The 144,179-nt window shown below is 39.7% G+C and overlaps 1 protein-coding gene across 1 annotated transcript; it reads right to left on the reverse strand.

Annotated features, from left to right (window-relative positions):
- Window positions 1-19,774: 19,774 nt before the first annotated feature.
- On the reverse strand, window positions 19,775-119,523 carry LOC124795140 (aldehyde dehydrogenase 1A1-like). Its single transcript, XM_047259018.1, has 12 exons — window positions 119,418-119,523; window positions 115,158-115,262; window positions 114,789-114,890; window positions 67,675-67,840; window positions 66,011-66,201; window positions 53,592-53,705; window positions 40,447-40,549; window positions 39,484-39,668; window positions 22,328-22,492; window positions 21,806-21,963; window positions 19,994-20,068; window positions 19,775-19,913 (listed from the first exon to the last, which is right to left on the reverse strand). The coding sequence occupies exons 1-12, from the start codon at window positions 119,448-119,450 to the stop codon at window positions 19,844-19,846; spliced, it is 1,467 nt and encodes a 488-aa protein (XP_047114974.1). The 5' UTR covers window positions 119,451-119,523; the 3' UTR covers window positions 19,775-19,843.
- Between the last annotated feature and the right edge of the window lie 24,656 nt (window positions 119,524-144,179).

A 144,179-nucleotide genomic window follows, 5' to 3' on the forward strand; every position in this document is an offset into this window, starting at 1 on the left:
AGTGTTATTCTGTAGACGTTTAATAAACCAGCGTGGTTTTTTCTTCTACGAAAAACTTGTTTCATTCCCGAATAACCGAACAATGATATGGTTGGAAGACAGAAGTTCCGCGTACAAGAACCAACACGCAAGTAAGAAGTAGATCAAGTTAAATACGAAGAAGCAAGAAAAGAAGAAAGTCGGATTGAGGGAACGGTAATTTCTTTGTACAACAGGCGATACTAATAATATTTGGCGAGTTTCCGAGATTTCCAGCTCCATCAATGATTCGAGTCTGTGCTGTTGCCGCACAACGCTTAAGTTCGGCCTGCACTTCACAAAGTGAAAGCTGTCACATTTCGCTGACGCGTTCCTGCTACCAACAACCTCACTCGCAGTTCGTGTGAAATCATTAGATTATAAGTGAAATGGTGAGTCAGATTGGAGGAACTTTGGCTAAACATTTTGCGACAGTAAAGTAAATATTATTACTTATTGAAGTAGCTATTTTTGACTTTCATAATCTGGGAAGCTAAAGGAGATTTCCTATTAGGATTAATGTTTAGCAAATTGATAGGAATTTAAATTGATGTGGGACCGTCAATATTTTTAGAAAATTATAATTATGTTAAATTATCATCTGATATTTACTGTGTTATCAAAGAATTGTCAGAAGAAGGTGATAGCAAAGAAAAAGCAATGAAAGAAGTTATGATAGTTTAATAGGTACCAGCACCGAAATAAGAAAAGATATTTTAGGTAAAATGGAAAATAGGCAGGACAGAAGAGATGGAAGAAATAGCAAGAAGGCACAATGATAATATGAAGCTAGAATTAGCCAGTAACAATGAAATAAAAACAGAGATGAGATACACTTTATTAGCTAATAGTAGACTCAAAGATAACGACTGAAATGAAGGAGGAAATAACTAAGGTACGGTAATTGAATAATTAGACATTCATATTAAGCAATCCTGGTTAGAAAAAGAACCATCAGAAGACAAATAGAAAAATGTACTTGATAGCTCTCGGAAAAAATAGACAATAACACAACAGGTTTGAATGCACACATTTAGGAGTCTAAATCAGAAAAACAGCTTATGAATCAAAAGACAGATAAATTAGCTGAAGAGCTTAGTAATTTTAAAGTTATGTCTAGTGAAATTCTTGAACAGAGCGTTGAAAGAGTAAGCGGAGATTTAACTGATTCTTTAGAAAAATTAAGGTCTGATAGTGTCAAAATATATGAAGAGGAATTTAAAAACGAAACAGTAGAGCAACCAAAGTTCAAGTAGAAAACGTTAAAGTACAGAGAGATAGTGAGCAGATGCATCTTGATAATACAAGAAGTGCAGTGTAAAACTCTGTATGTGTCCCAAAGCAAATAGGTGGCTATGGTAATCCTATGACTTCTAGAGAAGTAAATCAAACTAATCTTTGTATGATATGATATTGCAGTGTCTCTCATAGTCCGAATTACAATGCAAAGTTCCTTTTGACGAGCAATCCTTTGAATCCAGTAATGTTATGACAAAAAAATTTCCAAACTTTCAAATGTGGGACTGGGCTACACTCAACTGTACTTTATGAAAATTTGAATCTGCTTTTCCATCCTGTTGGGATAAGACCAGAAATATTCAATTTGTTATATGATTTTTAGGGGGAGAAGTCTTGGAACAGCTAGTGTTGCACCAGGACAAGTTTATTAGCTGGCAGGAATTTTGTAGAGTACCGGTATTTAAAGTAAAACATTGCCCACAGTGGAGCAGCAGAAACTGTTCATGGAGTTAACATATCTGAGTCCATATGGAAAAAGATGAGGAGGATATATGAAGTACTTCAAATGGCATATGAATAAAGTTAAACTACTAGACAGACCCACTGATGAGATGTTCAAGTGAGGGAAAATATGTTAGAGAAAGAATTCAGAAAAGTAGTGGAGATATTAACCTGTCTCAAACAGTTGAGTAGATTAGATAAAGAAAAATAAAGTGAGTGAGCCACCAGATATAGATAAGATGCCAAAATGGAAATGGGAATCTAGAAGGGAAGCAGAGATGAAACAACTATGACAATATTCGACAGTCATGGGAATTGCAATCAAAATAACTATAGTCATCAAATACACTGTCACTGAAACTCTCTTTTCAATCCACATCCCACAGGAACAGTGATTATCAAAAACGTGGGAAATGACAATGGTCCCACAGGAGGGGACAGACATGGAGACCAATAAGGAGTAGCAGTAGACCCAAAAAAAAAGTAATAAAAACATTAATCAAAGAAAGAAGGTTTAAGGAAGAACCATTATACTAAAAATAATTTCGACAAGAAGCTGAATATACAAATCTGGTAGTGGTAGGAAAGATGGGGAATCAAATTGTGAACTTCGTTGTGGATTTGGGTAGTGAATCAGTGCGTTGTGCATGGAGTTTTGTTGGGCAAGTAGGAAAATACCCTACATTTTCTGTGATGATGTACATATTGTTGGTAAAACTGGTTGTAGGGGAAAGCCTATAAAAGAGGGGGTTTTGATAACATTTTAGATTGGAAATGTATAATTTAAATGTTTCTATACTGCTGGGATTAGACTGGTTGGAAATACATCAAGTGTTAGTAGATTTTGACAATAAAATGTTAGTTCTGCCTTACCTAAACCCAGTAATAGTTCTGCCTTACCGAAACCAAGTAATTGAGGCCTCGTTTACCAAAAATAGTCAGAACAAAGAATCACAACAAACCAGTTAATTATTTGTGCCAGTGCTAGTAAAATAGGTTTTTGAGGTAAGAACAGCATTAATGAGGACAAAATAGTAGAAGGCAGGGAGGTCAAAAATCAAATTTTGGAAGAAGTCCAAGCTAGTAAGAGAGTAAGAGGCAATGAGGAGGAGGAATTACTGAGTATTCTAGTACATCACAAGAAGGTATTTTGAAATTAACCGGGAACTATACAAAGTTCTGAATGTAAGTTAAAATTAAGAAGGATAAACATTTCTTCATTAAACTTTATCTTCTGACTGTTATTTAAAGGAGTTGGCCAAGCCAGAGATTAGGGAAATGCTTAACCTATATGTTAGTGAGAGATCATCAAGTCTATATAACAACCCTTTCCTCATAGTCAAGCAACCTTGTGGAGATGTGCATCTGGCACTTGACATCCATATATCAGTAATATATCAATAATCATGTTCATGAGGACACTGAACCAATCATTAGGTTCCAGATGGTTGCAGAAGATATTACTATATGGGGACAATGTCCTAATTATCTCACAAATGTCGTCTGAGCATAGGGAGTTACTAAAGGCAGTATTACACATTTTTAGAGAAAGGTATCACAGTAAAGTTGAGTAGATCTTCTTTCAATGTTCAGGTGGTTAAGTAATTGGGGCCTATTGCAAATGCTGAAGGTGTAAGACCTGACCCAAGTAAAATAGTGGCCACTGCAAAATGTCCATCTCCACAGGATAAGAATCAATTAAAGTCACTTTTTAGTATGGTGGGAATTGATAGGTGATACCTTCTTGGATTCGGCACAGTTAACACTGATACATTACACTTATTAAAGCAAAAGGCTAAGTGGCAGTGGGATAAAGGGGAGAGTGAATTTTTGACGACATAAAAAGTGAACTGATGAATGCCGACTTATTATTCATCCTAAAATGGATGAATTCTATAAAATTTCTTGAGATGCTTCACTCTGTGGTAGTGCTTGCAAAATCTTTCAAGTGATTTTGAGAATGATGAAGGTACCACCAAAGTACTGAAATTGCCAGCCCAGTTTTGGGGAAATACAGACTAAATTATGCTGTTACTCAGAAGTTTTGGGGTTGAAAAGATTCCAATGTCTGTTGGCAGTATGTAAAACAGATGTATATTCAGACCAAAACTTCCTCTCCTTTCTTCCTTTCTAATGAACAGCAAAATGTGGCATGAATGAGTGAATAGATGAGTATTATTCCTTCAGGAATCTGAGCAAGATCCGTTTGATTACTTGTGTCACAGTCCATAGCTGAATGGTCAGCATGGTAGAACACCATGCTAGGGTCCTGGATTCACTTCAATGCCAGGTCGAAGATTTTCTGCACTCAGAGACTAAGGGTTGTGTTGTCTTCATCGTCATTTCACCCTCATTGACACACAAGTTATCAAAAAGACTGTTTGTGATGACTCCAGACACGTCTTTGCTTGTCATTGGAACTCAGTTCAAGGTGGGACTCATCATTGAAGATAATTCTACTCTAGTCAATGAGGTTCCAGGATGAAGCTGTGTCTAGAGATGCCCAGATAGCAGTGGGATGCCAAACTGATTGTTGTCCACCATATGGCCCAACAACCATGAGTAATGGACTGGGGCATCATTTCATTTCATAGCAGGACCCCTTTGGGTGTCATCCACAGCACCCTTACAGCACAGTAGTACATCAATGATACCCCTTGCACTGTTTTGTTGCACATCATAGCCAGCCATCCTGGCCTTACATTTAACCACGATAATGGGTTTCCACATACAGTGAGAGTTTCTACCACTTGTCTTCATGCTTGACAAAGTCTGCCTTGGCCAGCAATGTTGCCATATCTCTCCTCAGTTGAGAATGTTTGGAGCATTGTGGGCAGGCCCTCCAACAGCTTATGATTTTGATGATCTAACACACCAGTTGGACAAAACTTGGCATGATACCCCTCAGGAGCACATGCAACAACTCTATCAATCAATGCCAATCCTAATAACTGCTTGCATAATGGCCAGACATGGAACAGTGCATTATTGACTTGCTCAGTTTGTGAAGATCTTTCATCTACATCTACATTTACATAGATACTCTACAAACCACCATACGGTGTGTAGTGAAGGGTACCCTGTACCACTACTTATCATTTCCTTTCCTGTTCCATTCACAAATAGAGCAAGCGAAGAACAACTGTCTATATGTCACTGTAAGAGCCTTAATTTCTCGTATCTTATTTTCATGGTTCTTACATGTGATGTATGTTGGCGGCAGCAGAATCATCTGGCAGTCACCTTCAAATGCTGGTCCTCTAAATTTTCTCAACAGTGTTTCTCAAAAAGAACATCACCTTACCTCCTGGGATTCCCATTCGAGTTCCTGAGGCATCTCTATAACACTTCAAACCTACCAGTAACAAATCTAAAGGCCTGCCTCTGAATTGTTTCAATGTCTTCCTTCAATCCAACCTGGTACTGATCCCAAACACTCAAGCAGTACTCAAGAATAGCTTGCACCAGTGGCCTATATGCTGTCTCTTTTACAGGTTAATCAAAATGGTTCAAATGGTTCTGAGCACTATGGGACTCAACTGCTGAGGTCATTAGTCCCCTAGAACTTAGAACTAGTTAAACCTAACTAACCTAAGGACATCACAAACATCCATGCCCGAGGCAGGATTCGAACCTGCGACCGTAGCGGTCTTGCGGTTCCAGACTGCAGCGCCTTTAACCGCACGGCCACTTCGGCCGGATACAGGTGAATCACTCTTTCCTAAAATTCTAGCAATAAATCAAAGTCAACCATTCACCTGCCCTACCACAGTCCTCACATGCTCATTCCATTTCATATCATTTTGCAATCTTATGCCCAGATATTTAAACAACTTGACTGCATCAAGCAGGACATTAGTAATTCTGTAACCAAACATCACAGGTTTGTTATTCCTAATCATCTGAATTAACTTACATTTTTCCACCTTTACGGCTAACTGCCATTCATCACACCAACTAGAAATTTTGTGTAAATTGTCTTGTATCTTCCTACAGTCACTCAACTTTGACACCTTACCATAAACCACAGCATCACCACGAAGCAGCCACAGATTGCTGATTACCCTGTCTGATAAATCATTTATGTATATAGAGAACAACAACAGTCCTGTCACACTGGCCTGGAGCACTCATGAAAGTACCCTTGTCTCTGATGAACATTCACTGTAAAGGACAACATACTGGGTTCTATTACTGAAGAAATCTTTGAGCCACACACTTTTCTGTGAACTTATTCCATATGCTTGTACCTTTGTTAACAGCCTGCAATAGTGCACCATGTTCAACGCTTTCCAGACATCTAGAAATATGGAATCAGCCTGTTGCCCTTCATCCATAGTTCACAATATATCCTGTGAGAAACGGGCAAGCTGAGTTTTCATGAGCGATGCTTTCTAAAACCATGCTCATTCTTGGATATAAGCTTCTCAGTCTCAAGAAAGTTTAATGTATTTGAATTGAGAATATGTTCAAGGATTAGGCAACAAACCAAAAGTAGGGATATTAGTCTGTAATTTTGTAATTTCAACTTTCTTATATAGTGGAGACACCTGCTCTTTTTCCAGTCACTTGGAACTTTGTTCCGAGTGAGAGATTCATGATAAATGCAGGATAGGTAAAGGGCCAATGCTACTGAGTACTCTTTGCAAAACCAAATTGGGACTCCATCTGGACCTGGTGATTTCCTTGCCTTAAAATCTTTCAGTTGTTCTCTATGCCAGGGTTGCTTATTACTAAGTGATCCATGTGGGAGTCTGTCCAGTGGTCAAATGATGAGATGTTTGAATGATTCTCCTGTGTGAATGATTTCTTGAATGCAAAATTTAAAACTTCAGCTTTCATTTTGCTGTCTTCATCTGCCTCCCAAACAGTTCAACAAGTGACTGAATGGAAGCCTTAGACCAGCTTAGCAATTTTACTTAGGACCAGATGATTTGCTAAGGTCTGATTGGTAGTTGTTGTATACTTTGCACACGGATCTTTTCTCAGAAGCACAAATCTCTATTAACCTTTGCTTGTCGTCATTTGTGCAACCCCGTTGAACTGAGAGTGCAAACGGCCTCTGCTTCCTCAGCATTCTCCAAATTTTGTTATTAAACTGTGATGGATCTTTTCCATCCTTTATCCACTTACTAGGCACATAACTCTCCAGACACCAATTTTCAGTTTGCATAAACTTTGCCCATAATTCCTCTACATCCATCTTACTGGAACTAAGTGATTTCAGTTCACTTTCTAAGTGAGATGCTGACAACTGCTTATCTGCTCTATCTAGCAGAAACACTCTCCTAACCTTCTTGACTGATTTATTAACTTTTGTAATCATAGTTGCTATAATGACATTATGATCGCTAATCCCTATTTTATACTGAAACTGTCGATAAGTCCAGCCTACTTGTAACTATAAGGTCTAAGATACTTCCATTGTGACTGGGCTGCTGGGCTAGCTGCTTAAGACAGTTTTCAGAAAACATGTTCAAAAGTATTTCACCGTCTGTCTGTCTGTACCTCCTGCAGTATAGCCAGGCAGTGTAGCTGTGCGGTCAGAGGCATCTTGTCACAGTCTGCGCGGCAGCCCCCCCCCCCCCCCCCCCCCCCTGTTGCAGATTCGAGTACTCCCTTGGGCATAGGTGTGTGTGTCATCCTTAGCGTACGTTAGTTTAAGTTAGATTAAATAGTGTGCAAGCTTAGGGACCGATGACCTCAACAGTTTGATCACATAAGACCTTACCCCAAATTTCCAATGAACCCACAAACATCCCAGTCTATACTCAATAGATTAAAGTCACCTTCAGCTAGTTTTGTATTATATGGATATTTGCATGCTACCGACAATCGACTTTCTACATCTACATCTACATCTATACTCCGCGAGCCACCTTACGGTGTGTGGCGGAGGGTACTTATTGTACCACTATCTGATCCCCCCTTCCCTGTTCCATTCACGAATTGTGCGTGGGAAGAACGACTGCTTGTAAGTCTCCGTATTTGCTCTAATTTCTCGGATCTTTTCGTTGTGATCATTACGCGAGATATATGTGGGCGGTAGTAATATGTTGCCCATCTCTTCCCGGAATGTGCTCTCTCGTAATTTCGATAATAAACCTCTCCGTATTGCGTAACGCCTTTCTTGAAGTGTCCGCCACTGGAGCTTGTTCAGTATCTCCGTAACGCTCTCGCGCTGACTAAATGTCCCCATGACGAATCGCGCTGCTTTTCGCTGGATCATGTCTATCTCTTCTATTAATCCAACCTGGTAAGGGTCCCATACTGATGAGCAATACTCAAGAATCGGACGAACAAGCGTTTTGTAAGCTACTTCTTTCGTCGATGAGTCACATTTTCTTAGAATTCTTCCTATGAATCTCAACCTGGCGCCTGCTTTTCCCACTATTTGTTTTATGTGATCATTCCACTTCAGATCGCTCCGGATAGTAACTCCTAAGTATTTTACGGTCGTTACCGCTTCCAATGATTTACCACCTATGGCATAATCGTACTGGAATGGATTTCTGCCCCTATGTATGCGCATTATATTACATTTATCTACGTTTAGGGAAAGCTGCCAGCTGTCGCACCATGCATTAATCCTCTGCAGGTCCTCCTGGAGTACGTACGAGTCTTCTGATGTTGCTACTTTCTTGTAGACAACCGTGTCATCTGCAAATAGCCTCACGGAGCTACCGATGTTGTCAACTAAGTCATTTATGTATATTGTAAACAATAAAGGTCCTATCACGCTTCCCTGCGGTACTCCCGAAATTACCTCTACATCTGCAGATTTTGAACCGTTAAGAATGACATGTTGTGTTCTTTCTTCTAGGAAATCCTGAATCCAATCACAAACCTGGTCCGATATTCCGTAAGCTCGTATTTTTTCACTAAACGTAAGTGCGGAACCGTATCAAATGCCTTCCTGAAGTCCAGGAATACGGCATCAATCTGCTCGCCAGTGTCTACGGCACTGTGAATTTCTTGGGCAAATAGGGCGAGCTGAGTTTCACATGATCTCTGTTTGCGGAATCCATGTTGGTTATGATGAAGGAGATTTGTATTATCTAAGAACGTCATAATACGAGAACACAAAACATGTTCCATTATTCTACAACAGATTGACGTAAGCGAAATAGGCCTATAATTATTCGCATCTGATTTATGACCCTTCTTGAAAATGGGAACGACCTGCACTTTCTTCCAGTCGCTAGGTACTTTACGTTCTTCCAGCGATCTACGATAAATTGCTGACAGAAAGGGGGCAAGTTCTTTAGCATAATCACTGTAGAATCTTAAGGGTATCTCGTCTGGTCCGGATGCTTTTCCGCTACTAAGTGATAGCAGTTGTTTTTCAATTCCGATATCGTTTATTTCAATATTTTCCATTTTGGCGTCCGTGCGACGGCTGAAGTCAGGGACCGTGTTACGATTTTCCGCAGTGAAACAGTTTCGGAACACTGAATTCAGTATTTCTGCCTTTCTTCGGTCGTCCTCTGTTTCGGTGCCATCGTGGTCAACGAGTGACTGAATAGGGGATTTAGATCCGCTTACCGATTTTACATATGACCAAAACTTTTTAGGGTTCTTGTTTAGATTGTTTGCCAATGTTTTATGTTCGAATTCGTTGAATGCTTCTCTCATTGCTCTCTTTACGCTCTTTTTCGCTTCGTTCAGCTTTTCCTTATCAGCTATGATTCGACTACTCTTAAACCTATGATGAAGCTTTCTTTGTTTCCGTAGTACCTTTCGTACATGATTGTTATACCACGGTGGATCTTTCCCCTCGCTTTGGACCTTAGTCGGTACGAACTTATCTAAGGCGTACTGGACGATGTTCCTGAATTTTTTCCATTTTTGTTCCACATCCTCTTCCTCAGAAATGAACGTTTGATGGTGGTCACTCAGATATTCTGCGATTTGTGCCCTATCACTCTTGTTAAGCAAATATATTTTCCTTCGTTTCTTGGCATTTCTTATTACACTTGTAGTCATTGATGCAACCACTGACTTATGATCACTGATACCCTCTTCTACATTCACGGAGTCGAAAAGTTCCGGTCTATTTGTTGCTATGAGGTCTAAAACGTTAGCTTCACGAGTTGGTTCTCTAACTATCTGCTCGAAGTAATTCTCGGACAAGGCAGTCAGGATAATGTCACAAGAGTCTCTGTCCCTGGCTCCAGTTCTGATTGTGTGACTATCCCATTCTATACCTGGTAGATTGAAGTCTCCCCCTATTACAATAGTATGATCACGAAACTTCTTCACGACGTTCTGCAGGTTCTCTCTGAGGCGCTCAACTACTACGGTTGCTGATGCAGGTGGTCTATAGAAGCACCCGACTATCATATCTGACCCACCTTTGATACTTAACTTAACCCAGATTATTTCACATTCGCATTCGCTAATAACTTCACTGGATATTATTGAATTCTTTACTGCTATAAATACTCCTCCACCATTGGCGTTTATCCTATCCTTGCGGTATATATTCCATTCTGTGTCTAGGATTTCGTCACTGTTCACTTCCGGTTTTAACCAACTTTCCGTTCCTAATACTATATGCGCACTATTTCCTTCAATAAGAGATACTAATTCAGGAACCTTGCCCTGGATACTCCTGCAGTTTACCAATATTACGTTGACTTTTCCTGTTTTTGGTCTCTGAGGACGGACGTTCTTTATCAACGATGATAATGTCCTCTCTGGTAAGCCGTCAGGTATTTTATCGTTTCGCCCAAGGGGGGGTCCCTCTAACCTAAAAAACCCCCGTGTGCACGCCACACGTACTCTGCTACCCTAGTAGCTGCTTCCAGTGTGTAGTGCACGCCTGACCTGTCTAGGGGGGCCCTACAGTTCTCCACCCAATAACGGAGGTCGATGAATTTGCAACCATTATAGTCGCAGAGTCGTCTGAGCCTCTGGTTTAGACCCTCCACACGGCTCCAAACCAGAGGACCGTGATCGACTCTGGGCACTATGCTGCAGATATTAAGCTCAGCTTGCACTCCGCGTGCGATGCTGGTTGTCTTCACCAAATCAGCCAGCCGCCGGAAGGAACCAAGGATGGCCTCAGAACCCAAGCAGCAGGCGTCATTCGTTCCGACATGTGCTACTATCTGCAGCCGGTCACACCCAGTGCGTTCAATAGCTGCCGGAAGGGCCTCCTCCACATTATGGACGAGACCCCCCGGCAAGCACACCGAGTGCACACTGGCATTCTTCCCCGACCTACCCGCTATTTTCCTAAGGGGCTCCATAACCCGCCTAACGTTGGAGCTCCCTATAACTAATAGGCCCGCCCTCTGTGACTGTCGGGACCTTGCCGGAGAATCGGCCACTGGCCCAACAGGCGAGGCATCCTGTGGTGGCTCGGAAACGATGTCATCACCACTAGGAAGCACCCCGTACCTGTTGGAAAGGGGTAAGGCAGCTGCCACGCGGCCAGATCCCACCTTCGCCTTTCGGCCAGGCACGCGTGAGCCCACCACTGTCCGCCATTCACCCTGGAGTGATGGCTGACCGGTAAGATGCTCACTGCCGGAAGACGCAGCGACATCAGGGGTTCCATGTGATTCCAAGGCCACCGAAGTAGGCATAGGTCTCACCACAGTTGCCCCAACGCCACTACGAGCCGACGCCTGCGCCTCAAGCTCGATGAGCCTAACAGACAAAGCCTCCACCTGCCCCCGAAGAGTGGCCAATTCTCCTTGCGTCCGCTCACAACAACCACAGTCCCTACACATGACTATGTTTACCCTACTCTATACGGTGACAAATTCCCAAGATAATCTTCTGATGAGCTACTCTGATAATCAAGAAACACTCACTGAAATACGAGACGCGAAAACTACGCTAGGTTTTCCCAGAAAAACTATTTAAAAGCTAAGCGCAGCAAATAAGTACAAAAACGCTTTGTACAAACAGTACTCGCTGCTGCTGGTGCTCTCGCTCTGGCTGTCACAAGACAACTGCTGATTCAAGTGACTAGTGGCTAACGGCCGCGAAACAAACAAAAGACGGTTTTAGGGCGCTTTCTGTTCTAAACGATCAAGAAAACACTAAGAAATCTAACACGAAAACTACGTAAAGTTTTATCAAGAACTGTTAGTTACTATGCAGAGCAGATAAACACAAATAGAATCCCTTCCTTAGTGGAAGGTCGTAAACAAAATGCAAAATAAACGCTTTATACAAACAGTACTCGCTGCTGCTGGTGCTCTCGCTCTGGCTGTCACAAGACAACTGCTGATTCAAGTGACTAGTGGCTAACGGCCGCGAAACAAACAAAAGACGGTTTTAGGGCGCTTTCTGTTCTAAACGATCAAGAAAACACTAAGAAATCTAACACGAAAACTACGTAAAGTTTTATCAAGAACTGTTAGTTACTATGCAGAGCAGATAAACACAAATAGAATCCCTTCCTTAGTGGAAGGTCGTAAACAAAATGCAAAATAAACACTTTATACAAACAGTACTCGCTGCTGCTGACTTTCTTTGAATGACTTTAGAGCTGTCACAGAGGAATCTGGTGGTGAGTAAAAGCACACAACAATTAATTTGGTTTCACGTACACCTGCCATATGCAACCAGATAACTTCAGTGTTACACTCAACTTTGACCTCAATAGACACAATATTTTTGTCAGCTACAATGAACACTCCTCCTCCTATGGCCTCTAATCCATCTTTCCTCTACATGTTCCATGACTCACTAAATATCTCAGAGCTTTCCACCTCAGATTTCAGCCAGATCTCAGACCCACGAATAATTTGAGTGAAAGGCAGCCAGGTCTCAGACCCAAGAATAATTTAAGTGCAAGAACTTTCCTGGAGGGCAGTATATTCAGGAATTTTATTATGAATACTTTGACAGTTTCCTGATAAAATTTTGACCGTCAAAGTCTCTTTATTCTGAATGCCCTCCAACTTCCCTTGCTGCATGTCGACCGGCAAATGTTCATCAGAGCATCTCAAACTATTGTCTAGCCTAATGAGCAATAAGCTACAAGGGCTTCTTCTCTGTTTGGAAAATGTATGGAGTGCTGAAAAATAGACAACTAGTGTCTATCAGAGCACCACATCACCAGATACATACAAAACATTAAACTCTTATCATCTTATTCATCCTCCAGAACTATTGTTGGGAAAAGCAGGAGTTGTTACGTAAAACATTGAGACAAGTCGATTTTGTAACAATCAGCACATAAAAGTGAGTGCTTGTGAATTAATATTGAAAAATAGTTCACTTTTAACTGTAACCATATATAGATCCCCACTGACAAATTGTGAACCATTTATGAGGAATCTGGGTTTCTATCTACGCTATCTGGCAGACAGCAGCAAGCAGTCTGTGATGACGTCAGTGTAGATTTTCTTAAGAATTTTGATAGGAAAAATGATCTGGAAATCTTATTTGGATCCTACAATTTGATCTCAGTAATTAACTTTCCAACATGGGTGGATAAAGACAGTAGTACTCTAATTTATAATGTTTTCTTTGGTGAAGTTCAAAGCAAGAAAATAACCGTTTACCCAGGAATAACAAATTACAAGCAGCAGGTATTTTCTGTGATTTGTCAAAGGCATTTGATTGTGTGAACCACAACATCCTTTTAAGTAAATTAGAATTCTATGGTGTCACGGGCAGTGCTGCAAAATGGTTCAAGTCATACCTCACTAATAGGAAACAAAGGGTGTCAGTGCAAGGGACTAGTGAATTAAGTCATCATTCATCATCAGAATGGGAAGAAATTACATGTGGTGACCCACAGGGATCCATCTTAGGGCCATTGCTTTTTCTTGTGTACATTAATGATCTCTCATCAGTTACACTGCCAGAAGCAGAGTTCGTTTTGTTTGCAGATGACACAAGTATTGCAATAAATAGTATTTCAAGTGTAGTTCTGGAAAGATCTGCCAATGATATTTTCATGGATATTAATAAATGGTTTAAAGCAAACTCACTGACATTAAACTTCGAAAAGACTCACTATATGCAATTCAGAACCTGTAAGAGGTTTCCACCCAGCATATGCATAAAATACGAAGAAGAGCAGATAGAAGAGGTTGACAGTCTTAAATTCCTGGGATTACAACTTGATTAGCGCACCACAGAACTGCAGAAATGCCTTAACAAATCTGTATTTGCAATTCGAGTGTTAGCAGACATAGCCGACATAAAAATGAAAAAGCTTGCATACTTTGCCTAATTTCATTCCATAATGTCATATGGTATAATATTTTGGGGTAACTCTTCAAGTCAAACAAAAGTTTTCAGAGTCCAAAAGCATGTAATACGTATTACTTGTGGAGTAAATTCACGGACGTCCTGTAGAAACCTCTTCAAAGAACTGGGTATACTAACTAATGTCTCTCAGTATATTTACTCATTAATGAAATTTGTCCTAAATAATATATCTCTTTTTCCAACAAACAGCTCAGTTCATACATACAATACCAGGAACAAAAATGATCTGCACAAGGACTTAAAAGCACTTACTTTAGTTCAAAAAGGGGTCCACTACTCAGGAACACTCATCTTCAATAATTTGCCAGTAAACATAAAAAATTTAGTTACAAATAAAGATCAGTTTAAAAGGAGCCTGAAAGACTTACTAGTGGCCAACTCCTTCTACTCCATTGACGAATTTTTTAATAGAAACAGATGATGTATTGTATATATTCATACTATCAGTATTGTTATTACAGCTTAAAAAAAAAAAAAAAAAAAAAAAAGACGTGTTCCACATCCACGAGGATCTCCTCAGCACGGATCTAAGGACCGAAAGCTAATCTAATCAAAATACTCTCTCTCATCATACTGCACCATTAGTCAGGAAAAATAAGGCAGTGGCTTGCAGTACTGATAATCTTCTATGGAAATCACTTAGATTAATTAGCTGCAAGACAAATGTTTTTAAGAGTAATTTACACAAGATGAATGGAATGAAATTTATTATGAACCAAATGCTAACATAAAATTTAATCTGTTCCATGATAAATTCCTATCATTATTTGAAAATAATTTTCTGTGTAAGTTAACCAGAATGGACATTAAACAGTCATGCAAAAAACCATGAATCACTCAAGGGGAATGAAAGAATCTTGTGTCAGAAAAAGGGAAATGTAAATGATTAATGGAAAATCTCATATGAGATGTGAAACAAATACTAACAAAGAGATAGAGGGGCTGGCCAGTACTTACCTCAGCTCAGTACAGCCGATAGATACACATAAAACACATAAAACAGAACCGAAAATTTACGTTCCTAGCTTTCAGAACAAATGGTCCTTCATCGGGGAGGAGAGAGGGGAAAGAAAAGGAAGAAGGGAAAGGAGATTCAGTTACTCACAACCCAAGTTATGAAGCAACAGGGAAAGGAAAATAGGGAGGGTAGCAAGGATGGAGGCATTGTTGTCAGAGGGAAGCCAAAGATATTCTACTGTAAGTACTGTGCCAGCTTCAAACCAAAGAGGATGCATACAGAAGTAAAGAGGTATATAGTATAAAGATAAACACAACTATGTAGGATGAAAAGATGCGTGAATGGCTAAAGAGGAAAGGGAAAGAGGAGAAGACTGAAGAGTAAATGGGATTGAGGTTGTTTAACGTAGGTTCAGTCCAGGGGGATGCCGGGATGAAAGGATGTGTTGGAGTGCAAGTTCCCATCTCCGCAGTTCAGAGGGTCTGGTGTTGGGTGGGAGAAGCCAAATGGCACATACGGTGTAGCAGGTTCCTAGGTCCCTAGAATAATGCTGGAGGGCATGCTCCGCTACTGGGTATTGGGCATCTCCTAGGCGGACAGTTCGTCTGTGTCCGTTCATGCGCTCAGCCAGTTTAGTTGTTGTCATGCCGATGTAAAAGGCTGTGCAGTGCAGGCATGTCAGTTGATAAATGACATGTGCAATTTCACACGTGGCCCTGCCTTGAATTGTGTATGTTTTACCAGTAGCGGGGCTGGAGTAGGTGGTTGTGGGGGGATGCATGGGGCAGGTTTCGCAGCGGGGTCGGTTACAGGGGTAGGAACCGCTGGGTGGAGAAGGTAGTCTGGGAATATTGTAGGGTTTAACAAGGATGTTATGGAGGTTAGGGGGGCGACGAAAGGCCACTCTGGGTGGTGTGGGGAGAATTTTGTCAAGGGATGATCTCATTTCAGGGGTTGACTTGAGAAAGTCATATCCCTGGCGGAGTACTTTGTTGATGGTTTCGAGGCCAGGATGATATTGGGTGACAAGGGGGATGCTTCTGTGTGGTCTGGGGGTAGGAACATTGTTGTTGGATGGGGAGGAATCTATTGCTCGGGAAATCTGTTTGTGGACAAGGTCTGCGGGATAGTTGCGGGAGAGGAAAGCATTGGTCAGGTTATGGGTGTAATTGTTGAGGGATTCGTCACTGGAGCAGATACGTTTGCCACGAATACCTAGGCTGTAGGGAAGGGAGTGTTTGATGTGGAAAGGATGGCAGCCATCAAAGTGAAGGTACTGTTGTTTGTTTGTAGGTTTGATATGGACAGAGGTGTGGATGTGAGCTTCAACAAGATGAAGGTCAACATCCAGGAAGGTGGCTTGGGTTTTGGAGAAGGACCAGGTGAAATTCAGATTCGAAAAGGAGTTGAGGTTATGGAGGAAATTAAGGAGTGTTTCTTCACCATGAGTCCAGACCACAAAGATGTCATCTATAAACCTATACCAGGCCACCTGTTGTGTCTTCAGGAAAGCCTCCTCCATGTGGCCCATAAAGAGGTTGGCATAGGACGGAGCCATCCTGGTTCCCATGGCCGTTCCCCTGATTTGTTTGTAGGTCTGGCCTTCAAAAGTGAAGTAATTATGGGTGAGGATGAAGTTGGTTAGTGTGATAAGGAACGAGGTTTTTGGAAGATCTACAGGCGGGAGTTGGGAGAGGTAGTGCTCAAGGGCAGAGAGACCATGGGTATGTGGGATGTTTGTGTAAAGGGATGTAAGATCTATGGTGACAAGAAAGGTTTCAGGTGGGAGAGGAGTGGGAATGGATTTGAGGCGTTCTAGGAAGTGGTTTGTGTCTTTGATGTAGGATGTGAGTCTGCGGGTGATAGGTTGGAGGTGCTGGTCTACCAGAGCTGAGATACGTTCGGTTGGGGCTTTGAAGCCTGCTACAATGGGACGGCCAGGATGGTTCTCTTTGTGGATTTTGGGTAATAGGTAGAAGGTAGGGGTACGTGGCTCAGGTTGAGTGAGTAAGTCTATGGAAGCCATTGTGAGACCTTGTGAGGGACCTTGGATTTTTAGGATTTTTTGCAGCTCAGTCTGGATGGAGGGAATGGGATCCTGGGTAACAGCTTTGTAGGTTGAGGTGTCGGAGAGTTGACGCAGTCCTTCTGCCACATACTCCACACAGTCAAGTACGACAGTTGTGGAGCCTTTATCTGCCTCCATCCTTGCTACCCTCCCTATTTTCCTTTCCCTGTTGCTTCATAACTTGGGTTGTGAGTAACTGAATCTCCTTTCCCTTCTTCCTTTTCTTTCCCCTCTCTCCTCCCCGATGAAGGACCATTTGTTCTGAAAGCTAGGAACGTAAATTTTCGGTTCTGTTTTATGTGTTTTATGTGTATCTATCGGCTGTACTGAGCTGAGGTAAGTACTGGCCAGCCCCTCTATCTCTTTGTTAGTATTTGTTTAAAAAGGGAAATGTGTTAGTTGGCAAGAACAAGCAGAAATCCAGCAGTAGTTGCACACTAGAAAGCTAGTCAAAATTACTAAGGAAAGTTACTAAAAACTCAAAGAACATGCACATAATGTCAGAAATCAATAATTCCAACAACAGACTTAAAAGGCTGTATTTAAATGTAGTGAAATGAGAGACAGGACAATAGCCACAGAACAGGATAACATCACTACTGAACTGTATGGAAGGGCTATAAATGATGAGTCACAGGTAACATACAGATTTAATATTCATTTTATTAAACATAGTCGAAAGTATTAGGACAAATAGTTCAAGAAAAAAATCCCAGCAGTACAATGAAAAATCAAATCTCATAAAATTCATTCACATGAATGTATCACCAAATTCTCCTTCTGAAATTAAGAAAATGATAGATTCTGTGAAAAAGAGCTCATCTGGTTATGATGGTGTTTCCAACACAGTACTAAAGACTTGTTCCCAAATAATAAGCTGTGTCTTATCTGAAATATGTAATCCTTCACTAACTCAAGGCTTCTTTGCCGAGAAGCTGAAATATGCCATTGTTAAAACTGCCTTTAAGAAAGATGATAGGAGAGTATTGTCAATAAATACTGACCTGTTTCAGTGCTGATATCATTTTCCAAAATTTTTGAGACTGTGATGTGTTCTAGAATACCATCTCACTTGAGCAACAAATCACAGTTCAGATTACATAAGAGTTTCACTACTGATAATGGAATTTAAATGTTCACTTACCAAATTTTACTAGTATTAAATAACATGATAGTGCCAGTTGGTATTTTCCATGACTTATCTAAGGCATTTGACTGGGTGAATCACAATATCCTCCTAGATGAATTGAACTTTTACGGGATTGATGGTATAGCCTGGATAATGTCTTATTTACCTAAAATAATGCAGAAAGTTGTACTTAGTAATTCAACCACTGTAGACAGAGGATATTGTTCTGTCTGGGGAGAAATCCCCTACACTCATTCTTATGTCCACTATTGTCCCTCACATATGGGGATCAGCAAGGCTCAGTCTTAGGTACTCTGTTGTTCCTCATATATGTAAATGATCTTCTGTCTAATAGACAATCAACAGAATTAGTTCTTTTTTCATATGATATTAGTATTATAAACAATCCAATCATACATACAACAGTAGAAGAAATGGTAAACTATGTTCTTAAAAGTATCATTGACTTGTTTTCTGTGAATAGTCTCATCCTCCATTATAAAAATGCATGACATATTCAGTTCTATGCACCTAGGAGTACTATATCAATGATAAGTGTAAAACATAGTGAGAAAGTAATAAATAGGGTAAAACTTCAGAATTCTTAGATTTCCATGATAAAAGCTTAAACTGGAAAAAGCGTCTTTGGAACTCCTAAAACAGCTTAGGTCAGCCACATTTGTGTTTAGAATCATTAAAAATCTTGGGGAGAGGCAGGTCAGTAATTTGGTATATTTTCATTCAATGATTGTTTATGGAATAATGTTCTGGGGTAACTCATATTTAAGAAATAAAATGGTTATTGCTCGAAAACATACTGTAAGGATAATATATGGTGCTCACCCACCATCATCTTGCGGACATCTGTTTAAGGTGTTGGGTTTTCTAATTACTGCTTCACAGAATAGTTATTCCTTCATTAGTTTGTTGTAAATAATCCATTCCAGTTCATAAGAAACAATTATGCACATAACTACAATGCCAGAAGGAAAAATAACATTCATTACTCCACATTTAGATTGTCTTTAATGTAAAAAGGGGTACACAATACCACAACTAAAATTTTCAGTAGCTTACTCAGTGCTATATGACATCTGACAGATAGCAAACTAAAATTTGAAAACAAACTGAAAAAGTTGCTACTTTACAATCCATCCCACTACATGAAAGGATTTCTATTATTGTAAAGTGTAAAAGGTGGTGGATATTACTCAGTTGCATCTGTATATTTAATAATAATAATAATAATAATAATAAATTACTTTATAAATGATCAGTATTTAGCCGTTTTTGTAAATTAATTTGTGACATGAAAGTAAAATAACTCATTCCAAATAATTATAATTTACTGTGCAAATGATCCATGGAACATGAAATTAACTAAGTGATAACATATCTTGTATTATTTACTGCAGTTTCAATGGGCGAACATATACCACAGTCTTTTTCATTGTTAATTTTTACTACGTCATCTTTCTTCTTCACCAGGCTTATCAGTGTCTCCTGTACGTATATACAATTGCCATCATTTGTTTAAACTGAACTACAAAAGTTGGATGCTAGTTATAGTTTTACTGTCAAAAGGTGCATAAAGGGGTTAAATAAGAAGAAGGTGATGTACTTTGAAAAAATAGTTTTTACTTCCATATTGCTCATTATAAAATTCTTATTTGATTGCTGTAACATCTTATGATTTTTTTGGAAGTTTCACAAACACTGTCTTTACCTCTAGATATTCATGCAGTGTTTCTTCTCCCCTGAAAAACATTAGTGAAATTAATAAAAAGTAGTTTTACTAAGTACTTCATTTTAGTTGTTAACCTGTATATTTACTTACAGTTCCTTGCCAATTCCTGACTGCTTGTAGCCACCAAACGGTGCTTGTGGTGAAAAGGCATTGTAGCAATTGATCCTTAAAAAATAAACCATCAGTTATTGAAGCGAAATTAACTACATTGTCAAGTGATGAAAATATGTAGTGTAGTATAACACATATTACTTTCCTGATAAATTTCTTATTGTTTTTATACACTACTCTGAGTGAGCAGTAATGATATCTCAAGGAAGTAATGTCTCTAACATTAATCAATGATTTTAAGAATAGTTTGTGGAGTTCAGTTTTAAGCAAAGATGGAAACATGTTAGTAAATCATCTCTTTAAGACTACCACAGCCAGCTCTTTTAAACTTTTTTTTTTAGTCATCAGTCTTCTGACTGGTCTGATGCAGCCAGCCAGAATTCCCCTTTTGTGCCAAGCTCTTCATCTCAGCGTAGTGCCTACGCTCTACATTCTCACTTATTAGATGCATTCCAATATCTGTCTTCTCCTAACACAAGCTCTCCTTCAGGTTCCCAGGAGAGCTTCTGTAACGTATGGAAGGTAGGAGACGAGGTACTGGCAGAAGTGAAGCTGTGAGGACAGGGTGTGAGTCGTGCTTGGATGGTGCAGATGGTGGAGCACTTGCCCGCGAAAGGCAAAGGTCCCGAGTTTGAGTCTCGGTCCAGCACACAGTTTTAATTTGCCAGGAACTTTCATATCAGTGCACACTCCACTGCGGAGTGAAAATCTCAATATGATCCTTCTGCAGACGTCTTAAATGTGAAATTCAAAACTTCAGCTTTCCTTTTTCTGTCTCTATTGCCATACCAAACTGGTCAATGAGTGACTGCATAGAAGCCTTTGACCTGCTTGGAGATCTTATGTAGGACCAGAATTTTCTCAGGTTCTCATCTATATTTTTTGCTAACACATGACAGTGATATATATTATAACATTGCATTCCATTTTTATTTAGAAAGTTTTAGTGAATGTTTTACATGGTTTTAGCCATTCTATCCTCGTGTCAATCTCATTCAATGAACATCTTATAAACATGACTTTCATGCAAACAAACTAGCACTACAATGGACTCCCATTTTTATTGTGATGTACTGATTCTATATAAATTGGCCTTCAGCTCAGTTTTGAATTGTATAAAATACCAATTGAATTAAAGACATGTTGCCACTATCTAGCTCAATTGCAAGCACAATAATTATGTCACAAGCCTTCATTTCAAAGGCAAATACCTCAGCTGAAGGTGAGCAGTGAGTGGCAGACAACATGAAGGAGAGACTGCCAAACATTGTGCTGCCCAAGCCGCAATATCGTTTCCATTTAAAATAATTTTGCTGCAGTAACACTGATGTGAGCCACACTGGAATTTGGACCAATCTGTGTGTTTGGATTATATGTTTTTATTTGAGCTACCAGTGAAAATAATAAAGAAAATACAGCAGAAGTGCATAATTTTGTCGTAGGGTTAGTCAGTTATATGTTTCATTATTTAATTAACAAAACAGCCTAGATCAAGTTTTATTAACTGTTTATAGTAGTTTTGGCCAAATTCGGCTGTCCCCAGATTTAACACAAAAATAGAGGACTGTTACTATCACCACTGTCAGCTGGTGTGTTTCATAACCACCCAATAAATTTAAAAAATACAGATCATTAGGAAGATCTCATTACAGTATCATAATGACTTTTTTAGCACAATGGGACAACTAAGAGTCACACAAAACTAACTCACCAAATCAACATCATTATTGTTGACAACAATAGCATTGATTTATATCTTTAGCAGCTATTGGTGGTAAGAGTAAGACTTACCAGACATTGCCAGCTTCCAGAGCATTAGCATACATCAGAGCATTATTAATATTTTTAGTCACAATTCCAGATGCTAGCCCATAAGTAGTATTGTTAGCTCTTTCAATGGCTTCTTCCAGAGTTTTGAATTTTATAATACTTTGTACTGGTCCGAATATCTGAAATATTTTTTGTGCAGTATTTAAATCATATTTTAAAATTTTAAAAGAGTATTGCAATTTTTTTACATTTGAGTAAGTTTTTCACAAACAGATATGAACATATGTATAACTTTATCTAGAAAATAAGAGAAAGATATGAAAATCAGACATAAGACATTTATTATTTGTTGTTAAACTTTCTGTAGTGTCGTAAACATTCATGTGTTACCACCATTTATCAAAACCTATACATTATTTACACAGAAACAGGAAAATTTGGTAATCATAGACAGACTTCTACATGAAAAACTTAACCTTTCTGAGTAGTCCACAGATAGGCAAGTTTCAGCTACTAAAAAGGGTAATGTTATGATGTTCTTACCTCCTCTTTTGCAATTTTCATGTCATCAGTAACATTTGAGAAAACTGTTGGCTTGATAAAGTAGCCAGTTCTACCTATACGTTCTCCACCACATTCAAGACGGGCTCCTTGTTCCTTTCCTGCTTTAATGTAGCCCAGAACCTTATTCATCATCTTTTCATTAATCTGAAAATAATTTTCTTTTTTAGATACATAATATAGCACCTACTCTGCTAAAAAGTTCATTACACCTGCATTTTGTTTTTAGGTTCCATGTTACTATTTATGATAATTCTTCTGGAGTTTTTCAAAATACACCACATTTTATTGAAACATACCTACAAGTATTACACTTGATAATGATACAAGTTATGTATAAAGAAGCTACAAAGATATTCAGTCAGATCTTGACACAACTTCAATGTTGTGCAAATACCAGCAACTCGCCTCAAATATTCAGAACTGTGAAATTGTGCCCTTCACAAATTTATTTTAAAAAGTAGTGTCCTATGACTATAGTATTAATTAGTTTAAGTGTGTCAGCTCATACAAACACTGGAGTGTAACAATCTGTATGGATATGGAATGTAACGATCACAACGGCTCAGATGTGGGTAAAGCAGGTGGCAGTCTTCAGTTCCGTGCTAGAATACTTGGGTAAATCCAGTCAAAGTTGACAACAGAGATTGCATACAAAACACTTGTGTGACCTATTCTAGAACACTGCTCAAGTGTGTGTGACTTGTACCATTTAGGAGTAACAGGACAGGGTAGTACTGAACTAAGGGGAGGGGTAGAGTGGACAGCCCCCCCCCCTCCCCCTCCCTCTCATTGGGCCTGGTCCTGCAGGGGCGGGAACCTTCAATTCTTGAGTGCCTCGAGATTAAGAGCCACCTCACTCCCCCCCCCCCCTCCTCTGCCATTCCCCCCATTCTCCCCCACCCCCCACTCCCCACCCCCACCCACAACCACACTGTATTTAATCAAATCCCAAAGAAGGCCAGATGCAGTTTTGAATTCATGGCCCCATACACATGCAAAATTTGAACATAGGTACCTACTATCAGAACATGGCAATTGCCAGTGGACATGTTCAGAGTTTTTGTAAAATGCTGCATGAAACTTAAAACTGTAGAATGATAACCACTTGTCTGCTAACTGCAATTATTCTACATGAGATGTTTCTTGCCACCTTTGCCTGATCTTCAGAGGTGTACTACAAGTGCAGTTTAAAAATATGTGTGTAAGTGCAGTGAAGAGCTTACCAGTGATTTATTAATTTCTTAACCTTCTCAAAGGTTATCTATAATTATTATAGAGTTTATTTTATCAATATGGTAAGTAAACTAGAAGAACTAGAGTGGAGTCATCTAGATTTAAGCAATGGTTTTATCAGCTGTGGACATCAAGATCAAAACTAGAGTCATCTAGACCTCATATGCCAGAACTACAAACAGAAAAGTGTTTTGAAACATTTTTGTCTGCTGAACACACCTGATATCGCATAAATGGTTATCTAGTTATAGTTGTATTGTGAATACTGGAAGGACGTGTTAAGTGAAGTGAGGATGTACAAGTATGAAAGCAAAAATATTTCTTGAGACAGTGGTCCATTACTTTAAGATTGCCTTTCCCCTTAAAAGACTAGTAACTCATAATTCAAATAAATCAGTTTATAGGGCATAGATTACAAAGGGAATAATCAGCTCCTGTTCTACAAAAAGGAAACAGTATGTGGAAAGCAAAGGAACAGATGATCCCAGTTTTCATTCTTTTATAAAAAATACAAAAAGATACTTAGGAGAGTTATAAGTAGGCTAAGAAAACAGCAAATAATCATTATATAAAAAAAATTATAAGAAAATAAGAAAGGCAACATCGAATGTCTTTAGAAGCACCCTTGGATCAAGAAGTATTAAAGAATTAAATAATTTAATACACAATGCAACTAAAATATCAGATGCAAAGGAGATAAGTAAAACTTTTAACAAACATTTCTCAAGTATTGTGTCTAATCTTGTATCACAGAGTACTTCACCTGCACTGTCTTTTCCCACACCAGTAACTCAAGATCAAATGCTGAATAAGTAGCAGCTCATTTTCATATAGACTGGTGCCAAATCTGATAATTTGTTAAAAAATTTTACTCTAGAAATTATAATTCCACTTTGTGATTTAATTAACAGTTCCATAATGACAGGCTGTTTACCAGATGTCTTTAAAACTGCTAAAGTTATCCTCTGTTTAACAAGGGATACATAAATGATATCAACAATAATCAACCAAACTCTATTCTTTCTGCCATATCAAAGATCCTAGAAAAAGTAATATATTCCCATATAATTTCATTCTTTGAAAAATATTGCCAACTCATAGAATATAAGTTTGGTTTTCATAGGAATAGGTCAATTAATGAAACTTTATTTTCTTTTGCAGGTGAAGTTCTAAGTGCTTTCAATGACAAACATTCTGTCTCTTGTCTTTTTATAGATGTGACTAACGCCTTTAACATAGTCAATCACTCTCCACTTATTGGAAAACTAGAATGTCATGTCAACACAGGCACTTGCAATATGTGGTTTCAGTCATGCCTCAGTAACAGAAGGCAGGTGGTTGAATTTTCAAACAAAGACAGCATTAGAGTTCTATCCAACAAAACTATGATCAGGTGTGGTTCCCCTCAAGGTTCAGTCCTAGGACCTTTACTTTTCCTGCCTTGGAATCTGCCTAATGCCTTACCTGTATTGTTTACAGATGACACAAATCTCCTTTTTCATAATCTGTCTCTCCAGGTTGTTAAGGAACTAATAACAGATTCTATGAACAGACTAATTTTTTGGGTACAAAAAAACAAGCTACCATTAAATAAAAGCAAAACTGCCTTCTAAAATCACCCTACCTACATGGAACTCATACTACTTGACAATGAAACAATAGAACAAATCAATGAGATCAAAATTCTTGGTGTGTGGCTGGACAATAACTTACAGTGAAATATTCACAGAGGAAAGCTACTAAACAAACTGAGTAGTCTGTGCTATGGTTTTCATATTCTTAGTCAGTCCTGTGATATCTCCACCCTAAAACCAGTTTATTTTACATTAGTACACTCCGTTCTCTCATATGATATCCAGTTGTGGGGGTCAGTGTTTGGAAAATTTTTCTGATGAAAAAAAAAAAGAAAAAAAGAACCTTGAAGATAACAAAACAGGTGTCTCCAGATACCTCCTCTAAGCTAATTTTCAGGGAACTGAAAATACTGTCTGTTCCCTGCATTTATGTACTACAAACTGTATGTATTACAAACTTTGCATTTGTTTTGGACTAATAAGTCTATACATGATCATAATACTTGTACTAGTGCAGGCATTCACCTAAATAGTCACAGATGGCCAAAAGTTTGCTTGGTGTCAGAAATATGGGCAGTGTGCTTTACAATAAGATACTGCCATCAATTAAGGAAAATATAAATGCATTTAGGAATAACATAAAAAATCTTACTTAAGCACTTTTTTTTATTCTGTTGATGAATATCTACAATTGTATTTGACGTAAGAAATTCTGGTACTCTTAGTCTACAGAGTGGCTGTACTGTAGTATGTATAAGTTTATTGTATATAACTGATGTGAATTCTGCTGTTATGTTTCTGTGTATTATTTTTTATTTTTGCTATTGTTTATGTGCAGCTGACTAAGTTTCTTAACTGTGATATGATTTGATGAGCTGTGCTGTGCTCAGTGATTAGTGTATTATCACACATAAACTAATCTGTTCAGCAATATTGTATAATTTATGGCTTAAAAATTGTATCACATATCATAAAGTGAAGTTTTGTTCTAAAAATTTCAAGTTTGTCCAGTACCCTTGTATATCTTGTACATGCAGGATTCGATGGACTAAATAAATAATAATCAGCACATTCTTGATAGTGGCTTTGATGTGAAACATAAACAATAGATCCAAACAAGAGGGAAATCATGTGATGATTTCATTTGTAGTAGGGACAATATACCTATTAAAGAGCAGAAATGACGGCATTCAGTTTGAACTTTTTTTTAAGCCACAATATTGATCACAAATATTCATTTATTCATTTACTGGTTTCGATCATACCAATTATCTTGAGATTAATCTAAATACAGAAATGTGCATATGTTATAAAAAGTTCATAATGGTAAACTACAAATTTAATAAGCAGTGTTATAATATACACAGACTGGAAGCTTAGCAAACATACCTCTCTTCCTGAAGTTAACAGAGAAAATATTTAAAGTATGTAGCCTTAAGTGGCATTGTCACATAGAGTAAAATCACAATAAAATACACACATCAAAAAACGTTTTGCAATTACCTCAGCTCTGAGAACTCCGGAACCTGTACAGAAAATTGAAATAGAGTTCAACACAAACATCATTTCTGCCCTTTTTATTGCTCATGAAAACCACAAGTTGCATGTTGTACCACCATACAGCGAGACCTTCAGAGGTGGTGGTCCTGATTGCTGCACACACCGGTACCTCTTATGCCCAGTAGCATGTCGTCTTGCATTGATGCGTGCCCATATTCATTGTGGCGTACTATGCACAAGTTCATCAAGGCACTGTTGGTCCAGATTGTCCCACTCCTCAATAGTGATTTGGTGTAGATTCCTCAGAGTGGTTGGTGGGTCACATCATCCACAAACAGCCCTTTTCAGTCTATCCCAGGCATGTTCAATAGGGTTCATATCTGAAGAACATGCTGGCCACTCTAGCTGAGCGATGTCGTTAAGCTGAAGGAAGTCATTCACAAGATGTGCATGATATGGGTGCGAACTGTCATCCATGAAGACGAATGCCTTGCCAATATGCTGCTGATATGGTTGCACTATCAGTTGGAGGATGACATTCAGGTTATGGTGCCTTCCATGACCACCAGCAGTGTATGTCAGCCCCACATAATGCCACCCCAAAACAGCAAGGAACCTCCACCTTGCTGCACTGACTGGACAGTGTGTCTAAGGCGTTCAGCCTGACTGGGTTGCCTCAAAACACGACTCCGACAACTGTCATGTTGAAGGCATATGTGACACTCATCGGGGAAGAGAATGTGATGCCAATTCTGAGCAATCCATTCGGCTTATTGTTGGGCCCATCTGTACCGTGCTGCATGGTGTGATGGTTGCAAAGATGGATTTCGCCATGGACATTGGGTGTGAAGTTGTGCATCATGCAGCTTATTGCGCACAGTCTGAGTCATAATACGACATGCTGTGGCTGCTCAAAAAGAATTATTCAACACAGTGGCATTGCTGTCAGTGTTCTTCCAAGCCATAATCCATAGGTAGTGGTTATCCACTGCAGTAGTAGCCTTTGGGTGGACTGAGCAAGGCATGTCATCAGCAGTTCCTGTCTGTCTGTATCTCCTCCATGTCCAGACAACATCGCTTTGGTTCACTCCAAGATGCCTGGACACTTCCCTTGTTGAGGGCCCTTCCTGACATAAAGTCAGGTTGAACTACAGACAACACAAGCCATGTACCTCCTTCCTGGTGGAATGACTGGAACTGATTGACTGTTGGATGCCCTCCATCTAATAGCTGCTGCTTGTGTATGGTTGTTTACATCTATGGGAGGGTTTAGTGACATCTCTGAACAGTCAAAGGGACTGTGTCTGTGATACAATATCCACAGTCAACGTCTGTCTTCAGGAGTTCTGGGAGCCAGAGTGATGCAAAACTTTTTTTTAATGTGTGTAATAACCACACATGTCCTGTAATGTCAGGTTGTTGCTTGCAAACAGCTGAGGGTGGTGTGGCTACTAGATGTTGTTGGCCAAGTACAGTTTTCAATGGTGTAATACAAAGTTAGTAGACTTCATCTGCATACAACTAAATTCAATATATAAAATGCAGTTAAAAGGGAGCTAGAATTATTATATGAGTCACAGTGGAAATATTACTTCAAATTCTGAAGGGTAGCTGCAAGTATGTGTATATGCCATATGCAGAACAATAAAGTTAACTGACAGCAGCTTGTCAAATGGTGAAATAAGTCACAGACACAGTGGGCTTATCAAAAACAGATCTGAGAAACCACTCGCAACAGGGGGCCAAGAGATAATGAAAATGAAGAGAATGTGGAATAAAATTAAGTAAAGCTCCAAGGCTAAACAAAAATATGGTAATGTCCTATCATTAATATTACAAAAGCTAGTGCCTAGAGGTAGTCTGTGACATGTACAATACACAAATAAGCAAATTGAAAAAAAAATCAGCATATCAAACCATGATAAAAAGGCTGTGGGCACAATAGATTCACTGAAGCCAAAGCAAGAAAAATGTGAGCAACAGGGGGAGGAACAGAGTTATGTCAGGAAATAATACATATGAAAGCTTTTCATATAGTGGAAAACAGGCTTTGGGTCCAATACAGGCAGTCTATGTATATTATAACACTGCTTATTACAGTTGTTAACTTACCATTATGTACACTTTTTTAACATATGCACATTTCTGTATTTATATTAATCACAAAATAATTGAAACCAGTAACCGAACAAATGAATATTTGCGATCAGTGTTGTGGCTTACAAAATTCCGTAACATTGGATTGATGTTACCTTCACAGTGCTATGTCAGCCCCCATCAATTATGTTATAACTTGTAACTTGTTAGGGGACAAAATGTTGGATGACAGAAGCTGTTGCAGGACTTCTCTTTTACTTGCAGTGGAAACTGTCAGTCAGAGAGTACCTGTCAAGAGTACATGCTCATGCATGAATATGTAGATTTTAGTGTTAACTTCATTTCATTTCATTCTTCATATAGCTCAATTACAAATACTATGTAATTAATTTAATTGTTTATTTGGTTAAGTGAGTTTAAAAAGTGAATGATTAGTCATGTGTCTAAGGAAAGTCCAAAAAATAGGTACCTACATTTCTAATTAACTTATTATTACCTCAAAATATTCTAGTACATGCAGTCGGGATCAGAAATGCATGGACACCTAACATAGACTCTTTCTTTACAATGTTTTCCAGCAAATAACTATTTGTTGTAATATCAAAATGTGTTACAAACTGCAGAATCATGATGTTCAACAAACAAATGATGGTTTATCAAACAGTAAAATAAAAATACTCTGACAAAATCAATTTTATTGTCAGTCACAATATAAACACCACACACAACATTCATTTGTACTATCTACCACAAGCATGCAGGCTACATGAAGAGAAAAAAATTACTTTTTTTTAATGTGTAGGTCATGATCTGTCACTGAAATAGTCTTGTGAATTTTTTTTAGTGAAATGGATTCACCCATCTGGCTCTCAGAAAACAAAACTCAGGAAAGTAAAAACTGAAGAGGCTAAATCACTAGCTGGATCTTTATCCAAATGATACAATGAAGGCTTTCACGGCTGGATGACATAACTGCTGGTAAACCTTTCAAGATGTGAGGTTGTGACCCAAGAAACTCTTCTGTTCTTGACATTTCGTCCAGGACTGCGCTGGACATCCTAAGAGGCACTCCTCTGCTGAGTCTTGCCAACTGACTGGTTGGACATCCGGTAGTGACATATACAGGGTGTTACAAAAAGGTACGGCCAAACTTTCAGGAAACATTCCTCACACACAAAAGATGTTATATGGACATGTGTCCACAAACGCTTAATTTCCATGTTAGAGCTCATTTTAGTTTCGTCAGTATGTACTGTACTTCCTTGATTCTGATGATCAAATTGTAAATTTTCACAATCAACATGTGTGGGCTGACGAGAATCCGCACGCAATTGTGCAATCACGTCATCAACACAGATTTTCTGTGGATGTTTGGAAAAGCATTGTTGGTGATGTCTTGATTGGACCCCATGTACTTCCACCTACGCTCAATGGAGCACGTTATCATGATTTCATACGGGATACTTTAACTGTGCTGCTAGAACATGTGCCTTTACAAGTACGACATAACATGTGGTTCATGCATGATGGAGCTCCTGCACATTTCAGTCGATGTGTACGTACGCTTCTCAACAACAGATTCGGTGACCGATGGATTGGTAGAGGCGGACCAATTCCATGGCCTCCACGCTCTCCTGGCCTCAACCCTCTTGACTTTCATTTAAGGGGGCATTTGAAAGCTCTTGTCTATGCAACCCGGTACCAAATGTAGAGACTCTTCATGCTCATATTGTGGACGGCTGTGATACAATACGCCATTCTCCAGGGCTGCATCAGCGCATCAGGGATTCCATGCGACGGAGGGTGGATGCGTGTATCCTCACTAACGGAGGACATTTTGAACATTTCCTGTAACAAAATGTTTGAAGTCATGCTGGTACGTTCTGTTTCTATGTGTTTCCATTCCATGATTATGTACAGAAGTAATAAAATGAGCTCTGACATGGAAAATAAGCGTTTCCGGACACATGTCCACATAACATATTTTCTTTCTTTGTGTGTGAGGAATGTTTCCTGAAAGTTTGGACATACCTTTTTGTAACACCCTGTATACTGTAGGAAAGTGGGTGTGGTCAAAGTAGCATATGATGAGCAGAGATGATCCTTGTCAAAGATAAAATTTAACTATTGATTGTTGTCTTGTCAAAAATAAAATTTTCTAGATATTCTGCAGAGCGACTGTCCATATGTCACTAAGTTTCATTGCCTCCTCTTTCCTATTAAAATGATCCTGATGCTTATGAATTTCAGTGGCTTCTCTACATAGTCGTGGATAAAAATTTGGTGTTGTAGAGAAAATTTCTGTTTCATAAAACTTCACTTTGTGGTTTCCTGTCTAAAGAGCATGCTCTGCTACAGCTGATTTCTCTAGTTTTCCTAGTCAGCATAGACTTTTGCGCTCTTTTAGCAGTGTATTTGAGTTCCTCTTGGTAGTTCCAATACAAACTTTGCACACGTACATGGAATTTTGTATACACCACATGTTGACAGAGGAGGGCCTTTATCCTTCACAGATTGGAGTACTTGATTTATTTTCTGTATTCGTCTAAAGACTGGTCTGATGTCATGTGTCTGTAAAATCTTACCAATCTGATCTGCTACTTTTTTAATAAAAAGGAGAGAAACTGTATTTTTCCATCATTGTGGTTCGTCCTTGTCCTTTGGCCTTCTGTTCCTTGGTAAAAATTCTCTTTACCTGAGTAGCCATTCTTCTTTATACTTTTATTTAGATGATCAAAGAATTCCTTGGACCATGACCTCACATCCTGAAAGGTTTACCAGCAGCTATCTTTATCCAAATACCTATTTGCTCATTGAGAAAATAAAAATGGTGAACAAAATTGTAATCAATCTGTTAGACTCCATAAGCAGGTGGAAAGATTACTGCATGATTTTAACGAAGACATTGACATAAACGACACTGAAAAAAGATGAAAAATATAGGACTGATAAAGAAATCACTCCATAAACATATTTATGATGCATTTAACTTCAACTCCTTTTCATCCAATGGACTGCATGCTAGCAAATACCTCTTCCAGAGCATATTGCAACTGCGATTACTGAAAAGGATAGTGAAATATATCAAACAAATGAGGAACCTTTTGAATCTGCAGAAACACCTGATAAACACACTAAAGGAACACATCAATGCTTAACTTCACTGTGGTTTGACTCACATATGAACAAGACTAAATATTTAAGGAAATGGATGCTATACTCACCATGAACAAAGAAACTGTACTTTTTTTACTGTTGATTATTTGTCTTTGAGGATGATACCAACAAAAATAAATATATATCTGGCTTCTGTCACTGGTGGAAATTGAATCCAATGATATCAAAGAAACAAAGCATGAATCACTACCTGCACCCCTATCAAATTTAGAAAAATGGAAAACCCTCTCTATGGGCTTGAAACTTAATAAAACCATTGACAAGAACAATCAGAAATATTGTCGATGATGAGGCCAAGAAATGAGGAAAAATTTTACATCACCATTAGATATTACACTATTGTTAGCCCAACAAAACCTCACTTTCCATAGTCATTTTGAAGACACTCCATAAGAAAACAGAAAAAATTTCTTAGAATTGGCACAGTTGATGGTGAAATATGATCCAGTATTGAAAGAACATTATTTAAAACTTGAAGAGTTCACTGGTAGCTCCAAGAGGGTACCTTCATATTTGTCCAAAGGGATATAAAATGAATATATTTTTATTTTGGGTGAACATATTACAGAAAAAGTTACTGCAAATTCAAAAAAGGCTAACTATTATGTAATAATTTTGATAGTATTCCTGGTGACAACAAAACTGACCAAATGAGTCAAATAATTAGATCTGTCCCAATAGAAGACAACGTGGTGGAAATTTGAGAATCTTTCATGGGGTTTTTCTATGTTAGGAAAAACTGCAAAGGATATGTCAAAGACTTTCAACAGCAACTGCAAAAAGTTCATCTGGATACTGTGATGTGCAGGACTGAAGGTTATGACATACCCATATCAATCTCAGGTGTACATGGAGAAGTACAATAAAATATTCTACATCAACTTTTGGCACACAATACTGCAGGTACTAAATTTAGTCCAACAATATCTACAGTCTCTAAAAAAAGACTCTGAATAAAAGATTTGCCAAATTAAAATCCCTGAATGAGTTTTTAGTGAAGGAATGAACTGTAATTACAGAGAAGGCTGATACTTTTGACATTAAAAAATACATTTATTCAGACATTAACAGTGATTGACTAGGAAGGAGGAGGGTAAATAAAACAATATTGGGAGATCTATTTCATGATACTAGATTGTCAACTCAAGAAGCAGTTCATGGATCAGTCTTTAAATGTATAGACCAATTTATACAGAAATTGTTACAACGATACATGGCCATGAAGGATGTCATCAAATTTTTCGAAATTGTAAAACAAATTTTCTGCTTGAAGCAACCAGTAATTCTACAGTGAATCCAGAATGTCTACCCAATCTGTCAATTTTAGCAGTTCAAAGAAAAGTTTCAAAGGAAATAGATTTCGATGACATTTTTGAGAATTTTTGTGAAATAAAGGCACAAAAACATGTACTATAATAACATGAATAAAAACTACTATCTTTTACTAAAGCTACAAAGCTAACTGACATTGTAAATGTACAAGCTTTGTTTCCAATCATATAAAATACCTCCCCCCATGAACCATGGACCTTGCCGTTGGTGGGGAGGCTTGCATGCCTTAGCGATACAAATAACCGTACCGTAGGTGCAACCACAACAGAGGGGTATCTGTTGAGAGGCCAGACAAACGTGTGGTTCCTGAAGAGGGGCAGCAGCCTTTTCAGTAGTTGCAAGGGCAACAGTCTGGATGATTGACTGATCTGGCCTTGTAACAATAACCAAAACGGCCTTGCTGTGCTGGTACTGCGAATGGCTGAAAGCAAGGGGAAACTATGGCCGTAATTTTTCCCGAGGGCATGCAGCTTTACTGTATGATTAAATGATGATGGCGTCCTCTTGGGTAAAATATTCCGGAGGTAAAATAGTCCCCCATTCGGATCTCCAGGCGGGGACTACTCAAGAGGATGTCGTTATCAGGAGAAAGAAAACTGACGTTCTACGGATCGGAGCGTGGAATGTCAGATCACTTAATCGGGCAGGTAGGTTAGAAAACGTAAAAAGGGAAAAAGATAGGTTAAAGTTAGATATAGTGGGAATTTGTGAAGTTCTGTGGCAGGAGGAACAAGACTTCTGGTCAGGTGACTACAGGGTTATAAACACAAAATCAAATAGGGGTAATGCAGGAGTAGGTTTAATAATGAATAGGAAAACAGGAATGCAGGTAAGCTACTACAAACAGCATAGTGAAGGCATTATTGTGGCCAAGGTAGATATGAAGCCCACTCCTACTACAGTAGTACAAGTTTACGTGCCAACTAGCTCTGCAGATGACGAAGAAATTGAAGAAATGTATGATGAGATAAAAGAAATTATTCAGATAGTCAAGGGTGACGAAAATTTAATAGTCATGGGTGACTAGAATTCGAGAGTAGGAAAAGGGAGAGAAGGAAACGTAGTGGGTGAATATGGATTGGGGGAGAGAAATGAAAGAGGAAGCCTTCTGGTAGAATTTTGCACAGAGCATAACTTAATCATAGCTAACACTTGGTTTAAGAATCACGAAAGAAGGTTGTATACATGGAAGAATCCTGGAGATACTAAAAGGTATCAGATAGATTATGTAATGGTACGACAGAGATTTAGGAACCAGGTTTTAAATTGTAAGACATTTCCAGGGGCAGATGTGGACTCTGACCACTCTGACCTCTGACCACGAGCCTGTAGATTAAAACTGATGAAACTGCAAAAAGGTGGGAACTTAAGGAGATGGGACCTGGATAAACTGAAAGAACCAGAGGTTGTACAGAGTTTCAGGGAGAGCATAAGGGAACAATTGACAGGAATGGGGGAAAGAAATACAGTAGAAGAAGAATGGGTAGCTTTGAGGGATGAAGTAGTGAAGGCAGCAGAGGCTCAAGTAGGTAAAAAGATGACGGATAGTAGAAATCCTTGGGTAACAGAAGAAATATTGAATTTAATTGATGAAAGGAGAAAATGTAAAAATGCAGTAAATGAAGCAGGCAAAAAGGAATACAAACGTCTCAAAAATGAGATCGACAGGAAGTGCAAAATGGCTAAGCAGGGATGGCTAGAGGACAAATGTAAGGATGTAGAGCCTTATCTCACTAGGGGTAAGGTAGATACTGTCTACAGAAAAATTAAAGAGACCTTTGGAGATAAGAGAACCACTTGTATGAACATCAAGAGCTCAGATGGAAATCCAGTTCTAAGCAAAGAAGGGAAAGCAGAAAGGTGGAAGGAGTATATAGAGGGTCTATACAAGGGCGATGTACTTGAGGACAATATTATTGAAATGGAAGAGAGTGTAGATGAAGATGAAGTGGGAGATACGATACTGCGTGAAGAGTTTGACAGAGCACTGAAAGACCTGAGTCGAAACAAGGCCCCCAGAGTAAACAACATTCCATTTGAACTACTGACGGCCTTGGGAGAGCCAGTCCTGACAAAACTCTACCATCTGGTGAGCAAGATGTATGAAACAGGTGAAATACCCTCAGACTTCAAGAAAAATGTAATAATTCCAATCCCAAAGAAATCAGGTGTTGACAGATGTGAAAATTACCATACAGTCAGTTTAATAAGCCACAGCTGCAAAATATTAACACAAATTCTTTACAGACGAATGGAAAAACTAGTAGAAGCTGACCTCGGGGAAGATCAGCTTGGATTCCATAGAAATACTGGAACACGTGAGGCAATACTGACCTTACGACTTATCTTAGAAGAAAGATTAAGCAAAGGCAAACCTACATTTCTAGCATTTGTAGACTTAGAGAAAGCTTTTGACAATGTTGACTGAAATACTCTCTTTCAAATTCTGAAGGTGGCAGGGGTAAAATACAGGGAGCAAAAGGCTATTTACAATTTGTACAGAAACCAGATGGCTGTTATAAGAGTCGAGGGACATGAAAGGGAAGCAGTTGTTGGGAAGGGAGTAAGACAGGGTTGTAGCCTCTCCCCGATGTTATTCAATCTGTATATTGAGCAAGCAGTAAAGGAAACAAAAGAAAAATTCGGAGTAGGTATTAAAATCCATGGAGAAGAAATAAAAACTTTGAGGTTCACCGATGACATTGTAATTCTGCCAGAGCCAGCAAAGGACTTGGAGGAGCAGTCGAACGGAATGGATAGCGTCTTGAAAGGAGGATATAAGATGAACATCAACAAAAGCAAAACGAGGATAATGGAATGTAGTCGAATTAAGTCGGGTGATGCTGAGGGAATTAGATTAGGAAATGAGACACTTAAAGTAGTAAAGGAGTTTTGCTATTTGGGGAGCAAAATAACTGATGATGGTCAAAGTAGAGAGGATATGAAATGTAGACTGGCAATGGCAAGGAAAGCATTTCTGAAGAAGAGAAATTTGTTAACATCGAGTATAGATTTAAGTGTCAGGAAGTCATTTCTGAAAGTATTTGTATGGAGTGTAGCCATGTATGGAAGTGAAACATGGACGATAAATAGTTTGGACAAGAAGAGAATAGAAGCTTTCGAAATGTGGTGCTACAGAAGAATGCTGAAGATTAGATGGGTAGATCACATAAGTAATGAGGAAGTATTGAATAGGATTGGGGAGAAGAGAAGTTTGTGGCACAACTTGACCAGAAGAAGGGATCAGTTGGTAGGACATGTTCTGAGGCATCAAGGGATCACCAATTTAGCATTGGCAAACAATCCAAACAAGAACCCTAAAAAGTTTTGGTCATATGTAAAATCGGTAAGCGGATCTAAATCCCCTATTCAGTCACTCGTTGACCACGATGGCACCGAAACAGAGGACGACCGAAGAAAGGCAGAAATACTGAATTCAGTGTTCCGAAACTGTTTCACTGCGGAAAATCGTAACACGGTCCCTGACTTCAGCCGTCGCACGGACGCCAAAATGGAAAATATTGAAATAAACGATATCGGAATTGAAAAACAACTGCTATCACTTAGTAGCGGAAAAGCATCCGGACCAGACGAGATACCCTTAAGATTCTACAGTGATTATGCTAAAGAACTTGCCCCCTTTCTATCAGCAATTTATCGTAGATCGCTGGAAGAACGTAAAGTACCTAGCGACTGGAAGAAACTGCAGGTCGTTCCCATTTTCAAGAAGGGTCATAAATCAGATGCGAATAATTATAGGCCTATTTCGCTTACGTCAATCTGTTGTAGAATAATGGAACATGTTTTGTGTTCTCGTATTATGACGTTCTTAGATAATACAAATCTCCTTCATCATAACCAACATGGATTCCGCAAACAGAGATCATGTGAAACTCAGCTCGCCCTATTTGCCCAAGAAATTCACAGTGCCGTAGACACTGGCGAGCAGATTGATGCCGTATTCCTGGACTTCAGGAAGGCATTTGATACGGTTCCGCACTTACGTTTAGTGAAAAAAATACGAGCTTACGGAATATCGGACCAGGTTTGTGATTGGATTCAGGATTTCCTAGAAGAAAGAACACAACATGTCATTCTTAACGGTTCAAAATCTGCAGATGTAGAGGTAATTTCGGGAGTACTGCAGGGAAGCGTGATAGGACCTTTATTGTTTACAATATACATAAATGACTTAGTTGACAACATCGGTAGCTCCGTGAGGCTATTTGCAGATGACACGGTTGTCTACAAGAAAGTAGCAACATCAGAAGACTCGTACGTACTCCAGGAGGACCTGCAGAGGATTAATGCATGGTGCGACAGCTGGCAGCTTTCCCTAAACGTAGATAAATGTAATATAATGCGCATACATAGGGGCAGAAATCCATTCCAGTACGATTATGCCATAGGTGGTAAATCATTGGAAGCGGTAACGACCGTAAAATACTTAGGAGTTACTATCCGGAGCGATCTGAAGTGGAATGATCACATAAAACAAATAGTGGGAAAAGCAGGCGCCAGGTTGAGATTCATAGGAAGAATTCTAAGAAAATGTGACTCATCGACGAAAGAAGTAGCTTACAAAACGCTTGTTCGTCCGATTCTTGAGTATTGCTCATCAATATGGGACCCTTACCGGGTTGGATTAATAGAAGAGATAGACATGATCCAGCGAAAAGCAGCGCGATTCGTCATGGGGACATTTAGTCAGCGCGAGAGCGTTACGGAGATGCTGAACAAGCTCCAGTGGCGGACACTTCAAGAAAGGCGTTACGCAATACGGAGAGGTTTATTATCGAAATTACGAGAGAGCACATTCCGGGAAGAGATGGGCAACATATTACTACCGCCCACATATATCTCGCGTAATGATCACAACAAAAAGATCCGAGAAATTAGAGCAAATACGGAGACTTACAAGCAGTCGTTCTTCCCACGCACAATTCGTGAATGGAACAGGGAAGGGGGGATCAGATAGTGGTACAATAAGTACCCTCCGCCACACACCGTAAGGTGGCTCGCGGAGTATAGATGTAGATGATGTAGATGTAGATGTAAAAATCCTAGAGGGAGACCAAGAGATGAATACACTAAGCAGATTCAGAAGGATGTAGGTTGCAGTAGGTACTGGGAGATGAAGAAGCTTGCACAGGATAGAGTAGCATGGAGAGCTGCATCAAACCAGTCTCAGGACTGAAGACCACAACAACAACAACATATAAAATAAAAGGTAATGTTCCTTTATGTTCTTTTTTATTTCTTTGTACTCTACCTGATGGTTGCTGCACTAAATGCTGATTCGTATTCTAAATTCCTCACCCAAAATTTAAATTACATGTGTTACAATTACTTGAGCACTTATTTTTTTGTCGATCAACAGTTACATCTATATTATTTATCTGTTGCTAAATGTACCCATTACAAATACATCAATTTCTTAGTAGATCGGAGGCCTGATTTAGCTCTACCACCTCAGACCTCTGACAGGCTAAATCCACCACTGTAACAGCGATACTGATTGTATAAAAAGTAGGGCTGTTTAATGGTCACAAGTCACAAGTCACAAGTCTGTTTGACTATGGGAGAGTGTCACAGAGATGAAGAAGAAAGTGAACTGGCAAATGCTAAGATATGCAATCCATCCCACGAGAACCTGCTTAGAAAGTTTCAAGAACCAATTTCATGTGATGAATATAAAAATATGTGTCAATCCCCTATGAATCATTCTCATAGAGCTTGCAAAGACAAGCTTCAATTAATTACAGCATACACAAATGCATGAAGTAATCATTTTTGCCACACTCCATATGTGAACAGAATGAGAAGAAGCCCTAATAATTGGAACAATGGGCAATACCTTCTACCATGCACTTGATAGTGCTTTGCAAAGTGTGAGTGTGGATGCATGTGATTACCCTTAACATTTTCCTTCTAAAGACTGATTAATTTCAAACTGTATTATTTTATTATTTGTGTCAAGTGGAGAATTTACTGATGAAATTGTAAAGTTGCATGGAAGGTAAGTATTAGTCTGCCATTCATTGTCCTTGCAATTTCATTTCATTATGCATTAGAAATTACTGTTCCTCAGTTGCAGAAAAATGCATTAATTGTGGAAAAAATTTCATTAAATCCGCAGGGATTTCTGGAATTTAATGCTATACTTGATGTATACAGTTTTCTTTGCAATAGAGTGATTTATTCAATAGATTGATTTATTACCTGAGGACCTTGAATAATGCCATCTGCCAGAGGATCACCAACTTTCCTTGCTTCAGCTTTTGCTTTTGCTTTCTTAACAAATTCATCATATATATCCTCATGCACAAAAGTTCTTGTTCCTCCACAGCAGACTTGTCCCTGGTTGATGAACAGTGCATCATGTGCTATCTGTACTGCTTCATCAACTGAAACACATGATGATTGTGTTATTATTACTGCTGCTATGACAGTTTTTGTTTTTTACATCACATATCAAAGTTTTGTCAATACAGAACAACATGAAAGATGCATTGGTATGTCAGCAGTCACATTAGAGAAGAGATAATTGGAATAACAACTGAGTTAGGCAAATAATTAGCTTTACCAAAATTAGGAGGCAACTTCTTCCATAATCAAACTTACTGGTTATCAAAATATTAAATTGTGTTGGAATAGGCACACCTAAAAGTTGCAAATGATGTAGTAACAGTCTATATCACTTCATATCATGTCACTGTTCATTGATCTTAAGCATATACTCTACACTTCATATGCAAATGCTGCATACATCCCAGAGTTACTTTTACCTGTTATGGTTTCATATTTTACAGTAATGGACAGCTGCACAACATCTTACAGGCAAAATGATTTCTGTGCTGTTGGGTGAGATAGTAGGAATATATACTTTTCAAACACAAAACTTTGTTTGCTTGAAAGATATAGTGTGTATGTATGTAAACTAGTGTTCCAATTTATCTATATTTTTTTGCTTCTCTACACTTTCTGGCTGTGATAAGAGAGAAATCTAACAAGTTGTTTGAAAAATCATATTTCCTGTCACAATCTGTACATGATAGCGCAATCTTCTTCCTCCTTTTTTCTTAAGCCACATTAAATTTCAGTCAAGCAATGCTCAAAACATATGTCTCGAAATACCTTGTATCATATTTACCTTAATATTTCTATTTGAAACAGTTTACTTACTGTCAGCATCAGGAAGTATTATCAGAGGACTCTTTCCACCCAGTTCCAATGATACTTTCTTCAAGTTTGACTGTGCAGCTGCTGCCATGACTGCTTTTCCAACCTAGGCGCAATTTTGACACCTTTCAGTCCTCAATTATTACTACACTATGTTTAAGTGTAAAAGCAAAATCAGTTTTATGTTCCAGTATGAAGAGCAGTCAAACACTCGTCACATGTACACACATACATACACACACACACACACACACACACACACACACACACACACACACACACACACACACCTATCTCTTTCACTGATCTCACAATTGTCATGGATGATAAAGCTGTCAGAAATAAGTAGTAGCAATGGTAGTTGTTGTTGCAATGTAATCTGTAGTTGGCATTTACATACAAACACATAATAGTTCTAACACTTTTGTTCAAAATATTAATTCATATCATGGTAAGCACTTGATTAAAACTATTATTGATACATAGCACATGAATGTAATTATTTATTACAAAGTTATTGCAAGTACTTTTTTTTACACTATAATAGCAGTTTGTCAGTAGAAATTTGATACTGGTTCCTTAAATGAACACTGTTTTTTTTATTTCTTTTATCTGTACTGAAACTTTTGAAACTTTATTGCTCAATCTAGTACCATGAATGTTTCTGTGTTTTTGTGCTAAAGCCTTGTATACCGTTTCTATATGGGTGTCATTGCACATTCTTGTATTACAAGAGTGAACACCTGAGTCAGTTTTGAAATTGTCAGATTACCTTTTTATATTGATTACAGTTATTTGTATATAGTGACATAGTAAGAGTAGAATATTTAGATACTGAAATAAATGTCTGGAAGGTATTAGCTTTGAACTTTTGATAATTATTCCAATAGTTCCTTTTTGTAGACGGAAGATAATTTTCAGGTTGGTCTTGTTATGACCCGAGAAGGTGAGGCCTAGCTTGTTCCTGCTGGGAAGAGAATCAAAGAATGCTTGGGACAATACACTTGCTTCACTGCCACTATCAAGAAGACAGTACACTATTACATCTGAAATATTTAACTCTACAACAACAGGGTGGCTTATTTTACTTTTACAGGGGCTTATTTAGATTCATCTAGCAAATCATTCTCAGTCTGTCTAGAGGTAAAATAGTCCCCTTCAGTTGCAATTACATTTGCACACATGTATCTTTGCAGATTTAGCAGTATTCACATTTTTTACTGCCTTTCCTACACTGTCCACCAATTTCAAATCAAAGCATTTGACAACTTCTTTTAGTTTTATTTGCTGCACATCATCTAAACTTTTTGAGCAGTGGCATGCTTCACATCATTGCTATATAAATAATCAGCATTTGCCTCTACTTCTTTAGACAAGCTAGCACAGCTCATAGGTTCCTCAGCCTTATTGTACTTCGTACTCACCATATAGCAGAGATGCTGAGTTGGAGACAGGCACAATATAAAGGCTGCCAAACAGATACGCTTGTCACCAAAAAGGCCTTCATCGAAATTAGTTAACATACACACATATGACTGTGGTCATGTGTGTGTGTGCGTGAGTTGCATTTGCATGTGTGTGTGTGTGTGTGTGTGTGTGTGTGTGTGTGTGTGTGTGTGTGTGTTTTGTCTAATTCCAATGAAGGCCTTTTTGGCCAAAAGCTTACTTTTTGATAGTCTTTACATTGTGCCTATATGTGACTCAGCATCTCCACTAATCTCCACTATATGGTGATTATCAATATATTCTTTTCATAAAATTGTTGTTATTCCATCCTGGATTTTCTATTGTTATAGAGTCTATTATTACTATGCACTAGCTCCTCATTGGTAGTCACTCTCTCTACCCTTTCTAGGAATTCAATGAATCTATTCACATTATCCCCAGGTGGAGAAATGATTTATTTTTTTGCTAATACCAAGGCAGTTTACCTTCTAACTCTATATCATAATTTCTAGTTTCATCTTTTGTCAAATGTAACAGGAATGAAGCTCATTTCCTAGAAAATTCTTTGATGGACTTGCGACCTGCACTGTATTGTTTACCACTCCAAAATTCCTTTAATACATTGTTTTGTATAGCATGAGACCAGTATTCAATCATGAAAGTAGATTTAAACTGAGAGAGTGTTTGAAAATGTAGCATAACATCAACTGACCAACACGAAGCATCTCTTGTCAAATGAGTTTGAGTAAAAGAAGTTTCCTCATGCTCAGACCACCCTTTCAGCAACACACCCTCAAAATCATTCCAGAGATTTATGGGTGACATAGCTCATCTGGATCAAAACACCAAAATTTCTGACATCCAATAAAAGTAGTGTCAACAGAAGCAACATACCGTATGATAGTAGTAGACAAATAAATGAAGGTTCCTCTACTTTCTGTCTTAGCAATGCTACAATTTAAATCATTTAACTGGCATTCTGTTGTTTCTACTTTTTCTGAAATCTATTTCGTGATTTGTTCACATAGTTTTACAAAAATTGTTTTCACTTTTTTTTCTGGTTGACAAATACATACTTTAGAATTTACATTTTCAGGCCAATTAGAGCAAAGTTCAGATTCCTTGCTTATTCTCTCTATTAACTTGTCTTCTAACAGCTTATTGTCTGTTTTGAATTCATTGATAACTTGACTGATTTCAGTTCTAAACATCTTTTATAATTTGGACAACTGTTATCATAGTTTGATCTTCAAATCATGATTACTGAAGTCAATATTATAATTTAAATTGTCTACATTCAATTTCATTTCATTCCTCAGTGTATTATTACTGGACTCCAACTTACACTTTAAAATGGAAGCCATTTTATTTTGCAGTTCTTCGTTGTTAGAATCAGTTTTAAGGTTTAAACTACTCTTTCATTTTCTATTACTTGATTCCATTTTAAGATTTATTCCTTCAATTTTGGAAAAGAATAACTGTATCCAAACTGGTGTCCTTATCTTTGCAAATTGCATTTTGAGTGGTTTCAAAGGAGCCTATATCATTACCTGACTCATTTGAATACCAGAATCATCAAATTCAGTTTCACTATCTGTGTTTCCACTAGCTCTCTTCAATACTTCAGAAAAACACTCATTTTTAATTTTTATTTCTACACAATCATCACCAGACAATGGTCCTAGTTTAAATTTCACTTTGACCTTTTCAGTAAACTTCACCTTTCACAACTGGTTAGAAGTAATTAATCTCAGCTTTAAGTATTCTTGACTTAAGCTAATTGCTTGAACTCGATGAGTGATGCTGGTATAGTGTACTAGCAACCATGTTGCAGCACATTACAATGTAATGCAGGCAGCAACAGCAGCTATGGTGGCACTGATGGCAGTGGATATTGCCTACTGCAATAACACGAGGCATGGGGGAAGGGGGACGGGAGGTGAGATGTGACACAGGTGAGCATGCACTGTAGCTTGTACACTCAAGAAGCTCCACAATGATGCAGTCTCCCTCTGCACTCGCCGACGATGGTAGCCACAACATAGCACTATCTTCTTTCCTCTCTCCACATTCAGATTAAGCCTGGGTAGCATTCATTGTCTAAGCTTCCCACTCATGAAAAAAACATAACAATGTTCCCACCGCTTCATCCACTATATCGTGCCTCTATATGTTTCATCCCATTATTCTGTTCGTGCCTATAGGATTCACTTTCTATACTTCCATACCGATCAGTTTCATTGTTTACTTTCCCTGACTGATATGCAGCATATGTGGGGTGGTGCGTTAAATTAAGGTGGTTTGTTAATTATTTTTGTTGAAGGTGTATACAATTTTTAAATGCCAGTGCCTCTCACAAGAGTCTTAAATTAGTCATATGGGCAGCCACAAAATAATGGATAATGTGCAGTGTTCGGGTCCACAATTCAGCTTCTCAAAACTGAAATGAAATGTTCTGACTCTCTAAGCATAATCCACTAGTCAGAAACTATGATGATAAACGAAAGTCTACTGTTGTTTAATGAATCAGTATATTCAATAAAAGTTCACACGCATGAGTAATAATTTTGCAACTCATTAAAGTTTTCCTATTGTAATCAGCACTTGACACAGTCCAGATATGACTTCTACTTGAAGTTCCAAGTATTAGTACTTCCCTCTCCCTCTGTTAATTAAGTACAGTTCATTGCTCATCATAAGGGTAGTGGATGAACTGTGTCACTTGCCATGTGGTTTTCTGTAACATTATGGGCGGCACACAAAACAAAACTTAGAAAATGAAGCATAGGCTTTCCAGTTAGTTATTACTCCATAAAACTTCAATTTTACACATATGTACAAAGCAAGTGCTATATCTAATTTGATCGAGAAACAATCAGATCAGTCATCTTGAAAGCCATTTGAGTCTCAGTGGACATGGTCGCAGACATAATCGTAGCACATTCTGAAGTGTAGCAAAATACATCACAAATGACTGATGTCCATTATAATTATCCGGGCTGTTATGCCGTGGTCAGTTGATGAATTCTGTGTCGATTCCCAAAATTCATCAACTGACCATGGCATAACAGCCCGGATAATTATAATGGACATGATATTTCCGGCCGTGAAAGTCTACATTTTAGTAAATGACTGACAACAATCAAATGATCTCTCGAGTTTCACTACATAGTTCCTTATACACTCTCTGTTCAAACAGCAAATGGATCACCTACAGTTAGAATGCCTCCATCGTCTGTAGCAGTGCTCATATAGCACCCTTTTCACTTGAAAAAACAATACTTACCATTGATAGTTGAAGGCTAACAACTTTCTGTCATCAAAACTGTACTCTGTTAATGTTCTATAAAAGAACCAGTTGAGTAATTCTTAAACTCTGACTTCTACTGGAACTGAAGGTAGACTGTGGCCTCTGAACTGTCTGTTTTCCATTATCTTTACCTCATTGAAATCACACTATCATCTTGAAAACTGGTAGAGCTCCATTATTAAAGATAATTCTGTCATTAGAGCGTTGTATCTTAATTATAAAGGTTGGTTAATCTAACTTAATGTTACACTTTTTGTTAAAAAATCTTATCTGATAAAAAGGTAAAAGAGGTAGCTTCATGAAAACAGTTAACTCATGTTTTTACATACAACAGAAACTAAAGCCAGGATAACAACTTTCTATTTTTAATATTATGTATATTTGAAATTTCGTAAAAAGTGGATTTCTGTGGAAAATAATCAGTTGATCATGCTGAAACTTGACTACATAACAATGGTATGCTTTTACATCAGCATGCACAGTATTGTGATATTGTTCAAATATTTAATTTTGTTTTATATTATTGTGTAACTCTTTGTCTGAGCTGCCTGGATATGTGTTAGCCACTGTTGAGCTATGGGGACCACACCATAGGCATACAGGTGCAGTGCTTGCTTCCCCACAGGTTGATAATGGTACCAAAGTCAATGTCCAATCACTCATGGATGAGACAAGATCTGAAAGTGAGGGTAGCATAATAAAAGCAGAAATGCATAACTCCACTTCCAAATGTTCATTTACAGAGGGAAACCCAGGAAAATTGCCCCAGATTAACTCCCATACACCACTGAAGAGATCAGTGAAACACAGGGTGGTTATATTTAAAGTTCCGGTTTCAAAATGCTGTAAAAAAAAAAAAAAAAAAAAAAAAAAAAAAAAAAAAAAAAAAAAAAAAAAAAAAGAAAAAGCTACTGTTCAAAATGCCATCAAATTTGATAGTAATATTATTGAAGAAGGGAAAACCTTACAGAAACAAAAGAGTTTAAAGAAAATTTTATCATTAAATGGTGCTGTAAGCAGCAGAAGATGCAAAATAAAAGATGCGAAGTACATGGCTGTTTCTCAGTTTGTGTCTGAGACACGTGGCTTGCTGTCTCAATGAAAGATCACGTACTGCTAGTAGAGCTCTTTTACAAGAATGGTGACTGTGTCCCAGAAGTTATGCAGAAGTTCTGGACACTCACGGGTATGAAAAAAGCCTGGAGAAAATGATTATGAAAATTCAAAACAACAAGTTAGTATGAAGTGCAATGTGGCAGTGGGAGAAAAACAATTGATCAGATATCAAGAGAAGATGAGATCATGGCATTGCAGTAGAGGTCAAGCAGTTGTGTGCAAACACACAGTGCAAGGGGATTTGCATGAACTTCGGATATGCCTCTGAGTATGGTGCATAAAATTATATGAAACATCCTGAATTGTTGTCCATACAAAATTACCCATGTTCAGGAGTTGCTTCGTGCTGATTTGCCAATAAGACAAATGTTTGCTCCAGAATGTCTTGCTCACATGGAAGTGGATAATGAATGGCCATGGAACATCCTGTGGACAGACGAAGCCCATTGCCATCTCCAAAGACATATCGATACTCAGAACTGCAGAATGTGGACAATGGAAAATTCTCTCACACCTGAACTGGTACCATTTCAGAAGCAACTGTAACTGTGTGGTGCCAGTTGATGGCGTCGTTTACAGCCATGTTTCATCAAGGAGATGAATCCTGCAAGTTCTATTAGCCATACCAACACTGCTAAAGGCTGTGAGAGTTTTGTGTATTACCATCATTCCAACCCTTCAACAGCATCAATGTGAATGGATGAAGCCCATTTCCATCTCTAGAGACATGTCAATGTACACAGAATTGCAGAATATGGACACTGGAAAAATTGATCATACCTCAACTGGTACAGTTTCAGATGCAAAGATAACTGTGTGATGCCAGTTGATGGCATTGTTTACCATACATCCATATTTCTTCAACAAGATGAGTCCTAAAGCTGTGAGAGTTTTTGTATATCACCACCATTCTAACATTTCAACAGTGTGGATGTGTGCTAGGATCATTTTTGTGCAAGATGCATAAGAAAGGAGACAAAAAAAAGACCAACAAACTTCTGTCCAATTTCACTTTTACCCACATTCTCAAACGTTTTAGAAAAGATAATATACAGCCATCTTCTTAACAAACTGACCACAAATAAAATATTATCCAAGCCACAATTTGGATTTCTATAGGATTATAATACAGAGAAGGCTACCTAAACAGACAGTGAGAATATACTTAATTCATCAGACAATACATTACAGTCTACTGCTACATTTCGTGATCTGTCAAAGGCATTTGACCGTGTAAATCACGATATGCTTTTAAGTAAATTAGAATATTATGGTGTAACAGAAATGTTGCAAAATGGTTCAAGTCCTTTGTCTGTAACAGAAAGAAAACAAAAGGTGTCAATAGGAAAGAGACATGTATTAAGCTATCAGGCATCATCCAACTGGGAACCAATAGCATGTGGTGTCCCCAACATTCCATCTTAGGTCCCTTTCTTTTTCTTGTGTGTATCACTGACTTTTCATCAGTACATTACCAGATGCCAAGTTTGTTTTGTTTACAAATGATAAACACATTGCAATAAATAGTAAATCAAGTATAGCATTGGAAAGGTTGGCTAATGAAATTTTCATTGACATTAATAAATGGTTCCTAGCCAATTCTCTGTCACTATACCTTCAAAAAACCAGAGACTGATTTGATGTAGCTCTCCATGCTATTTTATCCTGTGCAAGCTTATTCATCTCCCAATACCTACTGCAACTTACATCCTTCTGAATCTGTTTAGTGTACTCATCCCTTCGTCTCCCTCTACGATTTTTACCCTCCACACTGCCCTCCAATACTAAACTGGTGATCCCTTGATGCCACAGAATATGCCCTACCAACCGATCCCTTCATTTAGTCAAGTTGTACCACAAGTTTCTCTTCTCTCCAATTCTATTCAATACCTCCTCATTAGTTATGTGATCTACCCATTTAATCTTCAGCATTCTTCTGTAGCGCCAGATTTCGAAAGCTTCTGTTCTCTTCTTGTCTAAAGTATTTATTGTCCATGTTTTACTTCCATAAATGGCTACACGCCATACAAATACTTTCAGAAACGACTTCCTGACATTTAAATCTAAACTCGATGTTAACATATTTCTCTTCTTCAGAAACGCTTTCCTTGCCATTGCCAGTCTACATTTTATATCGTCTCTACTTCGACCATCATCACTTATTTTGCTCCCCAAATAGCAAAACTCTTTTACTACTTAAAGTGTCTCATTTCCTAATCTAATTCCGGCAGCATCACCCGATTTAATTCGACTACATTCCACTATCCTGATTTTGCTTTTGTTCATGTTCATCTTATATTCTCCTTTCAAGACATTGTTCATTCTGTTCAGCTGCTCTTCCAGGTCCTTTGCTGTGTCAGACAGAATTACAATGTCATCGGTGAACCTCAAAGTTTCTATTTCTTCTCCACGGATTTTAATACCTACTCTGTATTTTTCTTTTGTTTCCTTTACTGCTTGCTCAATATACAGATTGAATAACATCAGGGATAGGCTACAACCCTGTCTCACTCCCTTCCCAACCACTGCTTCTCTTTCATGCCCCTCGACTTTTATAACTGTCATTTGGTTTCTGTACAAATTGTAAATAGCCTTTCGCTCCCTGTATTTTACCCCTGCGACCTTCAGAATTTGAAAGAGAGTATTCCAATCAACATTGTCAAAAGCTTTCTCTAAGTCTACAGATGCTAGAAATGTAGGTTTGCCTTTCCTTAATCTATTTTCTAAGATAAGTCGTAGGGTCAGTATTGCCTCACGTGTTCCAACATTTCTGCTGAATCCAAACTGATCTTCCCCCAAGGTCGGCTTCTACCCCTTCTTCCATTCGTCTGTAAAGAATTCGTGTTAGTATTTTGCAGCCGTGGCTTATTAAACTGATAGTTTAGTAATTTTCACATCTGTCAACACCTGCTTTCTTTGGGATTGGAATTATTACATTCTTCTTGGAGTCTGAGGGTATTTCACTTGTTTCATACATCTAGCTCACTAAATGGTAGAGTTTTGTTAGCCCTGGCTCTCCCAAGGCTGTCATTAGTTCTAATGGGATGTTGTCTACTCCCAGGGCCATGTTTTGACTTAGAAAAAACATACTATATGCAATTCAGAACTTGTAAAATGTTTCCTGCCAGTACATACCTAAAATATGATGACAAGCAGATAGAAGAAGTTGACAGTGTTAAATTCTTGGGATTACAGCTTGATAAATTTAACTGGGAGGAGCATACAGCAATTATGCTGAAGTGCCTACATAAATCTCTATTTGCTATGTGCATGTTGTTAGATATAGGTGATATAAAAATAAAAAGCTGGTGTACTATGCTTACTTTAATTCAATATGTCATACGAATTATTTTCAGGGAAAACTCATCAAGCCAAGCTAAAGTTTCCTGAGCCCAAAAACATGCAATATGAATTATTTGTGATGTGAACTCAAGAACATCCTGTGGAGGGGTGATTAAGGAACTGGGGATTCTACCTACTGCTTCCCAATATATTTATTTCTTAAAGAAAAGCTTTTCAAAACAACAGCTCAATTCGTGGAATCAATACTAGAAATAAGAATAACTTCCACAAAGATTTAAAGTCACTTATTTTGCTTCCAAAAGGTGTCCACTATTCAGCAATATACGTCTTCAGTAAAATACCAGCAGTCATCAAAAGTTTAACTAATAAAAAAGTTCAGTTTGAGAAGAATCTAAAGGATTTATTGGTGGTCAAGTCTTGCTACTCCGCTGATGAATTTCTTAGCAGAACTGACTGATGAATGTATGTTATTAATAATATCACATAATGTGATTTTGTGTACAATCTGACTTCTGCACAAATTTTGTGCAGCATTGTGATCATTGTAAATGATTTTTTGTCTTTTCTTTTTACCTACTCCACATCCACCTGGGCAATTTCATTTGGCATCTATGGAAGTTACATTAGCATATCTGTTTTTATTTTCTAAATATTTACGTGTGTTCTTGTTTTCTGGTATGTTCCTCTTCTCAGAGGATCTTGTCATTATGGATGAATTGGAACAAAAACTACATCTCATCTATTCTAATCATGGCACTCCTCCACACATTGCACAGCCAGTGAAGCAGCTGCTGCAGAGGCATTTTGGCAATTCTGTAACTATCAGCCATCATTAAGCCATATAGTGGAGCAACATGCCTTTTGGGAGAAAATCATGAGTGTAGTTCTCCCTTGATTTCAACTATTCACAGTGCCAACACAGCAAGGCCATGTTGTCTAATGACACAAGGCCTGCTCAAACTAGACATTTCATCTAGTGGCTACCTGCTCAGTATATAGACAGTGAGCAGGTGGAGTAGGCCATCTTGGCTGCATAAAATAACCTATTGGTTCACTGCAGTGACAGCTGGTACTGTGAATATGGATTCAGCTGAAAAGAGACCACGTTGTAGTGCAAACAGCTTGCAACAAGGGTCCCAGTGGAAAGGGCAGTGGCTTTTTGTTCAAATTAGAGAACTTGATGAATGTTTAGTATGTGGACATTCTGTTATAGCAAAAAACTATAACATTGACTGACATACAAAGTAAATTGTAGTGACATATATAACAGTGTTCAGGAGAAAAGCATTTTCAACTAACTGCATTGTTAAAAGACTCTGTCAGCGATGATTTAACCTCTCTTACTTCAATTAAATTGACACTGACTGCTAATATTATTAGAAATATATTACAATTTTATTTACTTGGCAATTTTATTTCTAGGAATCTGAAGCTGCAGACGAAGTGCAGTCTGGGTGAGCTTTAAAATTGCTTACTTAATTGCTTAGGAGTTTCAACCATTCTCCACAGGGCCATTTGTAATAGAATACCTTGACAATACCAGTGAATCCACATGACCTCTTAGTAAACTACATTTTAATGCAATTCATCTGCCTCATTGTAAAATTGCATGATTTATAGGAGACCTTAGTGCAGATGTTGAATGTCACTAATGTTGAGGGGGCAAGAATTCATTGCATATTCTATCTGCCTTGATGAGAGTACAACATTACTGATATAGCACAATTGGGTATTATTATCTGAGGAATGGATATAAATCTGAATATCACAAAACATCTAGATTTAATGGCCATAAGAGATACATGTACCGGTGCAAATATATTTCATGCTGTTGAACACGGTCTTGAGAATATCAATCTGCCCTCGAATCGCTGGTTTCTGTCACCACTGATGTTGTCCAAAATATGGCTGGCTATAATGTGGGATTTGTGGAACTTCTAAAAACTAAGTTGAAGCAAGAACAGAAGTTTCACTCAGTACATTATGTAATTGTTGAAGAAGCACTTTGACTTGGTTACGAATGTCATTGTTAGGATTGTAAATTTCATGTGATCTGCAAAATTGAATTGCAGACAGTTTCAAGAGTTAATGGGTTTACTGGAATCTGATTTCAATAAGAAACCCTGTTACTGACTGATAAGATGGCTAAGTAGAGGTAAAACCCTCGAATATTTCCTCCTTTTGCTTGAGCAGGTAAATCGTTTTATAAATATGAAAGGAAGGTTTGTTCCTGAGCTTTCTGACCCTCGTACTGACATAATAAGTCATTTGAATACTACTGACATAATGAGTCATTTGAATACTCTCAGTGCTTGCCCTGTCAAATGTTTTTACAAAGATTTTAGGGAGAGGATTTTAATTTGCTCACTGTGTGACAAGCTCGCCCATATTTTATGTAAGTGGCCAGCCAATAACAATTTCCCGTGACATTCTTGTTGCTATGTTTCCCCTTTCCTTAGGTTTTACTCTCTTATGTAGCATTTTCCTTCTTTTCCTGCTTTCTTTGAGTGTGTGCTTTAGTTTTCTTAGGTCTGTCCACATTTGTTCCTTTTAATGTGTGTCAGGGCGCTGATGACCTCGACGTTGAGCGCCCATAAGCCCCAACACACCACCACCACCTCTTTACAAGTACAAGGTGAATTAATTGTATCTCTGTTTTCTAAAATTAGTACAGTGCAAATGAAATTGAAGATACAGAGAAATCAATTCCAGGGCTGTAATTTCATGCATTTTCTGAATGTGAAGAAATTCAGAGCTAATATTAATAATGACCTTATGAGTCATTTCCTTCAGTCTCTCAATAATTTAGATGTACCATTGACAAAAAGATTCAAGGATTTGAGAGCACTTGAGCCAGGTATTGATATTTTCATGTCACAATGTATGGCTGACATCAGACTAGTGTCTGCAAAAGGACTATTAAAATTAATAGATCTGCAATGTGAATGCTTTATTAAGGAGAAGTTTATAATGGTGAATGGCATCATTCAGTTTTATTCCTGCCTTCCCCAGGATAGATTTTCTCAAATACATCCAAAACTATAATGTGTAATGTTTGGTTCTACATATATATGTGAACAATTTTTTTAAGCCTTAAAGCTTTGCAAATAGAAACATCAGTATCAAATTACAGATTGCCATCTGAGGGGTGTTCTTCAACTGAAATCCATTAATAGTATTTGACCAGACATTCTCTCACTTACAGGAAAACATGGCAAATGTACATAATATTATACGTAAATGAAAAATAACAATATCTCCCTTTTTCTGTGTAATGTAAATACATTGTAAATAATAACACAGTATTAGATTTAATCTGCCACCTCTGAATTCCAATCATGTCCAGTTATTACACACTACTCATAATGCCTGCCTGCCCAGTTAAGCTCTCTCACTTTGCCTTTCTACATAATGACATATGCTTGCTGGTACACTGACTGCATTTACATCAGGCCTGCCTGGCTGCATTGGCTTGGGTAAATGGGTGCCCAGCAGACCACCTCTGATCCACACTGTTGCCCCTGCAACTACTAAAATGACTGCTGCCCCTCTTTAGGAACCACAGATTGGTCTGACCTTTCCACAGATACCCCTCAGTTGTAGTGGCATCTACAGTATGTCTATCTGTATTGTTGGAGCACACAAGCTACCCTACCTTGGTGAGGCCCAACGTTCATGGGGGAAAAACCTCCATATTAAAATTTGTTTTCTGATATAGTGTATTTGTTTTTGTTTGATTTAGTAACAATTAAAATTACTAGCACTGTATAACATGCCAAAAACATTCATGTAAAGGTACAGATACGCATTTTACATTACTAAACCTACTTCAAATTAACTACTTATTACAAATAAGGCATTTCTAAATGACCAAATGCACAAAAATCTGCATGTTTCCAGTAACAGACTGTCAATGTTCCTACGATTTTTTAAACTTCAAGAACAAACTTATTATAGCATTAAAAATTCTTACCGGAACAGAGCCCGTGAATGACACTTTTGAAATATCAGGATGCGATGCAACAGCAGCTCCTGCAGTTGGCCCATACCCTGGGACAACATTGACAACTCCAGCAGGAAAACCAGCCTACAAAAGAAATTCTGGTTGACAAATGCTGATTTGATTTGGTTTTTTATTTGGTCCTGCTGAGTACATGTTTTAAAAGTAGAATACAGGTGCTATAGAATGAATCAAGTGAACCAATATAGTATTACATCAGGATTTTACATATTGTATGTGCATTATTTTACCTACTTTTAAAGAACAGCGGAATGCATCCAATATTACAACCTGCAATTTACTGCCAAAGTTTAAGTGACTGCTAAAAAGGAGAAGAAATGCAAGTATAATTTTTATCCCAATGAGATAAATAAATAAATAACATGTTTAGAATCATAAGCTAAATTAAAATCTGTTATATTCTTGATGTAAGTAAATGTATAACTTTTTCCGTTTAAGAGTGTGTTCTTACCTAAGTGGTTTCCTCTGTTTTTACTCCAAGGGGTGCCTTGTAACTTTTGAATACCTGTACATTATTAATTTCGTTTTTTATATTGATGGGAAGCTTATTGTACACATTTATGCCTTATTCTCAACTCCCTGATATACATTCCTGAGAGTTGCAGAGCTTTAGTGGAAATTTTTTCCCTGTCCTTTTCATGGCTGTGGATGTCACAATTTCAAGAATTCCCTGTTGTTAACAACAAACATTGGTTATTGAATCTATTGCCCTGTAATTGTGAATATCATGAGGAACATGAAGAGACCTCTGCAGGATATTCTGCTAGGGACCCAGTATCTCACTGCTCATGTTTGTAATTTGAAAACTTTTTCAACTCCTGCAGCATTTCTACAGAAAATTAGACCACAGGTGATTACAGAATGGAAAAATGCAAAATATGGCAACAGCACTATTTCCCTGTCAGCAAAGTGAGAAATGGCTCTCAGAGCAAGGCATGCTAAGATTAATTTCTTGAGGAGCTGATAAATTTGTTCATTTCATCTTAACTGACTGTCCGCCTGGATGCCCAGAAATTTTGCATGGGTAGTTTCATTAATTTCCTGCTTGTTAATATTCATTTTAGAAACTTGAACTTTTGTTATGTGTTGTCTCAAACTGTATAATGAAAACTGAAAAAAATTGTGTCAGGCTATTTGCTGTGGTCTATCTGTATATTTGTTTAGTGACTTTCTGGGCTGTATCCTTCATTGTGAAGTTGGGCATTTGAGCAGAATATTTTTGTCAGCATAAATCACAATTTTTGCCCTGTTATTAACTGAAATTAATAGGACATTAACATTGATCAAGAAAATCAATGGCCCAAGAATTGAGCATGGCAGAACTCCGTATTTTACATCTCTCTAGTCTCAGTTTATTGTTACACCTACCTCCATTAATCAAACTCTGTTTCCTGTTGTGTAAGTAAGATTCTAGCCAAGTCAGAGGTTCCCCTTTGATGCCTACCATTGTGTGGAAACTTTTTAAGTAGTGTTATTATCTACACAGTCTACTGCCTTAGCAAGGTAACAGAAGATCCCCATTGGATACCATCTGAAATTTAATTCACCTGCAGTTACTTCTGTTACACTAAATATAGCTCTCCCTGTGGAGAATTCCTTATGGAAGCCAAAGTGTGTAGGTGTAACTAAGCTATTTTTTGCAGAGTGGCTATAAATCCTATCACACATTGTTCTCTCAAGTAGCTTTAACAAGACATAGCAGAGAGATGGGCTGATATTTGGATATTACATGCCTCTCTCTATTTTTGTGGATTAGTATCGCTACCACATGTTAAATTCTATCCAGAAATATCCCAATTTTCATTGACTGGTTGCAAAAGTAGCACAATGTTATCTATTTTCTCAAATGATAAAAGAGAATTTCCAGATTTTACAATCAGTTATCTTGAAACTGTGTAATAGTCTCTGGAGCCACTTGGCTTTATGAAAGTCTCTACCATTGCAGCCATACTAGTCTTCATAAATGAACTATTAGTTGTAAAATGATTGGATTGTATTTATTGGCCATGTTATCTATGGGACTGATGATCCTGTAGTTTAGTCCCTTTCTCTCCAAACAAACCCACCAACCTGTTGTCTGCTAAAGCATCTTTTGCATAAGATTTTGTACAAGCCAGGTTATAAGTACACCTCTGAAAGTGATCTCTAGGCATACTTAATTAAGGTTGCAAAAATACACTCTATACATTAAGTATTTGTATTACACACTTCATAAATTTAAATGTTCTTCAGTAGAGTAAAAGCAGTCATGCTGTAAATACAACTTTAGATATTTTCTGCAGGCATATATATAACAGAGAGAAACCTTCCACGTGGGAAAAATATATCTAAAAACAAAGATGATGTGACTTACCAAACAAAAGTGCTGGCATGTCGATAGACACACAAACAAACACAAACATACACACAAAATTCAAGCTTTTGTAACCAACAGTTGCTTTGTCAGGAAAGAGGGAAGGAGAGGGAAAGACGAAAGGGTGTGGGTTTTAAGGGAGAGGGTAAGGAGTCATTCCAATCCCGGGAGCGGAGAGACTTACCTTAGGGGTAAAAAAGGACAGGTATACACTCGCTCGCACACACACACACACATATCCATCAGCACATACACAGACACAAGCAGACATTTGTCTAACTTGGGTTGGTAAACAACGATGTGCACAAAGGTTAGGTGGTTGTGTTGCCACCTAAACACGTTAAAGGGAAAATACGAAAAAACTGCGTGTAAATGTATTAAAGGAGTGGTTTTGTGGTGGCAGATTATGAAAATGAGGCTAACAGTTGTCTGACAAAGAAATAATGACGTTAAAACCTGTGGGAAGCGGCTAAAAATGATCAGTGATGTGGGAAAAACGTAAATGGAAATAAAGCCAAAGTTATTAGAACTAGCCGAAATGGTTGTTTAATAGGTGAAAGGAACTGTTTGTGAACTGGAAACAGTGGATTTTATAGCAGCGGTAGTTTTGAAAGTGGAAAAAAAATTTTTTTAGTTTAGTTTGGAAGTGGGTTACTTATTATTGAGTATATATAGGCGGGATAAAATTGTATTGTAGATTACGGTAAAAAGGAGAAGGTGAATACAAAGTGAAACTACTCGCAAAAATTGAAAGAGAAAGTAAGATGACAGAAAAGATTTCAAAATGCAACAGTGACAATAACAAATGTAATTGTTGGGTTCAAATTAATGATATGAATATAACAGAGGGAAACATTCCACGTGGGAAAAATATATCTAAAAACAAAGATGATGTGACTTACCAAACAAAATCACTGGCATGTCAATAGACACACAAACAAACACAAACATACACACGAAATTCAAGCTTTTGCAACCAACGGTTGCTTCGTCAGGAAAGAGGGAAAGACGAAAGGATGTGGGTTTTAAGGGAGAGGGTAAGTAGTCATTCCAATCCCGGGAGCGGAAAGACTTACCTTAGGGGGAAAAGAGGACAGGTATACACTCACTCGCACACACACGCACACACACACACACTCACACACACACACACACACACACACACACAAATATCCATCCGCACATACACAGACACAAGCAGACATTTGTCTGTAACTTATTTACTTATTTAACTTATTTATATAACTTATTTATATATTTTAACTTATATATATATATAAGCTGATTATTCAGTGCCCAGCAGCTAAGCTGTTTTGTGACAGTGTTTACTGACTCCTGTAATTGTGGTAGCTGGGAACAGGGGCCACAGAAAGAGGACAGTGTCTGACAGTTTCCCAATTGGCACAACCAATAGATTTGCCTTGCTACCACAGTTAAGTATGGAAGAGGCTCCAGTAGAAGAAGATGTAGTTAAGATGCAACAGAATGTCACTAGGAAACCAACTGTTTCAAAAAAAGTAGAAAGTAAGAGGAAAGTTCTGTTGCTAGGTAGCAGCCATGGAAGAGGTGTGGGCCCGATTTTGCAGGAAAAATTAGGTGACAGGTACCAGGTCACAAACTTTTTCAAGCCAAGTACAAGTCTTAGCCAGGTGGTAGAGGATATAGGTTCCTTGTGCAAGGGATTCACAAAGCAGGATCATGTGATGATAGTGGGTGGAGTGGGAAACAGTATTGATAGGGATTAGGGCTACAGCATTGAGTGTGACCTGGTGAAAATAGCCTCAGCAACGACCCATACCAATGTTGGGCTGGTGCCTGCTTTCGTGCAGCATGATCAGCCCCAGTTAAACTGCTCTGTCAGGAGGGTAAATAAGGAGTTGGATCAGTTGCGTAGGGCGGCCACTCTGTCAGACATTGGATTGGTTCCTGTTGAGGCTATTGATAGGGGGGATTTCACAAGGCATGGCCTACATCTCAATAGGAAAGGGAAGGGTAAACTGGCAGGGTTGTTAGCGAAATCCATAAGGGAAGACACTAGTACTCATGGATGTACCTCTTTTTTAGACTAATATCAGGGTCCGATGAGAAGTTCAAGCAGGCAGTTGCTAAAGAGGTCCAAAACTCACAAAGTTCTCACAACAGGAAAGTAAATAATAATGTTACCATATTTAACCAAAATATTGGTGGATTAAAGAAAAAAGTAGATTCTCACAAAAGTAAAGTAAAAAATAATTTTACCATTTTTCACCAAAATATTCCAGGATTGAAGAATAAAGTAGATGAGCTCCTGGTTTGTTTAGATGACATTGTATCTGATAATGTAATAGATATACTATGCCTGTCTGAGTATCACATTGTGTCTGATATGGAAAGGGTAAATATCAGTGGTTACAAACTAGCTGCACATATGAGTAGAGAGAATAAGGTGGGAGTAGGAGTTGCCATATATGTCAGAAGTTATCACTGTGTAGAAAGCTTAGATACAAAAAGGTTTTGTCTTGGAGCAACATATAGAAGCATGTGCCTGTCAACTTAAACTGAAGGAGGGCCTTTTTATAATTGTAACAGTATATAGGTCCCCTTCAGGAAACTCTCATTTATTCCTGGAAAACTTGGATGCCTTGTCTTGTTGTGCTATCTGTCAGATAGGGGAAAGCAAATTATTATTTGTGGGGACTTCAATATTGATTCACTGAAAGAGTGTTCGGTTCTTTCAATTTGACATTTGTCATTAACTTTCCTACTCGGGTGGTAAAGGACAGCAGCACATTGGTAGATAACACTTTAATAGACCAAGATAGGTTTAATAACATAAATTCTTGTCCTGTTGAGAATGGGCTTTCTGATCATGATGCTCAGCTAGTTACAGTATATGACATAGCTCCATTCAGTAATTCAAAACTACCCTCCAAAGTTGTGTGTTCAATTAATGACTCAACAATTAGAAATTTCAGATAAAATCTTCAGCAGTTAGACTGGGATGAGGTGTACAAGGAACCTGATGCTAATTTAAAATATAACTTATTTCATGATACGCTTGTAAGAGAATTTGAAAACTGTTTCCCCAAGAAAGTAGTTAAATCTAATTATAAGAAACCATGCAAAAAGCCTTGGCTTACTAAAAGAATAAATGTGGTGTCACCGCCAGACACCACACTTGCTAGGTGGTAGCCTTTAAATCGGCCGCGGTCCGTTAGTATACGTCGGACCCGCGTGTCGCTACTCTCAGTGATTGCAGACCGAGTGCCGCCACATGGCAGGTCTAGAGAGACTTCGTAGCACTCACCCCGGTTGTACAGCCAACTTTGCTAGCGATGGTTCACTGACAAATTACGCTCTCATTTGCCGAGACGATAGTTAGCATAGCCTTCAGCTACGTCATTTGCTACGACCTAGCAAGGCGCCATTACCAGTTACTATTGATGCTGTAAAACATGTACCGTCAAGAGCGATGTTCACCAATTATGAATTAAAGTTAAGTATTCCAGTAGTTATGTACGTTCTTTGCTACTATAAATTCCTTGTCCTGTTCCAGACCTCACGCCGGCCTGCATGAACTTAAACGCCTGCCTTCCGGCTTCCTCATAGTGGATTGGCTGTCTTGTCAATCCACAAGAATAAAAATATTTTGTAACCATAAAAGGGAACTGTATCTAACAACAAGAAAGAGTAATGACCCAGAAACAGCCAAATATTATAAAAACAACTGAGCTACATTAAGAAAGGGTATTAAAAAGTCCAGAAGCATGTGCATCATGTCTGAGATTAATACCTCTGATAACAAAATCAAAACAATTTGGAATATTATTACAAGGAAGACAGGGCAACCAAGAGTACAGGATGACGGCATCACCATCAAAGAGAATGGAAACTTGATAAACAACAAGCCGGAATTCAAAAACATTTTGAACAATCATTTTTTAAATGTTGTAGAGAAAATAGGATCTAAATGTTCGTTAGAAGAAGGAAGGTAGTTAATGGAAGAGGCCTTACCCACACCATTTGATACAATTGAAATTCCACCCACCTCTCCTTCTGAAATTAGGAAGATAATAAACTCTCTCAAGAATAAAAGCTCACATGGAATTGATGGCATTTCCAGCAGGATAATAAAAGCTTGTTCCCAAGAAATAAGTGGGATTCTTAACCACATATGTACTAGCTCTCTGAAGCAGGGTATTTTCCCAGATAGACTGAAGTATGCCATTGTTATTAACAATCCGAATGAATTCAAAAGTAATAGCAGTGTACATGGCTATGACACTAGGAGAAAGGATGATCTTCACTATGCAAGGTTACGTCTAACTTTGGCTCAGAAGGGGGTAAATTATGCTGCTACAAAAGTCTTTGGTCACTTACCTAATAGCATCAAAAGTCTGACAGATAGCCATATAGCATTTAAAAGGAAATTAAAAGACTTTCTTAATGGCAACTCCTTCTACTCATTAGATGAATTTTTGGATATAATAATAGGGTAATTTCCCAACCCCGACAAAAAAAATTAATAATATTGAGTGTCATGTAATATTTTGTCTAATGTAATATCTTGTATAGGCACCTTTTATTAACCTGACACCTTCCACATCTTTACGAAGTGTCGTATTCATGATCTATGGAACAAGTACTAATCTAATCTAATCTTCATTGTTGTCTCCTTTTAGTAGGAATGTTGTGACTTTTGCAAATATGATTGTTTTATGTGCATCCACATTTAAGTTGAGTTCATTTATGCACAGTAGGTACAGAAGGGGCCCATTACTTATCCTTGGGACGCACCGTATTTAATTTGTTTATAGTCTGGCAAGTGTTCATAGACAATTTATTGGGTGATATTTCTGTGCTTGATGCACACTGCCTGCTTACGATTGCTCAGGAAGGAACTGATCCAGTTGTTGGAAAGACATCAAATACAAGTCTTTCAAACTTTAACAGAAGAATCTTATAGTCCACCTTGCTTTTGACAAGTCAATAAATACTCCTATTGATTCCTGTTTCTTGTTCATCAGGCTTAATATGGAATTGCTGCACTCATTTGTCATTAACCTCTTATTTCTGTATCCATGTTTTTCATCGCAAGGGATATTGTTTTTATTTACAAATTTCATAAGTTTGTCATACATAACTTTCCCTAATACTTTTGAAATGCAGGAGGAAACTGTGATGGGTCTGTAGTTATTTACATTATCTTTCTCACCTTTTTTATATACTGGAATGGCTTTAGGTGTTTTCAATATGTCAGAGAAAGTGCATGCCTGAAGTGGGCAGTCGCATAGGTGTGTAAAAATTTCAGTTATGTTTGATGCGTTTTCCTTTAAGATTGCTGTGGGGACACTATCAATGCCTCCAGAGTTGGAATTTTTTTGTCCTTTTATTGCATTAGCTACTTCATCTTGCCCTCTATAAGCACTAACTCTCTATAAGCACTTATTTTATAGTCATGTTATCAGTAGCACCTGTTAAAAAATTGTTGAATATGTTGACTACTTTTAAGGGTTTTTTTTATTTTTTGTTATAGTGTTATATTTTTGAAGGATGGTCTGTGTTCACCAGATTCTCTTTTTCTAACACTCCATATAATATTCGCTTTATTAGCTGAATTATAAATGTATTCAGCATTATGCATTATTACTGTTGCTCTTATTACCTTCCTTAGTATTCTGGAGTATTTTTATAGTATACATGTATTTCAAGTGAGGAATTTTTTGATTTATATATTTCATGAAGTAGAATCTTTTAGCATAAAACCCTTATTACCGCTGTGAGCGATTTGCTTGTTCTAGAATTCCTCCTTTATGGTTACAATTTTTGGTGAGAATGTAGTCTGAAAGAAATTGGTCAATGTATCAATGAAAGTGTTGAATTTTTCTTTTATAACATTAATTTTTTAAACCAGTGACCATTTTTGTTTCTGTAGTAAACTGTTCAAGTAGCTTACATTATCCTGATTATACCTTCTGCATATGATTCTTAAAAGACATGTTAATAATACTGCCTTTCATTTCTAAGTTTATTATTTGAGCAAGATAGTCAATAAAACCTGCATTGAAAACCTTTAGTGAAGTGTTATGTAAACTTTTCTTCACTAGAAATTGATCTAAATCTGTTTCACAAATTTCTGTTACTCAGATATCAGCTTTTACTTCAGCCATTCAATTACAGGGTGTTGCAAGGTTCAAAGGCCTCTCTGTTTCTACTATTCATGAGGAAATCAATATTGAAGTCGCCACATATTATCATCTCACAATCCATTTTATTTACTTTTATTCAGCAGGGACTCCATTTTATTAAAAAAAAAAGTTCAAAACTTCCAGACGTTAATTGGTAAACTGCAGCAAAAACCTGGTTGAATTGAGTAATTTTTATAGCTGCATTTTCATAATCCTTTTCAACATTTGTTCTAGTGAAGTCAGGTGAGGTAGTAAAATTTATATTTTCCTTTATGTAAATTGTGAGCTCACCCTGCTCATTGTTTTTCCTGCAGAAGTAGGAAGAGAAAATGAATTTATTTATTTTGACATTCTGAATTAATTTTGGGTTAAGTCATGTTCAGAAATGCATAACAATGAGATATCTTTTAGTTCACAAGGTAACAGCACATTAATTTTGTTGATCTTATTAAGCAGGGATTGCACATTATGGTGATAAATTTTTAGACCAGGTGCATTCACGATTTAGTAGTTAGGAGTCATATTTGCAGCATCACACACTTTTAGTTTAAATTAGGATGGTGAGTTGTGTTGCTTTTCATTCTTCTTTCTTGTTCATTTTACTTTCCTCGGTGTTTTCAGTAGGACATGCAGAAAGCTGATGGATTGTTTTGTTCCTTAAAAGTCTTTCATTCATTATTTCACTGACAAGATCATAAACAAACCTTTCCCCTTCATAGTTTAAATGCATTCCATGCTTTGTGTGCAGATTTTGATGCAGCTTGCATCACACTTGGTATATTGTGAAAACAGTTTACTTATTTTAAAGTCTGTTTTCTGAATTTCTTTGTTTACACACGAACTACTGCGTTTTTGCATTTGTTAGCTTCTAGTGAATACTGCTGAGTTTTCATACAAACCTCTGCCTCATTTTTTGTCACATAATTCAGTCCCATTATACAGATGATAAAGTCATTTTCCTGCATTAATTTTGTCTGTAAGTTAGTGCCTACAACATTTTTACACCCCATACATTTTTATTTGCACTTTTCTAAGATCAGTGCACTAAGATAGGCCATCTAGTACTCAGCAGACATTACAGAAGTTCTCCTATGACACTTGCAGGACTAGCACTCTTGGAAGAAAGGATATTGTGAAGACACAGCTTAGCCACAGCGTGGTAAATTTTCCATAGTGAAATTTTTGCTCTGCGGTGAAGTTGTGCTGATTCGAAGTTTGGAAAGTAGGAAATGAGGTAATGGTGGAAGTAAAGCTGAGAGGAAAGGTTATAAGCCACGCTTGGATAGATCAGTTGGTAGAGGACTTGCCCAGAAAAGGCAAAGGTCCAGAGTTTGAGTCTCACTTTTGCAGAAAGTTTTACTCTATCAGGAAGTTTCAAATCAGTGTACCCGCCTCCACAAAGTGAAAGTTTCATTCTGAAAACATCCACCAAGCTGTGACTACATAATATCCATTACTCCAGTATTCCATTATACTGGTAGTGCTAGTCACGCAGTTTTGCAGGAGAACCCCTATGAAGTTTGGAAGACAGAAGATAAGGTACTGGCTGAAGTCAAGCCATGAGGATGGGCCATGCACTGTGCTTGGGTAGCTCAGCTGGTAGAGCACTTGCCCATGAAAAGCGAAGGTCCAGAGTTCCAAGTTTTGGTCTGACACACAGTTTTAATCTACCAGTGCACAGAATGAAAATTTCTGTTCTGGAAACATTCACCAGGCTGTGGCTAAGCCACATCTCCTCAATATTCTTTCTTCCATGAGTGTTAGTCCTGCAAGTTCTGCAGAAGAAATGCTGTGAAGTTTGGAAGATAGGATATAAGGTACTGTGAGGATGGGTCATGAGTTGTACTTGGGTAGCCTCATCGGTGGAGCAATTGTCTGTGGAAGTTGAAGGTTCCAAGTTTGAGTCTTGGTCTGCCATACAGTTTTCATCTGCCAGGAAGTTTCAGCTGTATCACATTAAACATTGAACAACTCTATCACATTAAACATAAATCTACAGATTATATAGCAAACACAGTTTCTTATGGATGAGTAATGACTGTCAGCTGTCATGGAATGAACACAATGAAGGTACTGGAAATAAAACACCATCAGCATGTTATGTCCTTAGGCTCTTATTGTCACTGTGTGATAGTCAGTGTCTTGTGATGAAATACCGTTCCTAAGTAGACCCAATTCTTAGCTATGAGATTTATTACTGGGAATCAAGTGCGCTAAATATGGGCACATTTTTCAAACTGCTGAAATGGGCTAAATGAACAATGAGAAAGTAGTAGTCGAGCTCATTTTAAAGAAATATTAAAAAAAAATTATATCCTAACTATGCAATGTGAGTTCATCTACCAGTCTGTTGTTTATATATGGAAGAAAGCATTAGCAAGTACGTCACAAATGGTTCTACCATTGGTCATGGAACAAGAACCAATTATCGAGTAACTTGAAACAGCATTTTCTGTCTGGTGTTGCTCCAGGAGATGAAAGTGATAACTATAATACAACTATTTAAAATGACAGTCGAGTGTAGGTTGTAGTCCATTCTACACAAATTAAGATTAGTTAGAGAACAGAGTATGAGTTCATGAAAAATAATGACAGCTAAATAATTTCTCTGACACAATATTATACAAACGCAACATAATGCTTTTTACAGGAAATTCATACACCCAAGATGGCACAAAATTCTGAGACAGGTCCAATATCCTTGTAAAAGAGACCTACAGATAAATAAAACTACTACTACTATCAATACTAATGTCTTGCCATTCTTCTAAGCTCAATTTCTCACTCATCATGAAGAAATACTGCTTATTTTTTCAGACAGCAGATGGGAAGGAAGACATGAAGATGTAACAGAGAAATAGCAGCATGGGCATAGTCCTCAAGTCAACTGCAGGTTTGTGTAGTGTGTGCTGCCGATAATGGTTGAGTGACTAAATTAACAGCCTACAACTTCTTTTCAGTTAGGAAGCTAATGTGTTCCAGGCCTGTACAAACACTACCATTGTATGCTAGATACAACTGAATGAAGCAATGCATTTGCTAAGGCAGTGGCCTCAGATTCAAAAGGATTGAGGATCATGCTCTGTCCAGCAATTCTAAGACAGGTTTCCCATGGAATTCCTATATCACTTCAGAGAAATACCAAGATGGTTACTTCAACAAGATCATGGCTGACCTCCTGACCTCTTCTCATTAAACACATATGTATAGATTCATATGTGTGTGTTTATGACTAATGTTTTTCGTTTGCATTAAGTAGGCAAATTCTGTTTCATTGCAAAAATATTCTTGTATGAAGAAATTACTAATACTACCACTAGCCACTGTTTTGTGAAAGGAAATGTTCCTGCAGCCACTAAGTGATTTAAGGAAATTACAGAAAATAAAAATAAGGATAGCTACCTCCATATTTGAACTTCAGATTTCCTGAATACAAGTCCCGTGCTTAATCATTGTACATATCAGTCAGTTTCAGTTCTTCATTCTCACTCTATATTAAAATATGGGGATGAGCTGGTTGTTTGGAGTTGGAGTTATTCTATCACAATTTCGCTCTGCTATGACATCAGAAATATTTCAACTGGTTGTGATTAGTGAAGCTTAAATACCTTAACTGACATATTTCCTCTGTAGCAAACAGTCTCCTAATCTAACTGCATGTCCTCATGTTGCAAGTCTACTGCTTCAATGAGGCTGTAGATAATACTGGGAGTTTTACTCTGAGAGTGACACCATAATCTTTATAAATTTCTCCAATCTATGATAGTGTGTAGATACTTGCAGTCATTGTAGATATTTTCTGTTATTCTGTACAAGTCTCAAAAAAGGCTTACAGAAGAAACCACACTCACTTCTTTGCACAGAGCTGCAATATATAAGGCATTGAGAGGTGTATCTTCAGCAGGCTTCAGTACTGCAGTGCATCCAGTAGCAAAAGCTGGAGCTAATTTCTGTACAGCTGACACGACAGGAGCATTCCATGGTATTATCTGCCCAACCACTCCAACAGGCTCTTTCTTTGTGTAGGTGAAGTAAGGGCCATCTGAAATTTAAAAGACTTTAGCTGTCTTATTTTATTTTATCTATGTCCTTTAAGTTAATTCATATGCAGTACTAGCTGATATGAGTAACATCATTACAACTATTATCAGTGTCTGGTCAGATGATAAACATTAATTGGTGAGGCTTTTATGGCCACATCTTGGCGCATTGCCTGTCAGCATTCATCTTGGGATCTCAATTGATGGTTATTTAGTGGTTTCTGTTGTTTCACCAACACAAGTGGCTAGCATTGTCGAAGGTTCACACTCTGTTCCACCACCAGCAGTTGTGGGAGATTCTTTGACAGTGCTAGTCATATTTTAGAAAGAAGCATAGATAAGAAAGAGGGAAGAGGAAAAACAAAAACGCAAATAGCAGCCAAGATTCTCTAATCCCTGGATCAAAAGGACTGCACAACACATAAAGCTTTGATAGAAACAGCAACAGTAAAGCTCAGGACGTTTTAAAGTCAGCAACAATAGCCATTCTTACTTTCAACCCTTTTCTTTCATGTCTCTCTCCTTTTTCCAGGTACAGAGCTAGTTTTTCTTCTTCCATCACATGATGAGTAGTCAGAGATCTAATTATCACAGCATAAAATAAGATTACATGTCTGCAGTCACGGTACACATCCAAATCCACATGCTGCAGTACCATAGCATGGTACTAAAGTACCGTATCATGTGGTAATTTCTTTTGCAACTGAAACAGAACAATGCTGCAATCATCAGTGCTGAGTTGGTGGAAGGGTACAGCTACACTCCACCATAATGATTAGATGGTACAGACACTTCAGTGAGACCAAAGAAGTTTGAAAGGTAAAGCAGAGCTGGGAATCACAGAAGAAGCAGAAGCCCAGGTGCTCAAAAACAAGCATATAACAATCGAGGCAATAGGGGAAAAAGTGAAAACAACTCGTGGATTAGATGTCAGCATTTCACATGAGATTACGAACATGACAATGGTCACTGTCCACTTTGTTCTGTGATAGCTCATTCCCATTCAAAGAGCCCAGTAAACCATGGCAGAAGCAGAAATGTTCCAGTTGTGTCAGATCAAGCCAGATAACTTCTTTTGCCACCTAACCACCATGTATAATTGCTAAATGTTTCATTGTGACCCCAAGGAAAAGAAGCAAAGCAAGCAGTGGGAACTTGTTGGTTCACTCCCACCAAAGAAGGCAAAGACCACACCATCTTCAGGGGAGGCGATGCTGAGACATTTCTGGGATGACCATAGTGTGGTTCGATTGGAGTATCTCTCTCTCTCTCTCTCTCTCTCTCTCACACACACACACACACACACACACACACACACACACACACACACACAGCTATAATTGCAACAAATAAATCATCCACAAAATTTCATTATCTATTACAGTCAAAACATAGCCAATTACTTATGCTTATGGGCTATTAAGCTGGTATGCTGCTATCATTTGCTACTGTGGTTAAGATATGAAGCTCATTACCTGCAGGAATGGTGTAGCCATGGATTTTGTCAGCCCAGCCAGCAAGGTAACGCAAACAGTTGGCAGAAAATTTGATTTCACCATATGAAGCTGGAAATATCTTCCCTCCTTCAATGCTCTGCAGTACAGCCAAATAGTGAATATCTCTTTCTAATAAGTCTGCTAGCTAGAAACAGAATAAAAAACATAAAAATCTAGATTAAATGCTTACCATAAATTTGTGTGTTTCCATGTCCAAATTAAGGAAACATAGAAATCTGAAGTAAAATAAAAAATGTATTGATTCTTGTTTTTCACAACAATGATAAACACACTGTCTTCAGTTCCTTGGTGATATCAGAGATTGTATTCCACTACAGATGCATGACAGCTTGACAGCTTAATAAGAAGAGGTGTTTCATACAAAATCTGATAACGCAACAGGACAAGTAAGACTGCCACATATCACAAATTCATTTCTGCTCGCTCCTCTCTCTCTCTCTCTCTCTCTCTCTCTCTCTCTCTCTCTCTCTCTCTCTTTCTCCCTCCTTCTCTCTCTCTCTCCCCCCCTTTTCTTCTTTTCTACTGGAAAATATATGTTCACCTGTGTGTGTGTGTGCACTATCAAAGACATCACAAATTTCACTTAGTTTTTAAGTAACATATTCCCCTTTATCATAAACAGAAAAGAAAATTTCATTTACCACTAATTATTAATAATTATTTTTCCCAGTCATTATATCAGAAGTAACAAAATTCCATTAAATTTACACTATTTCATCAAATTTAAGTAGGCCCCTGGTAGCTGAGTGGTCAGCATGACAGAATGTCAATCCTAAGGGCCCGCGTTTGATTCTCGGCTGGGTCGGAGATTTTCTCCACTCAGGGACTGGGTGTTGTGTTGTCCTAATCATCATCATTTCATCCCCATTGACGCACAAGTCACCGAAGTGGCGTCAAATTGAAAGACTTGCACCCAGCGAACAGTCTAGCCGATGGGAGGCCCTAGTCACACGACATTTTTTTTTTTTTTAAATCAAATTTAACATATCAATTTGCCAGCTAAATAAAGGTGAACATCTATACAACTGTTTATAAGTTGTGAATCTACGTAAAGTGATAAACCCACAAAACTGTAACACAGAGCACTGGATAAACAAGGCTTTACACTTATAACAAGAATAGTATCTTTCATTATTAGAGACAAATAGAGATTTATTGAGAATAATTCATTCACACATGCAAAGAAAAAGGAAATACCAGTACATACAGTGAACCAAAATCTTTCTAAGCTTGAAGTCCCAGTTTTAAAAGAAACTGGAAAGACTAAAGTCTTGGGTGTTAAAACTGATAAGTACCAGCATATTCTTAATGAAGAAGGTCTCTGGAATAGTAAATGTGTTTTTAACAACGTGCTCCAGTCTGATCAACCTACATTTAACTTCTTGCACCATAAAATAAGGAAATTCAACCTGTATAATGATTGAGAGGTTTGTAATGTTACAGAAGGCTACCAATGTATCATAAAATATTGACCCACGACAATCCCATAAACACAAAACTCAAATAGCTATATATATTGACTACGTCCTCACTACACCTTTAAGAATAATTGCACAGTTTTGTTAAATAATGGCAGATCTACATAGTTAAGATTTATCAGTTTATTCATTCAAACTCTCTTTCCATATTGTGGAATACAATACGAATCTTATGTATGAATATGTGCTTTGCTCATAACAGAGTTTGCACTATTTTCAGTAGTAGATTTTGCAACATCTTCTTTCGAGTCTCTTATTTCACATGCACTATAAATTTGGTTACGGAATAAAAGCAGTGATCTTATAAAAATGACCTTAGAAGTTTAAAAAAATTGAGAATGATAAAAAATTTTTGTCCTGTGTGGACAATATTGTAAATTTCTATCACATTTTTTGTAGTTCAAATTTTAGAATCTGGTGTCCTTACTGCTTAGTCATGAAACTTTTTTTTTTAGCTTTTTATCACACTCATGGATATTAAAATTTTATTTCTATCTTTTAAATTATTTGTAACAGATTTACAAGTTCCTGGTATATGCAATACGTGAGTGAGAGAGCTGCCAACTTTCAAAATAGAGACTTGCAAGAATCTCTTTGTCAAGCATATACATACCTAAAATAAGCATCATTATAATCTTGAAATGAAATTAAAAACAAGAATCACAAAAATGATAGACACATTCTATGAGACAAACCCCCACACAGAGCAAAAATCATAGAAACTAACAATGAGAGATAATTTTCCAAAAAAGATCATTCTCAAATAAAGTGCATTTGCAGACAAATGTATGCTGACAAACAATGGATTTTATATAAGAGTGTTTCTGTTGCTCATTTTTTAGTTTCAGTTATCTTCTAGTGCATAAGTAAGCTATGAAAAGGAAAGCTGGAATGAGTGAAAGGAGTAATATGTAAGTGAAGTTGTGTAAGTGAAATGATGCAGTTTTATTCATTCAGTAATTAATTCACACATCATGCTCTGCAAACCCCATCATTGTGGGCCTTCTGGAATGTGGAATGATTCAAGTTATAACGTCACAGTCAAAAGCACCCGTTGAAGACTAATTTTGTATAGTATATTAAGAACATGCAGACAATATTAATAGTAACCTCAGACTTTTTGTATATGATCCATTTATCGATAAGGAAAGATGCGGCATAAATGTTCAGTCAGATATTGATAAAATTTTAAAGTGGTGCAAAGATTGCTTTAAATGTTCAAAAATGCAAAATTGCACACTTAACAAAATAAAAAGTATAGCATCCTATGCCTATACTATCAATGAGTCACTGTTTGAATCGCTCAACTCACACATGTACCTGGGTGTAACACTTTGTAGGGATACGAAATGGAATGATCACAGAGGCTCAGTAGAAAGGAGGTGGTAGACTTCAGTCTACTGGTAGAATACAGGGGAAGTGCAATCAGTTTATAAATGAGATTGCTTACAAATCACTCATGCAACTGGTTCTAGAATATTACTCAGGTGTGTGGGACCCATACCAAACAGGACTAACAGAGAATATTGAACATAGACAGAGAAGGGCAGCATGAATGGTCACAGGTTTGTTTGATCAACAAGAGAGTATCACAGAGGAACTGAACAAACTGAACTGGCAGGCTCTTGAAGATAGACATAAATTATCATGACAAAGTCTACTAACAAAGTTTCAAGAACCAGCTTCAAATGATAACTTTAGGAATATACTACAGCTACCTATGTATTCCTCACATAGGGATCATAAGGATAAGATTAGAATAATTAAAACATGCACAGAGTCATTCAGTCATTCTTCCCATGCTCCATACATTAATGGAATAGGAAGGAACCTAACAATTGGTACAAAGTTCTCTGCTATGCTCTTCATGGTGGCTTGCAGAGTATGGGTGTAGTTGTAGAAGAAGAGAGTTGTAAAACTATCATAGGTGGCCTTAAATGAGTGTAGACAACAGTAGTTTCCCTATTGGCTTTGGTCAGTTATGATTGTACTCACATTACCTGTACTTAGGGTGTATTGCATAGCTATCAGACATTACCTCAGAACAATCACTTTCTTTGCATGTGCTATCAGTGTCTTACTAGATTACCCTAAAAACCAGAAGCAGTGAACCATGTGGAAACTGAGTGAGGATATACAGGGTGATAAATAGGAAGCATGCAAAAAATCTGTCGTCGAAGCACCATACCATGTCCCGCACATTCACCGGATCTGACGTCCCCGGATTCTTTCCGTCCACTCTCTTGCCTGACATCTACCAGCAGTTTAATAAACTTTTACAGAAAAAATGAAACTCACATCTGAATTGCAGTCAGGGTCACAAAATCTCTATGTGAACAATAATGCAGCACACAGTCTTACCTGTTTAGGAAAGTTTATTTAATGACTAGTTTCAGATGGCAAACATTGACGGATGTAGATTTTAAAACTACAATTAGCAGTAAAGTGACCACTTTCTCCCATTTCTGAGTGCTTGTGGTGCCCCTAGACTGTAACAAAGTGGTGACATCACTGCTAATGGTTGCTTCGGAATGGATGTGTGACTTCTGAAACTGGTGGTTAAATACATTTTAATGTGTAAGTGTTACTATACTACATTTCCATAATTTGACAACTTACTGTTACCTGAAAGTTATTGCTTTTCTAATATTTTGTTTTGAATTTCACAGTTCATCCTGAATTCCCTATTTGTGTTAAACATAAATAAAGTTAAGAAGTATTGGTGACAATGGTCCCTGAAGTTAGTTCTGCATGAGGTTTGATTATCAGCTTCACACAATATTTTTACTGCACAGTTCTATAAAATAAATATTGAACTTAATTGGCGTTACCCCAGAAGATTATTCTATAGCACAGTTTCAAGCAAAAATACGCTAGGCAATCTCTTATGGAGTTTGACACAGTAAGACAGATTTATAAGTGTAAAGTAAGCACAGCTGAGGTTTTTTTGTTAACTTGTCCATATGCTGGTGCCAACTCAGTTTATTCTCCAACTCGATGCCTGAGAACTTGACACATAGAGATTCATCTAATATAGGTCCTTCGTAAAGGGACACCCTCCTCTAGCATTACTTTTCCTCAACAGAAGTAGTCGATACCAGAACTAATTTTCGAATTTTGGACAGTTCGATATTATCTCAACTGTCTATTTGAAAAATTTCGAATAATTTTATGCACAATATGTTATATTTCTAGCTAAAAACAGTGAAATTGAATTACTTTATTTTCATTGTTACAATCAATATGCACTAGCTCCGTATGTACAGTTAAAATTATTAAAAAAAAAAAATTGAAATTATGAGATATTTGGCACACTTAATATTTCTATTATTAATTACATAATCTGGTACTGTTTATTATGGTTATTTCTGGGTTCATTTATAAATTAATAGAAATTCATTCGTCGAGAAAATTTCTAAGCCCTTTGCAATATTGTTATTACCACAGAGTGAGGAAGTAGTAGTGGGTATGCTTCTGATGTGGTTGGATGTGTTTGTATTTTAGAAGAACAATGTAGTATTGGCTTTGTTGGCATGAAAATTCAAAAGACAGTGGGATATAGGAAAATGTGAAGCAAATAAACATAAGAAAATTTGCACAGGCATTCATCTAATTTATTTAGATCAAATGGAACAAGAGAACCTAAAATTTGAAAATTTCAGCTTCAAGAATCAAACTCATAGACATGAAAAACTAAAGCCAACTACAAGAAAAGATGATACATAAAAAGCTTGTTGTAAATCTTACTCCTCTCGTATTTTTTGAAAAGACTTTATCATCGACAGTAGTAGTGACAATAACAAATGAGGAAGGGGTAGATTACAAGTGGGGGCTCATCCGGGATCAGTTGACTAATAATGAAGTTCTGTCTGCTACAGAAAAGAACATAGTACTTTAGTGCATTTACAATTTATGTGTGAATGAATTTCCAATGACCAAGGAAAGAAGACCGAGGGCTGTCCAAAAAAGCAAATCATATCAACCATAATAATACACTACCAACAAAGATGGCCTGGATTGAATGAAAGAGGAATTTACAACTACAATCAGGGATATCAAAAAGGAAAGATTACTACAAACTGTTCATGAGGTTAATTTGTTTGTGGACTCATGGGCGTGCTAACAAAATGAATAGAGACAACGGTAGGAGTGAGATAGAAGTGAAATCTGCAGAATCCAGTCAGGACATGTCTGAGCTGAGTGAAATCATAGTCAGCAAGGAAACAGTAAAAACTCATATTTTGCAGTTAATTTTGGCAAAAACAGAGAAAATGAAGACAGATAACTATTGTAAATTAGGCAAGTACAAGATCAAATGTACCAACTTAGTAATCAAGTTTCAGAGCTAAAAAATGGGTTGTCAGAGGGGTTAAAAAGTGGGTTACAAAGTAGAAATGAAAAATGAGTTGACAGTTGAGTCAGCAAGACAATTGAAGAATGTTGATGATGACAGAGTTGAACAGAAGGCCGTAGCAGAAAAGAATGGAACAAAACATTGCCAGTTTAAACCAAAAAACATTAAATGTTGAAAACAGTATGCAAACTAATGTAACTGTTTTAGATCAAAAAATTTCAGAAGTTCAGGAAAATTGCATTTACAAAAATCTGTGTGCAAACAATGGTATTGTGTGGCTCAATACTCCTATCAAAAGTTTTCCATCAGACAATTTACATCCAGTGGATTTTCTGCACCACTGTAGAGGTAGTTTTGTGCCAGGCATGAATGACAAACAAAAAATAAATTTTTTTAAAAGGTGTCTTGAAGGCAAAGCTCTATCATGGGTAAATTTAAATTTAAGTCAGTGGGAAACATATCAAAGTTTTGAGAAAAGTTTTTTTAAATAAATTTTGGTTAGAAGCTGATCAGGGGAGAATCAAAAGAGAATTTTTAAATGGTCCTCATTATAGGAATAGGGACAGTACTTTGAAAGAGTTTTGAAGAACCAATTTAAAAAATTAACACACCTTGACAAACCTTGTGGAAATGCCCATAGTACATGTAAAGATAAGAGGAGCTACTGGTAAGCAAACCAAATTGGTGAAATCTCAGGTGCTGTTCACTTTTAGTATAGAAGACAAGACCTTTGAACATGGATGCATAATGATCCCTAGGCTGGAAGAGAATATACACTATGTCCGCAGATTCATATGACAATATAATTCTGTTATGTTTCTCAGGATATTCATCTAAAGACACTGGGATATACTAAAATGTGAAGCAAATAAACATCAAATAAAACAAAAAATCTGCACAGGCATTCATCAAATTTATTTACATCACTGAAACAAGAGAACTTAAAATTTGAAAATTTCTGTTTCAAGAACCAGACCTCTAGACATGAAGAACTGGAGCCAACTACAAGAAAAGAAGAGGCAAAAAGTTTATTATAAATCTTACTCCTCTCATTTTTTTTAACTTTACCATTGACAGTAGTAGTGACAACAAAAAAGGAGGGAGGGGGAGATTACACCATTGATGTTTTGTACCTTTTATTTCTTTGTAATTGCATAATACTGGTTTTTGCAAGATTAAGTTGCTGTTAAACTATTCCAGTTTTGTCCTGAATGTGTTTGAGCCCTTTATCAGTATACTTATATCAGCAGCAAACATGACAGTTGTAGGAGGGTTTTGCAGGTTTTTGGTAAATAGTTTATGTAGCTCAAGAACAGGAGTGGCCAAATAATTAACCTTGCGGGGCTCAATATTTAACATTTCCCCACTCTGAACCCAGTTTCATTGCTGTGGTATAATTTGTCAATACAGTCTTCTTAGCATATTATTTTCCCTACTGTAGTGAAATGTTATAATCTATAGAATCAGAGGTCCTCAAAAATGTCAGTTGGATTTACAAATATATTATGAGTCACTGGTGCACAATGTCCTACTTTTTTTATTGGGAATTTATTGTGAGGGGTGAACCAAAACTAGTCCTCTATAAGACTACAACTCTAAGAGCTCTTGATCAGAACTACTCAAGACAAAACCATTGTTTAAGTCATCAATTGCAATTATTTTCTGGTTGAGTCTTATTGGTTACCTCTCTGACTGCCAGATGAAGTTTAAAACACTTTCTGTCAGAGGCCAGTACACTGTCAGACCTGATGTCCTATCCCTGATATTAATAATGATGCAAGCCACTTAAATATAATGAATTCTGATGACACCATAGGAAAGAGAGTGTAAACATACTGGCTATTTGTGAATTTATTCATGATTTTTTATTTTAAATGAGAAGCTTGTGTGTATGTAATATGTATTTCTATTGTTTGATAATGAACCAATAGATGTAGAACAGCTTGTGAAGTCTGAAAACATCCTGCAAAGAGAGGCACTTCTCTCCACATGTTAACTGTAGGTTTAAGTTATCTTAAATTTAAATAGTTGTCGATTTTCTTAAATTTTTGTAGTTACATTGGAGCTTGGCATGGAGAGAATTTACTTAAGGACAAATTATGGCATGTTTGAGGGCTGTTGCTGCTTGTTACTCTCTGAGTTAGGAGATATAAAAGTTAGAGCAAAGTTCAAGTGATTGTTTTTGGGCAGCAAATTTGCCACACCAGAATCATACTTATTATGAATGATATAGTCTCTGGACATCACTTCACAACAAAGAACAGTTTTTTGTTGTATCACTGACAGAATGTGGCTGTTAACCAATACTTATAGATAGCTTAATACATAGTGTCATACATTAACAGAGGGTCTGCACTGCAAGTTGACAGTCATACCTCATACATGGGGCAGAAGCTCTTGAATCTTCTGGAAACTACATCAATAAGTAGAAAAACAACGGAACCTATTTCCCAGTTGTCAGAACAATTAGCCACAGAATCTAATAAGCACGGATCAAGACAAGTATTGGCCACTGGTGCAAATACTGCACTAAGAGGTGATATGGAAAAAGGAGCAAAAGTGACTCCTATTTTGGAGAAGCTGACACCATTTCCAACAGCAAACATGAAAAAAGCAGCGGTAGTATCAATTAAAACAACAGCACCAATGTCAGCAGTAGTGGGAAGACTTTCAGAAGCAGCAGAAAAGGCAAGAATAACAGCAGCAGCAGCAACAAATGTGGCAACAACAGTATGATCAATGGCTGCAGCATCACCATCAGCAACAACAGAAAGTGCAGGAACAATTAAGCTAGCAGCACTTGCACCAGCTTTAGCAACAACACCAACAACATCTGCAGCACAAACAACAGTAGCAGAACCATTACCAACAACAGCAGCTGTAGCAGTACCTTCACAATCTGTAACAGAAGTTTCATCAACAACAGTAGCAGCAGCACCAACAGAACCATCAAAAGGAGGGAAGATAGCTGCAGAAGAATGAGCGCCAGGCATTGTGGGCTGACAGAAAACAGTACCTACTCTCTGCCTAAATGATAGTTTAGTCTAAGGCAGAAAGATAAAGAAGCCCTTAAGGTATTACTTAGCCACTAGCTGCACAGAAGGCATGGTAGAGGAGGGAACAATGGTAGCGGAAGGGGCTCCAATGCAGATGGGACAGCACAGTAGGGGAGGTGTACTTTTACTTTGTAATCCTTTGCACAAATGCATATCTCACAAAACTTGTATGGGTCAGCTAGTAAGTCTGTAAACAACCACATTAAGAGGTTATGCCAGTACAAGTCAACAGTTTATTATTAAAAACACAATGGGTACAGGATTCCACTGCAATTGGATCGGAGAGAGTGATTTATTTCTGCCTATTTTTACACCTTTCTTTCTGTCTCTTCTTGCCATGTTAAAATCAGTTTTTTCCCCCAAAACACAGCAGTGTTACATAGTTTCACCTCACTAACATGCTAATCCAGCTGCAATTACAACAGAATCCAGAAACAGTCTACTATTAATTAAATAACTGAGGACCAGTGAAAGTCAGAAACTTACGAAAAGCAATAGTGTGCTTCCTTCATTTATGGTGTTACAAAATTCATACTAACTCTCATTTCACCAGCTATTCATAACCCAATGAAGAATCTGTAGTCACTTGCATATCACAACAGATAAAGTTTTGCATGTTAGGTATGTGGCATAATACTCTCTGATTTGTATGTTATCATTTGCTAAAAATCCATTTCAGTATCTCAAACTGTTTATGAGATCTGAAGGATGAAATTAATATTTCACTTCTGCTCTCATTTGTGCAGATGATTGGGTTCACTACATATAATCCATTTTCTTGAGACTGGTGATAGATGTAGACATCTCAAGTTTAAAGAAAAATTCAATGTGTTAGCTCCATTTTGTATGCAGCAATAAATGGACTTACACGCACCAAATACAAACTCATAGTGATCCCTATTTTTCATCACGAAGTATTCAATTTTAGCACAGTATATTACTAGGCATAGAAATATCACACAACTATGACCATTAATAAACGAAAAGCAGTTCATCATGAAGATGGTGCATGAGGCTATGAGACGCATGAGAACCCCTTTTTCTTTTCCTTTTTTTTTTTTTTTTTTTTTTACTAAATAATTTCTTTAAATCTTTAAAATCATTTGAGAGAAGTTGCAGTACAACTGGCATCCACACACCTCCATTCTCACACTCTAGCCAAGGCAGACAGAGAATGTTTTCTTCGTAATAGACAAAGCTCACAGGTGTGTAAGTGAAAGGCTACTTAGGCGGCCACCCCTTCAGAAGACTGGGGTTAACTCTCCCAGCGCTGAGAATGAGAGTGGGTTTCTGCACACTGGCCAAGTTATCCCGTGCAAGCTCTATGTAGCGTAAAAGGCTTAATGTTTTGTGTAAGAGTGGTGTGGCAGTCTACGTTAACCAGTCACCAAATTGCTCGGTTATTAGACTGCATCTAGATTTTTTTGTGTGAAGAACAGTTTTTGACAGTTTAAAGATAGTAGTAATATCCTTATATCATCAATGTACTTATAGAGAAAATGGATATGCTGTTAAGTGTATTAAAATAGATAAGGATACATTATGATATTTTAATATTTGTATATTTTAATGCAGATTGTGAAGTAACAAGACACAAATGTGGTGTCACTGAACTGGAAAACAAAAGACAGTGCAGTTTGCTCTTGAGATTAAGCATTTCCAGAACCCGGCAGGTTAGCTGAGAACGCTAATGCACTGCTTCCTGGACTCAGGTAGACACGCCGGCCCCAGATCGAATCCACCCAGCAGATTAACGACATAAGCCAGTGTGCCAGCCAGCCTCGATGTGGTTTTTAGGCGCTTTTCCAAACCCCACTAGGTGTATACTGGGCTGGTCGCCACGTCCCGCCTCAGTTCTATGATTTGCAGACATTTGTAACAAGTTTGCACTATTTCATGGTTTACACTAGACACAGACAGCTGGGGTACACTGATTCCATCCTGAGGGGTAAGGGGTGGTGGTAGGAAGGGCATCCGGCCACCCCTTTAAATTAACCATTCCAAATCTGTTGTAACCATGCCAACCCTGCAAAAACTGCAAGAAAAAGGTGCAAGTGAAAGAAGAAGAAAGAAGAAGAAGATTAAGCATTTCCAGACTAGATGTTTGTAAATTTTAAAACTGGCTCTGTCTTGATAAGTGTTATATAACTAGGTCTGTCCCAAAAGTTGTGATCACCTGACTTGTCACTGGTGATGTCGTAGTCAGGTTTTGTAATTCCCTTTGAAACAGATCTGTGTTATCGTGTCAACAGATCAACAGTAGTTTATGATATTTTTCTGTTTAATTAATATTTTAATACCATTCATACCTTTATGTTTCTTAGAAAATTGTACATCTTATTTTTGTTGTGGGAGTTTTCAGGATCATTATGTTGTTTGGTGTCCATCACTTGAAATTTCATTTATCTTCTTGTATTTTTTTCTTTATATTTTGAAAATTCATATCTTTCTTTTTCATGTCACTTTTGAAGATGTTAATTATCCTGTGAAATTGGATTAGTTTCTTTCATCAGTAACATGACAATAACGATATATTAAAATTATTCCAGTTCAGAGTTCCATTACCAAAAGTTATGCTTAGAAATATATGCTTTCCTCTGTAAAATATGTTTGTGTACTGCTTAGTACTTTCCTTACAATTGTCAACTCTGAGTAGCTATAATTTTACCATACAAACTCTTTGGACCAATGAGATGTGATACCTTTGTTTTTCTGTATTATAATTTTTTTGAGAGGAGTCACTGTTTTGGGTTGGAGGAGGACAGATATTGGAAGCCAAATCTGTGGTCGGCTTCCAGGTTAAATAATGTGAAGTTCTTTATTGTGACATGTCTACAGTAAAATTGGACTGTGTCAGGAATAGCAATGTTAATATTACAACAGTAATAGCAGAAAGTATAAAACTAGTGAAACTTAAGGGATTGTTTAATTAGAAAGTAATCATTTTTAACTAGATTCTGTGTGTGGTGGGAGGGAGTTTTGAAGGGTGGGGTAAGTGTAGTAGGTCTGCGAGACAGGGTTTGTCAGCTATGAGGGGATGTGGGGGAGGTTTGGAGGTTGTTGTAGAGGTGGTGTACAGTGGTACTCCAAGGCAGGAGTAGGAAGTGAGCAGGATGGAGAGCTTTTTGAGGTGGCATTGTGCATATTGCTCAAGTTCCTGCAGGGCTAGTGTCATTTATTTTAACTAGTGTCATTTATGACATAAATGGAGATAACCATATTATTGCCCAGGATGAAGTCAAGACTATACTTTAATCATCCAATGTTAAAAGGTTCATTTTCTTTTCGTAAAAGTGTCAAGACCAGGGCCTCCAAAGAAATCATACTCTGAGTATTATAGGAAACTGAGGTGAATCCAATTTTTCTAAGAGAAATCAAGATGAGTATATTTTATTGGCCATTAATTACTGTTATAATCAACTTAGGCTCAGCCTATCTACAATTCTGTTTTCCTACATAAAGTAATATACATTTTTATGTTAGATGATGCTGACAGTAATGTTGAAACTTAATTATCTTTGTGTAAGTATTGCCATGATTATTGAACTGAGGGAACAAGGTTGTTAGCTCCTGCTGACAAAGACTTGTCTGGTCACTGTTACAGTGACACACATAATACTTTCAACAATGATAATATTTGACACATTTTTAAAGAATTTTTTGACACAATTTAATGATAGCGTTCCCATAGAGAAAAGCAAAGTAACTGACGAATGCTTCAAAAATAAGGTTCCAAACAGACAAAATACATTTTACACTAAACAATTGACTAACACAAGAACCAAGTTAAGTAGTACAATACATACATGTAGATCAGTATGGTAGGGTATGATGCAAAATACATACAACATGATAAGGATGGAATAAAAGTTTAGTTTGCACAAATGTTACACAATGAGCAAGCACGTCTGCTCAATCCAAAATCATAGAGTGCACTAGCTACACACTGTAAACTCCAAAGATAGCCCATTCTGAAGCAAGATCAATTGTCAACAGGGTTACATGACATGGTGTCCCACAGAACAATGCCCCCTCCCCATCTGCCTTCTATAGTGCATGATTGCATTGGGCTTATAAAGGTGCAAAAAGATGGCATTCGTGTAATGGTGTCATGGTAGACAATATGTTGCAGGCTCAAGCAGGGCAATGTCCCCGCTAGATTTGTTGGAGCAGAATTGGTCTGGCTCCCATTGCACAGCATGAGGGTGACAATCTTGCAGGTATGCGTGTGTACACCAAATATGTCCATAGCAGTACTGTTGTAGAACGTCAGTTGTCAGGGACATTCTGAAGACATCAGCTTGCATGGTCCTCGATTTGGTGGTGGAGGGATGTGATATTCTGGCAGGCAGTGACTGTAAGAAAACAATGCAGGGTCAGCTGTTATGTGACAGCTGCTCTGTCCACATCATTGGTTAGTTCATAGGAATGTGTGAAATGCTGGCTGATGTTCCCAACATCACATTCAGGATGTTGATCTTCAATAACCGGGAACTTTTCAAGCAGTTTGACACTAAGGTTGTTCAGTCAGAAGTCTTTGCTGTCGAGTCGTACAATGAAACCATTGATGAACATGGTGTATTCTGTCAGGTTGCCATGTCGGGTGGTGGGGATTGATGTGTTGTGGGTGGATGGGTTTTTGTGAAGCGTCCATGTTGGTTTTAGACAGTTGATAGATACTGTGCTGAGTGTTCCATTCAGTAGTATTTCAAACGCATGTGTGCCATGTTTTAGAGCCTTGTTCAGGTCTGTATAAGGAGGCTGTGAAACAAGCCAAATCATGGCATCCTAAAGCATGACATGGTTGTGTTGTGTGAGTGTCTTATGGATGAAAACTTTATGGGTCCTGTGAGATTTCAGAGGCATTATCTTGAGCCCTGCAATGTGTTATTTTACCATGACAAAGAGAGTGGGAAGTTAGGTGGTTTCCACCGGCAGTACCTGTAGTAAAAAGTTGACGGGAATGGCAAGTGGCTCATCATACAGAACTTCACCGAAGGAGTCACCAAGGTCATCTTTGCGGGCGGTGCTTATGCCTAATAATGCCCACAGTAAAGCTTCTGTCCAGAGACTGCCACGGCACATAAGGGTAGTTTTTAGTGGTCGTCAAGCCTGTTGCTTTGAGGGTGACAGGCGGTACTTCAATAATAATGAGTGCCACAGAGGTTACATGATTCACTGGACAGATCAGATTCAAACTGTTAGCCTGGCGGGTGATTATGGACACCAGGCATGCGTACTGGGATGGCTCTAGCTGTTGACTCTTCTGACAAGTCTTGGAGAGGGATGGCTTCTACCTGCTGTGTTACGGGTTGATGACTGAAAGGATGTATCAGAGACCCTCAGATATAGGGAGGGGTCCCATCAGGTTAAGGTCCACATTTTGGAACCACCCTTTCATATTGTAAACTCTCTGAAAGATGGTTATGCCAGCTGCCATGGAACAATTGGTAGTGGTAATGTAGATGATTGTTCATTTTCGCATGATGTGGTTGGTAGCATGAGCAGATTGTGTATCTGAATTTGTGGCTGTATCAACACTAGATCAGAAATTATTTCACACACCATGGATGAGACATCATTCACAGCGGGAGATCATAGATACAATTAGTCAGTACTAGTGGTTCACTATGCTCCACATGCAAACCGGAGGTGGTGATGAAGTCTCACAATAAGTCAGTCATAGAGGGCTGTTGTGAGGAATTATTGGCAATTGTCAAGTGTCACTGTCACTTTTGAAGAACACGTGTTGCTGGAGAGTCACTTGTGAGGCACTGTATACTCCAGCACTGCACTCATTTGTGGAATTTGTGAACTGGGATGCACAATGTTTACACAGTGACTGCATTGTTGATGCATAGTATCCGGTTCAATATGTATTTGGCATAATATGCAGTTGTCATGAGCCACCACTGTAGACCACCACAGTAGGGTAAGGATCAAAGTACATACAATACAGTATGGTACAGAGTAAAACCCTTATTCTGCACAAATGGCTCACAATGAGGAAGCATGTCTGCTCAATTCAAAACTATAGGGTGCACTAACTGCAAACAGGCAACTCCAAAAATAGTTCATTGGGAAGAAAGATCGACTGTCACTGGCGTTACACGATTTTGTGTCCCATATATACACTACTAGCCATTAAAATTGCTACACCACAAAGATGACGTGCTACAGATGTGAAATTTAACCGACAGGAAGAAGATGCTGTGATATGCAAATGATTAGCTTTTCAGAGCAATCACACAAGGTTGACGCCAGTGGCAACACCTTCAACATGTTGACATGAGGAAAGTTCCCAACTGATTTCTCATACACAAACAGCAGTTGACCAGTGTTGGCTGGTGAAACGTTGTTTTTGATAAAGGTTGGATTGTAGCCTATCGCAATTGCGGTTTACCGTATCATGACATTGCTGCTCGCATTGGTTGAGATCCAATGACTGTTAGCAGAATATGGAATCAGTGGGTTCAGGATGGTAATAGGGAACACTGTGTTGGATCCCAATGGCCTCGTATCACTATCAGTCGAGATGACAGGCGTCTTATCTGCATGGCTGTAACGGATCATGCAGCCATGTCTCGATCTCTGAGTCAACAGATGGGGATGTTCGCAAGACAACAACCATCTGCATGAACAGTTCAACAACATTTGCAGCAGCATGGACTATCAGCTCGGAGACCATGGCTGCAGTTACCCTTGACACTGCATCACAGACACGAGTGCCTGCGATGGTGTACACAACGACGAACCTGGGTGCACGAATGGCAAAACATCACTTCTCTGGATGAATCCAAGTTCTGTTTACAGCATCATGATGGTTGCATCCATGTTTGGTGACATCATGGTGAACGCACATTGGAAGCGTGTATTCATCATCACCATGCGGGCGTATCACCCGGTGTGATGGTATGGGGTGCCATTGGTTACACATCTGGGTCACCTCTTGTTTGCATTGATGGCACTTTGAACAGTGGATGTTACATTTCAGAGGTGTTACGCCCCATGGCTCTACCCTTTATTCAATTCCTGCTAAACCCTACACTTCAGCAGGATAATGCACGACCGCATGTTGCAGGTCCTGTACGGGCCTTTCTGGATAGAGAAAATGTTCGACTGCTGCCCTGGCCAGCACATTCCCCAGATCTCTCACCAATTGAAAACATCTGGTCAATAGTGACCGAGCAACTGGCTTGTCACAATACGCCAGTCTCTACCCTTGATGAACTGTGATATCGTGTTGAAGCTTCATGGGCAGCTGTACCTGTACACACCATCCAAGCTCTGTTTGACTCAATGCCCAGGTGTTCCAAGGCCGTTATTACGGCCAGAGGTGGTTGTTCTGGGTACTGATTTCTCAGGATCTGTGCACCCAAACTGCATGAAAATGTAATCACATGTCAGTTCTAGTATAATATATTTGTCCAATGAATACCCATTTATCATCTGCATTTCTTCTTGGTGTAGCAATTTTAATGGCCAGTAGTGTATAATAGTCTGGAGACACCACACCATATTTTCTTGAGTTAAATTTAGGAACAATTACCAAAAAGCCATTGTGGAAGGCAGAAAGGCACACAGAGAAAGGCACACAGAATTGAGATATCCACCAATAAGTACAAAGATGTACAGAAACTAATAAGCAATGTTCCCAGACATGATAGAAACAACAAAATTAATGTCTCTCCCCAGATATTCTGCTTGCTCAGAATATCTGGTAAAAATCATAAAGGGAGACCAAGAGATGAATACACTAAACAGATTCAGAAGGACGTAGGTTACTTTAGGTACTGGGAGATGAAGAAGCTTGCACATGATAGGGTAGCATGGAGGAGAGCTGCATCAAACCAGTCTCTGGACTGAAGACCACAACAACAACCCCAGATATTCCATCTTTTTTTTTAATACTAAATATGATAAAGTTGTAGGAAGTAGTACTAGCAAATCTGATATCATTTTACCAGAGTTACTTTCAAAAATGTTTATAGATCAACAAATACAAAGTATGTTCACTCTCTCCAAGATTTCACCTGGTATCATCCTGAGAATAGTTCGAATCATTGTATAGAATAGTTATAAATGGTGCTAAAAGAAAGTGTTGAATACTTCAAAAGGTGGCAGTATTCATCAAAACAAGAAAAATAAGACCAATAAACATGGGTCTGGATATGCATACTTTCTGAGATAAGTCAAATATATATGGGTACAGAAATGCTTTCATTCTGCGACAAACGCTTGTTCACAGGAGGTGTTAAACATGGTGTCCATTCATGACAATAGACCCCTCTGCCCTCCGGCATAAGGAATGACACACTCTTTGAAGTATATCCGGTTATCATTGTACCTGCCAGCATGCATTGAAGATGCGATCCTGTAGTATCCGCACAATGTTGATTGGCATGGTGTAGACCAATACCTTCAAGTGTCCCCATAACCATAAGTCTAAGGGATTGAGGCCTGGGGAATGAGCAGGCCAAGGTCTGTCCCCCCCTCTCAACCAACCTAGCGGTCCTGAAGTGTCTGTGTCATATGTTTGCGCACATTGTGATGAAAGTGTGCTGGTGCGCTATTGTGGATGAGCAACATTTGTTTTCATAGTAGCAATGGCACAGCCTCCAGGAAGGTAGGCAATACATTAATGAGAAAGTCCAGATAATGCATCCCAGTTAACTTTTGTGGTAGCATTTATGTCCCAATTAATATATCACCAAATATGCCTTCCTGTGCATTGATTGAGAATCGGTGTTGATGACCTTTTTCTTGAATTACCCATAGATTTACATCTGCCCATACATGCTGGTTATGAAAACTCATAATGCCATATTTTGTGAACCGTGCCCCATTAGTAAATAAAATCTTGGATGTGATCAGTGGACCTGCAGCATACTTCTGCAACGGCCATGTCTTGTGCCATGATGATCCTGTGGCCTCAGGGCCTGAACACGCTGCAGATGATATGGGCACAGAAATTGTTCATGAGGTTCCTCCCAGATAAGAGAGTGAGACATATCTTCTGCTGCTGCCAACCATCACACACTGGTCCAAGTGCTTTCTTCCACTGAACATAGCATAATCTACTCCATGTCAGGTGTGTGGGCTGTGCAGGGCCTTCCACTGTCAGTTTTCCAAGTTGCAGGGGTACTCATGTCCCTCAGACACTGGAAAAGATTGCTTGAACCTCTTATCAGATGGCACTCTGTGCTGTGGATATTTTTCAGCAGAGAAGGCATGGGCTCACAAGCTACATCCATTTGCTAAACCACAGCAGGATATCATATCCACCATTCCACTTGTTGAGTAGTAGGCTTCCATTGCTAACAAGTAATGCAAGAGAGAAAATGTAAATGTCATATACCATTTATATGTACAAACAGTGCAATAACAGTAAACACATAAGTGAATCCGCATTTGGAAGAAGGTAAAACACCGTGATACGTACCCAGGGTTGACACTAATGGACAATAAGGCACACAGACATGACAAAAACTAACATAGCCTACAACATGTATTGAACAACACAGCTGACTGCAGACCACCTAATAGCAGGTAGAGTATTGTGAGTAAGACATCATAATACCCTGCTGACATATTTGACGGAGTGTCACTGCAGCAACTATGCTGGTATCCGTAACCAAGCATCACACAGCCCTTCCTATATACTCATGTTTATCTCGGAAATTATGTTTTTCTGAACCCATGTTTATTGAAGTTATTTTTCTTGTTTCAGTGAGTACTATCACCTTTCAAAGTATTCAACACGGTTTTTTGAATACCCTGTATACTAACATCTTGCAACCTACTAATAAAAGAAATATATTGTATTGTGTACCTTATAATGTATTGTAAAAACAAGTATGTATCCAAGGAATTTTTTCCTGATGACCTTCAAACTATCTAGGGTAGCTCCAAAATATAAAAAGAGAGATAAAACCTCTACAAGCTTTAGGCTGATTATCATAGTCTGAGCCTTAAACAGGAGTGTAGCAGAGAGATATTTTGGCTGAAAAGCTTTAAACTGTCTAGGCTAGCTCCACATTAAAAAAGGGAGATAAAACATCTACAAGTTTCACGCCATTTTCCAAAGCCCCAGTTTTCTTCTAAATTAGTGGAGTATATAATTTACCAAAAGTTCCCTGTTTATTTTGGAAACTTATGAATAATTAATGTATCATATATTAAGAAAAACTTGTCAACTGTCAACGCCATAGACTCTGTAGTCCAATATCTCCTTTGAGTGTTTGAGGACAAAGGCTTTGATGAAGTAATTTTTTGTGACCTAAGCGAAGCCTTTTACCATGTAAAGAGTGCACTGCTTCTAGAAAGAATGGCCTTCTCTGGCATTTGAGATAACAGCCTTAAATCTTTTGAAATTCTATCTAGAGAACTGTAACCAGGTTGTCATTGTTGGAAAGGACTATCCAGTACAGAATAAATTAAAGCATGTGTTCCACAGGGATCTGTGCTGGATGCTTTATTTACCAGTGACCTATCATCATATATTACATCCAGGGCAGCTCTACAAGCAGATGATACAGCTTTTCTTCACACTAGTAACAATCTTAATAGTCTGAAAACTTGTTTTGAAAAGACATTCACATAAGTATCATACTGGTTTAAAGCTGATGGATTCTTGCTGAATGAAAACTAAACCCAGTACATGGTTTTTACTCTAAAAGGCGGGCTTCCATGAGATTCTCCATGTTATGTTAAGTTTTTGAGGGTACGTTTAGAAAATAAAATATCTTGGGATCAACATGTAAAATATGTAGGTGGCAAGTTGTCTAGAGTAATGTATTTTTTAAGGTGGCTTATGGATTGTGTACCTGAAATGTACCTGTGTGATAACGCCCTTTTTTCTTCAGTTTTCCAGATCGTATGGCATTATTTTGTGAGGAAACAATTTGGGCACATGGAATATTAATGTTGCAGAAGGAAATTATTAGAGGAGTACTTCATATACAGCACACTGCTAACCTTTTTTAAAAAAGAAGTCATGGCTGTAATAAATTCTTTACACATACACAGAGGGCCCCAGAAAAATGTAGACACTATTTGATAGTCAAAATTAATGGAACAAAATGACACACCATTACAATTCTTGCATGAGAGGAAGGTTACTTTATGTGTTCAAAGAGACCTCGATCAGCAGCAAACATCAATGCTGTTGAACTGTTGATTGAACTGCAGCAATCAGCATTTCCAATGTCATAGCTGCATAGGAAACCTTAATGTTTTTTCATAGCTTGCTCAGTGTAGCTGGCTTCTGCCAATAAACTTCATTTTTCAATGTCCCCATAAATAGGAGTCAAGAGGTGTAAGGTCTGGAGACTGTGGTGGGTACTCTTTGACCTATCCATTGTCCAGGTAGATTTTCACCCAAGAAGGCTCTGAGATCTCTGAGGTAGTGATGCTTGTTGTAGATAAAATCTTTCATTTCCAAACACCTCTTGGAGAGCAGATAAAATCAATGTCTGCAGCATATGAGGATACACCTCACCACTAACAGTAACTTCAAAGAAGACAGGGCCAATTAAACCATGCAGTGACAGACCACTCCACACCACACATTAACACCCAGTGGATTAACATATTTGTCCATATGAATATGAGGATTTTCAGGAGCCCAAAACATGGAGTTGTGACAGTTTACAGTACCATTCAGTTTGGATTGTGGCTCATCAGATGAGATAACAGTCCCGGCAAACCATTCATTCTCACCAAGCATGCTTTCAAACAACTCGCAGTACTCCATTCTTTGATATGGGTCATCCTTGCTATCTTCAAATGTAAACTTTCCACTTTGCAGCCTTCAGAATTTTTATGTGCTCACTGCTTCATAGATTTTTGAGGTGACCTAGTATCATGTTGCAACACAGCAGCACTGAAAGCTGGATTTGTTGATGTTTTTGGTCCATGAGACATTTCCTTATGCACTCCCTGAACAGTACCCTTAGCTTCAAATTTATCCAAAATACTGCATGATAAATTGTTGTATGTGTTGGTGACTGGATTCTGTACAAATCATGCCATTGCACCTCCATCATGTTTTTTGCACTTCAGTATGGCCTTGCACTGCTCAAATGACAATATTACTTTGTTCATTGGTGCACTTTCATCTGCTGGAAAACTCACACCAATATCTGTTGAGAAAACAACGGACTATGCTAGTGCGCAAAATTGCAATGATGTGTCATTTTGTTCCACAGATATTAACTATCAAAGAGTGTCTAAATTTTCCTGGACCCCTCTGTGTATTTCAATTTCTGCAAAAAAGGAGTAACCAGAAGCAAAATGCAGGGAAAATGTACATTGTTACAACAGAAGAAGCAATAGATGTGTTCATACTCCAAACCACAGTATGTCAAAATCAATTAACAGTTATGAATTCATGGGGTACAAATTATTTAATAAGCTTTCACAAACTTTACATCATTTATCTGAGAACGTGTTGAGAGTTAATTATTTTTCTTTGTCTTGTTGTTATTTGTTGTGTAAGGCGTTTGTTTGTTTCATGTATTTTTCTTAATAACACTTGTAGTAATTACTCTTTGCTCAGTCAATCAGTTGTTTCTTGTCCAAGTATGTTGTCTATGAATAAGTTACATTAAAGTGTATTTCCTTGAACATCACCAAATATGTAACTATTTGTGGTGTCGACAAATTCAAATGAGATATCTCCACCATCACAAGTTCTTTGACTCTGTAACTTAATGGCCCATGCCATCTTGCTTGTTCATTTCACTCTACGACTTGTTGTAATGTGGATGTCTGTGATGAAATATTTACCGAGTCTTACAGAAATCAGTCTGTTTCCTTGGAGTACAACTCAACAGAAATCCCAGTGGTGACCCCGAGTAAGAATTCGCGCACCATTTCCGCATAGTGCAAGTATTTTCGCGTCTACTGCACCGGATTTGTTTACGCCTTCATTTGTTCCACTTGGCCATGCATCCTGCCACACAGCACATGGATATGGAAGGTCCTGCACCTGCAACGGGACATTTCGTCGCTTTAACACCACCTGGATTCTACAACACGTTTCCTGCAGTTTAGTCGCCTCAACACTTTTGCCACTCACCAGTGCAATATATGGCTGCAGACTCAAGCTTTGCCTCTCCAGCGAGAGTGCATCAACATGCGCATTTCGAAAATGATAATGAGGAGACCAAAGTTCCTGCATTTCATCATGCTGATATGGATTCTGCATTTCGCGCACAGACTGTGTATTACACACCAGCTGCCCAGGCGACCATTACGACAGTGCCGTGTGCAACCTTGCCCTTTCTAGGACAGACCACGTGTACTGATCATGCTCCCGCAGCAGCCGAGTGCTTTACTGTTTCATTGGTTTACAAAGTGGACAATGCCCAGTGTGTATCATGAACATTTCCAGGCCATTTTCTGCCCCAGTGACCGATCGGCCCCCCAGTGCACTTTACAGGCCCCCACCTGATGTGAACAATGTTCCGCATAGTGATACTAACTGTGGTTTCTGCCCCTCCAAACAAGCCCTGGCTCGTCATGTTGACAGCCCGATTGGAACATTTTGCTGTGCTGTTCCGCGAACGTCCACTCTTCCAACCCACCAGCCGGTGTGGCTGAGCAGTTCTAGGCACTTCAGCCTGGAACCACGTGACTGCTACGGTCGCAGGTTTGAATCCTGCCTCAGGCATGGATGTGTGTGATGTCCTTAGGTTAGTTAGGTTTAAGTAGTTCTAAGTTCTAGGGGACTGATGACCTCAGGTGTTAAGTCCCATAGTGCTCAGAGCCAGCCATCTTCAACCCCCGCCATCACAAGCAAACTTGCAGGGGGTTTCGGCTTCAGCTCTTCACCCACTCGCTTTTCAAATGGCGCCGGCCATGTCTTCCATGTCAGACTTCTGCACCAAAAACGTTGCATTGGGCAGTTATACAGCATCGTTTCCTAGTGCTTTTGTGCAATTCTCATCTGCTCCAACAGACTGCTTGCTCACACCCTACGCAGTGCCATCTATGACGACTGTGCCGATCCAGCATCCACATCATATGAGCAATACAAGAGACTCAGATGCAGGACTAGCCGCACCTTTGTTGCCACTACCAGGCTGCTTACCGACTGTGCCCCTGCTATATGAGGACAACCAAGCAACGTGGTTTGCACTGTTGGAGAACTTGTTCGAACTGTACCGCATCACCAATGACAACTCAAAATTCCTGTGCATCATGACTCAACTGCACAGGCACTCATACCTGATCCACGTTCCCCACAAGAGGTTATTCTGCAAATACTATATAAGGAACATCTCGGCAACCACACCCCATCCCAGCTTTGGCGCTGGCTATGCCTCCTGGTCAGCGAGCAGATGGACAAAACCCTGTGGTCGGTGTGGTTATCAAAACTGCATACAGATCTCCAGGTTCATCTCCTCCCCCATGTCTGCAGATGGCTGACCAGGTCTATTTGCTCACACATCAGCGCCACCAGCAGGAGCTCATGCAATAGGTTGGCACTCCTGCACCTGCAGCTCACCCAGCCGCAGGCAAGGGCAGGCCACGCTCCATCATTGATGGTTATGCAGCCTCCCTGCACTGAGGACTCGTGCTCATGCTATGACCCATCAGAGCTGCTGCCACAGCCCTCACCTGAACATGCGTTTGCATAACCATCAATGCCATTCCTCGGGTTCTCGCCCTCTCTCTCTACCTCTTTCCCCTACTCCCTCTAGTGGTTCTGCAAAACGATGTCCTGCCCGAACTTGTGGAGGATGTCACCATCCTCATCGACAACAACCACACCTTCATCCTGCTGCAAGATGCAACCAGGGACCCAGTTCATCAGCTGAAGACCAGCTTCTGCTCGCTCCCTTGCAGGGTCGACCACACGCTGCTCTGCGCTACAGTAAACCCCCTAGGGACGGTTACAGTTCAAATGCTGCCAGCCGATCATAAGGGGGACACAGTCCCTCCCCCCGCCGCTCCATTGTCACGCGCGGGCTGACGCCTCGACGCCCACACCACTTATAGGAGTTCCATGTCGACCCCCCAGAGTGGCCCCTGCCGCAACAACCTCCAGAGATGGACATCCCCATCACCTCACTGCCATCTCCCTCAGCAGCTTCACTGCTGGACACGCCCTCCTTCCACTGCGGGGAGGGAGGGGGAGGGATGCTGTGTGGTGTCAACAAGTTACGAACGACATATTTCCGCCATCACAAGTTCTTTGATTCTATAGCCTAATGGCCCACGCCATCTTGCTTCTTCAGTTGGCTGTATGACTTTTTGTAATGTGCATGTCTGTGGTGAAATACACCGAGTCTTACAGAAATGAGTGTGTTTCCTTGGGTTACAAACCAACAGAAATCCCACATATTCATCAGTTTTTATTAAGGATTATCAGTGTCGTTACTGTCTGTGTGATCATTAGATCAGGTAACAGTGTTGTCACTGGGATTACATAGGTACTTATGCAAAACTTCACGTCAATTGCAGGCAGTTGGACCAGTAGAAGCGATTCAAAATAGAGTAGTAAGATTTGACCTAAACAAACTGGCTGTACTGTAAACTAGGCTACTTGAGCCCTCAGGGTTATCTTCAAACCAAAAAGGAAAAAAGCTTTGGTCTGTTGTCAGAGGCAACAGTCACTAACACAGGAAACTTCCCATCGCACCCCCTTCAGATTTAGTGATGAGATGACCCAATGGACATGAACATGGAATGACATGAACACAGATCAGACATGAAAACAGGGGAAACTGTAGTGAACTGTGAAAAAAAAGGAATAAAAAGAGTGACGGTCTAAGCTTAACAAATGCAATATCGTGGCGTTTTGATTAAGTAGTTATGGCGTAAGACCGTAAACTGGACGAGCCTTAGTTCAAAACTTCCTCACGCCCTTTATTTTCTTTTCTTTTTTTCACATTATGAACTGTCCGTCTGGTCATTGAAATGTTTGTTTTCTTTCTGCAGTCTTGGCAGTTGTCACACTATACTTTGGTTACAGAATATGAGTCATGTGGTACCATCGCAAGTACATGTGATGAATAGCAACGGCAGGCGAGATACCACATAGGCGTCTCACAGAAATAAAAACAACAAATAAACAGGTTTGAACTACCCATATGTTACAACCAAGGAGTTCAAGAGCCAGAATTTCAAAACTGAAATGCAGCTTCAAAAACGTTAAAAACATATGTTTTGACAGAGCACAGAGAAACTGTGTGACTGTGAAACTGTTGCGTCCATTTGTTGCAGGTTATGTGACAAACTATCATGTTTTCATCATTTCCTTGGGTGTGATCAAATTCACATTCATATGAACATCTAAATCAGCCAATGAGGCATTTCTCATTCACTTATCAGACATACAAATTAGGTGTGTGCATATGAGATTCCTACCATATGACACAAGTACTGCCACTAATGTCGTGTGTGGCACACCAAAAGTGTTTCCTGGTGGAGAATTTTCTTGACTTGTCGCCTTTTCATGAAATGTTTGCGGTTCCCATTCAAAAACAACTTCCTTTCGGCTGCTAATATAGTTGTGCTGCAGAATCAATTGTCATTATATGTCCCTACCTTACACCCTGCTGTTGCAAACAGACGTTACACCAGGACACAGACGTAAACTTGACTACAGAGAACATTGGAGAAAAAATTGTTTTGATTTTTTTTTTTTTTTTTTTTTTCACAGTTTAGTACATCTTTTTGTTTTCGTGCTTCATCTGTGTTCAGTTTTTGACGGGCTATCCACTGGGCCCTCTTGCCACTAAATCTGAGGGGGTTGCGATGGAGAGCATCCCTTGTAAGAAGTGTGTTACAACTATGATTTTCCAATTGGTAGCAGTGTCCTTAGTATGGATCGGAGCCCACGACAAACACGAGGCCCGCAACGAACTTGTGACGTCACACTAGTGTCTTGACCACCATACTTCACTAACGCTCGGCTCCATGGAGGGCCAACAGAAAACCAATACGTTATAGCAATGGAAAGAAACCCACTAAAGACCTTAACTTTGTCATGTGCTACCGAGGGCTTGCATGCATTTAAACGCGCAGTTAAGAATTGTCAATCTCATTTGAAATAGTTACTCGCTCCCCGCCAGAGAAGGCTGCTGCGACTCGCAACACCTGCATTGTCAAGTGCTGTTGCATACGCGCTGCAGTGCGTCTCTTGCGTGGGCCTCGGTATGAATAAATTTGTTAGTTCATATACTGGCCGCCAGATGCTTTGCTATGGCCAGTTTATCACAGTGAAAAATTGTTGATTTGTTCGCTCCTCAACTTCCGTATATACCCTAGCCATCAAAGTTTGCGGATTGTTGGTACGTGTCGCCTTTTTTTTTTTCTTCAAGTTTCATACCTTTTACTTGTCAACGTAACACACAAAAGTAGGCTACTTAAGACCATTGTTTCTGTCATTTGATATGGGCTCAAGGGACTCTAATCAGATATCTAACTTCTAAACGCGGTACTATTGCGGGCTCAAGTTGCCTATAAAATACATTCATCTGTAAAATTAGACTGCTGTTTGTAAAATGTAGTTTGTTCACGGGTTTTCGAATGATTACCGAATAGAAGTTGAGTGTGTTCTGATCGAATGCATAAAGCCCACCCTCAGAAATGCCCAATATTGAAGGACATTTAGCTCTACAAATGGGAAGCTTTGTTGGAAAAGTGAAATCACCAAAACTTGTGAAGAAAGATCTATTTAGTCATTTTGAACTACAGTATATCAAGCCTGGCAGTTCATGTTTTGTGCGGGTGAGTAGTTATCAAAAAAGGAATCGCCCTCTTGTAAATATAATTCGGAATGATTTTTACTATTTATTTTATTAATGCGGTATTATTATGCAGTACAAAAAGTCAAATGCATAATGTAAAAACTATGATGTGCTTTGATGCCGCTAAACAAATGTTAACAAATCATCTGAATCTCGTTTGTTGGTAAAATCGGAGTAAATGTGCAAAATAGCGAAGCACCTTGCAACATCATTGTCAATGAACGTAAAGCAAAGAAAAACTTCGTTCATTAGAACAGGATGGTCCAGAAATTGTGATAAGCAAGCGAACAAAGTGCACAAACTCTGGATTTAATCTTCTTGTGCATTTATATTTGTTAATAACTCCGTAACTTTCCTCAATTTCTTTTCCTTTTCATTTCGTCTTTTCAGAAGTTACAAGAAAACATGTCTCTACTGCTTATCAATCTCTCTCCATCAACATAATTTTTGTAAAAGTTTACAATTTTATAGACGCTTGAAAGATGTCCAAGAGTAAATTTTTCCAGTAATTTAGAAGATTTTCCAGAATCAGTGTCGAATCTACTCTTGAGTGACGCAATCAACTGGTTGAAAAAGTCGGAATATGATTTTCTGAAAAGTTCTTGAAGTTCTTAGAATTTGATGTACCCTATTCTTGACCTAGATCGAAACTTTTTGTGCTGTGTGTCGAAGTGGAAGGTTGGGTTCGTCAAGATCAAGATCAACAACAGTTTGCTCCCTCCTAAGCCAAAGTTCCTCACATTTAAAATCACGAATATTACTTAAAGCAGCAATAATTGCTTCTGTTTGTTATGAAATGAGTCAGGCTGTATCCAGTCCGACGTTCAGTTTTAATTGCATTTAATAATTTTTCAAACAAGGGATCGGCAAAGTTTTTTTCTTTCTTTAGTAATGATTAGCTTTCCTATGCAAATGGGACACTGATTATGGTTTAAGAGGTCATAACATCCCTCTAATTAAATAATTTTTGTTAATTTGTACATTAGGTATGCACGTGGCGTGAGATTAGTATATATGCAGTTTCGGACTCTCACTAAATTTTGATGGACTCTCACTAAATTTTGAGGAAACACAGTTTATACAATTCTGCACAGTAAATGGCATAACATCATTGATAAATATATACTATGAACGGAAGTCTGTTGCTAAGGTAGAATACTCGAAATTTCTGTGTGTGTCCATTGATGAGAAATTGAATTGGAAGAAACACATCGATGATCTGCTGAAGCGATTAGGTTCAGCTACTTATGCTATTAGGGTTATTGCAAATTTTGGTGATAAACATATCAGTAAATTAGCCTACTATGCCTATTTTCTTTGGCTGCTTTCATTTGGCATCATATTTTGGGGCAATTCGTCAATAAGAGAGAAAGTATTCATTGCACAAAGGTGTGTAATCAGAATAATAGCTGGAGTCCACCCAAGATCACCTTGCAGACATTTATTTAAGGAACTCGGTATATTCACAGTACCTTCCCAATACATATATTCACTTATGAAATTTGTCAGTAATAGCCCGTCCCAATTCAAAAATAACAGCGAAGTGCATAGCTACGACACTAGAAGAAAGGATGATTTCCACTATTCTGGATTAAATCTCACTTTGGCACAGAAAGGGGTGAATTATGCTGCCACAAAATTTTTTTGTCATTTGCCAAATAGTATTAAAAGTCTGACAGATAGAAAACCAACATTTAAAAGTAAATTAAAAGAATTTCTGAATGAAAACTCCTTCTACTCATAGATGAATTCTTAGATATGAAGTAGTAACTATAAAAAAATTAATTATTTTGTGTAAAGAAAACTCATGTTAAAATCACACGTTCCGCATCATTACGAAATGTCGTATTCGTGAACTATGGAACAAGGATTAATGTATGTATGTATGTCAGTGAAACATTTACTGATAACCAGAGGGGCAAAGATTTCCGGGGGTACTGTTACGCCTTACCTGGACTTGAGAGAGTTGAACCACAAGCTTGCAGGCTGGGCGCTCAGCCCCGGTAGTCCGCTCTCCCTGACTGCTCAGGCCGCTTCTGTGAGCCGGGTGCCTGGATCTGGGGGCAAGACGTCTTTTTTGCAGAATAGGGACAGGCGTCTATCGAACGTTACGGATCCGTGTGGATAACTTGTGTAGCGTGAAAGAAACGGCAGGAACTGCAGGTTGCCTCAGCATTTCTGAAGTCGCGTTCATGTTATTCCAAATTGCATACGGTGAGTGTGCTGGCCAGAAGCCGTACACTGGCCACACAATAACCGTGTCCCGGAGGTCTGGTTTACAGACAAGATCTTCGGAGTTCCGTGGGAGCACAAACATACGAAGAGATGGGACCGCACTGGAATTTAACCACCGATTTTAGGGCAACGTGACTCAGGATTTGTTGACATGAGTCAGTTTGGATTCCGTAGAAATACTGGAACACGTGAGGCAATACTGACCTTACGACTTATCTTAGAAGAAAGATTAAGCAAAGGCAAACCTACGTTTCTAGCATTTGTAGACTTAGAGAAAGCTTTTGACAATGTTGATTGGAATACTCTCTTTCAAATTCTAAAGGTGGCAGGGGTAAAATACAGGGAGCGAAAGGCTATTTACAATTTGTACAGAAACCAGATGGCAGTTATAAGAGTCGAGGGACATGAAAGGGAAGCAGTGGTTGGGAAGGGAGTGAGACAGGGTTGTAGTCTCTCCCCGGTGTTATTCAATCTGTATATTGAGCAAGCAGGAAAGGAAACAAAAGAAAAATTCGGAGTAGGTATTAAAATCCATGGAGAAGAAATAAAAACTTTGAGGTTCGCCGATGACATTGTAATTCTGTCAGAGACAGCAAAGGACTTGGAAGAGCAGTTGAACGGAATGGACAGTGTCTTGAAGGGAGGATATAAGATGAATATCAACAAAAGCAAAACGAGGATAATGGAATGTAGTCGAATTAAGTCGGGTGATGTTGAGGGTATTAGATTAGGAAATGAGACACTTAAAATAGTAAAGGAGTTTTGCTATTTGGGGAGCAAAATAACTGATGATGGTCGAAGTAGAGAGGATATAAAATGTAGACTGGCAATGGCAAGGAAAGCGTTTCTGAAGAAGAGAAATTTGTTAACTTCGAGTATAGATTTAAGTGTCAGGAAGTCATTTCTGAAAGTATTTGTATGGAGTGTAGCCATGTATGGAAGTGAAACATGGACGGTAAATAGTTTGGACAAGAAGAGAATAGAAGCTTTCGAAATGTGGTGCTGCAGAAGAATGCTGAAGATTAGATGGGTAGATCACATAACTAGTCAGGAGGTGTTGAATAGAATTGGGGAGAAGAGGAGTTTGTGGCACAACTTGACTAGAAGAAGGGATCGGTTGGTAGGACATGTTCTGAGGCATCAAGGGATCACCAATTTAGTATTGGAGGGCAGTGTCGAGGGTAAAAATCGTAGGGGGAGACCAAGAGCTGAATACACTAAGCAGATTCAGAAGGATGTAGGTTGCAATAGGTACTGGGAGATGAAGAAGCTTGCACAGGATAGAGTAGCATGGAGAGCTGCATCAAACCAGTCTCAGGACTGAAGACCACAACAACAACAACAACAACAGTTCTGAGGTTCGAGGAAAGGCAAGGGCACTTGTTAATTGGGCAGTAACGTAAAAATTAGACGGAGTGGAGGAACAAGGGCCACTTTCTAAGTGAGAGGTTCAGTACTTCGGGGCATCCTTCAAGTAAATTATTTTGGGGTCTATGAGAAATATAGGCGGCACTTTTAGGGGCACTTTCAAAATGTTTCCTCAATATTTCATTACCTGACTGCATCGTAAAGCAATAAATCATCGAAAACACAATCTGAATTTCTTTTTCATCTTAAAGAGAAGTCACTTGACGCACAAAACTTTACGCAAGAAATAACTGATTTCAACTTAGCGCAATTAGTTTGTACTGATTTCGCAAGACTGTCATTGACAAATTCTTACACACTCTTAGTTTTGTTTGTCGTAACATTAACTGAATCACTTGACTCTTCAACCACATCTTTATGCCATTCGGAATTCATATGCATTTTTGCAGATTCGTGAAACATGGACGGCTTATGAATGTGCATAATAACTTACAAAGAACACTTTTAACTGTTTTTAAATAAACCACACTTGGATATCATGACAGCCAGTCTAATAGAAATGTTCTCTAAATGCTACTTTCGTCATTCTTGGAATTATGATTTTTGTACGGTTGCCACGGAGACAGTAAAAACTTATGCTTTAGTTAATAGTCACTCTCCTTTTTTCTAACTTTGGAATACAAGTCAGGAAACTACTGTCCCTTTCGTCAAACCAGTTGAAGCCAGCAGAGGTACACGCTAGTTCTATTTCCTCCACCTGTACATTTGCTGAGATATTTAATGGAGACATCTAAAAGTGATTCACTTTCCTGTTATGTTTTATCGCAGGTAGTATATTTGTCGATTATCTCACCTTCATTTTCGGTTTTCATTCGTTTATGAGGTAGTTGACGAATATCGAACGTTTTTCGCTCCATCCACTGTGTTTGTACACCTTATAATGCGTCATTGCTCGCTTACAGCTCATTGTTGATTATGGAAAAATTGAGGGGTAACTTCATTCACTGCCGACAATACTTCCACTCCGTATCAATCAAATGGATTTCGCAACCCGACCGAGGTGGCGCAGAGGTAGCACACTGGGATCGTATTCGGGAGGACGACGGTTCAAATCCCCTTTCCGGCCATCCAGATCTAGGTTTACCGTGATTTCTCTCCAACGATCCAGGAAAATGCCACAATGGTCCTTGGCAAGGGCTCCGCAGATTTTGTTCCGCATCCATGAAACAATCTGATCTTGTGCTCCGTCTGTAATGTCCGCGTTGTCGACGGGACGTTAAACCCTAATCTTCCTTCTTTTTTTTTTTTTCGTTAGAGCACATTATAGAGAAGTTCATGCTCAAATATGGCGTTTATTTACGGTAGTGATTATGAAATCAGTTAAATGAATGCTGTCGTATCTCAGCGATTCACTGAGCGCTACTCGCTGTTAGACCACATAGGTTGTCAGTGGTGTCAGTGACGATGACTTTCTACTTGTAACGACTAGCACCAATCAGCAGCGACACAGTAAAAATGAACACCCCGTCAGTCTAAATGTAAAGAAATATAGCACAACGTGCAACTTTGTATTAGAGACTGACAATTGTTAATCCTTATTTGAATTTTGAAAGAGTGAGTTTGTGTCTAGTGTGTTTTGTTGCGCAACTGTTTTATTACACCCGTAGCCATTAGAGGTTTCCCTAGGAAGGCTGCATTTCCGAGACAGAGGTCTCGCTATGGATATCAATCTTAATGGGACCACAAACGTAGTAGCTTCATCACTCATTGCCAGTCAATCGGCAGCTTCGTTTCATTTTGTTATAGATTATCAGTAACACCCAGAGTTTATTCACGTGTACTCTTTCTGTTCTTATGAGTGACACCTTGTTCACAATTACCAAGATCCAGAACATTCTGGGTATAGAAATTGGAATTTTATTTTGCGTTTTATCGGTCATACATGTAGTGCACGGTATTTAATTTTTCAAGGACGACATAATTTTTAAGATTTTGCTTCATTTTTTTCATGTTTGCCTTTCAAGCCCAAGTATATTTATGGCTCGACAATTCATTTCTTAAATACTAGCAAGAAAGAAAAACGCACGTACTTATTCTGTGCGGAAGCAGCGTAAAATCTGACCATTAGTGCGCTGGGAAGCACTGACTTCAGCGTATTTAACCCTGGAGTGGGCGCAGTGGGTACAGCTGTCATTCAGCGATTTTACATTGTGATTATTTCCACTGTGTACAAAATTTGCGGCATTCCCACGCTCAGTACCTTTCAAATGTGTGCATTGTTGAAGATCCGTTTGCAGCTAACGTCAGTTGGGCAGCTAAACAGAGAGCAGCAGGACGTTGAAGTGAGTTGGGGTACAACTGTCCACCACGCGCCTATGTGCATAACAGTTTTTTAAGGTAGGCGTTTTCTTTTTTTAACATTTTTCGTACTTGATTCGTTATAAGTACAATATTCAAAATTTTTATTAATCTGAATAAAATAACTATGTTAACTAAAATGATTCCTCATGCAGTCTTCAACATGTACTATAATTTACATAATCTGAGACTCAGGAACATGTTTTTATTTTAGTGATGTCAGTTCCGAAAAAAAGCAGGGTGGATGTGTCTTCCGACCCTGAAGTGTGGATGAAGTGGTTCAACGAAGATGCAGTGAATGATGAAAATGACGTATTTGATTCTGAAGAATCTGATTCAAATGACGATGATCAGCTAATGGAAAGCGATCATGACACTGAAACTGAACAATCTGCAGATGAATACGATAGTAAGAACAGCGAGTCTAGTATTTCCTATTATCTTGCGTAACTATGAGTGATAAAAGATTTAAATTTCTTCTGGGATGTTTACGTTCTGATGACGTAAGGGACAGTAGCCTTCGAAAAGAAATTGATAAATTAGCCCCAATTAGAGACATTTTTGAGACTGTTGTTCATAATTTTTCAAAAACTTTGTTCCAAGTGTGTATTTCACTGTCGACGAGCAGTTACTTTCTTTTCGAGGACAATGCCGATTCAGACAGTATCTTCCAAAAATCCCGCCAAATACGGCATTAAGATATTTGCTTTGGTAGATGCTAAAAGTGCTATACCTTGAACTTAGAAACTTATGCTGTCACTCAGCCAGAGGGTCCTTTCACGCACAGTAATTCTCCTACAGATGTAGTAATGAGATTAGTGGAACCTGTCAGCGGGACTCACCGTAACATTACGTGTAACAACTGGTTCAGTAGTATAGCACTGGCTAAGAAGCAACTAGAAGACAAGAGACTGACATACGTTTTAACGCTCCGGGAAAACAAGAATGAAATCCCCAAAGAGTTTTTACCTCATAAGCAAAGACCTCAATATTCTTCTTTGTTTGGCTTCCAAGAGAATTGTACGCTAGTTTCACACTGACCTAAAGTTAATCAAGCTGTTCTCTCGGTATCTACATTACATCATGATGATACCATTGATAAAGATACAAGACATTCACTGAAACCAGAAATTGTCACAATATGACAGAGATTGGAGTTGATTTACTTGATCAGCTAATTAAAAAAAATGATCTGTCGCGAAACACTCATAGGTGGCCTATGGTTATTTTCTATAATTTACTTAATGTTTCTGCCATGAACGCACTGTGCATGTACCGAGCAAATTCTACAACACCTAAATCATTGAAAAGAACGGAGTTTCTGCAGAGGTTCGCCTAGGAAATGATGAAACTTCAAATTCAGTACAGATCTGCTGTCCCTCAAATTCCCATTGAATTACGGCGGCGTGCACGTGTTCTGCCGGCCATAAATTCAACAGTTACGCCACAAGATAATCGCTTAGAAGGTTCCAAAGCACGTTTCTACTAGCGTGGAAGGCAGGAAGACAAGTCAACTAGAAAATGGTGTCATAAATGTAAAAGGGGGATGTGTTTGCCTCATTTGCATACCGTATGTGTTAACTGTCTGGCCGTGCGGTTCTAGGCGCTACAGTCTGGAACCGAGCGACCGCTACGGTCGCAGGTTCGAATCCTGCCTCGGGCATGGATGTATGTGATGTCCTTAGGTTAGTTAGGTTTAATTGGTTCTATGTTCTAGGCGACTGATGACCTCAGAAGTTAAGTCGCATAGTGCTCAGAGCCATTTGTTAACTGTCTCTGAAATAAATTATTGAAATCTTTGTTTGGAAATTTGTATTTTACTTCCATCCCTAAACATATACAAACATAGAAAAAGCAACTAAAGAACATTTGATAATAATTTCAAAGAGTAATTAAGAAACACATATGGGGGACAGGAGTCCCCCACGCACCTAACCCCGAAACGATATAGCACACACCTACTGCAGGGTTAAATAAGCTGCGAAATACATGTTCATAACATTTCTTTCTGTTTGTAGATATCTGTTCCTCATTATTGCCAAACGATTTAGAGCAACGCAAAAGCGATAAAAATTAATGCTTGTACTGAGGCTGAACTTTGTATCCATGCTGCATTTTCCTTCTGCTTTCTTCATCAGTCAATTGTTATGCCCTGATAATGGCAGGTGGTATACAAGTCCAAACGTCGTTCTTATTGAGATATCAGTGCTGGCACGTTTGTGCTGACTTTTAAAAATTTGTTTTTTCAGACAAATTGCAATCCAAGATACATCTATGACGGAAATTTTCTCTTAGTTCTTGAGGTTTGTGATTACGTTTTTCATATTCGTCTCAGTTTAATTTTTGGTATCTATTTCAAGATTCGAAAGGGTCAATTTTGTCTTATGTGAGCATTTATCTAAAAATTAGAAGCCATGATTAAAAACTGAATTAGATATAAATTTGTCGCCGGTGTGGGGTCTAGCGCCAAAGACAGCAGGAGAGTTTAGTGTTTACTGTTTGAGAAGTTGGAGCAAGATTTGGAACAGCATCTCTAGCTACTTGGTTCGCTCGCAACAACAAGTGTTTGGAGGCAGGAGAGTAACAAAGGAGCATCTCGACAAATAGAACTCGCAGCTCAAAATTGTTCAATTTAACAACAGTATTTGAAACTAATCGAAATTATCAAAGCACACGCTCCAGTTTTTTCAGCAAACACTGAAAGATTTTCTAACTGCAATAAAGTGTTACCCATCAACGGAAGTTCTCTCACTTTCGAGAACTTCTGCGTAGCCACTATCGTACTGCAATAGCTGTAAGATGTTTCGTAAGTCTTCAAATTAATCTTTAAAATAATTTTCCTTTCTGTAATATCAGTATTAACCTCCTATAAAGTTTTTCATTGCTCTAGTTCATTTTATAGCTCACTTTGCGTATGCTTTTATCATTTTTTCGTCATTTTATCGTTATTTTCAGGTTATTTTAGTGATGGCTGTCTAGGTGTTTTAGTTCACAAAAATCTGGGACCTGAAATTACAGATCCTTTTCCAACTGGTAAACAAAATGAATTCTCATTATGGGCAGTTGCCCCCACTGTCCTCCCCCCTCCCCCGCCAGTCACCCGTGATTCTAGGGCTAACAAAGTGAGGTTATATCCTCGTATCACACGTTCTTTTCTATAAGGGAGACCACAAATACAGTTACAGATTTGCCCTGAAATAAAAAGATGTGATTCTTAAGTTGCATCTAGTTAAATTTATGTTCAAGCTTGCCTCATATTTTTAGTTGCTCTGTGAAAAGACTTCCTACTTCTGAATATATCAATGAAATCGAAGTCAGATCATGTAATATTCACTCATGTATCAAAATTTATCGTAAAAAGGGAAATATTTTCAGGGCGTTTTCACTGAGGTCATATCAGTCCTGAACTCCGTTTGATTCAAAAGGGAGTAGGAAGCTTTCAGACTTTAAAGTATATCTGAGAAATGCAGATTGGAAAGATGTACACAACACACATGGTGTGAAACGAAGATGTAATGTATTCTGCAATATAGCCTACAGTTCCTCGTAGAAGTAAATAACTTTAATAATATTCATTCCATTTATTATTATTTTTTGCAATTATTAAGTCAACTTACGGAGACCTGCGCCATCCCTGAACACAGCAGTTCACTTTCCAAGGCAGTACTTACGACACAGTGACGTTCGGAATAATAATTGAAATTACTTACTAGATCGCTCGTGTGTGATAGGGTCAAGGAAAGCGACCGATTGCAGGAAATGTCGCTAGCGTGTGCGGAATGGGGGGGGGGGGGGGGGGGGCGGCTAATAGATTGTTTCTGTAAAGCAGAAGGATGTTACAAAGAATGAAACACCATTAGGTCTTATAAAACAATAGTACAACACAACTGTATTTGATTTCATTGTTCTTTGTTTGAAATGATACCTAGGACGTCATAGGGCACATGAATGCGAAACGCAATGAAGTTGTGACGTTCCTTTTCATGCCTTTGCGACATCCGTCAGAACGTCCGATGTCTTCGTCCCTGTTCTCCAGCTGACGTGGGACGCAATCTGTTTCATTATGCAAAGTAATCTTAACTATATCAGGATCAGTAAAGGAAATCTTAAGTACATTTTATCGACGGTTCTAGAAATACTTAAAGATTCGCTTTAAATAAGTGGACAAAATATTCCGTCACAACTACTATGCCAGTGATTTTAGTCCTAGCTAGAGGAAAGTCCACTTTCTGTCAAAAGCCTTCTGCAACTAACTTTACCTGAGCCGTCTAACACAGGACTGCCACCGAAAGATAATGCCATGCCTAAGTTAATACGTAATTACTCGCCCTCGAAAATCAGAGGCACCAAAAAAAAAAATTCCCGTACCCCGCAGGATATCTATCTGTGCTCTAGACTCCACAAGGGTTTCTTATGAGACTCTCCAAATCTCTAGTTTGGAGAACATTTCGATAGGGTTCAGTCCTTTCTAACGGTCCGTTTCTTCATCCGTCACCGTTCCAAGCTCCATGGTATTACTATTAGATATACGAGTAAGTCACGGCTGTGTTTCAGCCACAAAGTGGTGTGGTTACAGATTGGCTGGCTTCCGTCCCAGTATAAGCACTCCCATTGGCTCGATTTCATCTTCTGCTGCTACAGTCTGATTAAAATTGCTTGATAGTTGACACTTCACGCGTTGGAGCTAATTACCTCCACCCAGAACTCTCAACGACACGTCTGAACCGTTCGCCGTTGCCAAACAGCGACAACAGTTTGTCAGTTCACTTCGAATTCCTTGTCCAGCATTCTTTCTTGACGTATTTGGATCCCGAATTACGGGTCTGGCACTTTTATTTCGTATCAAATGACAAACACACACACACACACACACACACACACACACACACACACACACATACACACAACGATGCGAATTAAATACACACTTTTCATACGCAGAACTAACTAAACACTAGTCGATAGTTCCACACAATAAGCGCTTCAGCGTCACTTACACTATTAGCATTATTACCAACATCGGCTTACATTAGATAAGCTTCGCAGGAAACTGCGAGAAGCCGAATTTCTGAAGGTTGCAGTTTATCGCTGAGGCTAGGCGACTTACAGTCAGACATGTAAGGTCTCACTTCACTGTGCAGAGTGCAATGGGTAGTGTAGCAGCCTGCAGTGTTGAAGGTGGTCGGTTCGAATTTTGTTAAAGGCAGTAATTTTTTTTCTTTCTAAATATTACCAAAAGACTTTGATTATCATTTTTATTCCGTTAATTCATTTAAATGCAATTTTTTATTTTCCTTTCTTTGCCACTTCATTTTCGTCATCGTAGTGACTTTTTTATTTACTCTTATTTTTCTTCCTATCACTCTTTTTTCTTGTGCAATCTGCCTGTGTCGCCTGTAATCTACAACGAAATGCCTACGAGCACTGCTCAGCTGTTGGTAAAGCGGCAGCTCGTGTAGCTAGTGTAGTAATAATTAGAGGTAAGCAATGAGCGAGAAACTACAGTTTACTTTTAGCGCTGAAGCGCGAAATTTTTTCTGTTTTGAGTTTGCTCGCAGAGGTTAGCTTTAATCGTCGTGAACGAAGTGACATTGTTTTCAGTCCTGCCGCGGATTCTTGATCGCCGTATTCCCGGATACATAGCATAATATATTGAGGCTGTTGTTAGCTTAGGACATTATTTTACATTCAGGGTTACAAAACGCGTCGTCTGCCGCAGTTCGGTCGTCGATCATTTAAAATCAGCTGCCAACAGAGCATCTCGCATTTCCGACATACGTCGTAGCGGCCACTTCCGACATTACTCTGCGTTACACATTAACAGCCTGCGTGTGTCGCCTATAACCAAGCGGGAGCCGGCAGCCGATGGGACAACATTGTAACGGCAAGTGACAGACGTCACCTGTCAAGTAATTTTAAACAGACTATAGTACTTCCCTTCCTGCTACTAGAACTTCCCCTTTGTTGTTTTCTGGTATGACTTCTCGTGACTATTATTTTCATTCTTATGTCCTAAAGCCCTTGTGAGAGGTAGAATCTTCTGAAAATAGCAAAGCCAGGTTTAACCGAATCCAGCCCATCAGCTAACGGTAAGCCGACGAAGTAGAGCGTACCCGTGCACAGCAGACTTGATGCACCTCGAGTAATGAGCAGTATAAATGCCTACTTACCTCCTATTGAAAAAGAATTATTATAGACTCAATATATGTCGAGGGACATAAAACGGAAGCAGTGGTTGGGAAGGGAGTGAGACAGGGTTGTAGCCTCTCCCCGATGTTATTCAATCTGTATATTGAGCAAGCAGTAAAGTAAACAAAAGAAAAGTTCGGAGTAAGTATTAAAATCCACGGAGAAGAAATAAAAACTTTGAGGTTCGCCGATGACATTGTAATTCTGTCAGAGACAACAAAGGACTTGGAAGAGCAGTTGAACGGAATGGACAGTGTCTTGAAAGGATGGTATAAGATGAACATCAACAAAAGCAAAACAAGGATAATGGAATGTGGTCGAATTAAGTCGGGTGATGCTGAGGGAATTAGATTAGGAAATGAGACACTTAGAGTAGTAAAGGAGCTTTGCTATTTGGGGAGCAAAATAACTGAAGATGGTCGAAGTAGAGAGGATATAAAACGTAGAATGGCAATGGCAATGAAAATGTTTCTCAAGAAAAAAATTTGTTAACATCGAGTATAGATTTAAATGTCAGGAAGTCGTTTCTGAAAGTACACTACTGGCCGTTAAAATTGCTACACCAAGAAGAAGCGCAGATGATAAACAGGTATTCATTGGACAAATATATTATACTAGAACTGACATGTGGTTACATTTTCACGCAATTTGGGTGCATAGATCCTCAGAAATCAGTACCGAGAACAACCACCTCTGGCCGTAATAAAGGCCTTTGTACGCCTGGGCATTGAGTCAAACAGAGCTTGGATGACGCGTACAGGTACAGCTGCCCATGCAGCTTCAACACGATACCACAGTTCATCAAGAGTGGTGAATGGCGTATTGTGACGAGCCAGTTGCTCGACCACCATTGACCAGACGCTTTCAATTGGTGAGAGATCTGGAGAATGTGCTGGCCAGGGCAGCAGTCGAACATTTTCTCTATCCAGAAAGGTCCGTACAGGACCTGCAACATGTGGTCGTACATTATCCTGCTGAAGTGTAGGGTTCTGCAGGGATCTAATGAAGGGTAGAGCCACGGGTCGTACGACATCTGAAATGTAACGTCCACTGTTCAAAGTGCCGTCAATGCGAACAAGAGGTGGCCGAGACGTGTAACCAATGGCACCCCATACCATCACGCCGGGTGATATGCCAGTCCGCCGATGACGAATTCACGCTTCCAATGTGCATTCACCACGGTGTCGCCAAACACGGATGCGACCATCATGATGCTGTAAACAGAACCTGGATTCATCCGAAAAAATGACGTTTTGCCATTCGTGCAGCCAGGTTCGTCGTTGAGTACACCATCGCAGGCCCTCCTGTCTGTGACGCAGCGTCAAGGGTAACCGCAGCCATGGTCTCCGAGCTGATAGTCCATGCTGCTGCAAACGCAGTCGAACTGTTCGTGCAGATGGTTGTTGTCTTGCAGACGTTCCCATCTGTTGACTCAGGTATCGAGACGTGGCTGTACGATCCGTTACAGCCGTGCGGATAAGATGCCTGTCACCTCGACTGCTAGTGTTACGAGGCCGTTGGGATCCAGCACGGCGCTCTGTATTACCCTCCTGAACACACCGATTCCGTATTCTGCTAACAGTCGTAGGATCTCGACCAACGCGAGTAGCAATGTCGCGATGCGACAAACCGCAATCGCAATAGGCTGCAATCCGACCTTCGTCAAAGTTGGAAACGTGATGGTACGGATTTCTCCTCCTTACACGAGGCATCACAACAACGTTTCACCAGGCAACGCCGGTCAACTGCTGTTTGTGTATGAGAAATCGGTTGGAAACTTTCCTCATGTCAGCACGTTGTAGGTGTCGCCACCGGCGCCAACCTTGTGTGAATGCTCTGTAAAGCTAATCATTTGCATATCACAGCATCTTCTTCCAGTCGGTTAAATTTCGTGTCTGTAGCACGCCATCTTCGTGGTGTAGCAATTTTAATGGCCAGTAGTGTATTTGTATGGAGTGTATCGATTTATGGAAGTGAAACATGGACGATATATAGTTTGGACAAGAAGAGAATAGAAGCTTTCGAAATGTGGTGCTACAGAAGAATGCTGAAGATTAGATGGGTAGATCACATAACTAATAAGGAGGTATTGAATAGAATTGGGGAGAGGAGGAGTTTGTGGCACAACTTGACTAGAAGAAGGGATCGGTTGGTAGGGCATATTCTGAGGCATCAAGGGGACACGAATTTAGTATTGGAGGGCAGCGTGGAGGGTAAAAATCGTAGAGGGACACCAAGAAATGAATACGCTAAGCAGATTCAGAAGGATGTAGGTTGCAGTAGGTACTGGGAGGTGAAGAAGCTTGCACAGGATAGAGTAGCATGGAGAGCTGCATCAAATCAGTATCAGGACTGAAGACCACAACAACAACAATATACGTAAGAGTACCAGCCTCCATAGCCAAGGTCACTAACGCACGCTTCTGTGGTGGCGCTCGACTTGGTGGATGAAATTTTCAGTGCGACTGTTTCGTCGATAACGGGTGGAGAAATGGTAGTGTAAAGTTCCTGATCACCAGTCTTTGCACCAATGTCCTGGGTTAAATTCCAAACTCCTAAGCAGCGTGTCATGAAGTGAGGGCATGCGACGCAACTGATGGCTATCCGTTCGTCGACTGGGGACATTAAGCTCTGCGGCCCCCTTGGTGCTATTCGCGGGGACTAGGCTATGTACCCGCACCGAGTTTCACCCTCCCCATTCCTTTCATTTATAACAACACAAACTCAACATTACATTGTAAAAAAATTATCACAGTAGTCCACACGACACAGCTACACACATAACACTTAATAAAAAGTCGGAGGAAGGCAACGGCAGACCACCCACCACTAGGATCTTGCCATTAGCGGCACTGCAGGATTCCTGCATCTGCTCCCCTAAGCTCGTATCCTTGAGTATGGGTCTATTTATTATTTGTTATTATACGTAAAAATACTGCCCAAACTTAACTACGATAATGCAGTGCTTGCGTTGTTGAGAAGGACGATGCACTGTTCCTTGGGACATGCATGCATGTGCGAAGGAACAGGCACTGCGTCTACTACAGCCATTATGAAATACATGAAATTTGTTCGCCGTTGTGAATACGAACAGCCGTATAAGAGAATGACGACAGTGAAAATGAATGCCGCACCGAGACGCGAACTCGGATTTCCCGTTTTATGCGAGCCGTCGCTTTAAGGGAACCCGGAACCTAAAAATGAAATTTTGGGTTTTCAGTTTATTGTGAAATAAAATACTACAGATCTTCCTCTTTAAAATGACATATTAATCTTACCTGTCGCTCAACTCCAAGTATTGAAAACAGTATTTTCAATAATGTGCTGTAGAGGACATGGATACATGTTCATTGAAATTTCCATGGATAAATGTTCATTGAAAACATCGTTTTTCAAGACTTCCGGTCTTTCCAAAGATTTTATGTTATGTTGGCAACACGGTTTCGTAGGTAATTGTTTTGTCTGCGTATTGTAGTCTTTGGATACTGTTGTTTACATTGAGCATTTGGTGGTTATTGCACGATTTGTGTTGTATTTCTATTGCGTAACTGGAACTCATCAAGTATGCCTCGATTTAGTAACAGAGTTTACAAGAGGAAGAAGCCTCCTCCGAGGTACACTAGTGGAACTGTGATAATTTCTCCGACCTTGGGAAATGATTCTGAAAATAGTGAGGTTATTCATGAAGTGAAATCTACTCCTGTCTATAGCACAAGCAAGAAGTTGCATGGATCAACTGAAAAATACTGCAGTTTATTGGAAAAGTGTAGTGAGGATAATGTCAACGAAATAATTAACATTTCATTGCTCTCAAAGGTGATTGAGAGTTCAGTACTGTGTACGGAATGTTGCAAATTGAGTATGTCAGTAAATGTCAAGCGACACATAGGACTTGCAGCAGAAACCTGTCTCCATTGTACTAGTTGTCATTACAGTGTTTCATTTTGGAACTCAGAATATTTCGAAATAGGCCAAGGTGAAACTGATAGTGAGAAAAGCAAGTACTATGGTGTGAATATTAGATGTGTTTATGCTCTAAGTTCAATCGGTAAGGGATACCCTGCTGCTCAAATGTTTTGTGGTATAATGAATCTACCACCACCACCAACGAAATTCTCAAAATATAACTCGGTTGTTGGATCCTGTGTTGAAGATATTGCCCAAGAATCCATGAAAGAAGCAGTGGAGAAGGCTGTGGCGGTGAATGAAGAAATTCCAGATGTTCAGAATCCTCTGGACCTGACTGTCACACTAGATGGTACGTGGCAGAAGAGCGGGCACACTTCACATAATGGGGTAATAACGGCAAGTGCTGATACTACAAAAGTTATAGATGTTGTAATTAAATCCAAGCACTGTAGGTGTCCTAAAAGAGTCAAGGATGAGCATGCAGAAAACTGTCGAAAGAATTATAGTGGGTCTAGTGGGGCCACGGAAGTTTCCGGTGTGAAAGACATTTTCAGTCGCTCTCTTCCGTAGTACAAGGTCAGATACCTACAGTTCCTGGGTGATGGTGATTCGGAGTCTTTTGCTGCTGTATCTGAGCTGAAACCTTATGGAAATGATGTTACCATTTCTAAACAGGAGTGCATAGGTCACGTTCAGAAACGTATGGGAACAAAGTTGCGTCGACTGAAGACCAAAATGAAAGGCCACGTGCTCAGTGATGGAAAACCTTTGGGTGGAGCTAAAAGATTGACAGGCGAGGTAATCAACAGATTGCAGAGAGACTATGGACTGGCAATAAGACAAAATACTCACAGTGTTGATACAGTGGAAAAGGCTGTAATGGCACTTTACCACCACACCTTATCGACTGCGAAGGAACCACTCATGGACTATGCCCACAGGGACCCAATTCCTGGTGCAAGTACAACAATTATCAGGGATCTGAACGTGTATACAAGCATCATCACAGTCTACCAGAAACTGTCATGAAGGCTATAAAACCAATTTTCAGAGATCTTTGTGCAACTGAACTTTTGAAGAAATGTCTCCATGGACGTACACAAAATCAAAATGAGAGTGTGAATAATGTAATTTGGACCAGAATCCCAAAACTCTTCTTTTTGGAGTATATGATGCCATTGCTACGTACAACATTATAGAGTGCAATGTGCTGCAGAAGTTGGATATGATGCCCGGAAAGTACATGGTGAGTGCAATGATGTCGATAGGCAATGAGAGGAAACGGGATGCTGAAAGGAAAGAAAAGGGGTGTGAGAGGCAAACCAGACAAAGAATGGAAGGTGTGAAAAGAAGGCTAGATGGGGAGATGTCCAGTGACAGTGAAAACCCCTCTTATGGTACTGGACTCCACAAAAATGTTAGTGAAACTTTGAAACTCGTTTTCCACAAATTCACTTTTTTGCCATATAAGGAACATTTTCTGCTAAACTATTTGAGATAAAGGCTTAAAATTTTCAAGAAATGTAAACAGTGCCAATATACACTTTGTCTCATAGCCTTTTTGTGATACATAATTGATAAAAGATTTTATTTCAAAGATACTATGCCAAAAAATGTGTCAATTATTTTCAGTAACAAAATAATTAATATCTTCCCAAAAAACACCAATAAATTAAAATCCATATGGTACATGGTATTAAATATATGCAATATTATACTGTAAAAGTTTCATCATTCTGGTGTTAATAGTTCATAAGAAAATGTTCCTTACATTTAACATTAGAGGTATAGGACGTTCCGGGTCCCCTTAATCGCTGTGGCTATCCCCACACGACTCACGGCCAGGTCGAAACTTCCGTATTTCGTTCCTATGTCACAACCTGTATTCGTACACACATTACGTAATTGCCGTACAGGAGAGTACGTTTTAATTGAAAGTCGCTGCATGGTATCTTCTTTCAATAACCGTTAACTAAATATTACTACCTATTGTCCAAGGCCTGCATTAACTTTTGCTTGATTGCGAAAATATGTGTGGGAGGGGGGCAGGGACCGCAAATTGCATATCAGTAGATAATCCGAAACAGCGTCAACCGGCAAATTACTGTCGGTACAGGCAGAGAAGTCAGTTTCATTCTTCAACTTCGCAGACAGTAGATTTTTATCTGTTATCGATGGAGTCTATTAAACAACAATAAATCTGGACTTTTGTCAGAGGATCATGTTCAGTAGCACCCGGACAGGAAATTAAACTGAACGAGCTGAATCAGAAGTTTCAAGTAACATTTCACCCAGTATTTCGAAATAAAACGTCATATCTCAGAATGGAAATTAAAATTAGTTCACATGAAATTTTTGTTAATCGGTTTTTGAATACAAATAAAATCTTAAGACAGTTTAATTTCGATAATTTGTACCCAGTAGCAATATCATGGAGCTTGGAACGCTGGCAGGTGAAGAAAAAGTTGTCAATGATGAACCATTGGAAAGGACTGAACCCCATCGATAGACTATAGGGAGTCTACTGTACTCTGCAACAATATCTCGTCGAGACGTTAGTTTTGCCATTAATTACTCAAGCTGATTTAGTAATAAACGTTACTCGAGCTGATTTAGTAATAAACCAATGGTTAGTCACTGACAAGTCGTGAAACATATTTTGCTGTACCAATGCATAAAAAGACTGTGAAGTGTGGTATATTCTTTGATAGAGGCTCAACACTGTCTATGCTGATTCTGATTATGGAGATGAGATATCAATTAGATGTGGCACCAGTGGAGTTCTTATAATGCAAGGAGGACCCATTGTTTGATACAATCGAAAGAACGTCTTGTGGCAACTTCAACAGCTGAAGAGGAATACCGAGACGTTGTCCCTTCGGCCAATGGCATGTGTTGGGTAAGACGCCTTGGACAAGAACTTGGAATTTCAGGTTTCAATCAACAGACAGAACTGTGTGTTGAGAATGAAGATGACATACATACTTGTATATGTTGAAGAATACCTATGACGAAAAAACAACAAGGGGAAAGAAATATACTGAAATCCCACGAAAGTTCAGTTAACAACATATTGGAACCACTATCAAATTAAAACGACTATCGAACCACTATCGATTTGAAACGACTATCGAACCACTATCAAATGGAAACGACTATCGAACTGAAACATGCGGAATGTTCAAGTCAACTTGCTGAAATATTGACTAAACCACAGACTTGTGAAGTGTTTGTAGGATTAAGAAGAAAAATAACTAAGGAGAAGTGTTGAGATACAATTATTTTTCTATATCTTGTTGTTATACATAATGCAAGGTATATATATATATATATATATATATATATATATATATATATATATGTGTGTGTGTGTGTGTGTGTGTGTGTGTGTGTTTCATGTAATTTTTTAGGATTTACTCTTTACTAAGTCAGCCAGTTGTTTCTTGTTCAAGCTTGTTGTATGTGAATAAGTTACATGAAAGTGTTCATCTTTAAACATCACCAAAAAGTTACTTGTCATTAAGACTAGAATTTATCAAGAACGACCATTCAACCAAAGACTGCATGACTAATCAGTTGCCCACCCTTGCCACTATGAGGAGGAATTTATCCATTGTAATATATAAGTATTCTTATATTAACAACTAGTGAACTGTTTTGAGTTATCAGTTGTATTGTACTGTGTACTGTATGTGACATTGTCTATACCTGTAACTGTTGTTATTAGTAGTAGTAATATTAGTATCAGTAATACAGTGGCTACCTCTTAGTCATTACGTCACCAAAATTATCTTGCTCTATAGTGAGGAACCAACTAAAATGAAATTGCCCTATCACATAAACTGAGTGTTGCACTGGGGAGAAGAAGGGGGAGAAATTGATGGATCAGAATTTGTGTTATTTTATTCCATCCATTCACTGCTTCTCTTTCGCTGTTTTTAGATGCTTATGTTACTACTCACATTAGATAGTACGTATTTTTTCTATACCTGCACTTCATAACTGATTATGCTCACATATGCTAGTAGATACTAGTATGTTTCTAGTATTCTTCATGTCACTAATGTCCCATGAGTGTCTTTTATTCAGCATCTGGTTGATGCAAGGGTGCCCATGCTAGATTTCTTTTATTTTTCAATACAATAATCACACATCAGGGTAAAACTGACAGAAATAAATGTACTCAACTGTATTGTTTATAGAACAGTTGTTTTTATTGTCTTGTGAGTCAGTCTAACGTAGTTATGGGCTATGCAGTATAATATAGCTTCTTAATTTCTCCAGAAGTCAGCTATACAGTCAAACCCGAATATTTGGAGACAAGTGGTAGAAAAAGTCGGCATTTCTGAATTGTAATATTTACCTTGTGCATCAGTGTTGCTCTCTTTGAGGCATCCATTGTCCTCCATTCTGAGCCCCTCTTGAATGCTGCTTTAGCTGCAGCAACTGCTTTGTCTACATCAGCCTGTAACATTCAGTTTCATCAATAATCAAAGAAAATTGCATATGTGAGTTGAGTAAACACATTTCACTGATTGACTGTTCCGCTGGTTCTTGGTAGCATATTTTATGCGTTATATTTGTGATGAATATACAAATGATTTGTGATGAAAATACACACACTACTGCTGTAATATTCTACAATATTATACAACATTACTGCCGTATTTGTGCATGTTTTCATTCACAATAAACACATTTCCATAGAAATGAGAAAATTGGAATTTGTTACCTTGTCAGCCTCTGACACATCAGCAATTTTTTCTCCATTTGTAGGGTTGTAAACAGGAAATTTCTTCCCAGAAACTGAATCAACAAATTCGTTGTTGATGAAAATCTGAAACAAAATCATTATGCCAACTGTATTACATTTCATTAAGATAAAAATATAGAAAAAAATCACAAAGTAATAAAATTAAAAGTAATAACAATTTGTGAAGTTGTTTATATATTTACTTTTGCATTGTAAAAAGCATGTTAGTGTTTTGTTATTTGCATATTCAGCAGTGTAGGTTTGATAACTCTACTAAAAATATTATAACTAAATCCAAGAAAACAGTTTTCCACCGAACAAGTGCACATACCAAATCCATTTTGCTGGTGAACTGATATTTTCTACATGTGCTTAGAATAGTCTGAACTGAATAATATACAACTCAGAAATACATGAAAGTGCATTGTCATTTAGGTAGTAGTAATACTTCTTATCTATTAAAAATGTGGCAGACTAAAACTGCCATGACAAGTATCACACTTCACACCTACCACACATTGCAACATCTTCAAGATGCATGAATATGGGAAACATCCAGATTGGTGAAAAGTTGTAGTTACGTTTACTTCATCCGTCCAATTGCAGGAATATACACCATGACTTATTAGTTGGACTACTGGAATGGTTCAAAATCTGTCTTTCCCTATGTGTAGTGGTATACTACTCTGTCTCAGTTTCACTCGACATTTTTGCAGATGATGTGAATTTCATCACAAGCAGCACTCTCTCTACCCCCTAGCCTTTGTTTTTCCATATCTTCTTGAAATGCCTCTTTCCAAAGGGCCTACTACTCTCTTGAAGCTACAAAACAGACATCAGAGGAATTCAGAGACACGCCTTTCCAGAACTCTTGGTATTCGTCATAAATGACACAACGCGCTACAGTTGTAAAAATTATTTATTTCTAAAAAGGAAAGCAGGAGTTGTGTCCCATCTTCAGGTGTATCTGCTAAGTTATAAATCAATAATAATATTTATCCACGTTGTTAACACAAGAAAAGAAAACAGAAAGTCTTATAAAAAACCACGTGTGTAAATTAAAATGTGAGTCCATGTAGGATGCATAACTGAGTTTAAAATACACACATCAAAAAAAGTTTTGCATCACCTCGGCTCCGAGAGTTCCAGAACCTGTACAGAAAACTGGAATAGAGATCAACATAAACATCATTTCCGCCCTTTTTAATGCTCATGAAAACCGCACATTGCATGTTGTACCACGATACAGCGATACCTTCAGAGGTGGTGGTCCTGACAGCTGTACACACCGGTGCCTCTAATACCCAGTAGCACATCCTCTTGCATTGATGCATGCATCTATTCGTCATGGCATACTATCCACAAGTTCATCAAGGCGCTGTTGGTCCAGATCATTCCACTCCTCAACGGCGATTCAGCGTAGATCCCTCAGAGTGGTTGGTGGGTCACGTCGTCCATAAACCTTTTCAATCTATCCTAGGCATGATCGATAGGGTTCATGTCTGCGGAACATGCTGGTCACTCTAGTCGAGAGATGTCGTTATCCTAAAGGAAGTCATTCACAAGATGTACACGATGGAGGCGCGAATTGTCGTCCATGAAGACAAATGTCTCGTCAATATGCTGCCGATATCGTTGCACTATGGGTCGGAGGATGGCAGTCACTTATCGTACAGCCGTTACGGCGCCTTCCATGACCGCCAGCGGCGTGCGTCGGCCTCCTATAATGCCACGCCTAAACAGCAGGGAACCTCTATCTTGCTGCACTCGCTGTACAGCGTGTCTAAGGCGTTCAGCCTGACCGGGTTGCCTCCAAAGACATCCCCGACGATTGTCCGGTTGAAGGCATATGCAACACTCATCGGTAAACAGAACGTGATGCCAATCTTGAGCGGTCCAGTCGCCATGTTGTTGGGCCCATCTATACCGCGCTGCATGGTGTCGTGGTTGCAAAGATGGACCTCGCCATGGACGTTGGGAGTGAAGTCGCGCATCAGGCAGCCTATTGCGCACAGTTTGAGTCGCAAAACGACGTCCTGTGGCTGCACGAAAAGCATTATTTAACATGGTGGCGTTGCTGTAAGGGTTCCTCCGAGCCATAATCCGTAGGTAGCGGTCATCCACTGCAGTAGTAGCCCTTGGGCGGTCTGAGCGAGGCATGTCATCGACAGTTCTTGTCTCTCTGTATCTCCTCCATTTCCGAACAACATTGCTTTGGTTCACTCCGAGACGCCTGGATACATCCCTTGTTGAGAGCCCTTCCTGGCACAATGTAACAATGCGGACACGATCGAACCGCGGTATTGACTGTCTAGACATGGTTGAACTACAGACAACACGAGCCTTGTACCTCCTTCCTGGTGGAATGACTGGAACTGATCGGCCGTCGGACCACCTCCGACTAATAGGCGCTGCTCTTGCATCTTTGTTTACATCTTTGGGCGGGTTTAGTGACATATATGAACAGTCAAAGGGACTGTGTCTGAGATACAATATCCGCAGGCAACATCTATCTTCAGGAGTTCTGGGAAACGCGGTGATGCAAAACTTTTTTTGATGTGTGTATATTAAAATAGTGCCGAGAGAAAAAGACAAAGAGCCCCAATTAAAAAAGCTGATGGGTGTACATGCAGCACTGGAGTGTCGCAAATTTTACTCATGGGGGTTAAATTGTGTTTCCGTACATTCCTGCAGGTGCACAGTTTAGATAACTCCCAGTTTTGGACGTTTCAGTGTTCGATAGATCGCCTATCTATCTTCATGCGCATCCACGTGCGGCACGCCTTTAAGTCAAGACCGTTGTAAGTTATGTAATGAGGATTTGGGATGTTGGAACTTAATACTTTGTATTTGATTCAACGGTGCTTTCGGCTCATTTAATTGGCGACCTTTGTCGTTTTATGTAGCTCGTCCACTGCGAGAGACTTTCTGGCCGGCCTAGGACTGAAGAGAATATCTTGTTGCATGCCATGTATCAGGGATGCGCAATTTTAACATATTTTAACGTATTTTAAATTTAGTTATGCATCCTACGTGGACTCACATTTTAATATATGTACAGGGATTTTTCTAGGAATTTTTGTTGATTCTGTTTAGCGCCTCTCCTGGGCTCGTAAGCATTTCAGCTGGACCCTAGACGACTGGAAGACTGTGGCCTGGTAAGATAAGTCCCAATTTCAGTCGGTAAGAGCTGATGATAGGGTTCGAATGTGCCGCAGACCTCACGAAGCAATAGGACCAAAAGTTATCGACGAGCCACTGTGCAAGCTGGTGATGGCTCCATAATGGTGTGGGCTGTGTTTACAAGGTGTGGACTGGGTTCTCTGGTTCAACTTAACCGATCATTGACTGGAAATAGTTATGTTCAGCTACTTGGAATCTACAGCAATTCATGGACTTCATGTGCCCAAACAACGATGGAATTTTTATTGATGACAATGCGCTATGTCACCGGACTACAGTTGTCCGCGATTGGGCTGAAGAACATTCTGGACAATTCGAGCAAATGATTTTGCCATCCAGGTCGCCCGACGTGAACCCCATCGAATATTTATGGCAAGTAATCGAGAGGTCGGTTCGTGCACAAAATCCTGGACCGGCAATACTTTCGCATTTATGGACGGCTATAGAGGCAGCATGGCTCCATATTTCTGCAGGGGACTTGCAACGCCTTGTTGAGTCCACACCACGTCGAATTACTAAACTACTCCGGCAAACGGAGGTCCGCCACGGTATTAGGACGTATCCGATGACTTTTGTCACCTCAGTGTACATGCATACACAATTAGAGATTACTGATGCAATTCCGTACAGATATCTATCAGTTCCTACGTAGTTCGTAAATACATAACAAATAGAAAATAAATTACGTTTTGCTGTTTGCAGATGACATGTTGTATATTGTGTAGCATAACAGCTACCAAAACAAGAGGACAATAATATAATGTAAGGTATGTCACTTTTCGCCAATTAAGTTATAAATGCAACTTTTACATAATGTTGTAAACGACGAAAATGTTAATATGTTAACAACAAATTTACAGTTAAAAATAAAAATAGAACCCACTGATGATAGCACAAAAGTGCTGAAACATGTATGGGTGAAACAAAAGGAAAAAGGTGTCTTGCATAAGGCGGAACTCCTCATCCCATCATCCCATTCTTATGGTATTTTCTTCTTTAAAAGAAAGGGCTATTGCGGGCAGCCTATGACCTTGACACTGTTTAGCCAGCACTAACCTGCGTGTACTTGACGTCTACTTTTTTCGACATGATGTTCACAAATTGCTCCTCTTGTCTCCACTGCTGGCTGCCTACATAAGATGACAGACTAAACAATCTGAGCGGCTTAACATCGTATTTATAATGGACGCGCCTTCTTCCCCTCCTCAACTCGCTCGCCACCACTCTCCCTCTCTCAGTATCAGGCACACGCACCTTCCCCTCCAGCGGTAAGCTATTAGCTCTAGCTTTTTGCGTAACGCTGTATCCAACTGCAGGTCACTCTATATGCTTCATTACCAGGTCTTAATTTCGACCGGAACGCCGTTCCGGCATCTACCAGGGGATTTTATTTGAACTCACTTGAACAAGTCGGCACCGGAGGTTTAAACCAGTACAAGTGTATTAAAGTGCAACGTAACAATAATTTGCGGCCCGAAGTTGTAATCGTTACCTATCGATAACCTCAGGGCCGTTGCTAAGTGTTTAGCCGCCCCAGGCGTAGGTTTACCATCCGTCCCGATATATTAGGGCCGTCACAGTTATAGACTTCTTGTCCCGACATCCCAACAAGACCCAATTTTGTCCCGATTTTGCAAAATACTTTTACCAGCTTGGCTAAAATACTGAAGTAATGCCATCTGTTAGCTCAACAAATAAATGCAGCCTCAGTTGTTTTTATTGATGCCAACCAGTTTGTTTTGACAAGGTCGTCTCGCAGATTGCGTTGCATGGAGTTTTATTAATACGTACAAGGGAAAAAAAACCTGCTGAAAAAGACGAAATCTTCCGAAAAATATGGTGGACCATCTACTACTTCCGCAAAAAGTTCCATGTAATTGTGTTCCAAACAAAAAGTAATTATATTAAACAATTTTTTTTACTTCATTTCTACATCCCCATCTCAAGAGTGTCCCGAATAGGTCCCATCTAGGTATGGCAACCTATCTAGGGGAGAACTGAAAAATAAGGCCCCCCTCCTTTTTACTATCATCGGCGTCAACGAAATCCCCCTCCCCTTCACGACCACCAACATCCAACGGCACAACAATGCTGACCTCCTATTATAATTTTAATCATTTAAGTAAGGTGACCAGGCGTCCTCATTTTCTGGGGACAGTCCTCGGTTTACACGAATTGAGGAATTCTGTTAATACTGAGGACAACGAATATTGTCAGTTTCTTACTTTTTGCACTCAGTTTTTGAAATTTCCCAAAATAATTGAAATAAGAAGAATGTGCTGGACATTTTAAAGTAAAACTTAATTGAATATGCCAATGCAACCAAATTTTGCATCAAATTTATTCAATTTCAAGAAAATGGCCTAATGAAGGTGTGAAACTATTTTCTGGTGAGAATGAATTTTTCCTTGAATTTAGAAATTGTGCTGTACTGATGAGAGACATGCCTAAGCATCAGACAAGGACGTCTGGATAATGGTGGTGCTATTTCATATCTGTTTTAATTGAATTATTTTTAGGATGAGGAATAACTCTCACATATTTCAGTATCCACGTTCTTGCAATTGAAAAAATAAATTATGCCTTGTTTTCATTTTAAATTAAGAGTAGCGACTCCTTTAGTTTTGAGGTAGGTAGAGATAATGGGTTTGCTTACTTTCGTCAAAGTAAGTAAAGAAGTATTCAGTAACTGTTCCGTACGCTTTCGAAAACAATTCGGAATTTTAATTTTTTCTTTTTCCAAATTTTCTCCACATTTGCTCAATTTTTTTGCTGTTTGATTTGTAATTAACTTTTTCCATCCTTTGCAGCCCGTAAAATTTTGCAACCCTAGCAGGCCGCCTAGTTTTGTCTAATTGTAGTAACGCCCTGGGTAACCTTCCGGTCGACTGTCTTTTGTTTACGTCTGGCGGCAACCTCAGAGATCTACAGTACAACCAAGATAAGTTGACCTTCGTTCCGAAGTTATGATCGATGTTTACTGCATTTTGTTTACAACTGGCAGCACCCTCTTCGATCTAATAGCATGGCGATGTCTCTTGTCATACGTGTCATTTAGAAATAAATGATGTAAGCAGTGTTTGAACATGAGCTTATGGATAACGTGCTTTCAGCTACAAGAGTATAAATTTGCGGCACTTCCCCTTCCCCGTCCCCCTCCACTTGGAAAGTGGAGTACAGAGTTTTTACAGAATTCTCATACACTTCTAGAAGTGATTTACAGTGATTCTATAAAACTTCTAGTTTAGCCATTTGTAGCATTATGTGACCGATCGTCGTGACACAATACTACGGTAATTACCATCTTCTCTGTAGAAAGTATAAAACCAGACACTCGAATGCAGAGTACGGGATTCATTCGTTTGTGGGTCGTTCTGCCTTCCTTAATAACGAGCTCGTTGGTGTAATGCGGCTCAAACGAAGGCTTTTAAGTCGTTCTTGTGAGCTGTGGCTACTTCCTTACGGGCTTCTTCGAAGTATTGTTGTTAAGTTGCCTACGAGGCGGACCTAAATTGTAGCGGAATGAAATTCACCGTCGCAGTCTCCAACAATTGCTAAACACAGCTTTCGGAACCTGTCCATACAGACATTTTAGCACTGAAGATGTTATATTACAGTTTGTTTTAACAATTTAAGAGTATACTTAGCTGTAAGTCGTGCCCTGATACGAAGTCACAAAGGTGTAACAAAGGACACATTCCTAGGTAAATCAAATTTTATATCCACAGCATAGTGAGAAGAGTAAACAAGACGAAGATGAAACACAGAACACACAGAAGTGGTATGCTACAAAACTCCTACTGGTAACACAATAGGAAATAATAAATTGCCGCTGGTACACATTTGTGATATCAAATAATAATGAAAGAAAGATTAGCCTGCTTAAGGAAGCGTGGTGAGTTAGTTTAGTGAATTATGTTTATTTAACAACAAGGGAACGCTACTGCCAGTTCCGGACATTCAAATCCGAAATGAGGCTAATCCAATGGACTATAGTAGGCTAAAGCCTGAAACAACGATAAGTCACATTTTTCAGGGCTGGCGTGGCTTGGCGGGAGTCAGCGATTGATGTTTTCAATAGAAAGCAGTTCCTCACAAGTCGTCAGTTGAACCCATTTCTAAATAAGTCGGACTTTGGGGAAGAAAGATGTGTACTTCTGGGACGGGAAGACGGCAGAGCCATCAGTTTTAATCTATGTGGAGAGTTCTTCAGCAGTCTTTTCTGTAGAAACACTCATTTCCGACACACATCTTCCGATATTCTCGATTTGGGTTGGAGACGAAGGCTACGCAGGTATCTACCAATATTGCAAGATGCCTTTCATGTTATTTCTCATATCACAATATTGGTTGAACTCACGCTGCAATTTGCTACACGTTTATGACATCTGGATGAGCACTGAATGAGTACCAGAATTTGTCTTATCAAAACTAGTACAAGTGACTTAGCATGCTGTGACGAATGTGTTTGATAATTTACAGCTCGCAAAGTATAGTGTTTCATGAGCCAAAGCGACTAAAAAATACTATAATATTGATAACTTTTTATCTGAAGCAACGCTGTGGTATGATATTTTTGATGAACATACAAAGTTTCCGTATACTATAGAAAAGGTTGTATTAATTGCTGGTACTGTGCCTGCTGCTACACGCACAATCCAAAGATCCTTCAGAACTCCAGGAAGAGTAAAACTGTGATTGTAAACTATGATTAGTTCAAACAGGTAATGTGAATTGTACCATCCTAAGGGCACACGGAAGGCAAGTGATTGAAACTCTGATTTTACTAACTTAGCTATTGATAAATTTGGGCAACAGCCTCGTCGATTGTTATTCGCCTTCAAAAAAGATCTGGTATAATATTGCGTATCGAGCCGTTTTATATCACATTTAGTTCTTCACAGTTACAATTCATTAGAAGACAAATGACACCTACAACGAGGAGATAAAAGTCACGGGATAGAGAACAGTACACATACAGATGGCGGTAGTATCGCGTACACAATGTATAAAAGAGCAGTGCTTTGGCACTGCTCTCATTTGCTCTCAAGTGATTCATGTGAAAAGGTTTCCGACGTGATTATGTTGGGGTTAAGTTGTTTGGGGGAGGAGACCAGACAGCGAGGTCATCGGTCTCATATGATTAGGGAAAGATGGGGAAGGAAGTCGGCCGCGCCCTTTCAAAGGAACCATCCCGGCATTTGCCTGGAGCGATTTAGGGAAATCACGGAAAACCTGAATCAGGATGGCCGGGTGCGGGATTGAACCGTCGTCCTCCCGAATGCGAGTCCAGGCGTGATTATGTCCGCACGATGGGAATTAACAGACTTTGAACGCGCAATGGTAGCTGGAGCTCGACACATGGGACATTTCATTTCGGAAATCGTTAGGGAATTCAGTATTCCGAGATCACAGTGTCAAGAGTGGTAAGAATACCAAATTTCAGGCGTTACCTGTCGCTACGGACAATGCAACGGCCTACGGCCTTCACTTACTGACCGAGAGCAGCGGCGTTTACGTGGAGTTGTCAGTGCTAACATGCAATCAACACTGCGTGAAGTAACCGCAGAAGTCAATGTGGGACGTATGACGAACTTATCCTTCAGGACAGTGCAGTGAAACTGGGCGATAATGGGCTACGGCAGCAGACGACTGATGCGAGTGCTACAGCTGACAGCATAACATTGCTTGCAGCGCCTCTTCTCATCTCGCAACCATATCAGTTGGAAGCTAGACGACTGGAAAACAGACGCCTGCTTATATGAGTTCCTATTTCAGTTGGTAAGAGCCGATGATAGGTTTGGAGTGTGGCGCAGACCCCTTAAAGCCATGGAGAAAATGTCAACAAGGCACTGCGCATGCTGGTGGTGGCTCAATAATGATGTGGGATTGTTTACAAGGAATGGACTGGATTCTGTGGTCCAACTTAAACAATCATTGACTGGAAATAGTTATATTCAGCTATGTCGAGACCGCATGCAGCAATTCATGGACTTCATATTCCCAAATAACGATGGAATTTTAATGGATGACAATGTCCATGTTACATGGCCATAGTTTTTTGCGATTGGTTTGAAGAAAATTCTATACAATTCGAGCGAATTATTTGACCACCTAGGTCACCCGACATGAATCCCATCGAACATTTATGGCGAATACGCGAGAGGTCGGCTAGTGCGCAAAATCCTGCACCGACAACACGTACGCGTTTATGGACAGGTATTGAGGAAACATGGGTGAATATTTCTGCAGGGGACTTGTTGAGTCCGTGTCACGTCACGCTACTGTACTACACCGGGGAAAAGAAGGTCCGTCACAATATTGTAAGCTATCGCACGACTTTCGCCATCTCAGTGTAGAGGATTTACTAAACATCTAACACTGTGTGTCATGTCACACCATGTTTTGTTTTTCCTAACTCTTCAAGAAAGCGGAATTGTAGCTGATCCTGACGAGCCAGCAATATCTTCATCGTCATTCATCGCTAAACGATTTATTACAAGCAGTTAATACTGGACTCAATATCACCGAGCAGCTGCAGTGCAACTGTTGCGGCAGACAGTAGTTGAAAACATGACGTCGTAATCACGAAGACTCTCAACTTTACCGGCCAGGGTGGCCGAGCGGTTCTAGGCGCTACAGTCTGCAACCGCTCGACCGCTACGGTCGCAGGTTCGAATCCTGCCTCGGGCATAGGTGTGTGTGATGTCCTTAGGTTAGTTAGGTTTAAGTAGTTCTAATTTATAGGGGACTGATGACCTCAGAAGTTAAGTCCGATAGTGCTGAGAGCCATTTGAACCATTTTTGAACTCTCAACTTGTGCCGACATATATCGAGCAGAGGAAGCAAAGTGACACTGCTGTGGCGACAGACACGGTAGCACCTGATGTTTGTATTAAATCTTGTGGTTTTATTGGTTTGGTTATAAGAAATTAAATTTTAAAAATTTGGATTTCAGATTTTTTAAAAAAAATATTACTCATTGTAAATTTTATCACGCACTTTCATTAATCGAAACTTGTAACTTTAATGGCTGGGCCTGTATGGTTGAAGAGGTGTGTTCTGGCAGCTAAAATTCTAGAAATTAAACACTGTTCATGCTGTAATCTACTGTAAATTACTTTGTGTTCGAGCTGTCCGCAGATGTCTGCCAGTCCATAGTGTCCAACTAGCACAATTTTTCGGCAATCAGACATGTCGCCATCGTTAAACGCGTTGACGAACTGAGCTCCACGGTCACTAGTCGCTACAGTTGTCGAGCATTCCTTGCAGGTTAAACATTAAAATGTTATTCCTGCTGAACCTCTCGCTGCAGTGGTGTGTTTTACCTTACTTACTGGATTGGCCTCAGGCAATGTGGAGATGATTGTTCTCATGTAGCTCCAGAGAAAATTATTCTCGGTTCAAGGCTGGCCTCTGGTGATATGGAAGTGAGCTTGCCTCAGGCTGCTGAGGAGAAAATTATCCTCGCAGCAGGTCAGGTCAACGTGTTATTGGCCTGTGGTGTGGCTGGTGCTCCAGTTCCATGATGAGCCGATTACAGGATCGACCCAGCTTTTCGTAGAAGGTACGTGTACTCCGCCAGATTTTGTCACACAAAAGCGAATGAGTTGAATACAACTTTGGGAGGCGTAGAGAGAGTTTCAAAGCTTGGTTCTGCATCCTTTGCAGCGCCGCGATATGTGAGGCAGCCGACTTCTTCAAACCACGGCTGCGTACTCCAACACTGATCTGGCCGGTGTTAGATACATTGTAATGCCGTGGTGCGCGACAGACAACTGTGCATTCAGCCGCGGATACAGGGTTGATACAGGGCGTGGAGGTGCCCCACTGCCCTGCTTCTCACGTCACGAATGTATGGGGGCCAGGTGAGCCTTTGGTCGAGTATCACCCCGAAGCACTTCGTAGTCCTTGTCCATGGAGTGGGCCCTCCCATGATATTTACAGGCGGCAGATCTGGCTGCAGGTTCCTTCGGGTGAAGGTAGCATTGAATTTAAGTCACCACTCCGTCGCCCATGCTCCCGTTGCCTCGCACCCTAATTGTATCCTTTGCACAGAGAGTCCGTACGCGAGATCGTTGTGCCACATGGAGTCGAATGCCCTGGAGATGTCGAGGAGCACTACTGCAAGGTACTCTCTTGTTTCCAGCACCCTCATTGCCAGTTACACAGTCTTATCAACTGGTGAGAAGTAGAATTGTCGCTCGAAACCCAAATTGTTTTCTGGTATGACGCTTGAGTGACGTGTAGCATCTTCTTCCTGGCGTACAGCCTCTTGAAAACATTCGAGATGGGCGGGAGTAGCCCAGAGGGCACACAACTGCCTTATAACCCCTCCTACCGCAAGTTGTTCCGTCTGCAGTTCGCGCCCGAGGGCGCACGTCGACAGTCGCGGAGACGTTTGCGTTAGCGTCTGTGGTAGCGTCAATGTAGTTGCTCTGTCCGCCCTGGTCGCCAGGTCGTTGTTTGCTGAGCATCTTCTTAATTAGAACCAGTGCTTGTTCCCAAGCCTTGCTGAGATAATAGCCACAGTCCTAAGAGATAAGATTATCTTCGATGCACACAAGACAATTTTTACGCAGTGTTTTTCAGCATGCCCCTACTTTACCCGACAGGATGTAGCTACCTCTTCCTCCGCGATTTATTCTGTCTCCAAGAGTTCAGAGGTGTTCCACTTCGTGGAGCAGACTCTCTGCGTCTGAGATGGGGTGCGCCCTGATTGCTAATGTTTTTAGTACTCCATTCCTCTGCGCAGAGTGGTGGCAGCTACCTGCGTGCAAATAGAGGTCAGTGTGCGTTTTCTCCGGATACACAACGTGACGCAGAGTGCCATCAGCTCTTCTGTCGACCTTGACGTCCAGGAATTGTAGTATTCCCTCTTCTTTGGTTTCCGTAGCCAATTTCATGTTAGAATGTATTGAATTCAGACGTACAAGGCAGTCAAGGAGTTTGTCCTTTCCAGGGGGCCAGATGACGAACGTATCATCACATAACGTAAAAAGCTGGTTGGATGACGTCAGGGCCTCTTCCTCGAAGTGCTCCACATACGAATTTGCAACCACTGGCAAGAATGGTCAGCCCATTGCGACTCCCTCCGTTAATTCACAGTATTCTCCATTGAATAGAAAATAAGTGAAGGATAGAACGTGCCTGACAAAGTTGGTGGCCTTCTCCACAAATTTCTGACTGATGAGCTCTAGTGACTCACTTCGAGGCAAGTAGTAGGGAGACGGGGCTGCTGTTGCATTCGATTTCAAATTTATATCGAACTGATATACAAATTAATTAAATTGATCAATTAATTACCCCCACCCCCTCAACTACACCCAACGCCAACGCCCACCCCAGCCCTGGATAACGTCATTTGCTTTCCGCAGATGGCAAGTGGGTCCCCACACCCTCCCCCCTCCCCACCCCTCCTCACCATCTCGCTACCTGTCCTATTGGCGGAAATTTCGAATTTTGGCGAACTTTTCGAATGTTGGCGAGAATTTCGAATTTTGTCGGGAATTTCTAACTTTGGTGGTAGATACTTTGCCCCAGGGCTGGGCCAACATTACAAATCAGCCCCTCCCACAGAAATTGGCGGGAAATTCAAATGTAGTGAGAATTTTTTGTTTCTACACTCATGTGACCAGAATTGGTGGGAGAGGTTCAGTCTATACTGAGCAGTCATTGTGGAAGCATCGCGATGCGTTCAACCTGTGCGATGTATGTGAAGGATAGAGCAGCTTTCAATAGTTGTATTACATGTAAACATTCAAATGAGGACTGTAGCCACAGTACAGTACATGGGAAATAGAAGACTATGATAATGGAAGAGTATAGGAGAAAGAAGAAGAAGAAATCAGTTCAGTAGACTGTGACAATGCAGAAGGATTGAGCCAAGAAGCATGTCGCAACCGTTACAAGCCCATGTGCATGGCAAACTGCTGAGATTTTTCACATGAAGCATTCATTCTTCCTAAACAGGAAACTTGATGCTAATTCGCTTCAGTGGGAGCATAGATGTGATATATGCCATTGAAGCGCTTCAACTGCTCATCACCATCTAGTTCCCCTCCCATCCTCGATGCTGTCTAGGATCTGTTCTGTCTGCCTGGGAGGAGTTTAACGGCCATATTGCCTGTAATTATACAGCCGAGGACTGTGGCCATAGCCTCCTGAATGCAGAATGGAAAAAAAAGTTATATTGGATGAGTGCTTGAAGAAGAAGAGGAATACTGCCCAGCAGATAATGGTTATGCAGTAGAATGGTATCAAGATGCATTATGTAAGTCAGACAGACCGATGCTGTTGTTATAATTGCCTGCCATTTTTGAAATTCACTGTTTTCCACCTCACAAGAAACATATGCCACCGATCCAGAGACCCAAGGAACTGGTCTAGTTCACAATTAGGCCACTAGAGGCACCTGAAATTGGCAGTGGCCAATAGGAACGCAGCATCCAATGACAACGGTGATATAAGGCGGGCCCAGCAGCTCTGCAGCCTCAATAGCAGTCAGCATGAAGCGGCCAGCCGAGGTCGTCCAGCGCTACCCAGCCGCAGCAGAATAGGAAGAAGCCGCGGAAGAGTAAGTACCCCTTACTTAATGTCTGTGTTTACTGTTGTTCTTTGTGCTGCTATTATCGCTTGTACCGGTTTTTCTTCTTTGTTCATCATATAGGTAAGAAAAGTGTGTTACTATACTTTCAACAACCTAGTTTCCACTACGTTGATCATTGTATATAGAAAATATCTTAGGATTTTTGGTAGGTTAACGAATATGACAAGCAAATACTCTAGTACAAAATCTTTATTAACTTTTGCGTATACAGTAACATAGAGAAAGAACTTATACATTATTTTTGTTAGGTGTAGTTTTAATAATGCCCAATTTAATTTTTATAACTTAAATCCACATCTGAATCATTTATTTCTTTCTTCAGCCAGTAATTTGACAAACATAGAGAAGATGTGTTTTCGAATTCCAGTATGTATCTAACGTTTTCCTGTAAACTACCTCTTTTATGACTTTAACAATTACTTCTGTTCCTTCCAGCTATTTTTCTTGACGAGAGCATTTGGGAATTTTAATTTTTCCTCTTATTTCCTGCATAACACTGTTGTTATAACACTCCACACCTCCTGGGTGTAGGCTGCCAGTTCATGGACAAGACCAAAGTGCTTGAGCAAGTACAACCTAAACCATTTAAGACTGCAAATTGGTACTCAGCTATACCAGAGCAGTCGCAGAGGACGACGCCGCACTGCTGCCTCCTATTATCGACAACCAATGAATAGATCATTACAAGGTCCTCCAATAGACTGCTGGAAATATCGCTATCTCGAAATTTGTCCGAATGGCTATGACTGACGACCACCAAAAGGTGATGGAGCTCATGGAGAAGGACAGGCTGCATTGTCAGAGTCTGCGCAGGGTATGGTGACCTATGAGCAATGACCAATACTCGTTCAAAGCGCTGGGTGCGTTCGTTTATTTGTTCAGAAGGGAAGGCTGAGAGACTGTTTTCGGCCTGTCTGCTATGTGATGCAATGACAGAATCGAGGCACACACCCTGCAGTCTTTCTCAAACGATTTTACAGAAAGTATTCACTAAAAAAATTTCATTTTATTTATATGTCAACTTCATGATGAGATGCCCTCACTCGTTAATTGTCATAGATATTGTGATATTTGGATTTAAGTAAGACACGGCGCGAAATTCGAAAAACTTTGCAATGAAAATCAGGGAACTCTATGATTTAGCGTTTGGTGGATATTACGTAATATGTTGCTGTGTATGAAATTTGCCCAACATATTGAATTTTTCAACAATATTAGAGAAGGAAAGTTGCTACTCACCGTATAGTGGAGATACTGAGTCGCAGATAGGCACAACAAAAAGATTCACACAATTATAGCTTTCGGCCATTAAGGCCTTTATCAACAATAGGTGGTTTAAAGTACATCAAGGAGAAGAGAAAAGCAGATGGGATGTACTCAGTAACGGATTACCTCAGGGCTCTGTTCTTGCTTCAGTGCTATTCAACCTCTACATAGCTGACCTACCGAATTTGACCTGCCGAAAATTTCAATATGCAGATGACCTGGCAATTTCATATCAGAGTGAAGACCTTCCTGAATGTGAAGAACACCTAACGAGCAGCCTTACTAAACTTTATGAGTATTTTGAGACATGGCGACTGAGACCAAATGTTTCTAAAACCGAGGTAAGCCTGTACCACCTCTCTAATCGCCTTTCATCAGCAAAGATCAGTCCACAGTTCGGCCCTCTTGGCACAGTCAGATACAACGAAAACCCAAAATTCCCGGGAGTCACTCTGGACAGAACTTTAACGTGCAAAAAACACCTTTCCAACTTGGCCAACAAGATACAAACACGAGTGAACCTTGTGAGAAATCTGGCAGGCAGTACATGGGGAGCAACCACATCAGTTCTCCGAGGAGCATCCCTTGCACTGGTATACTCTGCAGCAGAATACTGTGCACCAGTTTGGCCCCGAAGTACCCACGCAACGAAGGTAGACGTCCAACTGAACTCAGTTATGAGAGTAATTAGTGGTACAGTCCGGTCTACACCTACTTACTGGCTACCAGTACTTTCAAACATCTGTCCACCAGACCTCCGTCGAAAGGCTGCTCTTTACAACCTCTGTCAGCAAGTTTCTGAAAACAACTCGATCCCTCTCCATGACGATTTGCTATCACTGCCCAGGAAACGCCTCGAATCTAGAAGATCAGCATATGAAATGGGAGTCCAAATGCTATCCACAGGATTCGATCAGGACGCAGAGTGTAAACGTGAGTGGCAAGCTACAAGAACCCGAAACCACGAACTTGTAAACAATCCAACAGTTACAGTTCCAGGCTTCCACCAACCAAGGGAGATGTGGGTGCAGTTAAACGGATATCGGACCGAAGAGGGTAGGTGCAAATACAACGTGCACAAGTGGGGCTTTTCAAGTGACAGTGTGTGTGACTGTGGTGACACCCAAACAATGAGCCACATTGTGAATCACTGTCCAATCAGACGCTTCCCTCGTGGCACTGAGAAGCTCCATCAAGCATCCCACGAGGCACTCCGCTGGATCGAGTCCATCAACATCCGAGTGTAGTCTGAGCCGTTTTAAAACTTGTGTACTATATATAATTTCACATGTTCGTTTTTATATATATTTCTTTGTTTTGCTAAATGTGTATTACTGTAATTGATGCATACGATAATAATAAAAACAATAGACACACACGCACACACACACTCACGCAAACGCAACTCGCACACACGACTGCAGTCTTAGGCAACTGAAACCGCATTTCAGTTGCCTGAAACTGCAGTCGTGCGTGAGTGCGTCTCTCCACTAAATCTGAGGGCGCCGCGATGGGGAGTTTCCCTTGTAAGAACGCCAAATTATCAGTAACATGCCGACTCCCTCGAGTCACCTGATAAGGCTAGGAAGAAGAAGGAACAAGAGATGATTGGACATGTGGTAAACAGTTAAAATTACAACATGCTTTTTAAAGAGGAGGCTAATTTTACCTTCGACATTCTGCAGCCACGTATCGTCTGAGAGTAACTTCGAATCGCTGTGAATTTATAATTGCTCTTCAAACAATATTTTTATGGTTTGCTGCTAAAGGATTAAGTCGGCACCTATAGAACATTTTTCCCTATCTTTAAGATGTAAAAGCTTGCAAAATAAGTAGGCTGCAAACAGTGTAGTTGTTGCGACTGTTACAGCACCATTGCAAACAAGTTAGCTTTCTGTATTCAGCGTGCCAACACCCTTCTGAAGAAAGAAAATATTCTTAACTCTGCCTGTCCAATATATATATATTTTTTTAATTTTATACTCTTTGGTAGTAGACTGCAATGGACAGGTGCGAGATTTTAAAATTATTTGCCGACCAGGAACTTGAAACCGGAATCTTTGCCCATCGCAGAAAGTGCACCACCGATTGTACACTGCCTGACAAAATCGTGTATCACTCAGAAGACATGGTCGGATGTCAATATAACTCCGTACATGTACACAGCAGCAGTGGTTATGTACGAGTAGCGATCGATAAAAAGTGTAACGCATTCTTTTTCTGAAAGCATGCTGTTTTATTCAGGATTTCGATACGCCACATTGTTCCCCACTCTTTTGGCTACAAAACCCTATTTTTGAACATAAAGTCCGTTCAGTGCGACGGCTTTACGCCACGTCACTTGTAGTGCCTGTATGCCAGCATGGTACCATTCTACTGGTCGACGTTTGAACCAACGTCTTGCTGCATCAGTAGCCTCTCCATCATCATCGTGCTGCTACTTGCGGAGTGCATCCTTCATTGAGCCAAACAGATGGAAGTTGGAAGGTGCGAGTTCCTGCATGCGAGTGGTCGGACAGGTTTTTATCCACTTTGTTGCAATGACGACAGGCGTCTCGCCCGATAATTCACCATCCGTTTGCTCACTGCCAGGTCTCGGTAGACATTCTACAAGCATCTATGAATAACTGCGATGCTCTGGTTTTCCGGCAAAAGAAAATCGGTAATAGATCTCTGCTTGGAACACACCTGCGTTACAGGCTACGTGTAGCCTCACTTCTTATCAGAACTTCAATAAACTATAGGGGCTGATTGGGGAATATTCCACGATGTTCCACAACAAATTCTGAATTTTTCAACCGATATTAGCTGTATTACTTACTGAACACCCCTCATAAAAGATTAGAGCTGCAGTCCTCTGTATCGTGTAGAAGGGTCAAAAGAGTGCATTACTGTTGTTCGTGTTCAGTAATGTTACCAGGCCTGGTAGAGCAGTTAAGGGGCGTGAACAGCGTCAGGTGTTTAGTGATCACCGTGAAGGAAGCGAAGAAACCTCATACTCGTGTGAGATTGCGTCATCAGCACCTCACAGGATTTGAAAGGGGCTACGTTGTGGATCTTCGTTTATTCAGATGGTCGAATGGTCCAGTATTCAGATTTGTGGGGCATTCAGCTGTTACAATGGCCAGATGTTGGGCTGAATGGGTAAGTGAAGGTAAGTGTTGGGCTGCATGGGTAAGTGAAGGTTAGTGTACACGTTGACAACGTTCCAGTCAACCATGTCCGACCACCACAAAGGAGGATTGCTGTATTGTGCACGAAGCACGTTGTAACCCACTCACTGCCATCCAAGAACAAGTAATGGACTCTCTGCTCAATTCTGTGTCACCCTACATCATTCGTCGGAGTCCAGCAGCAGCCAGACCAGAAAATTATCGTCCCACACGTAGGCTGTCGTCACTACAACACAAATGGCTCTGCTTGGAGTGTTGCAGTGACCCGGCAGCATGGACTGCTGATGCGTGCCGTCGCATTGCATTCAGCAATCAGTCGCGGCTCTGCGCTACACCGGATGACCATCGTCAGCGAGTATGGTGCAACCTGGGGAGGGGTCCGATTCTTCTAATGTTCTGGAGGAGCACACAGGTGGTACTCCTGGCGTCATGAGGCGGGGAGTTTTCGAGTGTAACTTAAGGTCTCGGCTGGTACTGACTGATGGAACTCTGATGGCACAACAATACGCCTGAGGCATACTGCGCCATAATATATTATGATATGTCTCATTTAATAGTATTGTGGGGGCATTTTTCAACAGCACAATGCTCTTTCGTATATGGTACATGTCACTATGACCTGTATGAGATGTTGAGATGCTCGTGTTGCCAGCAAGATCTTAAGATCTGTCCTCGATAGAACATTTGTGGGACCTGCTCGGCTGTCAACTACCTCCCAGGCCCAGTAACATGGACATCAACGACCTGGTACGACAGTCGTGGGCCACTTGGCCCCACGAGAGGATACAATCGTCTTACGACACCCTTCACAACCGAATTAATGCATGTATCCAGGCCAGGGAGACTGCGACGTCGCACTGATAAGTGGGCTCATACCGCAAAAATTTTAGTAAATTTGATACTATTTTGTAATCACTGAAACAACGTCACGTATCAACCCAATCCTGATAGTTTCATTTCTGTTTCTCCTTCCCTTCTTTCTGCTTCACCTTTCTTGTCAGGCTGTGTATTTCCCCATTAGTAAGGACGGAAGGAAACAGGTGACAAGTAAAAATTTCGAAGCCGTCCATGAGGTGTGCAAAGGTAACACAATATTTGCAGCAGTGCAGTGCAGAAGGCAGGGTTTGCGTTTCGATCCTTAGTCCATCACATCTTTAACTCATCAGGCGAGTTTCATTTCAAAAGTTCTACATACGTTGCATGCGCGACCGTTACAGCGCTCGATCAAGTTGAAGTTCATGTCAGTTATGAGCGAGACTGTCGTACGAGTGTATTTGGTTGCTGGTTCGCTACGGTATGCGGGAAGAACCCAACTGCTTCACCTGCAACAGACTAAACCTCTCAGGTTATTGTTTATGACATCTTCAGACAGGATCGACGAAAGACATGTGAGAAAATTGAATATTATACCAGAACGCCTGTCACTACAGTTTACAGAATCATAAATGAAAAGTTAAAGATAACAAAACTTCCTGCCAGATGGATTCCGCGTGATCTGAGTGCAGAGCAGAAAGCGCCTCCCAACAGAATCGCAAAAGAATTGCTTCAGTGTTATCGAACAGAAAGACAGCTCTTTCAGAGAAGGATTGTTGTACTTTCTCAAGCCTGGATACGAGATTTTGAGCCAGAACTAAAGTCTCAGTGGCCACAATGGAAACGTTGCGACTCTCCACGTCCGAAAAAAAATCCGCCGCCAACAATCAAAGATGAAACTGATGATAAATTTTGCGTACGACATGTATGGGATGATAGCGACAAATAGAGTGCCCCAGGGGATGTCTGTAACACGCGCGTACTACAGAGAGATTCTGCAAAACGTTTTGCGCCTGAAAATTTGTCAAAAAAAGCGTGACATGCTTGCAGCTGGTGTCCTCACCTTGCACGATAATGGAAGACCGCATATTGCCCTACCTGTGAGCGAAACGCTCGACAAAAATTGGTGGGAAATACTTCCCCACCCACCTGTAGGAGTCACTTAATTTGTTTTCCAAATTTAACAAACAACTACGCGGAATACGTTTTGATACAATTGGTGAGACTTACAATGACGTGATCCGAGTAATGAGACAGTTCAACAAAAAAAAAGGCGGCCTACCAGTATACAGAAATCGTCAAAATTCTGAGAAGCTGTCATAAGCAAGAATAGAGATTATATTCAAGGCTTGTAAAGGTATTTTGTAAAGTAAATTATTTTCTTCAGTTCTACGAGGGGCGCTCAATAAGTAACGCAACACATGTTTTCCTCGACCAATTTCGGATGAATTAATGCGTAATTGGTTGTGGGATACGGTGAAATATTCCCGCCTCAGCCTCTATCGTTTCTGGAAATTTCGATAGGTCTTGGCGCTATAAGTAACGTTCAAAATGGCGTCTTTAACGGAGGTGCATTCCAAGGAGAGAGCTGTCATTAAGTTTCTTTTGGCGGAAAACCAGAGCATCGCAGTTATTCATAGACGCTTGTAGAATGTCTACCGAGACCTGGCAGTGAGCAAACGGATGGTGAATTATCGGGCGAGACGCCTGTCGTCATTGCAACAAAGTGGATAAAAACCTGTCCGACCACTCGCATGCAGGAACTCGCACCTTCCAACTTCCATCTGTTTGGCTCAATGAAGGATGCACTCCGCAAGAAGCAGCACGATGATGATGGAGAGGCTACTGATGCAGCAAGACGTTGGTTCAAACGTCGACCAGTAGAATGGTACCATGCTGGCATACAGGCACTACAAGTGACGTGGCGTAAAGCCGTCGCACTGAACGGACTTTATGTTCAAAAATAGGGTTTTGTAGCCAAAAGAGTGGGGAACAGTAAGGCGTATCGGAATCCTGAATAAAACAGTATGCTTTCAGAAAAAGAATGCGTTGCACTTTTTATCGATCGCTTCTCGTACATAACCACTGCTGCTGTGTACGTATACGGAGTTATATTGACATCCGACCATGTCTTCTGAGTGATATACGATTTTGTCAGGCAGTGTACAATCGGTGGTGCACTTTCCGCGATGGGCAAGGGATCCGGTTTCAAGTTCCTGGTCGGCAAATAATTTTAAAATCTCGCAACTGTCCATTGCAGTCTACTACCAAAGAGTATAAAATTTAAAAAAAAATAATATATTGGACAGGCAGAGTTAAGAATATTTTCTATCTTCAGAAGGGTGTTGGCACGCTGAATACAGAGAGCTAACTTGTTTGCAATGGTGCTGTAACAGTCGCAACAACTACACTGTTTGCAGCCTACTTACTTTCCAAGCTTTTACATCTCAAAGATAGGGAAAAATGTTCTATAGGTGCCGACTTAATCCTTTAGCAGCAAACCATAAAAATATTGTTTGAAGAGCAATTATAAATTCACAGCGATTCGAAGTTACTCTCGGACGATACGTGGCTGCAGAATGTCGAAGGTGAAACCAGCCCTTCTCCGTAAACAGCACGTTGTAATTGTACTGTTTACCAGATGTCCGATCATCTCTTGTTTCTTCTTCTTCCTGGCCTTTTCACGTGACTCCAGGGAGTCGGCATGTTACTGATAATTTGGCGTTCTTACAAGGGAAACTCCCCATCGCGGTCCCCTCAGATTTAGTGGAAAGACGGTTCAGTGGGTAGCTCGCCAAAAAGTGAAAACAGATTAAGCATGAAAACAGGTAGAAGATGTACCGAACTGTGAAAAAAGAAGCAAAATCTAAACAGTGGACGGTCCATACTTAAGATAGGCAATATCTACGTTTTGTGGTTCTGTGGTCATGGTTTTAGACTACCATACAGAAGATCCGAGTTCGGCTCTCCCTCGAGCTCTATTTTCTTCACACAAATTTATGAGCTGTCCGTCTGGTCATTGACATGTCTGTTCTCCTTTTGTAATCTTGGCAATCCTCATACCATAGATTGGTTGCAGAACCTGCGTCATGTGGTAAGAATATATTATCGTCGTTAGGTAATGTGATGAAGTGAGAGCAGGCGAGATGCCGCATAGGTATCTTACAGAAACGAAAACAACAAATAAACGGGCGTGAACTGTGTTACAACAAAGGAATCCTAAAGGTTTAAACTTCCAAAACGGAACACAAGAGTCATAACGTGTGGTACATGCATAGAATAAATAGGAGGTACGTACTTCTGGAGAACCCTTCGTTACACTTCGCTGTTGTAAACCAACGTTACCCCAGGACACAAACACAAATTTGAATACAGCGAACAGACGCGTCAATGGCAGGACGGACAGTTCATAATTTTGTGAAGAAAAGGAAAAAGATGACGGGTTGGGGGGGGGGGGGGGGGGGATGGCACAAGAGAGGTTTGAACGGGAATCTCTCCCTTCGTAGTCCAATACCGTAGCCACATTACCACGACGCCGTGGCAATTAACATTTGGTCAATGTTGCCCATCTTCAGCTTCGACCATGCACTGTTTCTATTTTGCTTCTTTTTTCCTAGTTCAGTACGTGTTCTTCCTATTTTCATCCTTGATCTGTGTTCGGGTTTTGACGGGCTATCCAGTGGACCATCTTACCACTCAATATGAGGGAGTGCGGGAAGGGGAGGGGGGTTCCCCTGTTAGTGGTAGTGGGAGCCTGGATGCTCTTCCTTCCGCCACCAGTTCCTCCTGGGACAGAATTTATGTAGCCCGTCTGTCCAAGCCTGGTGTTATCTCATGTGCGAAAGTGAGAAAGTTTCCTGAATTTGCGTGAATCGTTTAACTGAGGCGGGACGTGCGCATCAGCCCTCTACTCGTCCAGTCAGATGTTGGAAACCGTCTAAAACCAACATCCACGCTCGCTGGCACTCCGATCACCGTTGTTAACTGGCCGGAAGTATTCGACCCGTGTGCCGCAGAAGCGAGCGCTGTAACATGCACGGCTGTCCGGACCGATTGCCTTCCCATCACTTGACGAACGTTTTTAATTGTCACAGCTTCAGTTATTACTTGTTGCTTGAAAGTGCTGTGGGTGTTTTTTCGTTGTTCTCTGAATCATTCATGTAACATAGGGCGTGTTCTGTGAATAAAGTGGTGTTTACATCCATATAAATTAATCCAAGAATACTCATGAAACTTTGCATGAACATTTGCGAACTACAGTATTCCTTCAGTACGCAGGACTTCTGAAATGAGCCGGCCGTTGTGACCGAGCGGTTCTAGGCGCTTCAGTCTGGAACCGCGCTGCTGCTGCGGTCGCAGGTTCGAATCCTGCCTCGGGCTTGGATGTGTGCGATGTCCTTAGGTTAGTTAGGTTTAAGTAGTTTCTAAGTCTAGATGTTAAGTCCCATAGTGCTTAGAGCCATTTGAACCTTTTTTTTCTGAAATGACCCTCGCATGATAGGTTAAAGATGTGGTGTACTGAGAATCGAACCTATATCCCTGCCTTCTGCACTGCACTGTATTGCAAGTAGCGTTCAAAAATTGACTACGAAGTGGTAATCCAGAGGCGATATCTCTCATTCTAAGCGTAACTGTACGCCCACAGTTCGAACTCCGGAAGAGGTTGCAAACATTTTACAAAAAATTTCTGCTAATCCGACAAAACCTGTCAGGCTACTTTTGCAACAGACTAGTGTCAAACGTACATCTTGTCATGTTGCTCTGAAGTGCTTACATCTAAAACCGCATTTCTTGTGCTCAGGCGGTACTTCCAACTGATAAAGAAAAGAGGATTAAGTATCGGGAGTAGTTGCTTAAAAAGATTGTGGACTGCGACTTTGACCCCTATGAGTGATGAAGCTTGGTTCCACCATTCTGACCATGTGAATAGCCAGTGTAATCGCTACTGGTCCACTGGCAACCCTCACATTCTGCATCAAAGTCCTCTTCACGATACAAAGTTGTAACTTGGGTCATAGTTTCTTAAAGTAGAATTATCGGCCGGATGTTCAATGAAACCATTCTCAATACGTAAGTTCGTTTTGAAATTTTCGGGACCTCAGTTAAAAGCAAATGAAAAGTAGTGCTGTCTAATAGTCAAGAGGATTGTAGTCGCCTCGTTCGCCGAACTCGTCTGCTTGTGAATTTTAACTATGAAGATTTTTTAAAGGAAAATTGTGAAAGATAACCACAAAACTGTGGACCAACTGAAAGAAAATGAACGGCGCAGTACTGCAACATTCGACTGTATAGTTCTGTCAAAGTGAGCCTGAATGTAATGCCATGAGCACAGAAGTGCGTAACGATGTAGGACGACTATTTTCAACGTAACGTAATTGTTAAATTATTATAACTGTAATTTTTCAAAACAGTTCTTCTTTTAAATGAAATGCCTTTTTTTTATTATTGGCGCTGCGCTGATTTTTTTCGTGGACATACCGTAACATTACTAATCACACGCAGAATGATGTGGAATTTCAACTTTTTGATCAAATAAAACAAGAAAAGATTAGCAGTTTTCAGAACATGAAGTATTGTGATACAAGTAAACGATAAAGGTAACAGACTAATGTAGCAAAATTTATGAAGGGAAAAAAGGAAAGAAAAGCTCAGTAGGTTTGCGATGACGCCCCAAGGTGCAATAGAAGCTTCCTTAGGTCAAGACATCCAGCTGGAGAATTTTGTTGCGTGTTTTGCGATGTGCTATCTGTCATGCTATTTTGATCCGAGTCAGTAATTCATCGGTGCTTTAGAGGGCGGGTGAGGATTCTGATAAGTGATCGCAGAGTGACCTTGTCGTGCGCTCTCTTAATCGCCGACCGGTCAAACTGTGAGACAGGTCAAAGATAACAGACGGCTGTTTATAACCGACCAGACCGTATACACAGCCTAGTGACATCTGCCTCTCGTCTAGTATGTAAATTGTTAGTTTACCTATACGCATGGTCCATTCCTTTGAACACCAAGTCAAGCTATCCACGACTTCGTCGAGAAACGGACGTTAAACTGGAATCTTCCTTCCTTTTCATTACTAAAATGAGGTGATATGCAATAAATTAGACTAATTTTTCATTCACTATTTGATGCATTTTATAATTATCGATGTTTGGGTAGTGCAGGATAATGAGATGCACAACAAAGAGCATTTCAGAAGACTCTTTTTTTGTGCCCACATTACTTCTACTCTGCCGGAACTGGTTCTTTTCCTACCCTCAGCTTTGTCTTGGATTGTATTTGCCTGGCCAGTTATACAGTCATTAATTTTATTCCTAAAAAATTTCAGTCTTATATTTGCTGTTACGTTGCCGAAGTTTCTTCCAGGCTTCCTTTTACTGATGCGATTCATTTCATTGTTCCAATTGTAGATTTGCTGAGATTCTGACAGCACTGTACAACATGTCAATTTAAGCTAGATGGTTTATTAATTATTTTTACTAGTTTCAGGTAAGACGTTTTTCACCAGATGCAGTTGTGTCACATAATGATACTAACAAAGCACATGTATAACTCCATAACAAAATATAAAACGCAAAGTTTCATATAAAACTAAATTATAGAAAGATAAACGAACAATTATTATGTGATATAGTTCTAAAAAGTACATTAGTGTGAGTAAACTTCAGAAGGCGTTCCTGAAAATTTACATTTTCTGTTGCATTTTTCCCTGAATCTCAGAAACCACTTTGAGTAGAGTATTCAAATTTTCAGGGAGTAATAACATACATGTCCTGAGTCTACTGAACTAAAAGAAGAAAGTAATGTTATGTATAATTAAAATTATCTAGGATAACGTACAAAAAAGTACACAGAATTTTAACCATGTAATTAAAAATTGTATTTTCGAAAGCAGTGACTGGAATGCAATTATTGTAGTTCAGTAGACTCAGAACGTACAGTTTAATGTTCTGTAAAAGTTGCATGTCAATGGCTACGGTCGTTCCTGAAACACAGGGAAGCCAAGTCACAAAATTTAACATTGTCGCCACAGGGCGTTCCAGCCCCCTTAACCACCGACGTTTGAGTGCACAAACACTCTCCTCCACCACAATGTTTCCACTAAACATATTGTATGTATGTATGTATATTAACCGGGGACCTAGAAACGACAGAGAGGCTCCGCCCCTGTCGCAGCCGCAGAGGTCCACAACCCCACGACGACTGCCGCAGTCCACTTCACCGCTCCGCCGCCCCACCCCCAGGGAACGTCTCACACCAGACGAGTGTAACCCCTATGTTTGCGTGGTAGAGTAATGGTGGTGTACGCGTACGTGGAGAACTTGTTTGCGCAGCAATCGCCGACATAGTGTAACTGATGCGGAATAAGGGGAACCAGCTCGCATTCGCCGAGGCAGATGGAAAACCGCCTAAAAACCATCCACAGACTGTCCAGTTCGCCGGACCTCGACACAAATCCGCGGGGCGGATTACTTAACATATTAAGTGGAACAGATCCAGCGGATCACATCAACTCGCGATCGCTAAGAGCGCACCGTCCTACGACTACCAGGAGCAGCGTTCGCGCGCTCCGCGCCTTCAGGGACATCGCACGAGCGCCGGCGAGGAGAGACCCACACACATATCAACCATGCTGCAACCGTACGCCCATCCCCCAGCACCCGCACAACCACCGTACCGAACGCTCAGAGGTCGGAGGGAAACTGTCACCAAGCAACCAACCGATTAATTTGCATGGTTGGTGTATTCGTCCAGGGCAAACACCCGCCGTTTTGAATCTTCTCACGCAACACACGTGAGCTTCTATCGGCGCTCACCCAGCACAGTGGTCAATTCGCTAGCCCCTACTGCTGCAGGCAAAAGCAGACAGGTCGGCTCATTCTTTGTATCTAACCGCTCGTCACAGGTTGAGCTAATCCGTTACTTCCGGTCGCCGACTCCTCGTGACCACCTGTACCACCAGCCACAGTGCACTGTGATTCAAATAGCTACGGCTTGGATGTATACAGTAGTTCTAACCAATTCCACTACAACACAGACCCCCCCCCCCCTCCTTCACCAGTTTAAAAACTCCACTTCACTCAGTCCATAACAGCGATGTTGACCATACACCTCGAATTTCTCACGCAAAATGTAGATTTCTCTATTTTATACAAGTTATTTTCCAAGAAAGAAAAAATCGGGGTGTACATGCGTTTTCACATCGCTACAGTATCGTTACTTACTGTGAAAATCCTATAACAGTAGGGCATAGGCTACATTTATCCAAGTATTTTTTCATCACGTACAACAAAAATCGTTCTAATCTGCTTAATATCTGCTACGTCATGCGTCACAGGGCGAGAATATTAACTTAAATTTCGGCTCATCACGGAGTGCTAAGGTCTGCATCTGCCACAGGTTGCCACCTCACTTTCGATATCCCTGAAAGTAACCAAATGCCTCATCACTTACGAAGTTTCGGAAGGTAACAGCATAGAGAGGATGTAAATATCAGGTATACTATGTACTAATTCATAAATTCGGTAAAACATCTGATTCTGTTACGACGGTTGTCTCTCCCTGTGTAGGAGGGACAGCGAAATTTCGTTAGAAGACGTCGCCGCAACGGAAGAAACGCCTGATTACCACCGCAACTCAAGAATCATATCACGGATACGCTAGCTATCGCTTCAGCCTGTCAGGTGGCACGTCATTGATATCGAACTGATAAGTTAATTAATTAAATTGATAGTGAGAGTCACTTTGCATGGCGAGTATTTCTTTTTCAACAGTCTGATGACATTCACCAGGTAGATCAAATGGGAATTCCTGGGGGGGAGACGACGTTCTCTTTCAGGAATACTATTGAGAACCGACATTTGAAGCTGGCTGCAGAAGAAGTATAGGCAACATACGTTTCGCGTAAGGACCACGCTATCAAAAACACAATCACAAGGACTACGTTACCGTCAACCTGCATAAAAAGTGGCCTTGTTTCTGCAGGTACACGCAAGAGTCAGGGGGAGAGTTACGCTTTCTGGTAGAAATTCTGTCTCTCTTTTCAACCACATACCTGCGTTGGACCCTATGGAGACGTCTTTTAATTATTACAGTCGCTGGTGAATCATATTCGTGCCACTCTCATATCTGTAAACGAGTTACCTTTTTCGGACTTGTATATGAAGAATTCTATACAGCAGAAGTCCAGCATGGTTTTTTATGCACCTTGCAACAGTTCCTCAGTCTCTGCCCCATCCCACCTGTAACTTTGACCATGCCGTCGTTCCAATTTAATTCGAAACTGAACAGAAGTCGGAGAGCGCTATATCTAAGACCTTCTGCCTGCTATGGAGAAGCAGGGTGAACTGAGTTAATGCGTCAGCACCGTGTTTTGACCACTTGTTGGAAATAGGAACACACTCTCATATATACATTACACATATAGAAGTGATGCTAACTTCCTCAAAAATGGTTCAAATGGCTCTGAGCACTATGCGACTTAACTTCTGAGGTCATCAGTCGCCTAGAACTGAGAACTAATTAAACCTAACGAACCTAAGAACATCACACACATCCATGCCCGAGGCAGGATTCGAACCTGCGACCGCAGCGGTCACGTGGTTCCAGACTGAAGCGCCTTTAACCGCACGGCCACACCGGCCGGCTGCTAACTTCCTCAACATGTATGCATCTGGAGAGATCTTGTGCACTTGGATGGGCACCTTGAGTAAGATTGCTGGGGAACTGTTTTCACCGAACAGCAGTTAGAGTCTTGGCTTGGTCTGTTCCTTCACGAGACCTGGCTTGTAACAGGTATAGTCCCTTGTACTTTTGATCAGCTGCAAATTAAATGTTGTAGGGGGGATTGGTCATAGGCAATGAGGGAAAATCTTTCAGTCTTCAGCTTTATGCTACGAATATGAGAATCCTCTGAGACACCTTTCCACATAGGGAAGTATTGGCAATTATAACTGTAAATTA

This window comes from Schistocerca piceifrons, chromosome 4 (assembly GCF_021461385.2).
Source record: "Schistocerca piceifrons isolate TAMUIC-IGC-003096 chromosome 4, iqSchPice1.1, whole genome shotgun sequence".
In the NCBI taxonomy this organism is placed as follows: domain Eukaryota; kingdom Metazoa; phylum Arthropoda; class Insecta; order Orthoptera; family Acrididae; genus Schistocerca; species Schistocerca piceifrons.

Excerpts from the sequence above, each read along its gene's own strand:
- LOC124795140 (XM_047259018.1), bottom strand. The coding sequence starts at position 119,450 with ATGTCGAAAAAAGTAGACGTCAAGTACACGCAG. Across the intron at positions 40,550-53,591 it reads CATTCACGGGCTCTGTTCCG|GTTGGAAAAGCAGTCATGGC; the intron begins GTAAGAATTTTT and ends AATTGCGCCTAG. Across the intron at positions 21,964-22,327 it reads TGAAAATTGCAAAAGAGGAG|ATATTCGGACCAGTACAAAG; the intron begins GTAAGAACATCA and ends AAAATATTTCAG.